Source organism: Pleurodeles waltl, chromosome 2_2, assembly GCF_031143425.1.
Source record: "Pleurodeles waltl isolate 20211129_DDA chromosome 2_2, aPleWal1.hap1.20221129, whole genome shotgun sequence".
NCBI lineage: Eukaryota > Metazoa > Chordata > Amphibia > Caudata > Salamandridae > Pleurodeles > Pleurodeles waltl.
In genome coordinates this window covers 1,195,789,989-1,195,934,167 of record NC_090439.1, presented here as the reverse complement: position 1 = coordinate 1,195,934,167, position 144,179 = coordinate 1,195,789,989, and the positions used below count along the sequence as shown (strand labels likewise).

At 47.6% G+C, this 144,179-nt stretch overlaps 1 protein-coding gene across 1 annotated transcript; it reads right to left on the bottom strand.

Moving 5' to 3' along the window:
* Positions 1-26,443: 26,443 nt before the first annotated feature.
* On the bottom strand, positions 26,444-124,551 carry LOC138275243 (C-type lectin domain family 2 member L-like). Its single transcript, XM_069219076.1, has 6 exons — positions 124,473-124,551; positions 105,416-105,506; positions 101,801-101,884; positions 86,398-86,588; positions 65,155-65,258; positions 26,444-26,841 (listed from the first exon to the last, which is right to left on the bottom strand). The coding sequence occupies exons 2-6, from the start codon at positions 105,504-105,506 to the stop codon at positions 26,637-26,639; spliced, it is 675 nt and encodes a 224-aa protein (XP_069075177.1). The 5' UTR covers positions 124,473-124,551; the 3' UTR covers positions 26,444-26,636.
* Positions 124,552-144,179: the final 19,628 nt, after the last annotated feature.

The following is a 144,179-nucleotide window of genomic DNA, read 5'->3' as shown; positions in this document are numbered from 1 at the left end:
ATACTTGGGCCCTCCTGGGCAATGACTCTGGCGGTGGTCTCCGGACCAGTGACGATACTTGGGCCCTCCTGGGCAATGACTCTGGCGGTGGTCTCCGGACCAGTGACGATACTTGGGCCCCTTCTGGGCAATGACTCTGGCAGTGGTCTCCTGACCAGTGACGATACTTGGGCCCCTTCTGGGCAATGACTCTAGCGGTGGTCTCCTGACCAGTGACGATACTTGGGCCCTCCTGGGCAATGACTCTGGCGGTGGTCTCCTGACCAGTGACGATACTTGGGCCCTCCTGGGCAATGACTCCGGCGGTGGTCTCCCGACCAGTGACGATATTTGGGCCCTCCTGGGCAATGACTCTGGTGGTGGTCTCCGGACCAGTGACGATACTTGGGCCCTCCTGGGCAATGACTCTGGCGGTGGTCTCCTGGCCAGTGACGATACTTGGGCCCCTTCTGGGCAATGACTCTGGCGGTGGTCTCCGGACCAGTGACGATACTTGGGCCCTCCTGGGCAATGACTCTGGCGGTGGTCTCTGGTCCAGTGACGACAGAGCTGGCGGTGGCGTCCCGACCGCCGGGAAGGATGCCGCCCTTCTCCGCCGTGATGCTCACACCAGGCTGTGCAGACTTCCTCTGGCCCTTCCCCACCTTTGGAGGAGTCACAGCTGACTCTGCAATCCCCCTGGGACCCCTGTGAGTTGTTTTGCCTCCAGGAGTCTTCACAGGGTCCCGTCGGCCACTTTCCAATTTCAGAGCCTTTACAGGGGGTGGGCTGCCAGTGCCTTGGCTCCGGGTCACACTGCCGGCCCTGGTGGCCGGTGCACTCCACACACCTTGAACAGGCACCACTTGTTACGACTCGGTCGTCCCATTTCCAGGGGGCGCTGTAAGGGTACTGTCAGACGCCTGGGAATCACCTTGAACACCTATCTAGAGTCCCTTGCTGACCCCTGTGTGTTTCTCTTTTCTCTATGGTACACTTGTATAGTACTACATTTGCTTCTTGGGACTGCAAATCCCATAATGCACAGCTTGGTAGTCAGGAAAATCCGGATTCTGTTTCCCATTGTTTTCAATGGGAGAAGTCCAGTTGCTCCTTTTCACTGGATCCTCTCCTCCAGGACTTGCAAGTGTCCGAAACTACACACACCTGAAACCTCTCCTGTGCAGCCCAGCTTGGAACTGCTTATAAGCAGCCATTTCCTCAAGCTCCCTGTCGTGCATCGGACTTCGATTCCTTTGTGTTACAGACCCTTTGTCGGATGGTGTTCCAGTTTTGTTCCTGTTCTGTTCCAGCTTGATCCTGTTTCCTGTTTCTCTGCCCTGCTCCTGATTGTTCCAGCCAGAGTCTGCTCCCTACTTCTTAGCCTTGTACCTGTTTGTTTCTTCCAGAGCCTGCTCCCTGTTTCTCTGCCCTGCTCCTGCCTTGTTTCAGCCTGAACCTGCTCTCTGTTTCCCAGTCCTGTTTACTGCTCTTTTCCTACTCCCTGTATTCCAGTCCTGTCCTTGCCTGTTCCAGCCAGAGCCTGTTCTCAGTTTCCCAGTCCTGGCTCTGTTTGTCCCAGCCAGAAGTTTGCGCCCTGTTTTCAAGTCCTAGTCCCGCCTTTGCTTCAGCCTGAGCCTGTTCCTAGTTCTTGCCTCTGCCTCTTTGTTTGTTCCCTTCTGTTTCTGTTTCTTCTTGGTTCTTTGTGTCTGGTAAGTGTTCTATCAGTCTTCACCAGTGTATACGTGTCCTCCTGTGTACTGGGGTTGGCTCCTGGTTTCCAGGAGGCAATTCCAGCCCCCATCCTTGTCCAGTGTTATACGTTGTATTTCGTGCCTAACAGTGACAGTGTGCTATTGCTGTTTTCTCAGGAATCGCCACTGTGTTTCCAGCTGGACCCACAAGAGCGTGTCCTGTGTCTGTAAGTACTATCCTTGTTTGTGCTCTAGGGTCCAGAGACAGAATCACTTCTGCTGCCTCCTTTCTATGAGGCTGGCAGGGTGACTATCTGTAAGAGCAAATTGCACAGAGGCATTGAGATTCCCTGTCACTGTGGGAGGTTCTGCGCCTTACTCTGTGTACAACCCCAGCGTGTTTGTCCACTGGTAATCCGTTTCCTGTTTGTTCACACAAGGGTTGCTCTGCTTTTACTTTCCTGTTTCCAGTGCCTGTCCATAGCTGTCCTTTCCGTGTATGCCTTTAGCTGCTCTTCTGCCCCAGCACACTACCTCTTTAGGATATTCGGTAACCTCAAGGGGTGTCCCAACCAAAGTCCTGATCAGACCCGCCCGAAACCGTGACACCACTGGTATTGGAGGCTTTTTGGCTGAGGCGCTACGACGGGACTGGTGAATTGGAGGGGGTGGGGGCAAAAAGGTCAACTTTACAGAGGGACAGTTTCTGACGAACACTGGGATGGGTAGTTGGAGGGGGTCTGGGAGTGGAGGAAGAGGAGGTGGTTGTAGGAGGTGTCACTTTAGGTGTTTTGGGTGCAGGTGCAGGTACTGGAGGCTGTCGTGAGGTGGATGGATGTTGGGTGTGTGGGTGCCCGCTTTTGTGTACTTTGGGAGGGGGCGTCACAGACACACTGGGAGAGGACACAGGGGACGTGTAAATGGGAGTGGAGGTGGTGATTGCAGGTGAGCGGGGTGTGGTGCTGGGTGTTCTGGTGCGACTCCTGGTGCCTGTAGATGTAGTGCATGCAGGTGAGAGTGCAGACGAGACTGGGAGGGAGGAGGGAGACGACGAGGAGGGGGACACAGCGGAGGCAGTGGATGTTGCTGTGTCTGCATGTGGGTGATGCTTGTGTGTGTGCCTGTGGGTTGTGTGGTGCCTATGTTTCCCTGAGCTTCCCTTGTGTGTTGACTTGTGTGCATGCTGGTCTGTAGGTGTGCTTGGGATGGGCTGGGGTACAGGGGATTGGGTCTGAGTGGAGGAGGTTGGAGGAGGGAGGCTAGACACAGGGACAATGGCTGCCATCAGTGCTGAGGCCAGAGATTGCAGGGTTTGCTGAAGGACAGCCTGACCAGAATGAATGCCCTCCAGGAATGCATTACCGTGTTGCAACTCCCTTTCTACACCTTGGATGGCATTCACAATGGTAGACTGCCCAACAGTGAGTGACCTGAGGATGTCAATGGCCTCCTCACTGAGGGCAGCAGGGGTGACTGGGGCAGGGCCTAAGGTGCCTGGGGCGAAGGTGATGCCCACCCTCCTGGGTGAGCAGGCATGGGGCGAACGCTGAGGGGCTGCTGGGAGGGCGGTGCTGGTAGGGGAGGTGGCGGCTGTACCTGTAGAAGTGGGGCGCACAGATGGTGCCGCCACCATAAGGGAGCTCCCATCGGCGGACGAGTCCGTGTCGCTGCTTGGAGATCCGGTGGCCGACGTGAAGCTCCCCTCGCCCTTCGTCCCACTGGTGCATTCTGAGTCCGTGGTGTGGCCCTCCATGGCCATGTGGGATTCAGCTCCCTCGTGCTCCGGTGCCACTGTACCTCCGCCTGATGATGCTGATGCACAAAAGAACAGGGAGAGCACAAAGGGGGGGGGGGGAGACAGAAGAGAGACAGGTTGAGTGCATGACATACCGCTACAGTTGGCGGACAATACAGACACAGCAGCCCCCTGCACTACGCCGTACTCCTGGCCTCTGCAGATGCAATTTCTGGGATCTGGTGGACATCTGCACACATGGATGCCACAGGGGCATCTATACCTGTACTTGGCACTCTACTGCGGTGGGGAAGAGTGCCACATGGCCTGCATTACGGAGGGGCCTAGTCTACGTATTTCTGCCTGGCCTAGGTACACCCACAAGCCTCCTCCCCTACCCAGACCCCTCCACTGCGCGCAAAGTCCGCAGAATGAGAGAGTACTCACCCCCTTGTGTCTGCTGTGATGCCCTCAAGCGCCCATCCAACTCAGGGTAGGCCACCGTCAGGATCCTAAACATCAGGGGGGCCATGGGGCGACGGGCACCCCTCCCACGTTGGGAGGCCATCCCCAGCTGAGCCTCCGCCGTCTTCTTGCTCCAGCGGCGAATGTCCTCCCATCTTTTACGGCAGTGGGTGCCCCATCTCTGGTGGACCCCCAGGGTGCGGACGTCCTTGGCGATGGCACGCCAAATGTCCTTCTTCTGGTGGGCGCTGAAATACATGACATGCACAAGGGAAGAAGCGAAATCATTAACAACTGCACCGTCGATTTGAGTGGCCCCCCTCCCTACCCTAGCCATGTGGCTCATTCATTCACATACATTCATGGTCCCTGAACTCTGCCCCCTTCCCTCTTACAACCAGCCCTCTCCACCCAGGCCTAGCCCATACAACATGCTCCCTGTGCACTAACCTGTTGGTCTGGAGGACCGTAGAGTAGCGTGTACTGGGGGAGGACCCCGTCTACCAGTTTCTCCAACTCCTGAGCAGTGAAGGCAGGGGCCCTTTCCCCAGACGCAGCAGCCATTGTCTCTTCCAGACCAAGGTCACAACAGCACTTGCAGTGTAGGTCCTCTCCTGTCGAAGATCAGGTATCTAGTGATTGAACAGATAGAAAATGTCGGCGACGTCCGTGGTGGTGCGTATCATCACCGCCGGCGCAGCTGTTCATTGGCTCCTGGGACCCATAGGGTCCTATGTTAACCAATGCAGCATTGCACCGCGGTCTACGACCGCCTACCGCGACTGTGTGCAATGCCAACGCAGTTACCACACAATCCCATTGTCCCAGTTTAGAGGTCAGGCAGCCGCCATTTCAGGGGCCCACATGGCTTCATTTACTTCTGCGTCACACATAGTTAGGCCCACACTCAACACACATACAGGAAGGGTTTTGTGTTTGGTGTCGTCTTCTGTGTAACTGTGGGTACATACCTGGAAAAAAATTGACTCGATCGTCGCTGTTGTCCTTCCTAGGCGCCGTCAGCTTGGACAGTTGAGAAGATGGCGGAATCCTCCGGTGTACCGACCGCTGGTGGACCTGTTGACAATGGAGGAGCGACATTTAATCGTCACCTACAGGTTTGACCGTGCCACAATCCAGGAACTATGTACCAGTTGGAGCCAGACCTGATGTCACCAATCCGCCATCCCACTGGAATCCCCCCTGACGTGCAGGTGCTGTCAGTGCTCCATTTCCTTGCAAGTGGGTCTTTTCAGACAACAGTGGCCATGGCATCAGGGATGTCCTAGCCTATGTTTTCCAACGTGCTGTCCAGAGTGTTGTCTGCCCTGCTGAAACACGTAAGGAGATACATCATTTTCCCTGAGGTGGAAGATTTTGCTACAGTGAAAGGTGACTTCCATGCCCTTGGACATATCCCCAACATCATAGGTGCTATTGATGGGACCCATGTAGCTCTGGTCCCCCCCCCCCCCACAGGAGTGTAGGAAAGTACCATCTTGCCTGGCATGTTACCCCCATTTTTCACTGTATATATGTTGTTTTAGTTGTATGTGTCACTGGGACCCTGGTAACCCAGGGCCCCAGTGCTCATAAGTGTGCCTGAATGTGTTACCTGTGTAGTGACTAACTGTCTCACTGAGGCTCTGCTAACCAGAACCTCAGTGGTTATGCTCTCTCATTTCTTTCCAAATTGTCACTAACAGGCTAGTGACTATTTTTACCAATTTACATTGGCTTACTGGAACACCCTTATAATTCCCTAGTATATGGTACTGAGGTACCCAGGGTATTGGGGTTCCAGGAGATCCCTATGGGCTGCAGCATTTCTTTTGCCACCCATAGGGAGCTCTGACAATTCTTACACAGGCCTGCCACTGCAGCCTGAGTGAAATAACGTCCACGTTATTTCACAGCCATTTTACACTGCACTTAAGTAACTTATAAGTCACCTATATGTCTAACCTTTACCTGGTAAAGGTTAGGTGCAAAGTTACTTAGTGTGAGGGCACCCTGGCACTAGCCAAGGTGCCCCCACATTGTTCAGAGCCAATTCCCTGAACTTTGTGAGTGCGGGGACACCATTACACGCGTGCACTACATATAGGTCACTACCTATACGTAGCTTCACAATGGTAACTCAGAATATGGCCATGTAACATGTCTATGATCATGGAATTGCCCCCTCTATGCCATCCTGGCATAGTTGGCACAATCCCATGATCCCAGTGGTCTGTAGCACAGACCCTGGTACTGTCAAACTGCCTTCCTGGGGTTTCACTGCAGCTGCTGCTGCTGCCAACCCCTCAGACAGGCATCTGCCCTCCTGGGGTCCAGCCAGGCCTGGCCCGGGATGGCAGAACAAAGAACTTCCTCTGAGAGAGGGTGTGACACCCTCTCCCTTTGGAAAATGGTGTGAAGGCAGGGGAGGAGTAGCCTCCCCCAGCCTCTGGAAATGCTTTGTTGGGCACAGATGTGCCCAATTCTGCATAAGCCAGTCTACACCGGTTCAGGGGACCCCTTAGCCCTGCTCTGGCGCGAAACTGGACAAAGGAAAGGGGAGTGACCACTCCCCTGACCTGCACCTCCCCTGGGAGGTGTCCAGAGCTCCTCCAGTGTGCTCCAGACCTCTGCCATCTTGGAAACAGAGGTGCTGCTGACACACTGGACTGCTCTGAGTGGCCAGTGCCACCAGGTGACGTCAGAGACTCCTTCTGATAGGCTCCTTCAGGAGTTAGTAGCCTATCCTCTCTCCTAAGTAGCCAAACCCTCTTTTCTGGCTATTTAGGGTCTCTGTCTCTGGGGAAACTTTAGATAACGAATGCATGAGCTCACCCGAGTTCCTCTGCATCTCTCTCTTCACCTTCTGATAAGGAATCGACTGCTGACCGCGCTGGAAGCCTGCAAACCTGCAACATAGTAGCAAAGACGACTACTGCAACTCTGTAACGCTGACCTGCCGCCTTCACGACTGTTTTCCTGCTTGTGCATGCTGTGGGGGTAGTCTGCCTCCTCTCTGCACCAGAAGCTCCGAAGAAATCTCCCGTGGGTCGACGGAATCTTCCCCCTGCAACAGCAGGCACCAAAAAGCTGCATTACCGGTCCCTTGGGTCTCCTCTCAGCACGACGAGCGAGGTCCCTCGAATCCAGCGACTCTGTCCAAGTGACCCCCACAGTCCAGTGACTCTTCAGTCCAAGTTTGGTGGAGGTAAGTCCTTGCCTCACCTCGCTGGGCTGCATTGCTGGGAACCGCGACTTTGCAGCTACTCCGGCCCCTGTGCACTTCCGGCGGGAATCCTTTGTGCACAGCCAAGCCTGGGTCCACGGCACTCTAACCTGCATTGCACGACTTTCTAAGTTGGTCTCCGGCGACGTGGGACTCCTTTGTGCAACTTCGGCGAGCACCGTTTCACGCATCCTCGTAGTGCCTGTTTCTGGCACTTCTCCGGGTGCTACCTGCTTTAGAGAGGGCACCTTGTCTTGCTCGACGTCCCCTCTCTCTGCTGGTCCAACTTGCGACCTCCTGGTCCCTCCTGGGCCTCAGCAGCGTCCAAAAACGCTAACCGCACAATTTGCAGCTAGCAAGGCTTGTTGGCGTTCTTTCGGCGGGAAAACACTTCTGCACGACTCTCCACGGCGAGAGGGATCCGTCCACCAAAGGGGAAGTCTCTAGCCCTTTTCGTTCCTGCAGAAACCTCAGCTTCTTCCGTCCAGTAGAAGCTTCTTTGCACCCGCAGCTGGCATTTCCTGGGCATCTGCCCATCTCCGACTTGCTTGTGACTTTTGGACTTGGTCCCCTTGTTCCACAGGTACCCTAGATTGGAAATCCACAGTTGTTGCATTGCTGGTTTGTGTCTTTCCTGCATTATTCCTCTAACACGACTTCTTTGTCCTTAGGGGAACTTTAGTGCACTTTGCACTCACTTTTCAGGGTCTTGGGGAGGGTTATTTTTCTAACTCTCACTATCTTCTAATAGTCCCAGCGACCCTCTACAAGGTCACATAGGTTTGGGGTCCATTCGTGGTTCACATTCCACTTTTGGAGTATATGGTTTGTGTTGCCCCTATCCCTATGTTTCCCCATTGCATCCTATTGTAACTATACATTGTTTGCACTGTTTTCTAAGACTATACTGCATATTTTTGCTATTGTGTATATATATCTTGTGTATATTTCCTATCCTCTCACTGAGGGTACACTCTAAGATACTTTGGCATATTGTCATAAAAATAAAGTACCTTTATTTTTAGTATAACTGTGTATTGTGTTTTCTTATGATATTGTGCATATGACACTAAGTGGTACTGTAGTAGCTTCACACGTCTCCTAGTTCAGCCTAAGCTGCTCTGCTAAGCTACCATTATCTATCAGCCTAAGCTGCTAGACACCCTATACACTAATAAGGGATAACTGGGCCTGGTGCAAGGTGCAAGTACCCCTTGGTACTCACTACAAGCCAGTCCAGCCTCCTACATTGGTTGTGCAGTGGTGGGATAAGTGCTTTGAGACTACTTACCACTCTTGTCATTGTACTTTTCATAAGAGAAAAATATACAAAACAAGGTCAGTGTATATACACATAGCCAAAAAGTTTTGCATTTCCTCTTTTCACTCTTTTCTAAGTGCTGAAAAGTACTTCTAACTTTCTAAAAAGTTTAAAAAGTTTTTTTCTCTGTCTTTCTAAAAGCTCTGACAAACTTTGTATCTTTTACTATCACTTTAACTCTCTCTAAAAATGTCTGGCACAGGCCAAAATGTTGATCTGTCCAAACTTGCATATGATCACCTTAGCTGGAAAGGAGCAAGGAATCTCTGCAAAGAGAGAGGTTTGAGTGTAGGGAAGAATCCTTCCTTAGAACTGTTAATTAACATGCTTAGAGTACAGGATAAGGCCATAAGTGCCCAATCTGTTGAAAAAGTAGCTAATGGTTCTCAATCTGATCCAGGGACTCCCCCAGGAAAAGATTCAGGAAAGAAACTTCCTAGCCTGCCCATTACTAGACAGTCTAGCACAGTTGGTAATGATGATGAGCCACACCATATAAATAGTGTTGTCTCACATCATAGCAAAAGCATTTATTCTCACCATACTGGTAGTGATGTTTCTGTTAGCCAAGCTGTTAGGGTGGCTTCTGTAAGGGACAGGTCTCCTTCTGTCCATTCTCACCATACTTCTGTTTCAAGGCATGTCCCTCCCACCCACCCTGATGACAGATTGTTAGAAAGGGAGCTCAATAGATTGAGAGTGGAACAAACCAGACTGAAGCTCAAGAAGCAACAGCTGGATTTGGATAGACAGACTTTAGAAGTAGAGAAGGAGAGACAGAAACTGGGTTTAGAAACCCATGGTGGCAGCAGCAGTATTCCCCATAGTCATCCTGCAAAAGAGCATGATTCCAGGAATCTGCATAAGATAGTTCCCCCTTACAAGGAGGGGGATGACATTAACAAGTGGTTTGCTGCACTTGAGAGGGCCTGTGTTGTACAGGATGTCCCTCAAAGGCAGTGGGATGCTATCCTATGGCTATCATTTAGTGGAAAAGGTAGGGATAGGCTCCTTACTGTGAAAGAAAATGATGCTAATAATTTCCAAGTTCTTAAGAATGCACTCCTGGATGGTTATGGCTTAACCACTGAACAGTACAGGATAAAGTTCAGAGAGACCAAAAAGGAGTCTTCACAAGACTGGGTTGATTTCATTGACCATTCAGTGAAGGCCTTGGAGGGGTGGTTACATGGCAGACAAGTTACTGATTATGACAGCCTGTATAACTTGATCCTGAGAGAGCATATTCTTAATAATTGTGTGTCTGATTTGTTGCACCAGTACTTGGTGGACTCTGATCTGACCTCTCCCCAAGAATTGGGAAAGAAGGCAGACAAATAGGTCAGAACAAGGGTGAACAGAAAAGTTCATACAGGGGGTGACAAAGATGGCAACAAAAAGAAGGATGGTAAGTCTTCTGACAAGGGTGGGGACAAATCTAAAAATGAGTCTTCATCAGGCCCACAAAAACACTCTGGTGGGGGTGGTGGGCCCAAATCCTCTTTTAATCAGAACAAGGAAAAGAAACCATGGTGCTATTTATGTAAAATAAAAGGCCATTGGACAACAGATCCCAGTTGTCCAAAGAAAGGCACCAATGCTCCTACCACTACAACCCCTACTGCTACCCCTAGTGTCCCTACTAATAGCAGTGGTGGTGGGAGCAAACCTACTAATAGCCAATCCAAGGGAGTAGCTGGGCTCACTATTGGTAACTTAGTTGGGGTTGGCCTTGTTAGGGAGGCCACAGAGGCTGTGTTAGTCTCTGAGGGGGCTATTGATTTAGCCACCTTAGTTGCTTGTCCCCTTAATATGGATAAGTACAAGCAACTACCCCTAATAAATGGTGTTGAGGTTCAGGCCTACAGGGACACTGGTGCCAGTGTGACTATGGTCATAGAGAAACTGGTCCACCCTGAACAACACCTACTTGGTCACCAGTACCAAGTTACTGATGCTCACAACAACACACTTAGCCACCCCATGGCTGTTGTTAATCTCAACTGGGGGGGGTTACTGGTCCAAAGAAAGTTGTGGTAGCTTCAGATTTACCTGTAGACTGTCTATTAGGGAATTATTTGGAGACATCAGCTTGGTCAGATGTGGAGTTGGAGGCCCATGCAGCAATGCTGGGCATCCCAGGGCATATTTTTGCTTTGACAAGGGCTCAGGCCAAAAAGCAAAAAGGACAGGGAAGCTTGGATCCTGGAACAATGGACCAAGTGCTCCCTAAAGCTAGGGCTAGTAGAAGCAAACCACTTCCTACTATCCCTCCCTCTACAGTGGATTCTACTTCTGAGGAAGAAGAATTCCCTCCCTGTGCAGAACCCACACCAGAGGAGCTGGAAGCAGACACTGCTGATCTTTTGGGTGAAGGGGGGCCTGCCAGAGAGGAGCTGAGTGTGGCACAGCAAACCTGTCCCACATTAGAGGGTCTCAGACAGCAAGCTGTCAAACAGGCTAATGGGGATGTCAGTGACTCTCACAGAGTTTACTGGGAGGACAACCTCTTGTACACTGAGCATAGGGATCCTAAACCTGGAGCTGCCAGGAGATTAGTGATTCCTCAGGAGTACAGAAAGTTCCTCCTAACCCTGGCACACGACATTCCCCTAGCTGGACACCTGGGTCAAATGAAAACTTGGGACAGATTGGTTCCATTGTTTCATTGGCCTAGGATGTCTGAGGACACAAAGGAATTTTGTAAGTCCTGTGAAACCTGTCAAGCCAGTGGCAAGACAGGTGGCAGCCCAAAGGCACCCCTTATTCCACTGCCTGTGGTTGGGGTTCCCTTTGAAAGGGTAGGGGTTGACATAGTTGGCCCCCTTGACCCTCCTACTGCTTCAGGCAATAGGTTTATCTTGGTGGTAGTGGACCATGCCACAAGATACCCTGAAGCTATTCCTTTAAGGACCACTACAGCACCTGCAGTGGCAAAGGCCCTCCTGGGAATATTTTCCAGGGTGGGCTTCCCAAAGGAAGTGGTATCAGACAGGGGAAGCAATTTCATGTCTGCATACTTAAAGGCCATGTGGAAGGAGTGTGGTGTAACGTACAAGTTCACAACACCCTATCATCCACAAACAAATGGACTGGTGGAGAGATTTAATAAAACTCTCAAAGGCATGATTATGGGTCTCCCTGAAAAACTCCGCAGGAGATGGGATATCCTTCTACCATGCCTCCTTTTTGCCTACAGGGAGGTACCCCAGAAAGGAGTGGGCTTCAGCCCCTTTGAACTTCTTTTTGGACACCGTTAGGGGTCCACTCACACTTGTAAAGGAGGGTTGGGAACAACCTTTAAAAGCTCCTAAGCAGGATATTGTGGATTATGTACTTGGCCTCAGATCAAGGATGGCTGAGTACATGAAAAAGGCCAGTAAAAACCTTCAGGCCAGCCAAGAGCTCCAGAAGCAATGGCATGATCAGAAGGCTGTTTTGGCTCAGTACCAACCAGGGCAGAAAGTGTGGGTCTTGGAGCCTGTGGCCCCAAGAGCACTCCAAGATAAATGGAGTGGTCCCCACACAATTGTTGAAAAGAAGGGAGAAGTCACCTATTTAGTTGACTTGGGCACTGCCAGGAGTCCCCTTAGGGTGCTCCATGTCAACCGCCTGAAACCCTACTATGACAGGGCTGATCTCACCCTGCTCATGGCAACTGATGAGGGACAGGAAGAAGACAGTGATCCTCTACCTGATCTCTTCTCTTCCACAGAACAAGATGCTCTTGTGGAAGGTGTAGTTTAGGCTGATTGTCTTACTGCTGAGCAGAAAGATAATTGCATAAATCTCCTAGATCAATTCTCTGAACTCTTCTCTACTGTGCCAGGTACCACTTCTTGGTGTGAGCACACTATAGATACTGGAGACAGTTTACCTGTCAAAAGTAAGATCTATAGGCAGCCTGACCATGTCAGGGACTGCATAAAGCAAGAGGTCCAGAAAATGTTAGAACTAGGAGTGGTTGAGCACTCTGACAGTCCATGGGCTTCTCCTGTGGTACTGGTACCAAAACCCCATTCCAAATATGGAAAGAAGGAAATGCGGTTTTGTGTAGACTATAGAGGTCTCAACTTGGTAACCAAAACTGATGCTCACCCTATACCCAGGGCAGATGAGCTCATAGATACACTGGCATCTGCCAAGTATCTAAGCACTTTTGACTTGACTGCAGGGTATTGGCAGATCAAATTGTCAGAAGATGCTAAACCTAAGACTGCATTTTCAACCATTGGAGGACATTACCAGTTTACTGTAATGCCTTTTGGTTTGAAAAATGCACCTGCCACTTTTCAGAGGTTGGTGAACACAGTCCTGCAAGGGCTGGAAGCTTTCAGTGCAGCATATTTGGACGATATAGCTGTCTTTAGCTCCAGCTGGGATGATCACCTGGTCCACCTATGGAAAGTTTTGGAGGCCCTGCAAAAGGCAGGCCTCACTATCAAGGCTTCAAAGTGCCAGATAGGACAGGGTAAGGTGGTTTATCTGGGACACCTTGTTGGTGGGGAACAGATTGCACCACTTCAGGGGAAAATCCAAACAATTATTGATTGGGTTCCCCCTACCACTCAGACTCAGGTGAGAGCCTTCCTAGGCCTCACTGGGTATTACAGGAGGTTCATTAAGAACTATGGCTCCATTGCAGCCCCTCTTAATGACCTCACATCCAAGAAAATGCATAAAAAGGTATTATGGACAGCAAACTGTCAGAAAGCTTTTGAGGAGCTGAAGCAGGCCATGTGCTCTGCACCTGTCCTGAAAAGCCCTTGTTACTCTAAAAAAATCTATGTCCAAACTGATGCATATGAATTAGGAGTAAGGGCAGTCCTATCACAACTTAATTCTGAGGGCCAGGATCAACCTGTTGCTTTTATTAGTAGGAGGTTGACCCCTAGAGAAAAGCGTTGGTCTGCCATTGAGAGGGAGGCCTTTGCTGTGGTCTGGGCACTGAAGAAGTTGAGGCCATACCTGTTTGGCACTCACTTCATTGTTCAGACAGACCACAAACCTCTACTTTGGCTAAAACAAATGAAAGGTGAAAATCCTAAATTGTTGAGGTGGTCCATATCCCTACAGGGAATGGACTATACAGTGGAACATAGACCTGGGAGTAGCCACTCCAATGCAGATGGACTCTCCAGATATTTCCACTTAGACAATGAAGACTCATCAGGTCATGGCTAGTCTTATTGTCCTTCGTTTGGGGGGGGGGTTGTGTAGGAAAGTACCATCTTGCCTGGCATGTTACCCCCATTTTTCACTGTATATATGTTGTTTTAGTTGTATGTGTCACTGGGACCCTGGTAACCCAGGGCCCCAGTGCTCATAAGTGTGCCTGAATGTGTTACCTGTGTAGTGACTAACTGTCTCACTGAGGCTCTGCTAACCAGAACCTCAGTGGTTATGCTCTCTCATTTCTTTCCAAATTGTCACTAACAGGCTAGTGACTATTTTTACCAATTTACATTGGCTTACTGGAACACCCTTATAATTCCCTAGTATATGGTACTGAGGTACCCAGGGTATTGGGGTTCCAGGAGATCCCTATGGGCTGCAGCATTTCTTTTGCCACCCATAGGGAGCTCTGACAATTCTTACACAGGCCTGCCACTGCAGCCTGAGTGAAATAACGTCCACGTTATTTCACAGCCATTTTACACTGCACTTAAGTAACTTATAAGTCACCTATATGTCTAACCTTTACCTGGTAAAGGTTAGGTGCAAAGTTACTTAGTGTGAGGGCACCCTGGCACTAGCCAAGGTGCCCCCACATTGTTCAGAGCCAATTCCCTGAACTTTGTGAGTGCGGGGACACCATTACACGCGTGCACTACATATAGGTCACTACCTATATGTAGCTTCACAATGGTAACTCAGAATATGGCCATGTAACATGTCTATGATCATGGAATTGCCCCCTCTATGCCATCCTGGCATAGTTGGCACAATCCCATGATCCCAGTGGTCTGTAGCACAGACCCTGGTACTGCCAAACTGCCTTTCCTGGGGTTTCACTGCAGCTGCTGCTGCTGCCAACCCCTCAGACAGGCATCTGCCCTCCTGGGGTCCAGCCAGGCCTGGCCCAGGATGGCAGAACAAAGAACTTCCTCTGAGAGAGGGTGTGACACCCTCTCCCTTTGGAAAATGGTGTGAAGGCAGGGGAGGAGTAGCCTCCCCCAGCCTCTGGAAATGCTTTGTTGGGCACAGATGTGCCCAATTCTGCATAAGCCAGTCTACACCGGTTCAGGGGACCCCTTAGCCCTGCTCTGGCGCGAAACTGGACAAAGGAAAGGGGAGTGACTACTCCCCTGACCTGCACCTCCCCTGGGAGGTGTCCAGAGCTCCTCCAGTGTGCTCCAGACCTCTGCCATCTTGGAAACAGAGGTGCTGCTGGCACACTGGACTGCTCTGAGTGGCCAGTGCCACCAGGTGACGTCAGAGACTCCTTCTGATAGGCTCCTTCAGGTGTTAGTAGCCTATCCTCTCTCCTAAGTAGCCAAACCCTCTTTTCTGGCTATTTAGGGTCTCTGTCTCTGGGGAAACTTTAGATAACGAATGCATGAGCTCAGCCGAGTTCCTCTGCATCTCTCTCTTCACCTTCTGATAAGGAATCGACTGCTGACCGCGCTGGAAGCCTGCAAACCTGCAACATAGTAGCAAAGACGACTACTGCAACTCTGTAACGCTGATCCTGCCGCCTTCTCGACTGTTTTCCTGCTTGTGCATGCTGTGGGGGTAGTCTGCTTCCTCTCTGCACCAGAAGCTCCAAAGAAATCTCCCGTGGGTCGACGGAATCTTCCCCCTGCAACCGCAGGCACCAAAAAGCTGCATTACCGGTCCCTTGGGTCTCCTCTCAGCACAACGAGCGAGGTCCCTCGAATCCAGCGACTCTGTCCAAGTGACCCCCACAGTCCAGTGACTCTTCAGTCCAAGTTTGGTGGAGGTAAGTCCTTGCCTCACCTCGCTGGGCTGCATTGCTGGGAACCGCGACTTTGCAGCTACTCCGGCCCCTGTGCACTTCCGGCGGAAATCCTTTGTGCACAGCCAAGCCTGGGTCCACGGCACTCTAACCTGCATTGCACGACTTTCTAAGTTGGTCTCCGGCGACGTGGGACTCCTTTGTGCAACTTCGGCGAGCACCGTTTCACACATCCTCGTAGTGCCTGTTTCTGGCACTTCTCCGGGTGCTACCTGCTTCAGAGAGGGCTCCTTGTCTTGCTCGACGTCCCCTCTCTCTGCTGGTCCAATTTGCGACCTCCGGGTCCCTCCTGGGCCTCAGCAGCGTCCAAAAACGCTAACCGCACGATTTGCAGCTAGCAAGGCTTGTTGGCGTTCTTTCGGCGGGAAAACACTTCTGCACGACTCTCCACGGCGATAGGGATCCGTCAACCAAAGGGGAAGTCTCTAGCCCTTTTCGTTCCTGCAGAAACCTCAGCTTCTTCTGTCCAGTAGAAGCTTCTTTGCACCCGCAGCTGGCATTTCCTGGGCATCTGCCCATCTCCGACTTGCTTGTGACTTTTGGACTTGGTCCCATTGTTCCACAGGTACCCTAGATTGGAAATCCACAGTTGTTGCATTGCTGGTTTGTGTCTTTCCTGCATTATTCCTCTAACACGACTTCTTTGTCCTTAGGGGAACTTTAGTGCACTTTGCACTCACTTTTGAGGGTCTTGGGGAGGGTTATTTTTCTAACTCTCACTATCTTCTAATAGTCCCAGCGACCCTCTACAAGGTCACATAGGTTTGGGGTCCATTTGTGGTTCGCATTCCATTTTTGGAGTATATGGTTTGTGTTGCCCCTATGCCTATGTGTCCCCATTGCATCATATTGTAACAATACATTGTTTGCACTGTTTTCTAAGACTATACTGCATATTTTTGGTATTGTGTACATATATCTTGTGTATATTTCCTATCCTCTCACTGAGGGTACACTCTGAGATACTTTGGCATATTGTCATAAAAATAAAGTACCTTTATTTTTAGTATAACTGTGTATTGTGTTTTCTCATGATATTGTGCAAGTGACACTAGTGGTACTGTAGTAGCTTCACACGTCTCCTAGTTCAGCCTAAGCTGCTCTGCTAAGCTACCATTATCTATCAGCCTAAGCTGCTAGACACCCTATACACTAATAAGGGATACCTGGGCCTGGTGCAAGGTTTAAGTACCCCTTGGTACTCACTACAAGCCAGTCCAGCCTCCTACATTGGTTGTGCAGCGGTGAGATAAGTGCTTTGTAACTACTTACCACTTTTGTCATTGTACTTTTCATAAGAGAAAAATATACAAAACAAGTTCAGTGTATGTACACCTAACCAAAAAGTTTTGCATTTCCTCTTTTCACTCTTTTCTAAGTGCTGAAAAGTACCTCTAAACTTTCTAAAAGTTCTTAAAAAGTTTAAAAAAGATTTTTTTTTCTGTCTTTCCAAAAGTTCTGAAAAACTTTTTCTCACTTTTTCTGTCACTTAAACACTTTTAAAATGTCTGGCACAGGCCAAACTGTTGATCTGTCCAAACTTGCTTATGATCACCTTACCTGGAAAGGAGCAAGGAGTCTCTGCATAGAAAGAGGTTTAAGTGTAGGGAAGAATCCCTGTAGAGAACTGTTGGTTAACATGCTTATAGAACAGGATAAGGCCAGAGGTGCCACTTCTGTTGAAAAAGTAGCTAATGGTTCCCAATCTGATCCAGGGACACCCCTAGAAAAAGAGTCAGGAAAGAAACTTCCTAGCCTGCCCATTACCAGACAGCCTAGCATAGTTGGTACTGATGTAGTGTCACACCATACTGATAGTGTTGTCTCACATCATAGCAAGAGTATTCCTTCTCATCATAGTAGAAGTGATGTTTCTGTTACCCAAGCTGTTAGGATGCCTTCTGTAAGGGATGGGTCTCCTTCTGTTCATTCTCACCATACTTCTCTTTCAAGGCATGTCCCTCCCACCCACCCTGGTGACAGAGTGTTAGAAAGGGAGCTCAATAGATTGAGAGTGGAACAAACCAGACTAAAGCTCAAGAAGCAACAGCTGAATTTGAATAGACAGTCCTTAGAAGTGGAGAGAGAAAGACAGAAATTGGGTTTAGAAACCCATGGTGGCAGCAGCAGTATTCCCCATAGTCATCCTGCAAAAGAGCATGATTCTAGGAATCTGCACAAGATAGTTCCCCCTTATAAGGAGGGGGATGACATTAACAAGTGGTTTGCTGCACTTGAGAGGGCCTGTGTTGTACAGGATGTCCCTCAAAGGCAGTGGGCTGCTATCCTATGGCTATCATTTAGTGTAAAGGGTAGGGATGGGCTCCTTACTGTGAAAGAAAGTGATGCCAATAATTTTACAGTTCTTAAGAATGCACTCCTAGATGGTTATGGCTTAACCACTGAACAGTACAGGATGAAGTTCAGAGAGACCAAAAAGGAGTCTTCACAAGACTGGGTTGATTTTGTTGACCATTCAGTGAAGTCCTTGGAGGGGTGGTTACATGGCAGTAAAGTAACTGATTATGAAAGCCGGTATAACTTGATCCTGAGAGAGCATATTCTTAATAATTGTGTGTCTGATTTGTTGCACCAGTACTTGGTGGACTCTGATCTGACCTCTCCCCAAGAATTGGAAAAGAAGGCAGACAAATGGGTCAGAACAAGGGTGAACAGAAAAGTTCATACAGGGGGTGACAAAGATGGCAATAAGAAGAAGGATGGTAAGTCTTCTGACAAGGGTGGGGACAAATCTAAAAATGAGTCTTCATCAGGCCCACAAAAACACTCTGGTGGGGGTGGTGGGTCCAAATCCTCCTTTAATCAAAACAAAGAAAAGAAACCATGGTGCTATTTATGTAAAATAAAAGGCCATTGGACAACAGATCCCAGTTGTCCAAAGAAAAGCACCAAGCCTCCTACCACTACAACCCCTACTGCTACACCTAGTGTCCCTAGTAATAGCAGTGGTGGTGGGAGCAAAACTACTAATAGCCAATCCAAGGGAGTAGCTGGGCTCACTATTGGTAACTTAGTTGGGGTTGGTCTGATTAGGGACACCACAGAGGCTGTGTTAGTCTCTGAGGGGGCTATTGATTTAGCCACCTTGGTTGCTTGTCCCCTTAACATGGATAAGTACAAGCAACTACCCCTAATAAATGGTGTTGAGGTTCAGGCCTACAGGGACACTGGTGCCAGTGTTACAATGGTAATAGAGAAACTGGTCCACCCTGAACAACACCTACTTGGTCACCAGTACCAAGTAACCGATGCTCACAACAACACCCTTAGCCACCCCATGGCTGTTGTAAATCTCAACTGGGGGGGGGGGGGGTACTGGCCCAAAGAAAGTTGTGGTTGCCTCAGATTTACCTGTAGACTGTCTATTAGGGAATTATTTAGAGACATCAGCTTGGGCAGAAGTGGAGTTGGAGGCTCATGCAGCAATGCTGGGCATTCCAGGGCATATTTTTGCTTTGACCAGGGCTCAGGCCAAAAAGCAAAAAGGACAGGGTGACTTGGATCCTGGAAGAATGGACCAAGTGCTCCCTAAAGCTAGGGCTAGTAGAAGTAAATCACTACCTACTATCCCTCCCTCTACAGTGGATTCTACTTCTGAGGAAGAAGAATTTCCACCCTGTGCAGAACCTACACCAGAGGAGCTGGAAGCAGACACTGCTGAGCTTTTGGGTGAAGGGGGGCCTGCCAGGGAGGAGCTGAGTGTGGCACAGCAGACCTGTCCCACATTAGAGGGTCTAAGACAGCAAGCTGTCAAACAAGCAAATGGGGATGTCAGTGACTCTCACAGAGTTTACTGGCAAGACAACCTCTTGTACACTGAAGCAAGGGATCCAAAACCTGGAGCTGCCAGGAGATTGGTGATTCCTCAGGAGTACAGAAAGTTCCTCCTAACACTTGCTCACGACATTCCCTTAGCTGGACATTTGGGGCAAATGAAAACTTGGGACAGGCTTGTTCCCCTGTTTCATTGGCCTAGAATGTCAGAGGACACAAAGGAATTTTTTAAGTCCTGTGAAACCTGTCAAGCCAGTGGCAAGACAGGTGGCACCCCAAAGGCACCCCTTATTCCACTGCCTGTGGTTGGGGTTCCCTTTGAAAGGGTAGGGGTTGACATAGTTGTCCCCCTTGACCCTCCTACTGCTTCAGGCAATAGGTTTATCTTGGTGGTAGTGGACCATGCCACCAGATATCCTGAAGCAATTCCTCTAAGGACCACTACAGCTCCTGCAGTGGCAAAGGCCCTCCTGGGAATCTTTTCCAGGGTGGGCTTCCCAAAAGAGGTGGTATCAGACAGGAGAAGCAATTTCATGTCTGTTTACTTAAAGGCCATGTGGAAGGAGTGTGGTGTGACATACAAGTTTACCACACCCTATCATCCACAAACAAATGGACTGGTGGAGAGATTTAACAAAACTCTCAAAGGCATGATTATGGGACTCCCTGAAAAACTCCGCAGGAGATGGGATATCCTTTTACCATGCCTCCTTTTTGCTTACAGGGAGGTACCCCAGAAAGGAGTGGGCTTCAGCCCCTTTGAACTCCTATTTGGTCACCGTGTGAGAGGTCCTCTAACACTTGTTAAGGAGGGTTGGGAACAACCTTTAAAAGCTCCAAAGCAAGACATAGTGTACTATGTACTTGGCCTCAGATCAAGGATGGCTGAGTACATGAAAAAGGCCATTAAAAACCTTCAGGCCAACCAAGAGCTCCAAAAGCAATGGCATGACCAGAAGGCTGTTTTGGTTCAGTACCAACCAGGGCAGAAAGTGTGGGTCTTGGAGCCTGTGGCCCCAAGAGCACTCCAAGATAAATGGAGTGGACCCCACACAATTGTTGAGAAAAAGGGTGAGGTCACCTTCTTTGTTGACTTAGGCACTGCCAGGAGTCCCCTTAGGGTGCTCCATGTCAATCGCCTGAAACCCTACTATGACAGGGCTGATCTCACCCTGCTCCTGGCAACTGATGAGGGACAGGAAGAAGACAGTGATCCTCTCCCTGATCTCTTCTCTTCCACAGAACAAGATGCTCTAGTGGAAGGTGTTGTACTGGCAGATTGTCTTACTGCTGAGCAGAAAGACCACTGCATAAATCTCCTGGGTCAGTTTTCTGAACTCTTCTCTACTGTGCCAGGTACCACTTCTTGGTGTGAGCACACTATAGATACTGGAGACAGCTTGCCTGTCAAAAGTAAAATCTATAGGCAGCCTGACCATGTCAGAGACTGCATAAAGCAAGAGGTGCAGAAAATGTTAGAACTGGGAGTGGTTGAGCACTCTGAAAGTCCATGGGCTTCTCCTGTGGTACTTGTACCAAAACCTCATTCCAAAGATGGAAAGAAAGAAATGCGGTTTTGTGTAGTCTACAGATGTCTCAACCAGGTAACCAAAACTGATGCTCACCCTATACCCAGGGCAGATGAGCTCATAGATACACTATCATCTGCCAAGTATCTAAGCACTTTTGATTTGACTGCAGGGTATTGGCAGATCAAATTATCAGAAGATGCAAAAGCTAAAACTGCATTTTCAACCATTGGAGGCCATTACCAATTCACAGTGATACCTTTTGGATTGAAAAATGCACCTGCCACTTTTCAGAGGTTGGTGAACACAGTCCTGCAAGGGCTGGAAGCTTTTAGTGCAGCATATCTGGACGATATAGCTGTCTTTAGCTACAGCTGGGATGATCACCTGGTCCACCTATGGAAAGTTTTAGAGGCCGTGCAAAAGGCAGGCCTCACTATCAAGGCTTCAAAGTGCCAGATAGGGCAGGGGAAGGTGGTTTATCTGGGACACCTGGTTGGTGGGGAACAGATTGCACCACTTCAGGGGAAAATCCAAAGAATTTTAGATTGGGTTCCCCCTACTACTCAGACTCAGGTGAGAGCCTTTTTAGGCCTCACTGGGTACTATAGGAGGTTCATAAAGAACTATGGCTCCATTGCAGCCCCTCTTAATGACCTCACTTCAAAGAAAATGCCTAAAAAGGTATTATGGACAGCAAACTGTCAGAAAGCTTTTGAGGAGCTAAAGCAGGCCATGTGCTCTGCACCTGTCCTGAAAAGCCCTTGTTACTCTAACAAATTCTATGTCCAAACTGATGCATCTGAATTAGGAGTAGGGGCAGTCCTATCACAACTTAACTCTGAGGGCCAGGATCAACCTGTTGCTTTTATTAGTAGGAGGTTGACCCCTAGAGAAAAGCGTTGGTCTGCCATAGAGAGGGAGGCCTTTGCTGTTTGGCACTCACTTCATTGTTCAGACAGACCACAAACCTCTACTTTGGCTAAAACAAATGAAAGGTGAAAATCCGAAATTGTTGAGGTGGTCCATATCCCTACAGAGAATGGACTATACAGTGGAACATAGATCTGGGAGTACCTACTCCAATGCAGATGGACTCTCCAGATATTTCCACTTAGACAATGAAGACCCATCAGGTAATGACTAGTCTTATTGTCCTTCGTTTGGGGGGGGGGTTGTGTAGGAAAGTACCATCTTGCCTGGCATGTTACCCCCATTTTTCACTGTATATATGTTGTTTTAGTTGTATGTGTCACTGGGACCCTGCCAGCCAGGGCCCCAGTGCTCATAAGTGTGCCCTGAATGTGTTACCTGTGTTATGACTAACTGTCTCACTGAGGCTCTGCTATCCAGAACCTCAGTGGTTATGCTCTCTCATTTCTTTCCAAATTGTCACTAACAGGCTAGTGGCCAATTTCACCAATTTACATTGGCATACTGGAACACCCTTATAATTCCCTAGTATATGGTACTGAGGTACCCAGGGTATTGTGGTTCCAGGAGATCCCTATGGGCTGCAGCATTTCTTTTGCCACCCATAGGGAGCTCTGATAATTCTTACACAGGCCTGCCACTGCAGCCTGAGTGAAATAATGCACACATTATTTCACAGCCATTTTCACTGCACTTAAGTAACTTATAAGTCACCTATATGTCTAACCTTTTCCTGGTAAAGGTTAGGTGCAAAGTTACTTAGTGTGTGGGCACCCTTGCACTAGCCAAGGTGCCCCCACATCGTTCAGGGCAAATTCCCCGGACTTTGTGAGTGCAGGAACACCATTACACGTGTGCACTATACATAGGTCACTACCTATGTATAGCGTCACAATGGTAACTCCGAACATGGCCATGTAACATGTCTAAAATTATGGAATTGTCACCCCAATACCATTCTGGTAATTGGGGAACAATTCCATGATTCCCCGGGTCTCTAGCACAGAACCCGGGTACTGCCAAACTGCCTTTCCGGGGTCTCCACTGCAGCTGCTGCTGCTGCCAACCCCTCAGACAGGTTTCTGCCCTCCTGGGGTCCAGGCAGCCCTGACCCAGGAAGGCAAAACAAAGGATTTCCTCTGAGAAAGGGTGTTACACCCTCTCCCTTTGGAAATAAGTGTGAAGGGCTGGGGAGGAGTAGCCTCCCCCAGCCTCTGGAAATGATTTGATGGGCACGGATGGTGCCCATCTCTGCATAAGCCAGTCTACACCGGTTCAGGGATCCCCCAGCCCTGCTCTGGCGCAAAGCAGGACAAAGGAAAGGGGAGTGACTACTCCCCTGACCAGTACCTCCCAGGAGATGTGCCCAGAGCTCCTCCAGTGTGTCCCAGACCTCTGCCATCTTGGAAACAGAGGTGTTGGGGGCACACTGGACTGCTCTGAGTGGCCAGTGCTAGTAGGTGATGTCAGAGGCTCCTTCTGATAGGGTCTTACCTCTCTTGGTAGCCAATCCTCCTAACTTGGTAGCCAAACCTCCTTTTCTGGCTATTTATGGTCTCTGCTTTGGGGAATTCTTCAGATAACGAATGTAAGAGATCACCAGAGTTTATATGCATCTCCCGCTTCACCTTCTACCAAAGGATCGACCGCTGACTGCTCCAGGATGCCTGCAAAACCGCAACTAAGTAGCAAGATGACTACCAGCAACATTGTAGCACCTAATCCTGCCGCTTTCTCGCCTGTTTCCTGGTGGTGCATGCTCTGGGGGTAGCTTGCCTCCTTCTTGCACCAGGAGCTCTGAAGAAATCTCCCGTGGGTCAACGGAATCTTCCCCCTGCAACCGCAGGCAACAAAAGACTGCATCACCGGTCCTCTGGGTCCCCTCTCAGCACGACGAGCGTGGTCCCTGGAACTCAGCACCTTTGTCCAAGTGACTCCCACAGTCCAGTGACTCTTCAGTCCAAGTTTGGTAGAGGTAAGTCCTTGCCTCCCCACGCTAGACTGCAAAGCTGTGTACCGTCTGATTTGCAGCTGCTCCAGCTCCTGTGCACTCTTCCAGGATTTCCTTCGTGCACAGCCTAGCCTGGGTCCCCAGCACTCCGTCCTGCAGTGCACAACCTTCTGAGTTGTCCTCCGACGTCGTGGGACCCTCTTTTGTAACTTTGCGTGGACTCCAGTTCACTTTTCTTCTAAGTGCCTTTTGGGGTACTTCTGCGGGTGCTTCCTGGTTCTGTGAGAGCTCTCTGAGTTGCTGAGCGCCCCCTCTGTCTCCTCCTCCAAAAGGCTACATCCTGGTCCTTCCTGGTCCTCAGCAGCACCCAAAAACCTCTGCCATGACCCTTGCAGCTAGCAAGGCTTGTTTGCAGTATTTCTGCATGAGATCACCGCTGCAAGCTTCATCGCGACGTGGGACATCAGTCTTCCAAAGGAGAAGTCCCTAGTCCTCTTCTTTCTTGCAGAACTCCAAGCTTCTTCCACCCAGTGGCAGCTTCCTTGCACCCTCAGCTGGCATTTCCTGGGCTCCTGCCCACTCTCGACACTGTCGCAACTATTGGACTTGGTCCCCTTGTCTTGCAGGTACTCAGGTCCGGAAATCCACTGTTGTTGCATTGCTGGTGTTTGTTCTTCCTGCAGAATCCCCCTATCACGACTTCTGTGCTCTCTGGGGGTAGTAGGTGCACTTTACACCTACTTTTCAGGGTCTTGGGGTGGGCTATTTTTCTAACCCTCACTTTTTTCTTACAGCCCCAGTGACCCTCTACAAGCTCACATAGGTCTGGTGTCCAATCGTGATTTGCATTCCACTTTTGGAGTATATGGTTTGTGTTGCCCCTATACCTATGCTTACCTATTGAAACCTATTGTAATTCTACACTGTTTGCATTGCTTCTCTTGCTATTACTTACCTGTTTTGGGTTTGTGTACATATAACTTGTGTATATTACTTACCTTCTTACTGAGGCTACTCACTGAGATACTTGTGGCATATTGTCATAAAAATAAAGTACCTTTATTTTTAGTCACTCTGTGTATTGTGTTTTCTTATGATATTGTGCAAATGATATAAGTGGGATAGTAGGAGCTTTGCATGTCTCCTAGTTCAGCCTAAGCTGCTTTGCCATATCTACCTTCTATCAGCTTAAGCTGCTAGAAACACCTCTTCTCTACTAATAAGGGATAACTGGACCTGGCACAAGGTGTAAGTACCTTTGGTACCCACTACAAGCCAGGCCAGCCTCCTACAGCCTAAAACTGCTTAACAAAATCAAATCTTTCATTCCCCAAGACTATCTCAAACAGGCCACACAAGCACTGGTGCTCCCCAGATTAGACTATGGGATCTCCATTCCTACCGGCACGCCCAAATCCCAACTTGCCCCCATGAGGTCCACCCTTCATGCAGCTGCCAGACTGGTGACTGGAATTAAAAAATATGACCACATCTCCCCTGCCCTGAAGAGTCTAAATTGGCTCCCAATTGAAGCCCGCTGCAAGTTCAGAACTGCCTGCCTAACCCACAAAGCCCTTCACACTGGGAAACCAGAATATTCGCCAATAAACTACTGAAAGCAGGCCAAACAAGATCACTAAGAAGCTCAAACACCTTCCTCCTCATCCTGCCCAAGTTGGAACCAGTTTATGCGTCAAGCGTGTTTCAGTGAGGTCGAGTAGATTATTTGTGTCACTGCACCTGCCGGTCTGGTAACAGTTTCAGGATTTTTCGAGGCCTGATTTCTGAAGGGCACTGACGGCCTCATTTACAAGCCTTTTGGGCCCAATGCGTCAGTTTGTGAAGCTCTGTGTCACATTATACCTGCACCAGGTATAATCTAAGCAGGGTAGGCGTTCCCACAGTAAAAGCTGTGCAGAACTGATGCAGTAAAATTTACATTTCACTGCGTCATTCTGTGACTTCACTGCATCAGAATTTTACAACCTGCTCAGAGCAGGCGTAAAATTGATGCAGGGCTTTTTCCATGGGAGCGTCCTCGCATTGATGGAGTAGCTTCATTTTTACGACTCTACTCCAGCAATGGATGAGTTTAGTGCCAACAGATGCGTCCGAATTTCTGGTGCATCTGTGAAAACGTGCACCATGGATCTATGTATTGTAAATACAGCGCATCCATGCCATCATTCGGGGATCTTAAGGAAGTGCAAGAAATGTGACGCAGTCTTGTAAATGAGGACCTAACTAGCACATGCTCACGCAGGCAAGACTTAAAATGAGTCCATGACACATCTGACACACCCCTCGATCTGAGCCACGAACGAAGCTACACTCCCCATTTCTTCCCAGAAAGACAAAAATCTAGTGTCACTCAGGGATTTATTTAAGGGGATGCAGCAATTCTGGGGTAATCACCAGTAGAGGCAACATCCTCTGTAATTGTATCTGTCCACCATTTGGCCAGATTGATGACCTTTTAACAAATGTAACAAATTCAATGATAAGCAGGAACAAATTAAACACTGTTGCTGATACTCAAACCTTCCCAAAAACCTCACGACAGGTCAGCAAAGGCATAGTACTCCATCACCCAAACCGTTAGTCGGGGCAGCCCAATCCCTCTTAGTAAATGTAGAGAAGAGTCAACCAAGGAATATGCACTGGCACAGTTACCCTTCCTTGAGACGTGGACTACTACTGAGCGGGACGGTGCCTTTTGGAATCTTGTAGAAAACATCTGAGATGCTGTTTTAGTATGTGGCCATTATAACTTCAAACAAGAAGAAAAACAACCTTCTCCCAAAGCTCTTTAGAACTTTTATGAGTAAAGTCATCATTATTTTTAATAGTTTTATTTCTACATAACAAAATAACTTCACATCCTGTAGCATTATGCAATAACCACCACATCACCTACAAGGGTTCACATTACAAGTCACTTATGTTAGTTAACAGCATTCAGGTCTCATGATTGTCTTCACTAGTTTCCCTTTACGTATCTATCCATCTTCAGTGTACGTCTTACAACTCTAGCAGGAATGATTAAAGTTATGGTTAACACTTCTTTCGCACAATCCATTGCAACAGTTCCTCCCAGTGATCCTGTCCGTGCTTTCAATTTGTCTGTCATTTGGCTTCTTAGTGCAAATGTAGGGTCTTGGAAGTGAACATCCCGACACCCTCAGGGCTTCATCTTCAATGTAAGCGCAGTCCCCGAGGTCAGTTATTGAGCATCTGGGAAGAGAAAGACGGGTGTTAAAGAGTGTGAGGTAGAGACAGGAGTCACTGCGGCTGGTGGGAGACACTGAGATCTTAAAGAAGATATAAAGGAGGGAGTCAGTACTGGGACTGAGGTCTGATCCAGACGGAGAGAGTGTGAGGTAGAGACAGGATTCACTGCGGCTGGTGGGAGACACAAAAGGCCATATTTCTGACCAGGTTTGTGTTGCGTTTTCACCACACAATGTAGTGCATGAGTGATGCAAACCTTAAGTAAGATTTATTAACCCACGCAAGGCCACTTTGAACGTCCCTGAGTGGCTTCATAAATCTGCAGTAAAGCAACGCAGTGCAAATTGCTGTGTGGCCTTACTCCACCCTAGGGAGGCGTTCCATGGTCATTGAGTGGGTGTTGCCACAAACCTCCCATTGTTTTTGACACTCTTCCTGATTTATTAGAACTGTTAAGCATGGGAATGTGCCAAAAAGTTACACCTCCCAGGGGAGGTGTAACAAGGAAAATTATGTGTATTTCTCTTCGTGTGTTCCTCTTTTCAGGGGATTGTTTCTCTGCAGGAAGGGGCCCCAGGGTTCCAGTCTTGGCGGTAGGCAGCCAAAACATTGCTAGCGCGGGGGAGAAGGCAGGGATGCTCTGTTTTCTTTTAAATAGAGTACATTCCTGCCCTTTTCCTGTCAAGCAGTGCAGAGCAGCAAAGGTTGCTTGCTGCAGTGCACTGCATAACAATTAGAACACAAAACCCACCTCCTATAATGGTTCCAAAGGGAATCCAAACAATAATTAGGTTAACGTTGAGTCTGAAAAATAATTGTCAATACATATGTTGTACAAAATATCTATTTATTATAATAGTTCACAAAAATATATACCACATATATACTTATATCAACAAGCACTTTAGGACAAACTGGACTGCTCTCTTACAATCAACATTCATACTCATTTATACCCATTCAACCATGAAAAAATAAAACGATAAATAAGAATGGCGAATTATTGAAAAAGTACATGCGTCTGCCCATATTATTATTCTTGAAAATATTCTGTTCAACATGTCATAATTATATGGAATCCATTGTCAATAAATCAATTTCCTGTAATAAACAAAATGTATCACTGATTCAAACAATTCTTCAAAAAACTATTGTAATGATTCCTCCTTGAAAAGTCTTTAAGGATATCAGCTGTAGACATCTAGTACTACAAATTTGCCGATCAAACAATTGGACTCTTCATCTTCGCCAAACGCACAGATATAAGATAGAGTTCAATACAAGTTATTTTAAAAAAAGCTGCACTAGCTCAACCTTGTAGAAACATGCAGAGAGACTCTGTCCTTTCTCTAAGGAGGGCAAAAAATTAACATTTTCTCTCTGCTTGTCCTCTGCTTGACGTTGTAAACTAAAAAAACAAAGCAGAATAAAGAAAAGCAATGTTGTTTTCGTAGCTTTAAACAGGTTCTTCAGTTATGCTCCATGACTTGACCTGCCTTTCACCACAGCTGCTGGCTCTGATGTCAGAAATCAACCGTAATAACTTATAATAGTCAAGTTCTGACATCTTTTCTTTAGAATCAGCAACTGAGTGCATCATAAATCACTGATTATAAAGAAATTACAGGCTGGTGCTTATGGAAGGATTACAGAATCCGTTGTATTACATAAGGGATAAAGGGGGTTATTACAACTTTGGAGGAGGTGTTAATCTGTCCCAAAAGTGACGGTAAAGTGACGGATATACCACCAGGCGTATTACGAGACCATCATATCCGATAGAACTCGTAATACGGCTGGTGGTATATCCGTCACTTTATCGTCACTTTTGGGACGGATTAACACCTCCTTCAAAGTTGTAATAACCCCCAAAGTGTCCGTGCCTTCCATCATAAGGATATTGCAAGTCACAGAGAAGTTCCATAACTGTATAGAGGAGCAAGGTGAAAGGCCAGTGATAAATAAATTAGAGACTAATGGTCATACAGATATTCCAGAATCCCACGTGTTGGACCTGACCCTCCCTGCTAGGTCACCCCCAAACATTTTGGGGGTCATTCCGACCCCTGGCGGTCTCGGGGACCGCAGATGCACCGCCAACAGGCTGGCGGTGCATCCAGGCCAATTCTGACAGCGGCGGTAAAGCCGCGGTCAGAAAAGGGAAACCAGCGGTTTCCCGCCGGTTTTCTCCTGGCCTGAAGAATCCTCCATGGCGGCGCTGCAGGCAGCGCCGCCATGGGGATTCCGACCCCCTTCCCGCCAGCCTGGTTCTGGCAGTTTTGACCGCCAGAACCTGGCTGGCGGGAACGGGTGTCGTGGGGAACTCAGAATTACTGCGGCGGTCTTTTGACCGCGCTGCGGTATTCTGGCGGGGGAACTTTGGCGGGCAGCCTCTGCCACCCGCCGAAGTCAGAATCACCCCCTTTGTCTTTTACCCTCCACCGTAGGACTCCTTGCATTTTATCAGTGCTAGCCAGTGCTAAAGTGCTTGCGCTCACTCCCCTAAGCATGGTTTGATTGGCTTACACCTAATTGGCATATTTAATGTACTTATAAATCCCTTGTAGAGGGGTATACCATATACCCAGGGCCCATCAATTAAATACTAGCAGTAGACCTGCAGCACTTATTGTGCCACCCACTTAAGTGCCACCTTAGAATGCGCCCCAGCCTTCCATTGCAGCCTGAATGCAGATTTAAACTGCCAGGTCAATTTGACCCTTAAATACCTTGCAAAGCATTAGACTTCATTTATATTACATATGTCAGCTCTAAGGTAAGTCTTAGGTAGCCCATAGAGCAGGGTGTGAGGTACTTTGAGCTACTTTTAAGTTTTACATGTACTAGTAGTGAACAACTCCTACTTTTATATTGTGTACTACTGTGAGGCCTGCCCCTCCCATAGGTTAACATTGGGGATTACATTTAATAAACTGTAATTCCTAATTGGGAGCAGGAAGATATATCATGTTTGGTACCTATGAAATTATAATGATAAACACTCTTTAATTGTGAAATCTGATTTTGTGTTATAAATTTAAAAAGACTACTGTTAGAATGTTGGCATTTTTCTCCTTTAGCCCTTTTGTGTCTCTCACCTGGTCTGGGTCACATGCCTGGGTGCAACTGATAGACTTTGTGAATTCCTCCCAGATAGTCACACATAGGGGGATTAGATGTGCCTCAATGAGCCATCTGCTGGCAGGATAGGGGTGTGGAGTCACACTTACACCTAAAAAGCCTGTGCTCTGCGTTCACACAAAGGGTCTAACAACCCAGTATTGTCACTTCAGCCAGTTTGTAACTAGGGCAGGGGAGTCAGGAAATTCCATGCACTTCAAATAACCTTCCGAGCTTCTCCCACCTTCCACAAGAAGGGCACCAAGGTATAAAAATAGGACCTTCAGACTGACACTTCAGTTCATTACCGGACCTCTGGAAGGATACCCAGATGACTGCCTACTGCTATGACTTGCTGTCTTCATTCTGCCTGACTGCTGCTGTACCTGAAAGGACTGTCTTGCTGCATGGAGCCTGCCTTGAACCCTCAGAGGTCAGCCCTACTGATGAGCCCTGCATCTTCACCTGCATCCAGGATATCCAGACATGACTCCAATAGCTAGTTTGTTGGACTCCTGTTCGGATCCAAAGGGACATAACAGGCTCCCACCATCTTGAACCTGCACCAGGACCCAGCCTAAGCAATTCCTGAACCCCCAAGAGGTATCTCCACAGTCCACGACCCTTGGGGTTGTGGTATCAAAGGTGCCCAGATGGCCAAATCCTAAAACGTTGGACTCTGACATATTTTAGCCAAACATTTCTCTGAGAACCAGAAGGAGACCAGGACCAACCTGCTTGCCTCTCTGCCAGGGGTGCATCACCAGTTGGATAGACTTTGAGACTTCACACACTAGATTCTATCCTGCAGCAGCAAATCCTTTTTAGCAGTTCTTCACCAAAAGTGTATCTGGCCTCATGGAGCTGTCTTTAGCAAAAACTCTCTGCCCTGTCCCACTGGAATTTTTGTACTTCCATTTCAGCAACTAAGTACACACCTCAAAATCTTCACCACTGCTTTGACCCAAGGCCATCCAATGGCAACCCTCCCTCCCTGGACACCTACTGCAGCCTTGCCCACTGACCTTTACCTTCTCAGTTATTTTTCTTCAAGATGTTTTCACAGTCCGAAGGTAAGCACTGAGATCTGATCTGCGCTTAATCGCGGATGGCTTTGACTTTCTACTTTGACCCGGTCTTGTGTGACTAGATGCCTGCAGTTATACCCATATTTATACTTTTTGACGCAAAACTGCACAAACTCAGATTTGCATCAAAAAGTATAGCGTCAGCTTGCGTGAATCCAGGGCTCCCAGCCGGGTGCAAAAATGTATGGAATCCTGCAGACGGCTCAAAGGGTGGGCTAGTAGGCACCCGCAGAAGTGCCGGAACAGGCACTACGAAGTGGAGTGAAACGGTGCTCACCTGAAGTTGCACAAGAGAGTCCCACTCCGCCGGAGGACAACTCAGGAGGTCGTGCAATGCAGGTTAGAGTGCCGTGGACCCAGGCTTGGCTGTGCACAAAGGAAATCCTGGAAAAGTGCACAGGAGCCGGAGTAGCTGCAAAACACGCGGTTCCCAGCAATGCAGTCTGGCGTGGGGAGGCAAGGACTTACCTCCACCAAACTTGGACTGAAGAGTCACTGGACTGTGGGAGTCACTTGGACAGAGTTGCTGAGTTCAAGGGACCTCGCTCGTCGTGCTGAGAGGAGACCCAGAGGACCGGCGATGCAGTTCTTTGGTGCCTGCGGTTGCAGGGGGAAGATTCCGGCGACCCACGGGAGATTTCTTCGGTGCTTCTAGTGCAGAGAGGAGGCAGACTACCCCCACAGCATGCACCACCAGGAAAACAGTTGAGAAGGCGGCAGGATCAGCGTTACAAGGTCGCAGTAGTCGTCTTTGCTACTTTGTTGCAGTTTTGCAGGCTTCCAGTGCGGTCAGCAGTCGATTCCTTGGCAGAAGGTGAAGAGAGAAATGCAGAGGAACTCTGATGAGCTCTTGCATTCGTTATCTAAGGAATTCCCAAAAGCAGAGACCCTAAATAGCCAGAAAAGGAGGTTTGGCTACCTAGGAGAGAGGATAGGCTAGCAACACCTGAAGGAGCCTATCAGAAGGAGTCTCTGATGTCACCTGCTGGCACTGGCCACTCAGAGCAGTCCAGTGTTCCAGCAGCACCTCTGTTTCCAAGATGGCAGAGGTCTGGAGCACACTGGAGGAGCTCTGGGCACCTCCCAGGGGAGGTGCAGGTCAGGGGAGAGGTCACTCCTCTTTCCTTTGACCAGTTTCGCGCCAGAGCAGGGCTGAGGGATCCCTAAACCGGTGCAGACTGGCTTATGCAGAGATGGGCACCATCTGTGCCCATCAAAGCATTTCCAGAGGCTGGGGAAGGCTACTCCTCCCCAGCCCTGACACCTTTTTCCAAAGGGAGAGTGTGTAACACCCTCTCTCTGAGGAAGTCTTTTGTTCTGCCTTCCTGGGCCATGCCTGGCTGGACCCCAGGAGGGCAGAAACCTGTCTGAGGGGTTGGCAGCAGCAGAAGCTGCAGTGAAACCCCGGGAAAGGTAGTTTGGCAGTACCCGGGTCTGTGCTAGAGACCCGGGGGATCATGGGATTGTTCCACCAATGCCAGGATGGCATTGGGGGGCAATTCCATGATCATAGACATGTTACATGGCCATGTTCGGAGTTACCATTGTGAAGCTATACATAGGTAGTGACCTATGTATAGTGCACGCGTGTAATGGTGTCCCCCCCACTCAAAAAGTCCGGGGAATTTGCCCTGAACAATGTGGGGGCACCTTGGCTAGTGCCAGGGTGCCCACACACTAAGTAACTTAGCACCCAACCTTTACCAGGTAAAGGTTAGACATATAGGTGACTTATAAGTTACTTAAGTGCAGTGGTAAATGGCTTTGAAATAACGTGGACGTTATTTTACTCAGGCTGCACTGGCAGGCCTGTGTAAGAATTGTCAGATCTCCCTATGGGTGGCAAAAGAAATGCTGCAGCCCATAGGGATCTCCTGGAACCCCAATACCCTGGGTACCTCAGTACCATATACTAGGGAATTATAAGGGTGTTCCAGTATGCCAATGTAAATTGGTGAAATAAGTCACTAGCCTGATAGTGACAATTTGTAAAGAGAGAGCATAACCACTGAGGTTCTGGTTAGCAGAGCCTCAGTGAGACAGTTAGGCACCACACAGGGAACACATACATATAGGCCACAAACTTATGAGCACTGGGGCCCTGGCTAGCAGGGTCCCAGTGACACATAACAAACATACTGAAAACATAGGGTTTTCACTATGAGCACTGGGCCCTGGCTGGCAGGATCCCAGTGTGACAGTGAAAACACCCTGACATACACTCACAAACAGGCCAAAAGTGGGGGTAACCAGGCTAGAAAGAGGCTACTTTCTCACAGCTAGAGCTTGGGAAAATGACCTTAGACGAGTGGGGGTGGTAGTATGGGGAAGGGGGTTTTGCACCAAAAAATGACAGACTAATTAGAGACAAAAAATACAACTCTAACCAGCCTAACGTCACTTCCTGACGCAAAACCATCCATACCACATGACTCCAGTCTTAGACAAGACCAGAGTCATGCCCACCACCCCAATGGCCAGCACAGGGGACCAGGGTCCCCTTATGGCACTTTAATTTAAAAAAAATACTTACCTATACTTACTCTACTTACCTGGGATGGGGTCCCCCATCCTCCGGCGTCCCTCTGGTGTGGGTGTGGCTGTTCCTGGGGCGTGAGGAGGGCACCTGTGGACCCATTCCATGGTGTTCAACCATGGAAATGGGTCCACAGGTCCCCTAATGCCTAGTCTGACCCAGGAGTTAAATCATGGTGCAAAGCAAGCTTTGTACAATTATTTAGCTCCTCCTCCCACTGTGTGCCATTTTACCACAGGGGGATAAATATGTGTAGGAGGCTGGCCTGGCTTATAGTGGGCACCTGATGGTACTTACACCTTGTGCCAAGTTCAGTTATCCCTTATTAGTAGATTAGTAGTGTTGTAGAAGCTTAGGCTGATAGAGGTAGCTATAGCAGAGTGGCTTAGGCTGAACTAGGAGACATGCAAAGCTCCTACTATACCACTGTACTATATCATAAGAAACACAATACTAGGTACTTTATTTTAGTGAAAATGTGCCAAAAATATCACAGAGTATATACTCCCTTAGGAGGTAAGTAAAATACGCAAAATATACACACACAAACCAAAATCAGGTATGTAAAACAGTCAGAAAGTAGTGCAAACACTGTGGGATGCAATAGGCCTAGGGGCAACACAAACCATATATTAAGAAAGTGGAATGCGAACCACGTATGGAACCCAGGCCTAGTTTAGTGTGTAGAGAGTCACTGGGAGTGTAAGAAAGCACTAAGGGTGTCCAAGACACCCCACCCCAAGACCTGGATAAGTAGGAGTAAAGTGCTACTACTTCCCCAGAAACACACTAAAGTCGTGATAGAGGGTTTTGCAAAGACCTCAACAGACTGCAAAGCACTAAAGACGGATTCCTGGACCTGAAGACCTGCAAAGGAAGGGGGGCAAGTTTAAGAGTCGCTAAAGTGTCCGGGGGGGGCAGGTGCCCACTAAACCCCGGATGAAGGTGCAAAAGGTCTGCCTCCGGGTGGAAGAAGCCGAAGATTCTGCAACAACACGAAAAGGGCTAGGAACTTCTCCTTTGGATGGATGATGTCCCAGTGCGTGCTGGATGTTGCAGAAGTGTTTCCAGGCAGAAATACTGCAAACAAGCCTTACTAGCTGCAAGAGTCACGGTTGAGGATTTTGGGTGCTGCCGGGGACCAGGAAGGACCAGGATGTCACCCCTTGGAGGAGGAGACGGGGGGGCGCTCAGCAATTCAGAGAGCCTCTGCAGAAGCAGGCAGCACCCGCAGAAGTAACAGAGCAGGCACTTAGAAGATCTGTGAACTCAGAGTCACAAAAGGAGGGTCCCACGACGCCGGAGTCCAACTCAATAGTGGCCTATGTGTAGTGTACGCGTGTAATGGTGTCCCCGCACTCACAAAGTTCGGGGAATTTGCCCTGAACAATGTGGGGGCACCTTGGCTAGTGCCAGGGTGCCCACACACTAAGTAACTTGGCACCTAACCTTCACCAAGTGAGGGTTAGACATATAGGTGACTTATAAGTTACTTATGTGCAGTGAAAAAAATGGCTGTGAAATAACGTGGACGTTATTTCACTCAGGCTGCAGTGGCAGTCCTGTGTAAGAATTGTCTGAGCTCCCTATGGGTGGCAAAAGAAATGCTGCAGCCCATAGGGATCTCCTGGAACCCCAATACCCTGGGTACCTAGGTACCATATACAAGGGAATTATATGGGTGTTCCAGTGTACCAATGAAAATTGGTAAAATTAGTCACTAGCAATTTTAGAAAGCAGAGAGAGCTTCAACACTGAGGTTCTGGTTAGCAGAGCCTCAGTGATACAGTTAGGCACCACACAGGGAACACATACAGGGTATATATTATGAGCACTGGGGTCCTGCCTAGCAGTGTATTTCTGGGGTAGTAGGGTAACTTTACTCCTATTTTCCAGGGTCTTGGGGTGGGGTATCTTGGACACCCTAACTGTTTTCTTACAGTCTCAGCGACCCTCTACAAGCTCCCATAGGTCTGGGGTCCATTTGTGATTCTCATTTCACTTTTGAAGTATATGGTTTGTGTTGCCCCTAGACCTATGTTCACCTATTGCATCCAATTGTAATTCTACACTGTTTGCATTACTTTTCTTACTACTACTTACCTGTTTTGGGTTGTGTACATATATCTTGTGTATATTACTTACCTTCTTACTGAGGGTACTCACTGAGATACTTGTGGCATATTGTCATAAAAATAAAGTACCTTTATTTTTAGTAACTCCGAGTATTGTGTTTTCTTATGATATTGTGCATATGATATAAGTGGTATAGTAGAAGCTTTGCATGTCTCCTAGTTCAGCCTAAGCTGCTTTGCCATAGCTACCTTCTATCAGCCTAAGCTGCTAGAAACACCTCTTCTACACTAATAAGGGATAACTGGACCTGGCACAAGGTGTAAGTACCCCTTGGTACCCACTATAAGACAGGCCAGCCTTCTACACTGAGGCACTGGCTGTGCCACCCACATTAGTAGCCTTGTAAACATGGCTCAGACCTTCCACTGCAATATCTGTGAGTACAGTTGTAGCTGCCAATTCAACATGGCAAGTGTACCCACTTGCCAGGACTAAACCTTCCTTTTACTTACATGTAAGGCACCCCTAAGGTAGGCCCTAGGAAGTCCCATGGGCAGGGTGCAGTGTATGTTAAAGGTGGGACATGTACTTATATGATGTACATGTTCTAAGAGTGAAATACTGCCAAATTTGGTCCTTACTGTTGCAAGGCCAATCCCTCTCATAGGTTAACATGGGGGCTGCCTTTAAATATGATTAAAGCGCAGATTCCCTTTGAGAGCAGATAGACATTTGAAGTTTGGGGTCTCTTAACTCACAATTTAAAAATACATATTTTAGTGAAGTTGGTTTTGAGATTGTATATTTGAAACATTCACTTTTAGAAAGTAGGCATTTTCTTACTTAAACCATTCTGTGACCCTGCCTGTTTGTGGATTCCCTGTCTGTGTCAGTTTGACAGTTAGGCTGTTTGCATTTCTCCTCTAGACAGTAACACAAAGGGAGCTGGGGTGTAGTCTGCATTTCCTGATGAGCCATCTGTGTTAGGAGGGTGGGGAGGAGTGGTCACTCACACCTGAAAGGGCTGTGCTTGCCCTCACACAATGCAGTCTCCACCTCCCTGGTGTGAATCTGGAGCCTGGCCTGGGCAAGGCAGGATTTCACAAACAAGAGAGACTTTTCTTTGAAGTAGGCCTACTTCAAAGGCAGAAAGTGGTATAAGAAGAGCACCCAAACCCCTGACAATTAGATCACTTCTTGAATTAAGAGGAACCTCTGCCATGGAGAAGAGCTGAAGAGCTGAGGAGAAGTGGTGCCCTCCCTGTGACTGTGCTTTGTGATGAGGGACAAGAAGCTGCGAGCGAACTTCTCCCTCAACTCCTCTCCAGAAACACAAGAAACCCTCACTGACCAATCAATCAAATCTTTTGTAAAGCGCACTAGTCACCCGTGAGGGTCTCACGGCGCTGAGGGAGGGGGGGCTGCTACTGCTGGAACAGCCAAGTCTTGAGGTGTCCCCTGAAGGTACTTAGGTCCTGTGTCTGACGCAGGTGGGTTGGAAGAGTGTTCCACATCTTCGTGGTCGTTCTGTGGATGCGTTTGACGGTGGCGAGGGCAAGGTGAGTGGAGCGAAGCTGTTGGGTCAGGGTGCAGAAGGAGAGCTGTCTGTTAAAGTATTCGGGTCCAGTGTTGTGCAGTCCCTTGTGGGTGAGGAGTTAGCAGACTGACTACAAGCAAGTCTCCTTGACCCATGATATGGACACTGATGTGGACCAATGATGTGGATAGCTTGCCCGTCAAGAACAAAATCTATAGACAGTCTGATCATGTTAAGGAGAGCATCAAAGCAGAGGTCAGCAAGATGCTATAATCGGTAGTCCTTGAGCACTCCGAGAGCCCCAGGGCCAGCCCAGTTGTTCTATTCCCCAAGCCTCATTCCCAGGGAGGAAAAAAATAAATTAGGTTTTGTGTGGATTATAGGGGTCTTAATGCTGTGACCAGACAGATGCCCACCCAATTCTTAGGTCTAAAGAACTGATTGAGAGGCTGGGGGCAGTCCTTTTGATCTCACATCACAGTACTGGCAGATAGGTCTGACCCCTGAGCAAAGGAAAAGCTAGCATTCAGCATTATCAGTTTACTGTTTTGCCCTTTGGTTTGAAGAATGCCCCTGCCGCCTTCCAACGGCTGGTGAACATAATCCTTGCTGGGTTAGAAGACTATAGTGCAGTATATCTTGATGATATTGCTGTCTTTAGCTGCACCTGGCAGGATCACCTGATCCACCTTGGTAAGGTCCTTGAGGCTCTGCGAAAAGCAGGCCTCACTATCAAGGAAGGCAAATACCAGATAGGGCCGGACCTTGTTGTTTACTTGGGCCACCTTGTAGGTAGAGAACAAGTTCAACCACTACAAGCCAAGATCCAGACAATTCTGCACTGGGTAGCTCCAACAACCCAGACTCAAGTCAGGGCATTCTTTGGCTTGACTGGATAATACAGGATATTTGTGAAAGGATATGGCACCGATGTGGCCCCTCTCACAGAACTGACCTGCAAGAAAATGCCAAAGAAAGTAGACTGGACAGTAATCTGCCAAAAGGCCTTTGACACCCTGAGAGAAGCAATGTGCTCAGCACCTGTTCTTAAAGCTCCAGATTACACCAAGCAGTTCATAGTGCAGACAGATGCCTCTGAACTTGGTATATGGACAGTTCTGTCCCAAATCAATGATGATGGCCATAACGGACCTGTTGCTTTCATTAGCAGAAGGTTACTCTCCAGAGAGCAGCGTTGAAGTGCCATTCAGAGGGAAGCATTTGCTGTGCTTTGGCTCCTGAAGAAGCTGAGATCATACTTGCTTGTCTCTAACTTCCTAGTCCAAACTGACCACAGGCCTCTCGAATGGCTAATGCAAATGAAAGGTGAAAACCCCAAAGCGTTAAGGTGGTCCATCAAGAAAAGACTCTGTAGCCCCTGGAACAGCAAAGACCCGAAACCTGACGTGACCTCTGCACCCGGCATCCACGACTTGAGGTGAAGCCAACCAATGCTGTCAGCCAAGTTCCCCAGCTGCCTAAAGTCTCAGTCTGCTCAGGTTTCATCCCTCTTGGACTCCCACAAAATAGAGCATTAGACCTATCTACTTTTGTCGCTGCAAACCAACTGGGGATCTACAGGACTTTCTGAATGGTATACTTTTTTAGATAAATAGAGAGTCAGCTTCTTACAATATCAAACTGATTTTGGACTTTACCCAGGGATTTAATTTGCCTGAAAACTGCTTGACGAAAGTCCCACAGCAGCCCTCCATTTTAATGAAAAATGATTTGCAGAGCTCTGTTATCTGAGCCTGGGAGATGTTATTATTGAATTTGCAACAACTGCAACCTTTGTTCACTTTACTTGAATCCTGCATGGATATCTTTGGTGTTAAGCCCCTTAAGTTTTTCCATCCCCTTGTTTCAGTTTTAATGTGGGTGGTTTAAGTATACGGGGCAGAATAGTTTCGGGAGTTTCAATAATTGTATTTGCGAATGAATCAAGTATGATGCGTGTATGATCGCCGCAATTACTTTGAATGCAATTTTTTTGAGGTTTTATTAAGAAGTTTTAGGTGGAATCCTGCTTCCCTTTTGTTAAAATTGTGGGATTGAGAGTTGCTTTAGACTCAATTAGGAGTTCTTTCATCAGACTGTACTCGATTCGGTCCTCAACAGTCTCCAGTTCGGTAATGATTGCACCCATAGATGGCGAGAAATATGATGAAATTGAGTGGGTAGAGGAAATACCCTTATCACTTCTCTTATTTTCTTCCCAATTTTAGTGAGTGCTATAAGAACTCAAAGATGTGTTTAATAAGTTGAAAATGTCTGAGTCTACCTCACTTGACTTACAGCTGTCTACAGATGTTTGTGCTTGAACTTGTTGTGGAACGATGACGGTGGGCCCAACCCAGCTGTGTCCGGCCACAGACAGGTGCAAAGAGGCCTGCTGTTGCCCCGGTCATTGCCCAGGCACGGACCCGGGCGTGTCCAGCACCGGGGGAGGCTGGCTGGATTTTGAAGCACTCGCCAAGTGCTGATGGTCTCCTCCACCTCCTTCACACAGCGTGTCCCCTGCTGTCATGGTTGGTTAACCTGCCCTATTTCTATATCACACCACTCAGGACCTGCCAGTCTGTCATCACTATGCATTACTCTGCCTTTCTACCGTCCACTCTCAAGAACCACCAACCTGCCCTCATTAGTCCTTTAGGGCCAATGAATTGCCCGCTTTTTACATCATGTTTCTCTCGGATCCCGCCTGTCAACCGTAATGACCCATCACTCTTCCCTCAGGATACACTCTCCACCCTCAGGAGCACCTAACCTGAATGCAGGATGAGTTACGCTGCCATTCAGGCCAATGTGTCAAAGGGAAAGAGTAGGAATGCACCATACCTATGGCATACTGCGCATTCCTGTCCTTTTCCACTGCGCTAGTACAGTGTTTCCAATGCAGGCATCCTTGCACAATGGTTGTGTCTGATGATTGGGACGTTAAAACATTGATTCTATGCTTTCTGAGCTTGAATATCATACTGTGTTTGAAAGTGAGGATACATACACAAACTCAGCAGATTTTGATGAAATGTTCTGGTACCATGAATTTGGACATCATTACCTGCATAGAGCTAGTACCCCACAAATAGGTTTTATTTATACACAATGGGAACATTCTCCAACTTCATTGTTGGGGAATTCTTAAACATATGTGCTAGAAATTATGGCCTTTGGTTGGCAGTCAGGTTACCACCTGTCTAAGCAAGGACGCTCCCTCTAGTCAGGGTAAAGGACTATCACCCTCAGTTAACCCCGCTGACCCCCCTGGTAGCTTGGCATGAATAGGCAGGCTTAACTTCAGAAGCAAGGTGTAAAGTATTTGTACCAACACACAGTAACTCAGTGAAAACACTTCAAAATGACACAACACAGGTTTGGAAAATAGAGAATATGTATCTAAACAAAACAAGACCAAAATGGCAAAAAACAAATATTCACAAGTCAAGTTATGAATTTAAAAAACAAAAGAGTCTTAAATCCTTTTGAAAACAATGAGAATGTTGTTGGCATACAAAAGTACCTGGGTAGCGTCAAAATAACACCGCACGGGCAAGTGGGCGTCAGAAAAGGCCATTGATGCATTGATTTCTTACTCACAAGCGAGACCGTGCGTCGTTCCTCCTTCAGTGGGGTCTGTGTGCGTCCTTTCTTCTCTCCCGCAACAGAGCGATGCATCGATCCGGACGGGCACCTCGGGTCCAGGCAGGCTTTCCATTGTTTTTCCACGCCCAGCGATGTTGCGTTGAAAATCCGATCCCACGGTATCACAAAACCGCACTGCGTGGGTTATCAGCCTCCGTTATCGGGTGTTGCACGCCGTTTCTCCAGCTGCGTTGTGTCGATCTTCCAGCCACGATGAAGGTGGTGCTGTGATTTCAGCCACAAAGCCGGCGGCGCGTCATTTATCAGCCGCATCACAGAAGGTGTGTCGTAAATTTCCCCGCACGACGGTCTGTGCGTGCATTTTCAGTCCTTGTCTGCCAACTTCACCTTTCAAGGGCCCAGAGACTGGATAGGGCACCACTTGGCAGGGCAGGAGTCTCAGCAGAAAGTCCAGGAGCTGGCAGGGGAAGTCTTTGATGGCCCTGAGACTTCAATAACAGGAGTCAAGCTCAGTTCAAGCCCTTGGAGATTCTTCTCAAGTAGGAATGCACAACAAAGTCCAGTCTTTGTCCCCTTGCACAGGCAGATGCAGCAACTGCAGGATAGCCCAACAGGGGCCACACTTCTCCTCAGCTTCTGGCAGTATTTCACTGTCAGGACATATAAAACACACTAGTATATGCCCTACCTTAAACATACACTACACCCTGCCCATGGGGCTACCTATGGCCTACCTTAGGCATGCCTTACATGTAAGAAATGGGAAGGGTTAGGCCTGGCAAGTGGGTACTCTTGCCAAGTCGAATTGGCAGCTTAAAACTGCACACGCACAGACACTGCAGTGGCAGGTCTGAACCATGTTTACGAGGCTACTCATGAGGGTGGCACAACCACTGCTGCAGGCCCATTAGCAGCATTTGATTTAAATGTGTTGGGCACCTCTAGTGAACTGTACTAGGGAATTACTAGTAAATCAATTATCCCAATCATGTAAAGCCAATTACACATACATTTTACATAGAGACACTTGCACTTTAGAACTGGATTGCAGTGGTAAAGTGCCCAGAGTTCAAAAACAGCAAAAACAGAGTCCAGCACACATCAACAACATGGGAAACAGAGGCAAAACGTTAGGGGAGACCATACCATGGATGCCAAGTCTAACAGTTGCTCTTTGATATGAATGAGATAGGATGTTTGTAAACATGAAGAACAAAATTAGACTCTCTAATGCACAATTAAACAAAGTAAAACACAGTTAGATTTCTGTTGCAAAAAGATACTATAATCAATCAATCAATCACTGCATTTGTAAAGCGCGCTACATACCCGCAAGGGTCTCAAGGCGCTGGGGAGGGGGGGTGCTACTGGTCGAAGAGCCAGGTCTTGAGGAGTCTTCTGAAGGCCAGCAGGTCCTGGGTCTGTCGTAGGATGGTGGGGAGAGTGTTCCAGGTCTTGGCGGCGAGGTAGGAGAAGGATCTGCCGCCGGCGGTGGTTTTTCGGACTGTGGCGAGGGCGAGGTTGGCTGAGCGGAGGCTTCGGGTGGGGGTGTGGAAGCTGAGTCGGTTGTTGAGGTAGGTGGGTCCGGTGTTGTGCAGTGCTTTGTGTGCGTGGATCAGGAGCTTGAAGGTGATCCTTTTGTTGATGGGGAGCCAGTGCAGGCCTCTCAGGTGGAGTGTGATGTGGCTGCGGCGGGGGACATCGAGGATGAGTCGGGCCGAGGCGTTCTGGATGCGTTGGAGTCGTCTCAGGAGCTTGTTTGTAGTTCCTGAGTAGAGGGCGTTCCCGTAGTCGAGTCTGTTGGTGATGAGGGCCTGGGTAACGGTTTTTCTCGTGTCGAGGGGGATCCATTTGAAGATCCTGCGGTGCATACGGAGGGTGTTGAAGCAGGACGCGGAGACGGCGTTGACTTGCCTGGTCATGGAGAGAGTGGAGTCGAGGATGACCCCCAGGTTGCGTGCATGGTCCGTGGGTTCCGGGGCTGTGCCTAGTGACGTGGGCCACCAAGAGTCATCCCAGGCTGATGGGGTGGGTCCGAGAATGAGGACCACCGTCTTGTCTGAGTTCAGCTTCAGTCTGCTGTCCTTCATCCAGTCGGCTATGGCCTTCATTCCTCGGTGGAGGTTAGCTTTGGCGGTGTCGGGATCTTTGGTGAGGGATATGATCAGCTGGGTGTCGTCGGCGTAGGAGATGATGTTGAGGTTGTGTTGTCGTGCGACGTGGGCGAGGAGGGCCATGTAGATATTGAACAGTGTCGGGCTGAGGGAGGATCCCTGTGGGACGCCGCAGATGATCTCAGTGGTTTTGGAGCGGAAGGGTGGGAGGCGGACGCTCTGGGTTCTGCCGAAGAGGAAGGATGTGGTCCAGGCCAGGGCCTTCTCTAGGATACCGGCGTCATGGAGGCGTGCTGATAGGGTGCGGTGGCAGACCGTGTCAAAGGCTGCTGATAGGTCCAGGAGGATGAGGGCAGCTGTTTCTCCTTTGTCCATCAGGGTCCGGATTTAGTCAGTGGCGGCTATGAGGGCGGTCTCGGTGCTGTGGTTACTGCAAAAACCAGATTGGGACGGGTCCAGGATGTTGTTGACTTCGAGGTAGCGGGTCAGCTGTTTGTTGACAATCTTCTCGGTCACTTTTGCCGGGAAAGGGAGCAGGGAGATGGGACGGAAGTTCTTGAGGTCCTTGGGGTCCGCCTTGGGCTTCTTCAGAAGGGCGTTGATCTCGGCGTGCTTCCAGCTTTCTGGGAAGGTTGCTGTCTCGAAGGAACAGTTGATTGTTTTCCGGAGGTGGGGCGCGATGGCTGCGTTGGCTTTGTTGAAGACGTGGTGAGGGCAGGGGTCCGATGGGGATCCGGAGTGGATGGAGTTCATGGTTTTGATGGTGTCTTCGTCGCTGACGCTGGACCAGACGGTCAGCCGACTGGTGCGAGTGGTAGTCGCAGGGGTGGTGGACTCGGTGGTGGCTGAGGGGGGGTCGGGGTTGAAGCTGTCGTGGATGTCGGTGATCTTGCGGTGGAAGGTGGCCAGGGAGTCACACAGGTCTTGAGATGGCGGGATGTCGTTGGTGATGGAGCTGGGGTTGGAGAGTTCTTTCACGATGCTGAAGAGCTCTTTGGTGTTGTGTGCGTTGTTGTCTAGGCGGTCCTTGAAGGCGGTCTTCTTGGCGGTCCTGATGAGTTGGTGATGTCTGCGGGTGGCACTCTTGAGGGCTGTGTGGTTGTCTGGTGTTCGGTCGTGGAGCCATTTCTTCTCCAGCTTCCGACAGGTGTGCTTGGAGATACGGAGGTCCTCGGTGAACCAGGCGGCTTTCTTGTTGCTGTGGTTGGTTGTAAAGGTCTTGAGAGGGGCGAGGGTGTTGGCACACTCGTTGATCCACTGTGTGAGGTTGGTCGCGGCAGTGTCTGGGTCGGTGGGGTCGGTGGGTGGTCTCAGGGCAAGGGCGGTAGTCAGTTGGTCCCCGGTGACCTTGCCCCAGCAGCGGCGTGGTAGCTGTTGGGTGCGCTGGTGTGTGGTGGGTTTTCTGAAGGTGAAGTGGACGCATCTGTGGTCGGTCCAGTGTGGTTCGGTGGTGTGGTTGAAGGAGACGTGGGGGCTTGCGGAGAAGATGGGGTCAAGCGTGTGTCCAGCGGCGTGAGTGGGTGTCGTTACTAGCTGTTTGAGTCCGAGGTTGGCGAGGTTGTCGATCAGGGCGGTGGAGTTGGCGTCGTTGTTGTTCTCGAGGTGGAAGTTCAGGTCCCCGAGGAGGATGTAGTCCGTGGAAGCGAGGGCGTGGGTGCTGAAGAGGTCAGCGATGGTGTCACTGAACTGTGGGCGGGGTCCGGGAGGTCTATAGATGAGAGTTCCTCTGAGGGTGGTGTTGGGGTCGGTGTGCATCTGGAAGTGCATGTGCTCGGCGGTTGTGAGGGTGTCATCGGTGTTCGTTGAGATTTTGATGGAGTCATTGTGGATGATGGCGATTCCTCCTCCCACTCCGTTGGTGCGGTCTCTGCAGGAGATCTTGTAGCCCTGTGGGATGGCTATGGCAATGTCTGGTGCTAAGGTGGCGTTCAGGAAGGCAATGTCAGGGGCAGTGGAGTCTAGGAGGTCCCAAAGTTCGATGGCGTGCTTGCGAGCGGAGCGGGTGTTGAGGAGGATGCAGCGGAGGTGGTTGGGTTCTCTGGCTGGTGGTGTGGAGGGTTGGATGCTGGTGACTCTGCAGTTCCGGCAGGTGAAAGGCCCCTGGGTGCGTTTCGGGGTGGCCCGGTAGCAGGGGTGGTCTCGTCTGGTGTTGAGTGCGTGGAGGGTGCTTGCGTCGTAGTGCCGTCTGGCGTTGCGGGGGTGCGGGTTCCAGGGGTTCTGGTGCTGGGTGCGGTCCAGGCGTGGACGGGCACACACGGGCTTGCCTTGGGCGCGCCTTTGGAGCGCCAGCGGGGCGCCCGCTACGCGCCCGCTTCGCGGCCTCCATATGAGAGCAGAGGGAGGGAGGAGCAGCTGGGAGGTGGGAGCGGGGCGGCCAATGGGAGTGAAGGGGGCGGGGCAGCAGGGGCTCAGCAGCAAGGGAAAAACCCGGGGAAAAACCCAGGGGGAAACCCGGGGAAAAAACGGCGGGAGAGGGACAACAGAGCACAGGGGTACAGAAAGCAAAACACAGGGGCACAGAATGGAAAAAACAAGTGGCACAGAAGCACAAGCTCAGGGGAATAGAAAAAAGGGAGCGAGTAGTCAGGCGGCAAAAGTGACAACTGAGGTTCAACCCACAGGGGGCTGCGTGGCAGATGGGGGGAGCAACCTGCCTGGTGACAGGGTCAAAGGTCGCACTAATCAGTAATCACTAATCAGTTTAGTACAAGTCAAATAAAAAAAAACGCTGCAGCTCAGATATCCCATTTACTAAGATGGGGATGGATATTGCAGGGCTGTTACTACCCTCAAGTAAAGGACAGCAATACATTTTAGTGGCCTGTACAATTAGCTACCGAGAACAATTCCTCTCAGAAGTATGAATATAGCACCAGTGGCAAGGGGTGAATTTTTTTCTCAGTTTGGGTTCCCCAAAGAACTCTTAACTGACCAAGGGACCCCAATTATGTTTAAAATGATGGGGCAAGTCTGTCAGTGTTTAGGCATAAAACAGATATACATATCAGTGTATCACCCCTAAAAGAATGGGTTAGTGGAGAGGTATAACCAAACCATTAAATCATTGTTAAAGAAAATAGTAGCTAAAACAGGGGGGATTGGAACAAGAAATTACGTTTAGTATTATTTGCAATATGCTGCCATGCTCAGAGTTCCACATGGTTTTTCCATTTCAAATTGGTGCTTGGCCAACAACCCCGTACCCTTCTAGACAGGGCAGCAGAACATTGGGAAGACGAAGAAGATGACACTAGAAATCTTTTTGAGTATGATAGTTCCCTTAAAACCAATGTGATGCTCCTGTGGGAAAGAGTTAAGGAAATTATCGAAGGGGCAAAAATAAGCAAACGACCAGTTATGATAGAGGAACAAAACTCTGAGAATTCCAACCAGATGATAAAGTCCTAATTTCACTACCCTCCTCTCAAAACAAGTGACTAGCAAAATGGCAAGGTCCGTATGTTGTTTTAAACAAGGTATCCCTCGTTACAAACAGGGAATCAGTGTCCCCACAAAAGGGAAGAAAGTCAAATATACCATATACCCATGTACCCAGCTGTAGAAACAACCTCTTAGCAACTCAATAATGTTTTATTTATGAACTTCCAACCCCTACAGAAATCCTTCACTCTCTCTGACTCTACAGATGGATTGGATAGATTGAAGATAGGTAATCAGATCAGTCCAATGCAACATTCACAATTAACTAAAATCTTACAACAGTATCAAGGCTTGTTCTCTGGGAAACCAGGTAGAACAGATATGATCCAACACAATACTGTTACCGAAGGAAATAAGGTGGTGCACTTATAACCTTATTGAATACCAGAGGCACGGTGAAATGCCTTAGAAAACAAAGTAGTGAACATGCTACAGGACACAACTATTGTACACTCTAATAGATTGTGGTGTTCCCCGGTTGTTTTGGTCCCCAAACCCAATGTATCCCTAGGTGTCTATATAGATTTTCACTATCTTAACAGCATATCGAAATTCAACACATTTCCCTTGCCCCGGGTTGACAAATTAATAGAGAAATTGGCTTGAGTGTGATACCTGTTCATCCAGGACCTTACAAATAGATATTGGAAGATTCTACTAGCAAAGTCCACAAAAGAGAAAACAGCTTTTGCCACCCCATCAGGTTATACCATGTTAGAATCCTTTCATTCTGTCTTCATGGGGCACCTGCAACATTTCAAAGACTTAATGAACTGAGTACTATAACCACATCGGCAATATGCCGCTGCTTATCTTAACAATATTGTTATCTTCAGCTGTTTTTTGGGATTCACATCTGGAACATTTGGGAAATGTGTTTGTGGCCTTGAGAAAGGCAGGTCTCACAGAAAATCTAGAGAAATGAACATTGGATGTGGCCTCTGCCGAATACCTACGGTATCAGATTGAAAATTGGAAAATTAGTTCCTAGACTGACCAGGTTAAAGCCACCCAAAGCATTAAAATGCCAACAAGTAAGAGAGAGTTAAGATTATTTTTGGGTCTAGTAGCATACTATCTAAGGTTTATTCCACGATTGATGGAACTGGCCAGTCCCCTAAGTGATCTCCTAAATAAAATACAGCCTGCCAAAAGAAAGTGTGGAGACTAGCTCAACAGACTAGTTTTGATATATTGAAGAAAGGTTTGTGTCATGACCCAGTTCTGTCAATTTTGAACCTACTGCCTCTAGGAATAGACCTAATTTTTTCCTAATGTGTTATGGATACCACCCATATGTCAGAAAGACCAGGGACAGCATTTTGTCATGGATACAACTTATGCTAGGCGTGCCCCAAATATTCCAGTGCCAGAATGTTTGCATTTATGCCACCTATATATCATATATTGTCAGAAAATTACCTTAGTGTGTCATGGTCAGCATTTTGTCATGGTTGCCCTCCTCCCATGTGTCAGGCTGTCCTCATTTGTACCAACAAGTACAGTAGAAGGTTTCAGCATGTGGGGCGGTAAAACGTGAAGATGCAGAGAAATTGGGGGAATGCTCCAGACATTGGAGATTCAATATTTTCACTTAGGAAAACAGGTGACTGGACGTCTTGGGTGGGGTGAAGTCTCCCTGATGCCTGCCCAGTGGCAACCTGCTGGGCACAAACTCCTTGGAGTATTGGTGGGGAGGGTCATCCTGCCAGCACTGCTGGGGCTGCTGTGACACTACACTGCTGTGCAGGCCCCCATGTCTTCAGGGTATGCTGAGAATGGTTTCAGAAAATGCAACCCAATGTGGATGTATGTTCAGAAAATAAAACCCAGCATGCATGTATATTCAGAAAATACAACCCAGTGTGCATGTATGTTTAGAAAATGCAACCCAGTGTAGGTGTATGTTCAGAAGAAAAAAACAACGTGGGTGTATGTTCACAAAATAAAACCCAGTGTGGATGTATGTTTCTGAAAAAGTAAAAAAGAAATGTCCTGGATGTGCTGGGAGTTTGTTCCCTTTGCAGCAAAGGTCATGTCTGTTCTGCCTGCCGACGCAATGACACACAGGATGAATGCAACAGAAATATATCAGCCTTCCATCCTGGCAAACTTGCAGACCTGTCAGTGCTCCTGTCTCTAAATAAGAAGGAGGCGCTATGAATGTGGGACATATACCAGTATAAGGCAGACATCCCTTACCTGTCACACTCTAAATGTCACCCATATTCGTATAAACCAGCAAACTATTTATTATAGCATATAATGTTGCCCCTCTGCTTTGAGTTCTGTTTTTGATTGCTCCCACTTGGACACACAACATTACCGGGGGTCAGGAGAATGACATGATAAGGCCTTGATGCATTTGCAAAGAGTGGTGGGTGGTAAGGTGCCAGAAGGAGCCCCACACTCTGGAAGCTTTACAGTGAACACACACTGGGCACAGACTGTCCAGGAGTGTCAGTGGAACAGAAACTAAAGACCACTAGAGGCTGGTGGGAGCAGAGGAGGCAGATGGAGACCTGCAGAGGAGGAGATGAAACAGCAAGGAGGAGCCCAAGGCTGTCAGTTCTGTGCGTCATGGCCCAGCAGGTTAAGAACCACCACTAAGGCCGCCCGCAAACACTTCCACAACCTCCGTCAAGTCCCTGCTTCCTACGACTGTAGTCACCAACTGCACATAATCTACCGTGAAACGTCACTCCTTATCTCGAAGTTCGCCTACTAGAATGGATGCTATTTATTCCAGGGCAGCATAAAGCACAACGTTTCTTCACCGAACAGTAAATAGTACATTTTCTTTGTTATTTGACTGGCTACTGGTGAAATAGTACATGATCTCTGCTATTTAGTCAGCAACAAGATAAATTTCTTTACTATTTGAACGGCTGTCTGCAAATAATGCCTAATCTCTGCTATTTAGTAAGGACTGGAAAAATACTAAATTGCCTGCATGGCCGCTGTGAAATAGTCAGTGATCTCTGCCTTTTAGTCGGCAGCCAGGTAAACAGTGAAGCTTCTATGCTGTTTGCACGGCCACCGTGTGGGAGGCTGGACTGGCTTGTGGTGAGTACCAAGGGGTACTTGCACCTTGCACCAGGCCCAGTTATCCCTTATTAGTGTATAGGGTGTCTAGCAGCTTAGGCTGATAGATAATGGTAGCTTAGCAGAGCAGCTTAGGCTGAACTAGGAGACGTGTGAAGCTACTACAGTACCACTTAGTGTCATATGCACAATATCATAAGAAAACACAATACACAGTTATACTAAAAATAAAGGTACTTTATTTTTATGACAATATGCCAAAGTATCTTAGAGTGTACCCTCAGTGAGAGGATAGGAAATATACACAAGATATATATACACAATAGCAAAAATATGCAGTATAGTCTTAGAAAACAGTGCAAACAATGTATAGTTACAATAGGATGCAATGGGGAAACATAGGGATAGGGGCAACACAAACCATATACTCCAAAAGTGGAATGCGAACCACGAATGGACCCCAAACCTATGTGACCTTGTAGAGGGTCGCTGGGACTATTAGAAAATAGTGAGAGTTAGCAAAATAACTCTCCCCAAGACCCTGAAAAGTGAGTGCAAAGTGCACCAAAGTTCCCCTAAGGACAAAGTAGTCGTGTTAGAGGAATAATGCAGGAAAGACACAAACCAGCAATGCAACAACTGTGGATTTCCAATCTAGGGTACCTGTGGAACAAGGGGACCAAGTCCAAAAGTCACGAGCAAGTCGTAGATGGGCAGATGCCCAGGAAATGCCAGCTGCGGGTGCAAAGAAGCTTCGACTGGACAGAAGAAGCTGAGGTTTCTGCAGGAACGAAAAGGGCTAGAGACTTCCCCTTTGGTGGACGGATCCCTCTCGCCTTGGAGAGTCGTGCAGAAGTGTTTTCCCGCCGGAAGGACGCCAACAAGCCTTGCTACACGCAAATCGTGCGTTTGGCGTTTTTGGAAGCTGCTGGGGCCCAGGAGGGACCAGGAGGTCGCAAATTGGACCTGAAGAGAGAGGGGACATCGAGCAAGACAAAGAGCCCTCACTGAAGCAGGTAGCACCCGGAGAAGTGCCAGAAACAGGCACTACGAGGATGCGTGAAACGGTGCTCGCCGAAGTTGCACAAAGGAGTCCCACGTCGCCGGAGACCAACTTAGAAAGTCGTGCAATGCAGGTTAGAGTGCCGTGGACCCAGGCTTGGCTGTGCACAAAGGATTTCCGCCGGAAGTGCACAGGGGCCGGAGTAGCTGCAAAGTCGCGGTTCCCAGCAATGCAGCCCAGCGAGGTGAGGCAAGGACTTACCTCCACCAAACTTGGGCTGAAGAGTCACTGGACTGTGGGGGTCACTTGGACAGCGTCGCTGGATTCGAGGGACCTCGCTCGTCGTGCTGAGAGGAGACCCAAGGGACCGGTAATGCAGCTTTTTGGTGCCTGCGGTTGCAGGGGGAAGATTCCGTCGACCCACAGGAGATTTCTTCGGAGCTTCTGGTGCAGAGAGGAGGCAGGCTACCCCCCAGCATGCACAAGCAGGAAAACAGTCGAGAAGGCGGCAGGATCAGCGTTACAGAGTTGCAGTAGTCGTCTTTGCTACTATGTTGCAGGTTTGCAGGCTTCCAGCGCGGTCAGCGGTCGTTTCCTTATCAGAAGGTGAAGAGGGAGATGCAGAGGAACTCGGCTGAGCTCATGCATTCGTTATCTAAAGTTTCCCCAGAGACAGAGACCCTAAATAGCCAGAAAAGAGGGTTTGGCTACCTAGGAGAGAGGATAGGCTACTAACACCTGAAGGAGCCTATCAGCAGGAGTCTCTGACGTCACCTGGTGGCACTGGCCACTCAGAGCAGTCCAGTGTGCCAGCAGCACCTCTGTTTCCAAGATGGCAGAGGTCTGGAGCACACTGGAGGAGCTCTGGACACCTCCCAGGGGAGGTGCAGGTCAGGGGAGTGGTCACTCCCCTTTCCTTTGTCCAGTTTCGCGCCAGAGCAGGGGCTAAGGGGTCCCTGAACCGGTGTAGACTGGCTTATGCAGAATTGGGCACCTCTGTGCCCAACAAAGCATTTCCAGAGGCTGGGGGAGGCTACTCCTCCCCTGCCTTCACACCATTTTCCAAAGGGAGAGGGTGTCACACCCTCTCTCAGAGGAAGTTCTTTGTTCTGCCATCCTGGGCCAGGCCTGGCTGGACCCCAGGAGGGCAGATGCCTGTCTGAGGGGTTGGCAGCAGCAGCAGCTGCAGTGAAACCCCAGGAAGGGCAGTTTGGCAGTACCAGGGTCTGTGCTACAGACCACTGGGATCATGGGATTGTGCCAACTATGCTAGGATGGCATAGAGGGGGCAATTCCATGATCATAGACATGTTACATGGCCATATTCGGAGTTACCATTGTGAAGCTACATATAGGTAGTGACCTATATGTAGTGCACGCGTGTAATGGTGTCCCCGCACTCACAAAGTTCAGTGAATTGGCTCTGAACAATGTGGGGGCACCTTGGCTAGTGCCAGGGTGCCCACACACTAAGTAACTTTGCCCCTAACCTTTACCAGGTAAAGGTTAGACATATAGGTGACTTATAAGTTACTTAAGTGCAGTGTAAAATGGCTGTGAAATAACGTGGACGTTATTTCACTCAGGGTGAAGTGGCAGGCCTGTGTAAGAATTGTCAGAGCTCCCTATGGGTGGCAAAAGAAATGCTGCAGCCCATAGGGATCTCCTGGAACCCCAATACCCTGGGTACCTCAGTACCATATACTAGGGAATTATAAGGGTGTTCCAGTAAGCCAATGTAAATTGGTAAAAATGGTCACTAGCCTGTTAGTGACAATTTGAAAGTAATGAGAGAGCATAACCACTGAGGATCTGGTTAGCAGAGCCTCAGTGAGACAGTTAGGCACCACACAGGGAACACATACATGCACACCTATGAGCACTGGGGTCCTGTGTGACAGGGTCCCAGTGACACATACATATAGGCCACAACCTTATGAGCACTGGGGTCCTGACTAGCAGGATCCCAGTGACACATAACAAACATACTGAAAACATAGTGTTTTCACTATGAGCACTGAGGCCTGGCTATCAGGATCCCAGTGAGACAGTGAAAACAGTGGCAAACACCCTGACATACACTCACAAACAGGCCAAAAGTGGGGGTAACAAGGCTAGAAAGAGGCTACCTTCTCACACAACCCCCCCCCAAACGAAGGACAATAAGGCTAACCTTGGCCAGTTGAGACTTTATTGTCTAAGTGGTGATAAGTAGAGAGTAGCTCTGCAATAGACTGGTTACTCCCTTTATCATCCACTATATGGTTACTTCCCTGTGGGGATGTAAACCACCCTGTTTGAAGTTTTTTAGCTAAGCAACAATGTGAAGATGTATTTTCAGAGTTTCTATCAGTAAGTTTTAGTTTAGAGCAGTGGGAATTGTCCACTGAACCTATTTGTAGTGATGGAAATGCCAGACAGGGATGCTGTCTCAGAAAAGCCATAGCTGGGCAAGAACTTTGTCCATCTGGCTGGAAGAGAGAACAGGGATGCTGTTTCTCTTGAGTTGGAGCAGGGCAGGGATGCTGTTCTATGAGCTCCACACTAGGGCAGGGATGCTGTCCTAAGTGTTGTGAGGTAGTGCAGGGTTTCTGCACTAAAGTTTCTCTGGGAGGGTTGGAGGGATGCTCCATGTTAACTAAAATGGTGCTCTTTTTCTCACCAATGTTAGTTATCCCACAGAGAGGTACTTCCACCTCAGGGAGTCCAGCTTTGCCAGCTGATGATTCCCTTGGAACAGGTGCCACCCCAGGAGAGGTTTCTCCCACCACAGGAATAGTATCCTGAATGGTAGGGTGGTTAGGGGATACTGTGATACCCTTTTTACCTGTTGATGGAGAGGGATCCTGAGTTTTCAGGCCTTCTCTCCTTTGCTTTTTCATTTCACTTGAAATGAGAGGGAACAATTCCTCAGGGATGCCCAGCATGGCTGCATGGGCATAAAACTCTACATCAGCCCAACCTGAGGCCTCTAGGTCATTACCTAAGAGACAGTCTACAGGTAAGCTAGGTGATACCACCACCTGCTTAGGGCCAGTAACTCCACCCCAACTGAACTGAATTATAGCTAAGGGAAGAAACTTAGTGGAGTTATGGACATCAATAATCTTATACTGTTGTCCAATGATGTGTTGTTCAGGAGGCACTAGGTTTTCAGTCACCAAAGTGAAACTGGCACCTGTGTCCCTGTAGGCCAAGGCCTCAACACCATTTATTGAAACTGTCTGCCTGTACTTATCCATTGTAAGGGGACAAGCAGCCAGTGTGGCAAGGCCAATGCCACTAGGTGTGACAGAAACTGTCTTGGAACTGATGACATCAGTTTCCACTATGGACCCATAAGTGAACCCAACTACACCCTTTGCTTGACTGTTGCCAGCAGTCCCACCACTAGTACCACTACTGCTAGGGGCACTAGAGCTTGATGTATTAGTGGTGGTAGGCTCAGGGGGTTTACCTGGACAGGACTTATCCCCTGGCCTATGGCCTCTGTTTTTACACACAAAGCACCAAGGCTTTTTAATGTGTGCAGGTTGGGAAGAAGAGGAAGAATTTGTTTTATCCCCACCCTCTGAAGAGTGTTTAAGATTTGAAGTGGGATCTTTGGTTTTACCCTTATCCCCATGCTTATCTTGAGATTTTTCACCATCTTTCTTCTTATTGCCATCTTTGTCACCCCCTGTATGAACTTTTCTGTTCACCCTTGTTCTGACCCATTTGTCTGCCTTCTTTCCCAATTCTTGGGGAGAGGTCAGATCAGAGTCTACCAGGTACTGGTGCAACAAATCAGACACACAATTATTAAGTATATGCTCTCTCGGGATTGTGTTATACAGGCTTTCATAATCAGTAACTTTACTGCCATGTAACCACCCCTCCAAGGCCTTCACTGAATGGTCAATGAAATCAACCCAGTCTTGTGAAGACTCCTTTTTGGTCTCTCTGAACTTTATCCTGTACTGTTCCATGGTTAAGCCATAACCATCCAGGAGTGCATTCTTAAGAACTGTAAAATTATTGGCATCATTTTCTTTCACAGTAAGGAGCCTATCCCTACCTTTTCCACTAAATGATAGCCATAGGATAGCAGCCCACTGCCTTTGAGGGACATCCTGTACAACACAGGCCCTCTCAAGTGCAGCAAACCACTTGTTAATGTCATCCCCCTCCTTATAAGGGGGAACTATCTTGTGCAGATTCCTGGAATCATGCTCTTTTGCAGGATGACTATGGGGAATACTGCTGCTGCCACCATGGGTATCTAAACCCAACTTCTGTCTTTCCTTCTCTAATTCAAAAGACTGTCTATCCAAATCCAGCTGTTGCTTTTTAGCTTCAGTCTGGTTTGTTCCACCCTAAACTTATTGAGTTCCCTCTCTAACATTCTGTCATCAGGGTTGGTGGGAGGGACATTTCTAGAAACAGAGCTATGATGGGAATGAACAGAAGGAGACCTGTCCCTTACAGAAGCCAACTTAACAGCTTGGTTTACAGAAACATTACTACCAGTATGGTGAGAATAAATGCTTTTGCTATGATGTGAGACAACACTATTTATTTGGTGTGGCTCATCATCATTACCATCTATGCTAGATTGTCTAGTAATGGGCAGGCTAGGAAGTTTCTTTCCTGAATCTTTTCCTGGGGGAGTCCCTGAATCAGATTGGGAACTATTAGGTACTTTTTCAACAGATGGGCCACCTCTGGCCTTATCCTGTTCTCTAAGCATGTTAATTAACAGTTACAAGGCAGGATTCTTCCCTACACTCAAACCTCTCTCTATACAGAGACTCCTTGCTCTTTTCCAGCTAAGGTTGTCATATGCAAGTTTGGACAGATCAACACTTTGGCCTGTGCCAGACATTTTTTAAAGAGAGTTAAAGTGATAGAGAAAGAGACAAAAGTTTTCAGAACTTTTTGGAAAGATAGAAAAAAAAACTTTTTAAACTTTTAAGAACTTTTTGAAAGTTTAGGAGTACTTTTCAGCACTTAGAAAAGAGTGAAAAGAGGAAATGCAAAACTTTTTGGCTATGTGTATATACACTGACCTTGTTTTGTATATTTTTCTCTTATGAAAAGTACAATGACAAGAGTGGTAAGTAGTCTCAAGCACTTATCCCACCACTGCACAACCAATGTAGGAGGCTGGACTGGCTTGTGGTGAGTACCAAGGGGTACTTGCACCTTGCACCAGGCCCAGTTATCCCTTATTAGTGTATAGGGTGTCTAGCAGCTTAGGCTGATAGATAATGGTAGCTTAGCAGAGCAGCTTAGGCTGAACTAGGAGACGTGTGAAGCTACTACAGTACCACTTAGTGTCATATGCACAATATCATAAGAAAACACAATACACAGTTATACTAAAAATAAAGGTACTTTATTTTTATGACAATATGCCAAAGTATCTTAGAGTGTACCCTCAGTGAGAGGATAGGAAATATACACAAGATATATATACACAATAGCAAAAATATGCAGTATAGTCTTAGAAAACAGTGCAAACAATGTATAGTTACAATAGGATGCAATGGGGAAACATAGGGATAGGGGCAACACAAACCATATACTCCAAAAGTGGAATGCGAACCACGAATGGACCCCAAACCTATGTGACCTTGTAGAGGGTCGCTGGGACTATTAGAAAATAGTGAGAGTTAGCAAAATAACCCTCCCCAAGACCCTGAAAAGTGAGTGCAAAGTGCACCAAAGTTCCCCTAAGGACAAAGTAGTCGTGTTAGAGGAATAATGCAGGAAAGACACAAACCAGCAATGCAACAACTGTGGATTTCCAATCTAGGGTACCTGTGGAACAAGGGGACCAAGTCCAAAAGTCACAAGCAAGTCGTAGATGGGCAGATGCCCAGGAAATGCCAGCTGTGGGTGCAAAGAAGCTTCGACTGGACAGAAGAAGCTGAGGTTTCTGCAGGAACAAAAAGGGCTAGAGACTTCCCCTTTGGTGGACGGATCCGTCTCGCCTTGGAGAGTCGTGCAGAAGTGTTTTCCCGCCGGAAGGACGCCAACAAGCCTTGTTACACGCAAATCGTGCGTTTGGTGTTTTTGGACGCTGCTGGGGCCCAGGAGGGACCAGGAGGTCGCAAATTGGACCTGAAGAGAGAGGGGACGTCGAGCAAGACAAAGAGCCCTCACTGAAGCAGGTAGCACCCGGAGAAGTGCCAGAAACAGGCACTACGAGGATGCGTGAAACGGTGCTCGCCGAAGTTGCACAAAGGAGTCCCACGTCGCCGGAGACCAACTTAGAAAGTCGTGCAATGCAGGTTCGAGTGCCGTGGACCCAGGCTTGGCTGTGCACAAAGGATTTCCGCCGGAAGTGCACAGGGGCCGGAGTAGCTGCAAAGTCGCGGTTCCCAGCAATGCAGCCCAGCGAGGTGAGGCAAGGACTTACCTCCACCAAACTTGGGCTGAAGAGTCACTGGACTGTGGGGGTCACTTGGACAGCATCGCTGGATTCGAGGGACCTCGCTCGTCGTGCTGAGAGGAGACCCAAGGGACCGGTAATGCAGCTTTTTGGTGCCTGCGGTTGCAGGGGGAAGATTCCGTCGACCCACGGGAGATTTCTTCGGAGCTTCTGGTGCAGAGAGGAGGCAGGCTACCCCCACAGCATGCACAAGCAGGAAAACAGTCGAGAAGGCGGCAGGATCAGCGTTATAGAGTTGCAGTAGTCGTCTTTGCTACTATGTTGCAGGTTTGCAGGCTTCCAGCGCGGTCAGCGGTCGTTTCCTTATCAGAAGGTGAAGAGGGAGATGCAGAGGAACTCGGCTGAGCTCATGCATTCGTTATCTAAAGTTTCCCCAGAGACAGAGAACCTAAATAGCCAGAAAAGAGGGTTTGGCTACCTAGGAGAGAGGATAGGCTACTAACACCTGAAGGAGCCTATCAGCAGGAGTCTCTGACGTCACCTGGTGGCACTGGCCACTCAGAGCAGTCCAGTGTGCCAGCAGCACCTCTGTTTCCAAGATGGCAGAGGTCTGGAGCACACTGGAGGAGCTCTGGACACCTCCCAGGGGAGGTGCAGGTCAGGGGAGTGGTCACTCCCCTTTCCTTTGTCCAGTTTCGCGCCAGAGCAGGGGCTAAGGGGTCCCTGAACCGGTGTAGACTGGCTTATGCAGAATTGGGCACCTCTGTGCCCAACAAAGCATTTCCAGAGGCTGGGGGAGGCTACTCCTCCCCTGCCTTCACACCATTTTCCAAAGGGAGAGGGTGTCACACCCTCTCTCAGAGGAAGTTCTTTGTTCTGCCATCCTGGGCCAGGCCTGGCTGGACCCCAGGAGGGCAGATGCCTGTCTGAGGGGTTGGCAGCAGCAGCAGCTGCAGTGAAACCCCAGGAAGGGCAGTTTGGCAGTACCAGGGTCTGTGCTACAGACCACTGGGATCATGGGATTGTGCCAACTATGCTAGGATGGCATAGAGGGGGCAATTCCATGATCATAGACATGTTACATGGCCATATTCGGAGTTACCATTGTGAAGCTACATATAGGTAGTGACCTATATGTAGTGCACGCGTGTAATGGTGTCCCCGCACTCACAAAGTTCAGTGAATTGGCTCTGAACAATGTGGGGGCACCTTGGCTAGTGCCAGGGTGCCCACACACTAAGTAACTTTGCCCCTAACCTTTACCAGGTAAAGGTTAGACATATAGGTGACTTATAAGTTACTTAAGTGCAGTGTAAAATGGCTGTGAAATAACGTGGACGTTATTTCACTCAGGGTGAAGTGGCAGGCCTGTGTAAGAATTGTCAGAGCTCCCTATGGGTGGCAAAAGAAATGCTGCAGCCCATAGGGATCTCCTGGAACCCCAATACCCTGTGTACCTCAGTACCATATACTAGGGAATTATAAGGGTGTTCCAGTAAGCCAATGTAAATTGGTAAAAATGGTCACTAGCCTGTTAGTGACAATTTGAAAGTAATGAGAGAGCATAACCACTGAGGATCTGGTTAGCAGAGCCTCAGTGAGACAGTTAGGCACCACACAAGGAACACATACATGCACACCTATGAGCACTGGGGTCCTGTGTGACAGGGTCCCAGTGACACATACATATAGGCCACAACCTTATGAGCACTGGGGTCCTGACTAGCAGGATCCCAGTGACACATAACAAACATACTGAAAACATAGTGTTTTCACTATGAGCACTGAGGCCTGGCTATCAGGATCCCAGTGAGACAGTGAAAACAGTGGCAAACACCCTGACATACACTCACAAACAGGCCAAAAGTGGGGGTAACAAGGCTAGAAAGAGGCTACCTTCTCACACAACCCCCCCCCAAACGAAGGACAATAAGGCTAACCTTGGCCAGTTGAGACTTTATTGTCTAAGTGGTGATAAGTAGAGAGTAGCTCTGCAATAGACTGGTTACTCCCTTTATCATCCACTATATGGTTACTTCCCTGTGGGGATGTAAACCACCCTGTTTGAAGTTTTTTAGCTAAGCAACAATGTGAAGATGTATTTTCAGAGTTTCTATCAGTAAGTTTTAGTTTAGAGCAGTGGGAATTGTCCACTGAACCTATTTGTAGTGATGGAAATGCCAGACAGGGATGCTGTCTCAGAAAAGCCATAGCTGGGCAAGAACTTTGTCCATCTGGCTGGAAGAGAGAACAGGGATGCTGTTTCTCTTGAGTTGGAGCAGGGCAGGGATGCTGTTCTATGAGCTCCACACTAGGGCAGGGATGCTGTCCTAAGTGTTGTGAGGTAGTGCAGGGTTTCTGCACTAAAGTTTCTCTGGGAGGGTTGGAGGGATGCTCCATGTTAACTAAAATGGTGCTCTTTTTCTCACCAATGTTAGTTATCCCACAGAGAGGTACTTCCACCTCAGGGAGTCCAGCTTTGCCAGCTGATGATTCCCTTGGAACAGGTGCCACCCCAGGAGAGGTTTCTCCCACCACAGGAATAGTATCCTGAATGGTAGGGTGGTTAGGGGATACTGTGATACCCTTTTTACCTGTTGATGGAGAGGGATCCTGAGTTTTCAGGCCTTCTCTCCTTTGCTTTTTCATTTCACTTGAAATGAGAGGGAACAATTCCTCAGGGATGCCCAGCATGGCTGCATGGGCATAAAACTCTACATCAGCCCAACCTGAGGCCTCTAGGTCATTACCTAAGAGACAGTCTACAGGTAAGCTAGGTGATACCACCACCTGCTTAGGGCCAGTAACTCCACCCCAACTGAACTGAATTATAGCTAAGGGAAGAAACTTAGTGGAGTTATGGACATCAATAATCTTATACTGTTGTCCAATGATGTGTTGTTCAGGAGGCACTAGGTTTTCAGTCACCAAAGTGAAACTGGCACCTGTGTCCCTGTAGGCCAAGGCCTCAACACCATTTATTGAAACTGTCTGCCTGTACTTATCCATTGTAAGGGGACAAGCAGCCAGTGTGGCAAGGCCAATGCCACTAGGTGTGACAGAAACTGTCTTGGAACTGATGACATCAGTTTCCACTATGGACCCATAAGTGAACCCAACTACACCCTTTGCTTGACTGTTGCCAGCAGTCCCACCACTAGTACCACTACTGCTAGGGGCACTAGAGCTTGATGTATTAGTGGTGGTAGGCTCAGGGGGTTTACCTGGACAGGACTTATCCCCTGGCCTATGGCCTCTGTTTTTACACACAAAGCACCAAGGCTTTTTAATGTGTGCAGGTTGGGAAGAAGAGGAAGAATTTGTTTTATCCCCACCCTCTGAAGAGTGTTTAAGATTTGAAGTGGGATCTTTGGTTTTACCCTTATCCCCATGCTTATCTTGAGATTTTTCACCATCTTTCTTCTTATTGCCATCTTTGTCACCCCCTGTATGAACTTTTCTGTTCACCCTTGTTCTGACCCATTTGTCTGCCTTCTTTCCCAATTCTTGGGGAGAGGTCAGATCAGAGTCTACCAGGTACTGGTGCAACAAATCAGACACACAATTATTAAGTATATGCTCTCTCGGGATTGTGTTATACAGGCTTTCATAATCAGTAACTTTACTGCCATGTAACCACCCCTCCAAGGCCTTCACTGAATGGTCAATGAAATCAACCCAGTCTTGTGAAGACTCCTTTTTGGTCTCTCTGAACTTTATCCTGTACTGTTCAGTGGTTAAGCCATAACCATCCAGGAGTGCATTCTTAAGAACTGTAAAATTATTGGCATCATTTTCTTTCACAGTAAGGAGCCTATCCCTACCTTTTCCACTAAATGATAGCCATAGGATAGCAGCCCACTGCCTTTGAGGGACATCCTGTACAACACAGGCCCTCTCAAGTGCAGCAAACCACTTGTTAATGTCATCCCCCTCCTTATAAGGGGGAACTATCTTGTGCAGATTCCTGGAATCATGCTCTTTTGCAGGATGACTATGGGGAATACTGCTGCTGCCACCATGGGTATCTAAACCCAACTTCTGTCTTTCCTTCTCTAATTCAAAAGACTGTCTATCCAAATCCAGCTGTTGCTTTTTAAGCTTCAGTCTGGTTTGTTCCACCCTCAACTTATTGAGTTCCCTCTCTAACATTCTGTCATCAGGGTTGGTGGGAGGGACACTTCTAGAAACAGAGCTATGATGGGAATGAACAGAAGGAGACCTGTCCCTTACAGAAGCCAACTTAACAGCTTGGTTTACAGAAACATTACTACCAGTATGGTGAGAATAAATGCTTTTGCTATGATGTGAGACAACACTATTTATTTGGTGTGGCTCATCATCATTACCATCTATGCTAGATTGTCTAGTAATGGGCAGGCTAGGAAGTTTCTTTCCTGAATCTTTTCCTGGGGGAGTCCCTGAATCAGATTGGGAACTATTAGGTACTTTTTCAACAGATGGGCCACCTCTGGCCTTATCCTGTTCTCTAAGCATGTTAATTAACAGTTCCAAGGCAGGATTCTTCTCTACACTCAAACCTCTCTCTATACAGAGACTCCTTGCTCTTTTCCAGCTAAGGTTGTCATATGCAAGTTTGGACAGATCAACACTTTGGCCTGTGCCAGACATTTTTTAAAGAGAGTTAAAGTGATAGAGAAAGAGACAAAAGTTTTCAGAACTTTTTGGAAAGATAGAAAAAAAAACTTTTTAAACTTTTAAGAACTTTTTGAAAGTTTAGGAGTACTTTTCAGCACTTAGAAAAGAGTGAAAAGAGGAAATGCAAAACTTTTTGGCTATGTGTATATACACTGACCTTGTTTTGTATATTTTTCTCTTATGAAAAGTACAATGACAAGAGTGGTAAGTAGTCTCAAGCACTTATCCCACCACTGCACAACCAATGTAGGAGGCTGGACTGGCTTGTGGTGAGTACCAAGGGGTACTTGCACCTTGCACCAGGCCCAGTTATCCCTTATTAGTGTATAGGGTGTCTAGCAGCTTAGGCTGATAGATAATGGTAGCTTAGCAGAGCAGCTTAGGCTGAACTAGGAGACGTGTGAAGCTACTACAGTACCACTTAGTGTCATATGCACAATATCATAAGAAAACACAATACACAGTTATACTAAAAATAAAGGTACTTTATTTTTATGACAATATGCCAAAGTATCTTAGAGTGTACCCTCAGTGAGAGGATAGGAAATATACACAAGATATATATACACAATAGCAAAAATATGCAGTATAGTCTTAGAAAACAGTGCAAACAATGTATAGTTACAATAGGATGCAATGGGGAAACATAGGGATAGGGGCAACACAAACCATATACTCCAAAAGTGGAATGCGAACCACGAATGGACCCCAAACCTATGTGACCTTGTAGAGGGTCGCTGGGACTATTAGAAAATAGTGAGAGTTAGCAAAATAACCCTCCCCAAGACCCTGAAAAGTGAGTGCAAAGTGCACCAAAGTTCCCCTAAGGACAAAGTAGTCGTGTTAGAGGAATAATGCAGGAAAGACACAAACCAGCAATGCAACAACTGTGGATTTCCAATCTAGGGTACCTGTGGAACAAGGGGACCAAGTCCAAAAGTCACAAGCAAGTCGTAGATGGGCAGATGCCCAGGAAATGCCAGCTGTGGGTGCAAAGAAGCTTCGACTGGACAGAAGAAGCTGAGGTTTCTGCAGGAACAAAAAGGGCTAGAGACTTCCCCTTTGGTGGACGGATCCCTCTCGCCTTGGAGAGTCGTGCAGAAGTGTTTTCCCGCCGGAAGGACGCCAACAAGCCTTGTTACACGCAAATCGTGCGTTTGGCGTTTTTGGACGCTGCTGGGGCCCAGGAGGGACCAGGAGGTCACAAATTGGACCTGAAGAGAGAGGGGACGTCGAGCAAGACAAAGAGCCCTCACTGAAGCAGGTAGCACCCGGAGAAGTGCCAGAAACAGGCACTACGAGGATGCGTGAAACGGTGCTCGCCGAAGTTGCACAAAGGAGTCCCACGTCGCCGGAGACCAACTTAGAAAGTCGTGCAATGCAGGTTAGAGTGCCGTGGACCCAGGCTTGGCTGTGCACAAAGGATTTCCGCCGGAAGTGCACAGGGGCCGGAGTAGCTGCAAAGTCACGGTTCCCAGCAATGCAGCCCAGCGAGGTGAGGCAAGGACTTACCTCCACCAAACTTGGGCTGAAGAGTCACTGGACTGTGGGGGTCACTTGGACAGCATCGCTGGATTCGAGGGACCTCGCTCGTCGTGCTGAGAGGAGACCCAAGGGACCGGTAATGCAGCTTTTTGGTGCCTGCGGTTGCAGGGGGAAGATTCCGTCGACCCACGGGAGATTTCTTCGGAGCTTCTGGTGCAGAGAGGAGGCAGGCTACCCCCACAGCATGCACAAGCAGGAAAACAGTCGAGAAGGCGGCAGGATCAGCGTTATAGAGTTGCAGTAGTCGTCTTTGCTACTATGTTGCAGGTTTGCAGGCTTCCAGCGCGGTCAGCGGTCGTTTCCTTATCAGAAGGTGAAGAGGGAGATGCAGAGGAACTCGGCTGAGCTCATGCATTCGTTATCTAAAGTTTCCCCAGAGACAGAGAACCTAAATAGCCAGAAAAGAGGGTTTGGCTACCTAGGAGAGAGGATAGGCTACTAACACCTGAAGGAGCCTATCAGCAGGAGTCTCTGACGTCACCTGGTGGCACTGGCCACTCAGAGCAGTCCAGTGTGCCAGCAGCACCTCTGTTTCCAAGATGGCAGAGGTCTGGAGCACACTGGAGGAGCTCTGGACACCTCCCAGGGGAGGTGCAGGTCAGGGGAGTGGTCACTCCCCTTTCCTTTGTCCAGTTTCGCGCCAGAGCAGGGGCTAAGGGGTCCCTGAACCGGTGTAGACTGGCTTATGCAGAATTGGGCACCTCTGTGCCCAACAAAGCATTTCCAGAGGCTGGGGGAGGCTACTCCTCCCCTGCCTTCACACCATTTTCCAAAGGGAGAGGGTGTCACACCCTCTCTCAGAGGAAGTTCTTTGTTCTGCCATCCTGGGCCAGGCCTGGCTGGACCCCAGGAGGGCAGATGCCTGTCTGAGGGGTTGGCAGCAGCAGCAGCTGCAGTGAAACCCCAGGAAGGGCAGTTTGGCAGTACCAGGGTCTGTGCTACAGACCACGGGGATCATGGGATTGTGCCAACTATGCTAGGATGGCATAGAGGGGGCAATTCCATGATCATAGACATGTTACATGGCCATATTCGGAGTTACCATTGTGAAGCTACATATAGGTAGTGACCTATATGTAGTGCACGCGTGTAATGGTGTCCCCGCACTCACAAAGTTCAGTGAATTGGCTCTGAACAATGTGGGGGCACCTTGGCTAGTGCCAGGGTGCCCACACACTAAGTAACTTTGCCCCTAACCTTTACCAGGTAAAGGTTAGACATATAGGTGACTTATAAGTTACTTAAGTGCAGTGTAAAATGGCTGTGAAATAACGTGGACGTTATTTCACTCAGGCTGCAGTGGCAGGCCTGTGTAAGAATTGTCAGAGCTCCCTATGGGTGGCAAAAGAAATGCTGCAGCCCATAGGGATCTCCTGGAACCCCAATACCCTGGGTACCTCAGTACCATATACTAGGGAATTATAAGGGTGTTCCAGTAAGCCAATGTAAATTGGTAAAAATGGTCACTAGCCTGTTAGTGACAATTTGAAAGTAATGAGAGAGCATAACCACTGAGGTTCTGGTTAGCAGAGCCTCAGTGAGACAGTTAGGCACCACACAGGGAACACATACATGCACACCTATGAGCACTGGGGTCCTGTGTGACAGGGTCCCAGTGACACATACATATAGGCCACAACCTTATGAGCACTGGGGTCCTGACTAGCAGGATCCCAGTGACACATAACAAACATACTGAAAACATAGTGTTTTCACTATGAGCACTGAGGCCTGGCTATCAGGATCCCAGTGAGACAGTGAAAACAGTGACAAACACCCTGACATACACTCACAAACAGGCCAAAAGTGGGGGTAACAAGGCTAGAAAGAGGCTACCTTCTCACACACCGTCAAATAGTACATGATCTCTGCTATTTAGTCAGCGGGATGGGTAAGTGCTGATGTTTCTTTGCTATTTGCACAACTGCCGGCCGGATACTACATAGTCTATGCTATTTATTCGGCAGCCAGATAAACAGCGATATTTGCTACCTAATTACAAAGCAGCTGGCCAAATAGTACCTACAGCCAGGCAAAAAGCAGCAGAAATTCACTATTAAACTGTTGGCTGGATAAACAGCCACTACCTTTTCATTATTACCATTCTTTTATTTGTTTCAGTAACTAAAAAAATGCATTTGAAAGAGCAAACATAATAGATTCTTACAGTGTGTTGTTGCAGGCGGTATCGTTGGCCCAGTGGAATCCACCCCCTCTCCTCCGGAGACCGACCCACATGTGGTGCCCACAGGTGATGTCCATCAAGAAACTCTGCACAAGAAAAAGACAATTCAAATCTGTTAAGTGTGTACTCATGCTAGATTACCCACCCCTATAGGATGAGTAGGTTCAACCCCATCGTATTATAACATTTGAAAGCAAATGGGCGCTCCACCTGATGGAATGCTGAGTTAGAAGAGAAAGTGACAACAGACTTGATATGAGCTGCAGACAGTCTGACATCTAAAAGGTGAACTGGTTTCTGTGATAAGCCGTGCTCAGCTTTGTATTCATGTGGTGTATGTGCAACAACTAACAAAGAGAACACACTGAAGAAATGCAACCCTTAAAGTTAAGACAACCTGCAAAGACAAGAATGTTAGATACAATACCACAAAATGTAATACATCCAATGTGAGGATGAGAGGATAGAGCAACCATACATTGTAAAGCTGGTTGCTCAAGATGAGTTGCCTTACCTTTGGAATAGATAGAATGAAATGTTATTAGCTGGGAATTGAAGCAATAGAAGGGTTTTTGCACAAAATGCAGAGCTCCACAACTCCACGGGGATGTTGTTGATAAAAAAAAGTAGTTGGACGCACATTTGTTAGTGCAGCAAGCAGGGGCCATCTCTTCTTCACCTGTTCCAAGCAGCTCTTTCTGGAGAGCGAGTCCGGCAGGACATTTAAAGGCTAGAGCTGGCTAGCTACCAGTTAAGACCCTTCAGGAATGGGAACTGAATTTCACAGGCTCCCCACACACAAAGGGCAGTACTAGAACTAGTTCTTCTTCTAGAGATGTACTTTGAGGAAGAAAGTTATACTAGAATCTTTTCACTCATGAATCTCAAAAAGGTGGAACCTTTGTTGCCTTCAGCGTTTCAAACGGGCCCACTGTTTTGGAAGGTCTCATTTCAAAGGTGGATTCTCCCTTTCAAACGAGGCCTTCCTGAAATGGTTTCTTGGCCAGGAAACCCAACTAGACATCAGGAATTTCACTTGGGGGGTTGGCCCCCTCTGAAAATGGGATACCCCCCGTTGCATATTTAAAAATAAATAAATGTAGGTTCACCCCTGGGGGGGCGCCATCGCACCCCCTCAGGGGTTAAAAATTAGATTTATTTTTTATTAAATTCAAAATAAAAATGTAATTGACAGAGGGTCGTCCGTCTGCAGGGTTGACCCCCTGTGGGGGCAATTTCTTTTTAATAGCTGTATGGTTTTCCTGGGGGACACTATGCCCCCCTCCCCCCAAGGGAAACCATACAGCTATTAAAAATATAGCTGTATATATACATATATATATATATATATATATATATATATAGATCTATATATAGATATATTGATATAGATATGTAGATCTATATATAGACAGATATATCTATATTTAGATATGTATATCTATATATCTATATCTCTCTCTATATATATAGATCTCTTTCTCTCTCTCTCTCTCTCTCTCTCATATATATATATATATATATATATCACTTTTGTGCACTTTAGCACTGGTTAGCGGTGGTAAAGTGCCCAGAGTCCTCAAGCCAACAAAAACTGGTCACAAAAAATAGGAGGAAGGAGGCAAAAAGTTTGAGGATGACCCTGCAAAAATGGCCTGGTCCAACAACTGGCCGGCATGTTTATGGTAAGAGATACATTTATGAACTGGGTCCTTTATGTCTGTGAGACGATGTAGGAAAGTACCATCTTGCCTGGCATGTTACCCCCATTTTTCACTGTATATATGTTGTTTTAGTTGTATGTGTCACTGGGACCCTGCAACACAGGGCCCCAGTGCTCATAAGTGTGCCTGACTGTGTTACCTGTGAACAAAGGACTTCCTCAGAGAGGGGGTGTTACACCCTCTCCCTTTGGAAAATGGTGTGAAGGCAGGGGAGGAGTAGCCTCCCCCAGCCTCTGGAAATGCTTTCTTGGGCACAGATGTGCCCAATTCTGCATAAGCCAGTTTACACCGGTTCAGGGACCCCTCAGCCCTGCTTGGGCGCGAAACTGGACAAAGGAAAGGGGAGTGACCACTCCCCTGACCTGCACCTCCCCTGGGAGGTGCCCAGAGCTCCTCCAGTGTGCTCCAGACCTCTGCCATCTTGGAAACAGAGGTGCTGCTGGCACACTGGACTGCTCTGAGTGGCCAGTGCCCACAGCTGACGTCAGAGACTCCTTCTGATAGGCTCCTTCAGGTGTTGCTAGCCTATCCTCTCTCCTAAGTAGCCAAACCCTCTTTTCTGGCTATTTAGGGTCTCTTTCTTTGGGGATTCCTCAGATAACGAATGCAAGAGCTCATCAGAGTTCCTCTGCATCTCTCTCTTCACCTTCTGCCAAGAAATCGACTGCTGACCGTGCTGGAAGCCTGCAAAACTGCAACAAAGTAGCTAAGACGACTACTGCAACCTTGTAACGCTGCTCCTGCTGCCTTCTCGACTGTTTTTCTTGGTGGTGCATCCTGTGGGGGTAGTCTGCCTCCTCTCTGCATCAGAAGCTGCGAAGAAATCTCCCGTGGGTCGACGGAATCTTCCCCCTGCAACCGCAGGCACCAAAAAGCTGCATCACCGGTCCCTTGGGTCTCCTCTCACGACGACGAGCGAGGTCCCTTGAATCCAGCAAGACTGTCCAAGTGACCCCCACGGTCCAGTGACTCTTAGGTCCAAGTTTGGTGGAGGTAAGTCCTTGCCTCCCCACGCCAGACTGCATTGTTGGTAACCGCGACTTTTGCAACTTCTCCGGCTCCTGTGCACTTCCGGCGGAAATCCTTTGTGCACATCCAAGCCTGGGTCCACGGCACTCTAACCTGCATTGCACGACTTTCTAAGTTGGTCTCCGGCGACGTGGGACTCCTTTGTGTAACTTCAGGCGAGCACCGTTTCACTTTTCTTCGTAGTGCCTGTTCTGGCACTTCTGCGGGTGCTGCCTGCTTCTGAGAGGGCTCCTTTTCTTGCTCGGCGTCCCCTCTGTCCCCAGACGAAATTGGAGACATCCTGGTCCATCCTGGGCCACAGCAGCATCCAAAAACGCTAACCGCACGACTTGCAGCTAGCAAGGCTTGTTGGCGTCCATCCGGCGGGAAAACACTTCTGCATGACTCTCCACGGCGTGGGGGATCCATCCTCCAAAGGGGAAGTCTCTAGCCCTTGTCGTTCCTGCAGAATCCTCAGCTTCTTCAGTCCAGTAGAAGCTTCTTTGCACCAACAGCTGGCATTTCTTGGGCATCTGCCCATCTCCGACTTGCTTGTGACTTTTGGACTCGGTCCCCTTGTTCCACAGGTACCCTCGACTGGAAATCCATTGTTGTTGCATTGCTGGGTTGTGTTTTTCTTGCATTATTCCTCTATCACGACTTCTGTGTCTTTGGGGGAACTTTAGTGCACTTTGCACTCACTTTTCAGGGTCTTGGGGTGGGGTATTTTTCTAACCCTTACTATTTTCTAATAGTCCCAGCGACCCTCTACAAGGTCACATAGGTTTGGGGTCCATTCGTGATTCGCATTCCCCTTTTGGAGTATATGGTTTGTGTTGCCCCTATCCCTATGTGCTCCCATTGCATCCTATTGTAATTTTACACTGTTTGCACTGTTTTCTAAGACTATACTGCATATTTTTGGTATTGTGTACATATATCTTGTGTATATTTCTTATCCTCATACTGAGGGTACTCACTGAGATACTTTTGGCATATTGTCATAAAAATAAAGTACCTTTATTTTTAGTATAACTGTGTATTGTGTTTTCTTATGATATTGTGCATATGGCATTAGTGGTACTGTAGTAGCTTCACACGTCTCCTAGTTCAGCCTAAGCTTCTCTGCTGAGCTACCATTATCTATCAGCCTAAGCTGCTAGACACCCTATACACTAATAAGGGATACCTGGGCCTGGTGCAAGGTGTAAGTACCCCTTGGTACTCACTACAAGCCAGTCCAGCCTCCTACATTGGTTGTGCAGCGGTGGGATAAGTGCTTTGAGACTACTTACCACTCTTGACATTGTACTTTTCATAAGAGAAAAATATACAAAACAAGTTCAGTGTATGTACACATAACTAAAAAGTTTTGCATTCCCTTTTTTCACTCTTTTCTAAGTGCTGAAAAGTACTTCTAAACTTTCTAAAAAGTTCTAAAAAGTTTTAAAAGTTTTTTTTTCTGTCTTTCTAAAAGTTCTGAAAAACTTTTTCTTCACTTTTTCTATCACTTAACTCTTTCTAAAATGTCTGGCACAGGCCAAAATGTTGATCTGTCCAAGATTGCATATGATCACCTTAGCTGTAAAGGAGCAAGGAGTCTCTGCATAGAAAGAGGTTTGAGTGTAGGGAAGAATCCTTCTTTGGAATTGTTACTTAACATGCTTAGAGAACAAGATAAGGCCACAATGGCCACATCTGTTGATAAAGCAGTTGATGGTTCCCAATCTGATCCAGGGACTCCCCTAGAGATAGATTCTGGAAGGAAACTTCCTAGCCTGCCCAGTATCAGACAGCCTAGCAGGGTTGAAGATGATGCAGAGTCACACCATACAGATAGTGTGGTCTCTCATCACAGTAGGAGTAGGCATTCACATAATTCAGATGGTGTGCTCTCACATTATACTGTTAGTAAACTTGTTAAGGTTCCATCTGTTAGGGACAGGTCTCCTTCTGTCCATTCTCATCACACTTCTGTTTCTAGGCATGTCCCTCTCACCCACCCTGATGACAGAATGTTAGAAAGGGAGCTCAATAAATTGAGAGTGGAGACATCCAGGCTGAAGCTCAAGAAGCAACAGCTGGATTTAGATAGACAATCTCTAGAGATAGAAAAAGAAAGACAGAAGCTGGGTTTAGACACCCATGGTGGCAGCAGCAGTATTCCCCATAGTCATCCTGTAAAAGAGCATGATTCCAGGAATCTGCATAAGATAGTTCCCCCTTATAAGGAGGGGGATGACATTAACAAGTGGTTTGCTGCACTTGAGAGGGCCTGTAATGTTCAGGAGGTCCCTCAAAGGCAGTGGGCTGCTATCCTATGGCTATCATTTAGTGGTAAGGGTAGGGATAGACTCCTTACTGTGAAAGAAGGTGATGCCAACAATTTCACTATTCTTAAGAATGCACTCCTTGATGGTTATGGCTTAACCACTGAACAATACAGGATAAAGTTCAGAGAGACCAAAAAGGAGTCTTCACAAGATTGGGTTGATTTCATTGACCATTCAGTGAAGTCCTTGGAAGGGTGTTTACATGGCAGTAAAGTGACTGACTATGAAGGCCTGTATAACTTAATCCTGAGAGAGCATATTCTTAATAATTGTGTGTCAGATTTGTTGCACCAGTACTTGGTAGACTCTGATCTGACCTCTCCCCAAGAATTGGGAAAGAAGGCAAACAAATGGGTCAGAACAAGAGTGAACAGAAAAGTTCATACAGGGGGTGACAAAGATGGCAAGAAGAAGGATGATAAGCCTTCAGACAAAGGTGGGGACAAATCTAAAAATGAGTCTTCATCAGGTCCCCAAAAACACTCTGGTGGGGGTGGTGGGCCTAAATCCTCTTCAAAACATAATCAAGAAAAGAAACCATGGTGCTATTTATGTAAAGTAAAAGGCCATTGGACAGCAGATCCCAGTTGTCCAAAGAAAAGCACCAAGCCTCCTACCACTACAACCCCTACTGCTACACCTAGTGTCCCTACTAATAGCAGTGGTGGTGGGAGCAAACCTACTATTAGCCAATCCAAGGGAGTAGCTGGGCTCACTATTGGTAACTTAGTTGGGGTTGGTCTGATTAGGGAGACCACAGAGGCTGTTTTAGTCTCTGAAGGGGCTATTGATTTAGCCACTTTGGTTGCTTGTCCCCATAACTTGGATAAGTACAAGCAACTACCCCTAATAAATGGTGTTGAGGTCGAGGCCTACAGGGACACAGGTGCCAGTGTCACAATGGTGATTGAGAAACTGGTACACCCTGAACAACACCTACTTGGTCACCAGTACCAAGAAACCGATGCTCACAACAACACACTTAGCCACCCCATGGCTGTTGTAAATCTCAACTGGGGGGGGTTACTGGTCCAAAGAAAGTTGTGGTAGCTTCAGATTTACCTGTAGACTGTCTATTAGGGAATGATTTGGAGACATCAGCTTGGTCAGATGTGGAGTTGGAGGCCCATGCAGCAATGCTGGGCATTCCAGGGCATATTTTTGCTTTGACAAGGGCTCAGGCCAAAAAGCAAAAAGGACAGGGAAGCTTGGATCCTGGAACAATGGACCAAGTGCTCCCTAAAGCTAGGGCTAGTAGAAGCAAACCACTTCCTACTATCCCTCCCTCTACAGTGGATTCTTCTTCTGAGGAAGAAGAGTTTCCACCCTGTGCAGAACCTACACCAGAGGAGCTGGAAGCAGACACTGCTGAGCTTTTGGGTGAAGGGGGGCCTGCCAGGGAGGAACTGAGTGTGGCACAGCAAACCTGTCCCACATTAGAGGGTCTAAGACAGCAAGCTGTCAAACAAGCAAATGGGGATATCAGTGACTCTCACAGAGTTTACTGGGAGGACAACCTCTTGTACACTGAGTCAAGGGATCCTAAACCTGGGGCAGCCAGAAGATTAGTGATTCCTCAGGAGTACAGAAAGTTCCTCCTAACTCTTGCACATGATATTCCCCTTGCTGGGCATCTAGGACAAATGAAAACTTGGGACAGGCTTGTTCCCCCGTTTCATTGGCCTAGGATGTCTGAGGACACAAAGGAATTTTGTAAGTCCTGTGAAACCTGTCAAGCCAGTGGCAAGACAGGTGGCACTCCAAAGGCACCCCTTATTCCACTGCCTGTGGTTGGGGTTCCCTTTGAAAGGGTAGGGGTTGACATAGTTGGCCCCCTTGACCCTCCTACTGCTTCAGGCAATAGGTTTATCTTGGTGGTAGTGGACCATGCCACAAGATATCCTGAGGCAATTCCTCTTAGGACCACTACAGCTCCTGCAGTGGCAAAGGCCCTCCTGGGAATCTTTTCCAGGGTGGGCTTCCCAAAAGAGGTAGTTTCAGACAGAGGAAGCAATTTCATGTCTGCTTACTTGAAGGCCATGTGGAAAGAGTGTGGGGTGACTTACAAGTTCACCACACCCTATCATCCAAAAACAAATGGACTGGTGGAGAGGTTTAATAAAACTCTCAAAGGCATGATTATGGGACTCCCAGACAAACTCCGCAGGAGATGGGAAATCCTCTTACCATGCCTCCTTTTTGCCTACAGGGAGGTACCCCAGAAAGGAGTGGGCTTCAGCCCCTTTGAACTCCTCTTTGGACACCCTGTCAGGGGTCCACTCACACTTGTCAAGGAGGGTTGGGAACAACCTTTAAAAGCTCCTAAACAAGCTATTGTGGATTATGTACTAGGCGTCAGATCAAGGATGGCTGAATACATGAAGAAGGCCAGTAAAAACCTTCAGGCCAGCCTAGAGCTCCAGAAGCAATGGCATGACCAGAAGGCTGTTTTGGTTCAGTACCAACCAAGGCAGAAAGTGTGGGTCTTGGAGCCTGTGGCCCCAAGAGCACTCCAAGATAAATGGAGTGGACCCCACACAATTGTTGAAAAGAAGGGTGAAGTCACCTACTTGGTTGACTTAGGCACTGCCAGGAGTCCCCTTAGGGTGCTCCATGTCAACCGCCTGAAACCCTACTATGACAGGGCTGATCTCACCCTGCTCATGGCAACTGATGAGGGACAGGAAGAAGACAGTGATCCTCTACCTGATCTCTTCTCTTCCACAGAACAAGATGCTCTTGTGGAAGGTGTAGTTTTGGCTGATTGTCTTACTGCTGAGCAGAAAGACCATTGCATAAATCTCCTGGGTCAGTTTTCTGAACTCTTCTCTACTGTGCCAGGTACCACATCTTGGTGTGAGCACACTATAGATACTGGAGACAGCTTGCCTGTCAAAAGTAAGATCCATAGGCAGCCTGACCATGTCAGAGACTGCATAAAGCAAGAAGTCCAGAAAATGTTGGAACTAGGAGTGGTTGAGCATTCTGAAAGTCCATGGGCCTATCCTGTGGTACTTGTGCCAAAACCTCATTCCAAAGATGGAAAAAAGGAAATGAGGTTTTGTGTTGATTACAGAGGTCTCAACCAGGTAACCAAAACTGATGCTCACCCTATACCCAGGGCAGATGAGCTCATAGATACACTGGCATCTGCCAAGTATCTAAGCACTTTTAATTTGACTGCAGGGTATTGGCAGATCAAATTATCAGAAGATGCTAAACCTAAAACTGCATTTTCTACCATTGGAGGACATTACCAATTCACAGTAATGCCTTTTGGTTTGAAGAATGCACCTGCCACTTTTCAGAGGTTGGTGAATACAGTCCTGCAAGGGCTGGAAGCCTTCAGTGCAGCATATCTGGACGATATAGCTGTCTTTAGCTCCAGCTGGGATGATCACCTGGTCCACCTTTGGAAAGTTTTGGAGGCCCTGCAAAAAGCAGGCCTCACTATCAAGGCTTCAAAGTGCCAGATAGGGCAGGGGAAGGTGGTTTATCTGGGACACCTGGTTGGTGGAGAACAGATTGCACCACTGCAGGGGAAGATCCAAACAATTATGGATTGGACTCCCCCTACTACTCAGACTCAGGTGAGGGCCTTTTTAGGCCTCACTGGGTATTACAGGAGGTTCATCAAGAACTATGGCTCCATTGCAGCCCCTCTTAATGACCTCACATCCAAAAGAATGCCTAAAAAGGTATTGTGGACAGCAAACTGTCAAAAAGCTTTTGAGGAGCTGAAGCAGGCTATGTGCTCTGCACCTGTCCTGAAAAGCCCTTGTTACTCTAAAAAATTCTATGTCCAGACTGATGCATCTGAATTAGGAGTAGGGGCAGTCCTATCACAACTAAATTCTGAGGGCCAGGATCAACCTGTTGCTTTTATTAGTAGGAGGTTGACCCCTAGAGAAAAGCGTTGGTCTGCCATTGAGAGGGAGGCCTTTGCTGTGGTCTGGGCTTTGAAGAAGTTTAGGCCATACCTGTTTGGCACTCACTTCATTGTTCAAACAGACCACAAACCTCTACTTTGGCTAAAACAAATGAAAGGTGAAAATCCTAAATTGTTGAGGTGGTCCATATCTCTACAGGGAATGGACTATACAGTGGAACATAGACCTGGGAGTACCCACTCCAATGCAGATGGACTCTCCAGATATTTCCACTTAGACAATGAAGACCCATCAGGTAATGACTAGTCTTATTGTCCTTCGTTTGGGGGGGGGGGGGGTTGTGTAGGAAAGTATCATCTTGCCTGGGATGTTACCCCCATTTTTCACTGTATATATGTTGTTTTAGTTGTATGTGTCACTGGGACCCTGCAACACAGGGCCCCAGTGCTCATAAGTGTGCCTGACTGTGTTACCTGTGTAGTGACTAACTGTCTCACTGAGGCTCTGCTAACCAGAACCTCAGTGGTTATGCTCTCTCATTACTTTCAAATTGTCACTAACAGGCTAGTGACCAATTTTACCAATTCTCATTGGCTTACTGGAACACCCTTATAATTCCCTAGTATATGGTACTAAGGTACCCAGGGTATTGGGGTTCCAGGAGATCCCTATGGGCTGCAGCATTTCTTTTGCCACCCATAGGGAACTCTGACAATTCTTACACAGGCCTGCCACTGCACCCTGAATGAAATAATGCCAACATTATTTCACAGCCATTTTCACTGCACTTAAGTAACTTATAAGTCACCTATATGTCTAACCTTTACCTGGTAAAGGTTAGGTGCAAAGTTACTTAGTGTGTGGGCACCCTGGCACTAGCCAAGGTGCCCCCACATTGTTCAGGGCAAATTCCCCGACTTTGTGAGTGCTGGAGACACCATTATCTGCGTGCACTACACATAGGTCACTACCTATGTGTAGCTTCACAATGGTAACTCCGAATATGGCCATGTAACATGTCTAAGATCATGGAATTGCCCCCTCTATACCATCCTGGCATAGTTGGCACAATTCCATGCTCCCAGTGGTCTGTAGCACAGACCCTGGCACTGCCAAACTGCCTTTTCAGGGGTTACACTGCAGCTGCTGCTGCTGCCAACCCCACAGACAGGCTTCTGCCCTCCTGGGGTCCAGCCAGGCCTGGCCCAGGATGGCAGAACAAAGGACTTCCTCAGAGAGGAGGTGTTACACCCTCTCCCTTTGGAAAATGGTGTGAAGGCAGGGGAGGAGTAGCCTCCCCCAGCCTCTGGAAATGCTTTCTTGGGCACAGATGTGCCCAATTCTGCATAAGCCAGTTTACACCGGTTCAGGGACCCCTCAGCCCTGCTTGGGCGCAAAACTGGACAAAGGAAAGGGGAGTGACCACTCCCCTGACCTGCAACTCCCCTGGGAGGTGCCCAGAGCTCCTCCAGTGTGCTCCAGACCTCTGCCATCTTGGAAACAGAGGTGCTGCTGGCACACTGGACTGCTCTGAGTGGCCAGTGCCCACAGCTGACGTCAGAGACTCCTTCTGATAGGCTCCTTCAGGTGTTGCTAGCCTATCCTCTCTCCTAAGTAGCCAAACCCTCTTTTCTGGCTATTTAGGGTCTCTTTCTTTGGGGATTCCTCAGATAACGAATGCAAGAGCTCATCAGAGTTCCTCTGCATCTCTCTCTTCAACTTCTGCCAAGAAATCGACTGCTGACCGCGCTGGAAGCCTGCAAAACTGCAACAAAGTAGCTAAGACGACTACTGCAACCTTGTAACGCTGCTCCTGCTGCCTTCTCGACTGTTTTTCTTGGTGGTGCATCCTGTGGGGGTAGTCTGCCTCCTCTCTGCATCAGAAGCTGCGAAGAAATCTCCCGTGGGTCGACGGAATCTTCCCCCTGCAACCGCAGGCACCAAAAAGCTGCATCACCGGTCCCTTGGGTCTCCTCTCACGACGACGAGCTAGGTCCCTTGAATCCAGCAAGACTGTCCAAGTGACCCACACGGTCCAGTGACTCTTCAGTCCAAGTTTGGTGGAGGTAAGTCCTTGCCTCCCCACGCCAGACTGCATTGTTGGTAACCGCGACTTTTGCAACTTTTCCGGCTCCTGTGCACTTCCGGCGGAAATCCTTTGTGCACAGACAAGCCTGGGTCCACGGCACTCTAACCTGCATTGCACGACTTTCTAAGTTGGTCTCCGGCGACGTGGGACTCCTTTGTGTAACTTCAGGCGAGCACCGTTTCACTTTTCTTCGTAGTGCCTGTTCTGGCACTTCTGCGGGTGCTGCCTGCTTCTGAGAGGGCTCCTTGTCTTGCTCGGCGTCCCCTCTGTCCTCAGACGAAATTGGCGACATCCTGGTCCATCCTGGGCCGCAGCAGCATCCAAAAACGCTAACCGCACGACTTGCAGCTAGCAAGGCTTGTTGGCGTCCATCCGGCGGGAAAACACTTCTGCACGACTCTCCACGGCGTGGGGGATCCATCCTCCAAAGGGGAAGTCTCTAGCCCTTGTCGTTCCTACAGAATCCTCAGCTTCTTCAGTCCAGTAGAAGCTTCTTTGCACCAACAGCTGGCATTTCTTGGGCATCTGCCCATCTCCGACTTGCTTGTGACTTTTGGACTCGGTCCCCTTGTTCCACAGGTACCCTCGACTGGAAATCCATTGTTGTTGCATTGCTGGGTTGTGTTTTTCTTGCATTATTCCTCTATCACGACTTCTGTGTCTTTGGGGGAACTTTAGTGCACTTTGCACTCACTTTTCAGGGTCTTGGGGTGGGGTATTTTTCTAACCCTTACTATTTTCTAATAGTCCCAGCGACCCTCTACAAGGTCACATAGGTTTGGGGTCCATTCGTGATTCGCATTCCACTTTTGGAGTATATGGTTTGTGTTGCCCCTATCCCTATGTGCTCCCATTGCATCCTATTGTAATTTTACACTGTTTGCACTGTTTTCTAAGACTATACTGCATATTTTTGGTATTGTGTACATATATCTTGTGTATATTTCTTATCCTCATACTGAGTGTACTCACTGAGATACTTTTGGCATATTGTCATAAAATGAAAATGTCACTTACCCAGTGTACATCTGTTCGTGGCATTAGTCGCTGCAGATTCACATGTTGAGCACAGTCCGCTGCCTGGTGTTGGGCTCGGAGTATTACAAGTTGTTTTTCTTCGAAGAAGTCTTTTTTGGTCACGAGACCGAAGGACTCCTCCCTCTTCGGCTCCATTGCGCATGGGCGTCGACTCCATCTTAGATTGTTTTCCCCGCAGAGGGTGAGGCTGGAGTTGTTTGCTATAAATAGTGCCCATGCAATGGAGTGAATACGTATGTACATAAAAAGTTTATAATAATTATTTACAAATGTACAAATGTTTAAGATTTAAGATTTACTTCTAAACGGCTACAGGCTTCCCGGGGAGGCGGGAGGGCACATGTGAATCTGCAGCGACTAATGCCACGAACAGATGTACACTGAGTAAGTGACATTTTCAGTTCGATGGCATATGTCGCTGCAGATACACATGTTGAGCATAGACTATAAAGCAGTTACCTCCCCTAAAAGCGGTGGTTTAGCCTGTAGGAGTTGAAGTAGTTTGGAATAATGTTCTTAGTACAGCTTGGCCCACTGTAGCTTGTTGTGCATTTAGTACATCTACACAGTAGTGTTTAGTAAATGTATGAGGCGTAGACCAGGTTGCAGCCTTACATATTTCGCTCATAGGAATGTTTTCTAGAAAGGCCATTGTAGCACCTTTCTTTCTGGTTGAGTGTGCCTTTGGCGTAATAGGCAGTTCTCTCTTGGCTTTAAGATAGCATGTTTGAATACATCTGACTATCCATCTAGCAATGCCTTGTTTAGAGATTGGATTTCCTATGTGTGGTTTTTGAAAAGCTATGAACAGTTGTTTTGTTTTCCTGATTAACTTTGTTCTGTCAATGTAGTACATTAGTGCTCTTTTGATGTCTAATGTATGTAGTGCCCTTTCAGCCACGGAATCTGGCTGTGGGAAGAACACTGGTAATTCTACTGTTTGATTTAAATGGAATGGTGAGATTACTTTTGGTAGAAATTTTGGATTTGTTCTTAGAACTATTTTATTTTTGTGTATTTGAATAAATGGTTCTTGGATGGTAAATGCCTGTATTTCACTTACTCTTCTGAGGGATGTGATTGCAATGAGAAATGCAACTTTCCACGTTAAATATTGCATTTCACAAGAATGCATGGGTTCAAAAGGTGGACCCATGAGTCTTGTTAAGACGATGTTAAGGTTCCATGAAGGAACTGGTGGTGTTCTTGGTGGTATAATTCTTTGTAGCCCTTCCATGAATGCTTTAATAACTGGTATTCTAAATAGAGACGATGAATGAGTAGTTTGTAGGTAAGCAGATATTGCTGCGAGGTGTATTTTTATAGATGAAAAAGCGAGGTTTGCTTTTTGCAAATGTAGTAAGTATCCCACTATGTCCTTTGTAGAGGCATGCAATGGTTGGATTTGATTGGTATGGCAGTAGCAAACAAATCTTTTCCACTTAGATGCATAGCAGTGTCTAGTGGAAGCTTTTCTAGCTTGTTTTATGACCTCCATACATTCTTGTGTGAGGTCTAAGTGTCCGAATTCTAGGATTTCAGGAGCCAAATTGCTAGATTCAATGATGCTGGGTTTGGATGCCTGATCTGTTGTTTGTGTTGTGTTAACAGATCTGGTCTGTTGGGTAGTTTGACATGCGGTACTAGTGAAAGGTCTAGTAGAGTTGTATACCAAGGTTGTCTTGCCCATGTGGGTGCTATCAGTATGAGTTTGAGTTGGTTTTGACTCAATTTGTTTACTAGATATGGAAGGAGAGGGAGAGGGGGAAAAGCGTATGCAAATATCCCTGACCAACTCATCCATAGAGCATTGCCTTGTGATTCGCGGTGTGGGTACCTGGATGCGAAGTTTTGGCATTTTGCGTTTTCTTTTGTTGCGAACAAATCTATCTGGGGTGTTCCCCAAATTTGAAAGTAATTGTTCAGAACTTGGGGGTGAATTTCCCATTGGTGGACTTGTTGGTGATCTCGCGAAAGGTTGTCTGCTAGTTGGTTTTGGATCCCTGGAATAAATTGTGCTATTAGGCGAATGTGGTTGTGAATCGCCCACTGCCATATTTTTTGTGTTAGGAGACACAATTGTGTTGAGTGTGTTCCTCCTTGTTTGTTTAAATAATACATTGTTGTCATGTTGTCTGTTTTGACAAGAATGTATTTGTGTGTTATTATGGGTTGAAAGGCTTTTAACGCTAGAAATACTGCTAACAGTTCTAGGTAATTTATATGAAATTTTGTTTGGTGTACGTCCCATTGTCCTTGAATGCTGTGGTGATTGAGGTGTGCTCCCCACCCTGTCATGGAAGCATCTGTTGTTATAACGTATTGAGGCACTGGGTCCTGAAATGTCCGCCCTTTGTTTAAATTGTTGCTGTTCCACCATAGAAGCGAGAGGTATGTTTGGCGGTCTACCAACACCAGATCTAGAAGTTGACCCTGTGCTTGTGACCATTGTGATGCTAGGCACTGTTGTAAGGGTCGCATGTGTAGTCTTGCATTTGGGACAATGGCTATGCATGATGACATCATGCCTAGAAGTTTTAGCACAAATTTTGCTTGTATCTTTTGGTTTGGAAACATAGCACTTATTACCTTGTGGAATGCTTAAACTCTTTGTGGACTTGGAGTGGCAATTCCTTTTGATGTGTTGATGGTTGCCCCTAGATATTGTTGTGTCTGACACGGTTCGAGGTGTGACTTTGTATAGTTGATGGAGAAACCCAGTTTGTGAAGGGTTTGTATGACATATGTGGTGTTGTTTGTGCACTTTCTTATTGTGTTGGTCTTGATTAGCCAATCGTCTAGGTAAGGAAACACATGTATTTGTTGTCTCCTGATATGTGCTGCTACTACTGCTAGACATTCTGTGAATACTCTTGGTGCAGTTGTTATTCCGAATGGCAACACCTTGAATTGGTAATGTATTCCTTTGAATACGAACCTTAGGTACTTTCTGTGAGAAGGATGTATCGGTATATGAAAGTACGCATCTTTTAGGTCTAATGTGGTCATGTAATCTTGCTGTTTGAGCAGTGGAATGATGTCTTGTAGTGTGACCATGTGAAAGTGGTCCGATATGATGTAGCTATTTAGTGTCCTGAGATCTAATATTGGTCTTAATGTTTTGTCTTTTTTTGGAATTAGAAAGTACAGGGAGTAAACTCCTGTGTTTTTTTGTTGTACTGGTACTAACTCTATTGCATCCTTTTGCAGTAGTGCTTGAACTTCTAGTCCTAAAAGTTCTAAATGTTGTGGTGACATTTTGCGTGTTTTTGGAGGGATGTTTGGTGGGAATTTGTGGAATTCTATGCAATAGCCATGTTGGATTATTGCTAGTACCCAATTGTCTGTTGTAATCTGCTGCCAAGATTGGTAGAATTGGCTTAGTCTTCCCCCCACTGGTGTTGAGTGAAGGGGTTGTGTGACTTGAAAGTCACTGTTTAGGTGGAGGTGTTTTTGGAGTCTGGAATTTTCCCCTACTCCTTGGGAATTGACCCCCTCTATATTCCCTGAAACCTCCCCTTTGGAATGAACCCTGATAGGGTGTGGTTCTTGTTTGTTGGCTGGTGGTGTCTGTGGGTTGGCCACGAAACCCCCCTCTAAATGGAGTTTTTCTAAAAGAGCCTCTGCTCTGCGGGGAGTAGAGTGCGCCCATGGCTTTGGCCGTGTCTGTGTCCTTTTTAAGTTTTTCAATGGCTGTGTCCACTTCAGGGCCAAAAAGTTGTTTTTCGTTGAAGGGCATATTAAGGACAGACTGCTGGATTTCAGGTTTGAACCCTGAAGTGCGGAGCCAAGCGTGTCTCCTTATGGTGACAGCAGTGTTGACTGTTCTTGCTGCAGTATCGGCTGCGTCCATTGAAGAGCGGATTTGATTGTTTGAGATCGTTTGTCCCTCTTCAACTATTTGCTGCGCCCTTTTTTGGTATTCCTGGGGAAGATGGTCTATGAGAAGTTGCATCTCATCCCAGTGTGCGCGGTCATATCGGGCTAGCAGCGCTTGAGAATTTGCGATGCGCCATTGGTTGGCTGCCTGTGATGCGACTCTTTTTCCTGCCGCATCAAATTTTCGGCTTTCTTTGTCCGGAGGTGGGGCGTCGCCAGATGTATGGGAATTTGCTCTTTTGCGAGCTGCCCCTACTACTACGGAGTCAGGTGGTAACTGCGAAGTAATAAACACTGGGTCTGTGGGTGGTGGTTTGTATTTCTTATCCACCCTTGGGGTGATGGCTCTTGATTTTACGGGCTCTTCAAAAATTTGTTTTGCGTGCCGTAACATCCCTGGTAGCATTGGGAGACATTGATATTGGCTATGTGTAGCCGAGAGGGTGTTAAATAAAAAATCATCCTCTATAGGATCGGAATGCAGTTGGACATTGTGGAATTCTGCTGCCCTAGCCACCAGTTGCCAGTATGAGGTACTGTCCTCTGGCGGTGACGGCTTTGTGGGGTATGAATCGGGATCATTGTCCGGCACTGGGGTGTCGTATAGGTCCCAAGCGTCTTGATCCTGATTATCTTGACTTATAGTAGTTTGCGCTGGTGAGTGCATTTGTGGCGGAGTTTGTGCCGGCGATGCCTGTTGTGGTGGGGAGGGCGGAGGCGTGACTTTTTTAACCACTTTGGCTTGTGGTTGTGCGTCATCCTTGAGAAATCCGATCCTTCTTTTTCTCATTATTGGGGGAAGGGTTGATATCTTCCCTGTGTCTTGTTGGATGTACTGTCTCTTTTGTGTGTAGTCTGATTCTACACTTTGGAGCTCTTGTCCAAATCTGTGCATCTGGCCACTTATTCCTTGTTCCTCTGTGTAGGAAGGAGGTGTGGAACTTTTCGGCGCCGAGAGAGAATCTTTTTTCGGCTTCGGTACCGACTGAATTTTTGTGGCTTTCGGCAGTGTGTCTCGGTGCCGATGTTTTTCAGTGCCGGCATCTTGTTTTTGCTTCTCGGAGCCGCTATCTCGGCTCCGAGGTTGCTCCATGGCGGTCCCTCGACCGGAGTCGGGTGTCTTCGCTATGGGCGTGCCCTTTTTCGGCGCCTTCGACGGGTCGCCGGTTTTATGGGTCGAGCCATGGCCTGTTGGCAGTGGCGTCCCCTGGGCTTTTGTTTTTTCGATGGTTTTTATTTTCGACGTCTTACTCACTGTTTGTTGTTGTTGTTCGACGTCGGAGTCTCCGGATTCTGCGTCCGGAACCGAGAATGTTTCCTCTTCGTCGTCGAAACGTTGTTTTGTCGGCGTGGACGCCATTTGTAGACACCTGGCTCTTCGGTCCCGGAGTGTTTTTCTGGACCGGAAGGCTCGACAGGCCTCACAGGTATCCTCCTTGTGCTCGGGGGACAAGCACAAGTTACAGACCAAGTGCTGATCTGTATAAGGATACTTACTGTGAAATTTTGGGCAGAAACGGAACGGGGTCCGTTCCATCGGCTTCGATGTCGCACGCGGTCGGGCCGACCAGGCCCCGATGGGGGATCGAAGCTACCCCAAAGTCTTCCGATGATCGGTGTCGATGTACCTAACTATCCCGATACCGAACGGAACAATACCGACGCTTTCTTCCGAGATTCTGACTAACTTTCCGAACCGAAACACGGAGCGAAAAGGAATACGTCCGAACCCGACAGCGGAAAAAAACAATCTAAGATGGAGTCGACGCCCATGCGCAATGGAGCCGAAGAGGGAGGAGTCCTTCGGTCTCGTGACCAAAAAAGACTTCTTCGAAGAAAAACAACTTGTAATACTCCGAGCCCAACACCAGGCAGCGGACTGTGCTCAACATGTGTATCTGCAGCGACATATGCCATCGAACATAAAGTACCTTTATTTTTAGTACAACTGTGTATTGTGTTTTCTTATGATATTGTGCATATGGCATTAGTGGTACTGTAGTAGCTTCACACGTCTCCTAGTTCAGCCTAAGCTGCTCTGCTGAGCTACCATTATCTATCAGCCTAAGCTGCTAGACACCCTATACTCTAATAAGGGATACCTGGGCCTGGTGCAAGGTGTAAGTACCCCTTGGTACTCACTACAAGCCAGTCCAGCCTCCTACAGACGAGATGCAAATAGCTGAGCAAAACATACACAAGTGAAAAGAGTTTTGATTAGTGCAGATTAAGTGATATAGTTACAAGCCCTATGTGCCGCAGTTGTGTCACCTTTTGTGGTGCAAACCCCCAAATCATAATTTTGAAGCTGAGCACAACCACTTTGCGCAGCTTTGAATGGCCTCATAAATATGGAGTATGATGATGAATATTTATTTTATTAGTTAATTAAAACCATAAAACATTAATTCAACATAAAATTTGGCAAAACAGTATTAGTGCAATAAAACATTAATAGTGCAATAAAACAAGACATAATTAATACATTGGGCAGGTTAGCCCCACTTAACACAGGCTACAAGTGTAGGACTTAATTACAAGGTTAGTTAAAAACGTGACTACATGAAGTAATTGCCCTTCCTCTTTCCAACCTGGTGTGGTTCCTGTCCAGTAATTCTTTTTTCTTTGACAGGGCGATTGGGGAAATAAAAAAATTCCAGAAATTGGACGAGCCTACTATTTAGTGTGGTGTTTCTTCTGTTACGTGCTTCAATTAGAGTTTGTCTACATGATCTGACCCCTAATTCATTTAGTTCTTTCTTCAGTATTTGTCTTCTTTCAATGGCCAAAGCTGGACAAATACAGGCCACGTGCACTAAGGAATCTACTGCCAGATGACAAAGGTGGCATTCATGGTTGTCTGTTTGTGACACCTTCTTCCATTTTTGCATGAGGTCTAGCGTTGGAATATCACCCAGCCGTAGCTTTAGAGATCTTTGTTTCATTTTCAATGATTAGGGGACAATAATGGTGATTCTTTGAATACTTTATATGAATTAAGGACCAACCAGCCATGAGTCCTTTTAGCCAGCTCTTCCCTATCTTCTAGCCAGCTGTGTATTTTGCTTGATTTGTTCATTACTTTATTAAAAGCCAGGCTAGGAAGCGACTGATCCCATACATCAACGAGATTCCGATATATTAGGCTTTTTTCTAGATAATTTTTATAATTACTATTACCCCTTTCCAAATTAATTTCCTGCCACACTAAGTTAGCCAGTGTACCTTTTCCGGCATAACACAATTTATACCAACATTTGATAAATGCCGCGGGTCGAGCCAGTGGCTGCTTGACCAGCATAGATTCCGGTCTGACCTGGGCCGGGGAGGCATATGCTGGTAGCCGTAAGACACACTTGTAGGCCTTTACCAAACGTTTGTCCAGGAGAGCTTCTTCCATCCCCCTCATTATTTCAGTCGGTAGGGGAGAGTTGGAAGTAATTTTGCTCTCATTATGGCTGTCAGTCGATTCAGATAATGGCCACGAATGGTATTTGCAAGCATTCCAAAGGTGTGAATGAGTGCTTGTGCCTTGTTTTTTATCTCTTCTTTTTGGGACACATAATTACCTCTTGCATCTATCATGACTGCTATTAAGATACCACTTGCAGTGGCTACAAGTTCTACGGTTAAGGGCAATCATTTTGGTTTTTCTTTGATTTATTTCTAATTCATTTATTCCAGCAAGTCCTTCTAGATGATTAAGGCCCTCATTCTGACCCTGGCGGTTCCCTACCGCCAGGGCCAACGGGGGCGGGAGCACCGCCGACAGGCCGGCGGTGCTCCCTTGGTCATTCTGACCGCGGCGCTTTGGCCGCGGTCAGAACGGGAAAACCGGCGGTCTCCCGCCGGTTTTCCACTGACCCTTAGAATCCTCCAAGGCGGCGCAGCTCGCTGCGCCGCCGAGGGGATTCTGACCCCCCCTACCGCCATCCTGTTCATGGCGGGAAAGCCGCCATGAACAGGATGGCGGTAGGGGGGGTCGCGGGGCCCCTGGGGGCCCCTGCCGTGCCCATGGCATGGGCACGGCAGGGGCCCCCTAACAGGGCCCAACTAGGCTTTTCAGTGTCTGCGATGCAGACACTGAAAAGCGCGACGGGTGCTGCTGCACCCGTCGCACGCCTTCCACTCCGCCGGCTCGATTCCGAGCCGGCTTCCTTGTGGAAGGCGCTTTCCCGCTGGGCCGGCGGGCGATCTGAATCAGATCGCCCGCCGGCCCAGCGGGAAAGTCAGAATACCCCTCGCGGTCAATTGACCGCGGGGCGGTATTCAGGCGGATTCCGACGGGCGGGCGGCAACCGCCGCCCGCCTAGGTCGGAATGACCACCTAATAATTTTATGAATGATAATTCTAGTATTATTAAGCAATATCAGGTCATCTGCGTATAACATCCTGGATAATTGTTGGCCACCAAGAAAGGGGGAGGAGGCTGACTGATTATTTAACCTGGTAGAAAGGTCTACTATGTACAGATTAAAAAGAATTTGGTGCGAGCACACATCCTTTTTATAAACCAACTGTTGTTTTAACTGCCCTAAATAGATATGAGCATCCCCCAAGTTTAACCTTCACCCACGTATCAGAATAAATCAATTAATGGCAAATCTCTGGGCACCCTTACTCTGCTCTAGGAATGCTACCCACGAGTGTAGTGGGGGGTGTTCCACGGTAACATCCATGGATTTTGTTGCATCTCCAGATTTACACGGCCATGAAAACCTGTGGATGCGTAAAAACCTTACGCCTCTCCAGGGAAGGCACAACAAGGAGAACTATCACTTTGATTCTGCAGCACACATAGAAAGAGGAAAAAGCCTCTTGTGATTGTTTTCATGCATGAAAGTCCCTCTTCCTGCACAAAAACAATCCTGCTTGCAACGTAGACACTCTTACGCCAAATTATGCGCCAGTGCAGGGGAAAGATCAGAAATGCACTGCACTGCATCAAAATGTCATAAATTTGCCCCTAAATGCACAGTTTAAAATGTAGAAGATTTCTAAATGTTAGCTGGTTATAGTTGTAACCAGTGGTTGTTAATGAACCATTTGTTTTCCCTACCCAGATGATTGTGGGAGGGATGGCAGATTTTAACATTGAAAGCTTCTGTTATCCAGGGGCTCCTTGCAGTGAAGACTGACCCAGGTACTGGCTGTACCTGATGAGGAGGCACTAGGTCTGAGTACATGCTTGAGAATACATTTATTAGGGGGGATATAACCCTCGTCCTCTTCTCTCAGAATAAACCCCCCTGACAGCCCTTACCAGCTCCTCGAGGCTGTCGAAGAGAGCCAGGGTTCCGTTGTGTGAGGCGCAGAAGCTCTGGCTGGCGTCCCAAGCCTTCCAGCCTCCCTCCTTCTTGGAGAAATGATAACATGTCCTTCCATTGTAGAGCCAGTCCATGGGGCAGGGCTCTGGGCGAGGAGGTACTGAGAGCTCTTGTGATAAACAGCGCCCTAAACACAGAAAATATGCGTCATCTTCACATCACACACAACACAGCTCATTGAGTTCTCCGGCTTTCACTGACCACAAGTTTAAAGAAAAATATGAGTCTAGCTATGTAGTTTACCCATAAAAGAAACTAAAAAACACATAGGACACACATCCATCACCCAGAAAGTCTGATGAGGACATCTCCAAAATGTAATTAATGCTGTATTTATCTGTCTTCAATGAGTTTATATAACACAACCCCCCTGAACCCTAAACTTCACAGAATAGGGGGAGCACAATCAGGCCAGCAATCACTTACAGCTACAGTTAGTGGCTTAAACAACCCTTTGTCCTCTGTAGTCTTGCTTTGAATTATGTACCATGTAGTTCAGCATCCTATGTTTTAAGAAATGAAGAGTCAGCTTTACGAAGATTTTGCATCGACTTCTGCTGCTTTATGGCGCACCCCAGATGTAAAATCCATGTTGAGATTTTTTAAACCCACACAAACCAAGATTAGGTCATCAGCACTTCATTCTGTGACGCACAACTTGCTGAGTTGTTCTCCGGTGGTGTGAGATCTTCTTTTGTTGTGCTGCACCAACTGCACTTTGCATCTTCTTTCTCCCCGTGTCCTAGGACTCCTGTGGGTGCTGCCTGGTCTTCTGTGGGCTCTCTCCAGTATTGGGAGCCCTGTCTCCCTCCTCAGTCAGAGTTGAGGCTCCCAGGTCCCTACTGGGTCCAGGCAGGGCCATTTTCATGCAAACTGCGACCTTGCGTGAACGAAGGCTTGTTGGACGAATCCAGCGACGCAAACAGCCTTCATCCAACATCTTGACGTGGGACATCTGCACCACGCAGGAACCTGCAGCCATCTTCCTTGGTGCTCTTCTGCAGACTTCTTCTAAACGGAGAATCCTTTTTACCACCACCTTCTAGGTTGGCAGGGGCTTCTTCCTTCCTGGAATCTTCTGCTACTTCTGGACTTGGTCTCCTCTCTTCACAGGTCTTCAGGTCCAGGAATCCACCATTTGTTGATTGCAGTCTTGCTTGGTTCTTGCAATATCTCTTATCATGACTTATAGTGTGTCCTGAGGAAACTTGCAGTACTTTACTCCTAATTTCCTGGGCTCTGAGGTGGGGTACTGTAGGAGGCTGGCCTGCTTAAAGTGGGTACCTGATGGTACTTACACCTTGTGGCAGGTCCAGTTATCCCTTATTAATAGATTAGTAGTGTTCTAGCAGCTTAGGCTGATAGAGGTAGCTATAGCAGAGCAGCTTAGGCTGAACTAAAAGACATGCAAAGCTCCTACTATACCACTTATATCATATAGGTACTATATCATAAGAAACACAATATTCAGAGTGAAAGGTACTTTATCTTAGTGACAATGTGCCAAAAATATCTTAGGGGATATACTCCCTCAGGGGGTAAGTAAAATACACAAAAAATACACACAAACCAAGATCAGGTAAGTAAACAGTTAGAAAAGTAGTGCAAAAACTGTAGAATACTATAGGATGCAATAGGCCTAGGGGCAACACAAACCATACACTAAGAAAGTGGAATGCGAACCACTTAGGAACCCCAGGACTAGTGTAGTGTGTAGAGGGTCACTGGGAGTGTAAGAAAACAATAAGGGTGTCCAAGATACCCCACCCCAAGACCCTGAAAAGTAGGAGTAAAGTAATACTACTTTCCCAGAAACACACTAAAGTCGTGATAGGAGATTCTGCAAAGACCACAACAGACTACAAAGCACTGAAGATAGATTCCTGGACCTGAGGACCTGTGAAGGAAGGGGACCAATTCCCAGAGTCACGAAAGTGTCCAGGGGGGCAGGAGCCCACTAAACCCCTGATGAAGGTGCAAAATGGCTGCCTCCGGGTGGAAGAAGCTGAAGAGTCTGCAACAACAGAAGATGCCAGGAACGTCTCCCTTGCATTGAAGATGTCCCACGGACTGCTGGAGGAAGCAGAGTTGTTTCTTTGGGGAAAGACCGCAAACAAGCCTTGCTAGCTGCAAAGGTCAGGGTAGAAGAAAAAGGGTGCTGCCCGGGCCCAGGAAGGACCAGGAGGTCGCCACTTGAAAGAGGAGACAGAGGGGGCCCTCAGCAACACAGAGTCCACGCACAAGAAGGCAGCACCCGCAGAAGTACTTGACACGGGTTCAAGAAAACTGAGCATGAGGTCATCTCAATACTACAAAGGAGAGTCCCACGAAGTCGGTGGTCAACTCATCGAGTTGAGCCATGCAGGAAAGAGTGCTGGGGACCTGGGCTAGGCTGTGCACGAAGGATTCCTTGCACAAGTGCAGCTGCTGTTCACGCAGTACACAGGATTACTGTCTGGAGAGGGAAGGCAAGGACTTACCTCCTCCAGATTTGGACAGTTGGACCACTGGACAGTCTGGGTCACTTGGGTCCACCACCTGTGTTCCGGGGGCCATGCTCGTCAGGATGAGAGTTGTCCCAGAGTACCAGTGACGCTGAAGTTTGGTGCCTGCTGGAGCAGGGGGAAGATTCTGTCAAACCACTGGAGATTTCTTCTTGGCTTCCAGTGCAGGATGAAGGCATACAGCCCCCAGAGCATGCACCACCACGAAACAGTGGAGAAAGCCGACAGGATGAGGTGCTACCATGACTTTAACCAGCCCTCGGATGAGGATTGGCCACCTAGTGAGGTAAGCACCTATCAGGAGGGGTCTATGACGTCACTTGCCGGCACTGGCCGCTAAGAGGCCTCCACTGTGCCCTCACACCTCTGGATTCAAGATGGCAGAGGTCTGGGACACACTGGAGGAGCTCTGGGCACCACCCCTGGGGTGGTGATGGACAGGGGAGTGGTCACTCCTCTTTCCTTTGTCCAGTTTCGCGCCAGAGCAGGGACTGGGGGTTCTCTGAACCGGTGTAGACTGGCTTATGCAAGGAGGGGACCATCAGTGCCCTTCAAAGCATTTCCAGAGGCTGGGGGAGGCTACTCCTCCCCAGCCCTTAACACATATTTCCAAAGGGAGAGAGTTTGACAGCCTCTCTCAGAGGAAATTCTTTGTTCTGTCTTCCAGGGACTGGGCTGCCCAGACCCCAGGAGGGCAGAAGCCTGTCTGTGGGTTGGCAGAAGCAGTAGCTGCAGACAAAACCCCAGGGAGCTGGTTTGGCAGTACCCGGGCCCATGGTGGAGCCCCGGGGATGCATGGGATTGCCACCCCAATACCAGATATGGCATGGGGGGACAATTCCATGATCTTAGAAATGTTACATGGCCATATTCGGAGTTACCATTGTGAAGCTACATATAGGTATTGACCTATATGTAGTACACGCGTGGAATGGTGTCCCCACACTCACAAAGTCCAGGGAAATTGCCCTGAACTATGTGGGGGCACCTTGGCTAGTGCCAGGGTGCCCTCACACTTAGTAACTTTTGCAAATAACCTTCACCAAGTGAGGGTTAGACATATAGGTGACTTATAAGTTACTTAAGCGCAGTGTAAATTGGCTGTGAAATAACGTGTGTGTTATTTCACTCAGGCAGCAGTGGCAGTCCTGTGTAAGATTTGTCTGAGCTCCCTATGGGTGGCAAAAGAAATGCTACAGCCCATAGGGATCTCCTGGAACCCCAATACCCTGGCTACCTAGGTACCATATACTAGGGAATTATAAGGGTGTTCCATTGTGCCAATTAGAATTGGTAAAAATGGTCACTAGCCTATAGTGACAGTTTTAAAGGCAGAGAGAGCATAAGCACTGTGGTTCTGGTTAGCAGAGCCTCAGTGACACACTTAGTCACTACACAGATACACACATTCAGGCCACAAACTATGAGCACTGGGGTTATGTGATACTTTCCTATACAACACCCCCCCAAACGAGTGACAATAAGGCTAACCTTGCCCAGATGAGTCTTCATTGTCTAAGTGGAAATATCTGGAGAATCCATCTGCATTGGAGTGGGTACTCCCAGGTCTATGTACCACTGTACAGTCCATTCCCTATAGGGAGATGGACCACCTCAACAATTTAGGGTTTTCACCTTTCATTTGTTTAAGCCATAATAGAGGTTTGTGGTCTGTCTGAACAATAAAGTGAGTACCAAACAGGTATGGCCTCAACTTTTTCAGTGCCCAGACCACAGCAAAGGCCTCCCTCTCTGTGGCAGACCAACGCTTTTCTCTAGGGGTCAACCTCCTGCTGATAAAAGCAACTGGTTGATCCTGGCCATCAGTGTTAAGCTGTGATAGAACTGCCCCCACCCCTAATTCAGAAGCATCAGTCTGGACTATGAATTTTTTGGAGTAACAAGGGCTTTTTAGGACAAGTGCAGAGCACATGGCCTGTTGTAGCTCATCAAAAGCCTCTTGACAGTTAGCTGTCCATAATACATTGTTAGGCATCTTCTTGCTGGTGAGGTCATTAAGAGGGGCTGCAATGAAGCCATAATTCTTGATGAACCTCCTATAGTACCCTGTGAGTCCTAGAAAGGCTCTCACCTGTGTTTGAGTTGTAGGGGGAGCCCATTCCATAATGGTCTGGATCTTCCCCTGCAGTGGTGCAATCTGTTATCCACCTACCAGGTGGCCCAGATAAACCACTTTTCCCTGCCCTATCTGGCACTTTGAAGCCTTGATAGTGAGGCCTGCCTTTTCAGGGCCTCCAAAACTTTCCGTAGGTGGACCAGGTGATCATCCAAGGTGGAGCTAAAGACAGCTATATCATCTAGATATGCTGCACTAAAAGCTTCCAAACCCTTGCAGGACTCTAAAAGGTGGCAGGTGCATTTTTCAAACCAAGGGGCATAACAGTGAATTGGTAGTGCCCTCCAATGGTGGAAAATGCTGTTTTGGGTTCAGCATCTTCTGATAACTTAATCTGCCAATACCCTGCAGTTAAGTCAAAAGTGCTTAGATACTTGGCAGAAGCAAGTGTATCTATGAGCTTATCTGCCCTGGGTATGGGGTGAGCATCCGTTTTGGTTACCTGATTGAGTCCTCTATAGTCAACACAAAACCCCATTTCCTTTTTACCATCTTTACTGTGAGGTTTTGGGACAAGCACCACTGGGCTAGCCCATGGGCTTTCAGAAGGCTCAATCACTCCTAGATTCAGCATTTTCTGTACCTCTTGTTTTATGCGATCTCTCACATGGTCAGGCTGCCTATAAATCTTACTTTTGACAGGTAAACTGTCTCCAGTGTTGATTGTGTGCTCACACCAGGTAGTTGTACCTGGGAGTAGTGAGAAGAGGTCAGAGAATTGGCCTAGGAGATTTATACAGTTGTCCTTCTGCTCAGCAGTATGGCAATCTGCAAGCACCACTCCCTCCACTAAGCCATCAGCTTCAGTGGTGGAGAAGAGGTCAGGGAGAGGGTCACTCTCTTCCTCCTGCCCCTCATCTGTTGCCATGAGCAGGGTTAAGTCAGCCCTGTCATAGTAAGGTTTCAGGCGATTGACATGGAGCACCCTAAGGGGACTCCTGGCAGTGCCCAGGTCTACCAAGTAGGTGACCTCACCTTTCTTTTCAACAATGAGATGGGCTCCACTCCATTTGTCCTGGAGTGCTCTTGGGGCCACAGGCTCCAATACCCACACCTTCTGTCCTGGGTGGTACTGAGTCAGGACAGCCTTCTGGTCATGTCATTGCTTTTGGAGCTCTTGGCTGGCCTGAAGGTTTTTACTGGCCTTTTTCATGTACTCAGCCATCCTGGATCTTAAGCCAAGTACATAGTCCACAATGTCTTGCTTGGGAGCTTTTAAAAGTTGTTCCCAACCCTCCTTCACAAGAGCAAGGGACCTCTTACAGGGTGCCCAAACAGGAGTTCTAAGGGGCTAAAGCCCACTCCTTTTTGGGGTACCTCCCTGTAAGCAAAAAGGAGGCATGGCAACAGGACATCCCATCTCCTCCTGAGTTTTTCAGGGAGTCCCATGATCATAACTTTGAGAGTTTTATTAAACCTCTCAACCAGACCATTTTTTTGTGGATGATAAGGAGTAGTGAATTTATAAGCTACACCACACTCCTTCCACATAGCTTTCAGGTATGCAGACATGAAGTTACTATCTCTGTCTGACACCACTTCCTTAGGAAAACCCACTCTGGAAAATATTCCCAGGAGGGCGTTTTGCCACTGCAGGAGCTGTAGTGGTCCTCAAGGGTATGGCTTCAGGATACCTAGTGGCATGGTCCACTGCCACAAGGATACACCTATTGCCAGAAGCTGTTGGAGGGTGAAGGGGGCCAACTATGTAAACCCCTACCCTTTCAAAGGGCACCCCAACCACTGGGGCCTTAGGTGTGCCACCAGTCTTGCCACTGGCTTGGCAGGTCACACAGGAGCAACAAAACTCCTTAGTGTCCTCTGACATGTGAGGCCAGTAAAACAATGGAACAAGTCTGTACCAAATTTTACTCTGGCCCAAATGCCCAGCCAAAGGAATATAATGTGCTAATGTTAGAAGAAACTCCCTATACTGCAAAGGGATGACCAATCTCCTGGCAGCTCCAGCTTTAGGGTCCCTTGACTCAGTGTACAGGGGGTTATCTTCCCAATAGACCTTATGGCTATCAGTGATATTCCCTTTTTGCTGTTAGACAGCTTGGTGTCTTCAACCCTCTAGTGTGGGACAGGTCCGCTGTGCCACACTCAGCTCTTCCCTAGAAGCCACCCCGCACCCAAAAGCTGAGCAGTGTCTGCTGCCAGCTCATCTGGTGCAGGTTCTGCACAGGGAGAGGATTCCTCTTCCTCAAAAAGGGAATCTTCTGGAGAGGGAGGGATAGTGGGCAAGGATTTAGCTTTTGGTCCATTGTTCCAGGATCCAAGCTTCCCTGACCTCTTTGCTTCTGGGCCTGAGCCCTTGTGAGAGCAAAGATATGCCCTGGAATGCCCAGCATTACTGCATGAGCCTCCAACTCCACTTCAGCCCAAGCTGATGTTTCCAAATCATTGCCTAGTAAGCAGTCTACAGGTAAATCAGTGGCTACCACAACTTTTTTTGGACTCCCCCCCCCCCACCTCCCCCTAGATGAGATTGACAACAGTCATGGGGTGGATAAGAGTGTTGTTATGAGCATCAGTCACTTGGTACTGCTGACCAAGTAGGTGTTGATCAGGGTGAACCAGATTCTCAATCACCTTAGTGACACTGGCTCCTGTATCCCTGTAGGCCTCAACCTCAACATCATTTATTAGAGGAAGTTACTTGTACTTATCCATATTAAGGGGACAAGCAACCAAGGCGGCAAAGTCAATACCGCCATCAGAGACTAAAACAGCCTCTGTGGTCTCCCTAACAAGACCAACCCCATCTACTTTACCAATGGTGAGCCCAGCTACACCCTTTGATTGGCTATTTTTAGTAGACTTCCCACCACCACTGCTATTACTAGGGGCACTAGAGGATGCAGTTGGGGTTGTGGTAGTGGGAGCATTGTTGCTTTTCTTTGGAGAAGTGGAATCACTTGCCTAATGGCCTTTACTCTTACATACATAACACCATGGCTTCTTTTGATTATGAGAAGAGGATTTGGACCCACCTCCCCCAGAGGATTTTTGTGTGCCTGATGAAGACTCAGAATGTTTTTTCTCTTTGTCCCCACCCTAGTCAGAAGACTTACCATCCTTCTTCTTGCCATCTTGTTACCACCTGTATGAACTTTTCTGTTCACTCTTGTTCTGACCCATTTGTCTGCCTTCTTTCCCAATTCTTGAGGAGAGGTCAGATCTGAGTCTACCATGTACTGCTGTAACAAATCAGACACAGAGTTATTCTAAATATGCTCTCTCAAAATAAGATTATATAGGCTTTCATAGTCAGTCACCTTAGTGCCATGTAACCATCCCTCCAAGGCCTTAACTGAACATCCTACAAGTCCGTCCTGTCTTGAGAGGACTCTTTTCTAGTATCTCTGAACTTTATCCTGTATTGTTCAGTGGTTAAGCCAAATCCATCTATGAGTGCATCTTTCAAAACTCTGTAGTTGTTGGCATCATTTTCTCTGACAGTAAGGGGCCTATCCCTACCCTTACCAGTGAAAGATAGCCACAAGATAGCAGTCCACTGCCTTTGAGGGACCAACTGTATCATACAGGCCCTCTCAAGTGCAGCAAACCACTTGTTGATGTCATCCCCCTCCTTGTAAGGGAGACAGTTTTGTGCAGGTTTCTTGAATCTTGTTCTCTTACAGGATTACTATCAAGAACACTGCTGCTGCCATCATGAAGAACTAACCCCAACTTCACTTCCGTCTTTCCCTCTCTACATCTAGAGATTCCCTGTGTAAGGCCAACTGCTGCTGTCTCAGCTTCAGTCTGTCCTCTTCTAACCTCAGCTTTCTGAGTTCCCTGTTTAGGGTGTCATTCTCAGGGTGGGAGGCTTGGGAATTCTGAGACACAGAGGAAATGTGGGAATGTGCAGACGTGGACCTGTCTCTAACTACCTGAACCCTAGTTACTTGGCCTTTTGGAGTGAAAGGTGCCCTAATAGTGTGTGACCCCCTCCCACTACAGGTGTCACTAGGTGGTTTGTCAGCTGACAGGTCTTTGGAATAACCCTCCCCAGAATCCTCAGGGCCCTCCCCTGATTCTTCCTGGGTACCCTCCTCCTCTACCTCCTGATCCTGGGATGGGCCAGACTGGTTCTGGTCACTTTCTAGGAGAAGGCTGAGGAGAAGATCTTTGGTAGGGTTGTTACCAATGCTTAAACCTCTTTCTATGCAGAGACCCCCTCAAACTTTTAAAGTTTAAATTACCATAGGTTGCCTGGACAACTGTGGAGGTGGTCTCTTCTACAGACATAGTTGTAAGAAAGAGTTTAAGATAGAGAGAAAAAGGTTTTAGAAACTTTTAAAGAAAAGAGAAAAACTTTACAAACTTTTTAGAACGTTTTTAGAAAGAGAGTTAAACTGCTTAGGTTAACTGTGTATATTTTTAAGTATTTGGAATATGTTTTTCTTATGAAAAGCACCAATGGCAAAGAGGTAAAGCAGTTACAAGTACTTATCCCACAGCTGTCACCAATGTAGGAGGCTGGCCTGGCTTATACTGGGTACCTGATGGTACTTACACTTTGAGCCAGGTCCAGTTATCCCTTATTAGTAGATTAGTAGTGTTCTAGCAGCTTAGGCTGATAGAGGTAGCTATAGCAGAGCAGCTTAGGCTGAACTAGGAGACATGCAAAGCTCCTACTATACCACTTATATCATATTACTATATCAAAAGAAACACAATACTCAGAGTTACTAAAAATAAAGGTACTTTATTTTAGTGACAATGTGCCAAAAATATCTCAGAGGATATACTACCTTAGGAGGTAAGTAAAATACACAAAATATACACACAAACCAAGATCAGGTAAGTAAACAGAAAGGTAGTGCAAACACTGTAGAATACAATAGGATGCAATAGGCCTAGGGGCAACACAAACCATATACTAAGAAAGTGGAATGCAAACCACTTAGGGACACCTGGCCTAGTGTACTGTGTAGAGGGCCACATGGAGTGTAAGAAAACACTAAGGGTGTCCAAGATACCTGTAGGAGGCTGGCCTGGTTTGTAGTGGTACCAAGGTGATACACTCAGTTATCCCTTATTAGTGTAGAAGAGGTGTCTAGCAGCTTAGGCTGATAGAAAAGGGTGGCTTAGCAGAGCAGCTTAGGCTGAACTAGGAGACATGCAAAGCTCCCACTATACCACTAGTGTCATATGCACAATATCATAAGAAAACACAATACACAGATATACTAAAAATAAAGGTACTTTATTTTTATGACAATATGCCAAAAGTATCTCAGTGAGTATCCTCAGTGTGAGGATAGCAAATATACACAAGATATATGTACACAATACCAAAAATATGCAGTATAGTCTTAGAAAACAGTGCAAACAATGTATAGTTACAATAGGATGCAATGGGAGCACATAGGGATAGGGGCAACACAAACCATATACTCCAAAAGTGGAATGCGAACCACGAATGGACCCCAAACCTATGTGACCTTGTAGAGGGTCACTGGGACTATTAGAAAATAGTAAGGGTTAGAAAAATACCCCACCCCAAGACCCTGAAAAGTGAGTGCAAAGTGCACTAAAGTTCCCCCAAGGACATAGAAGTCGTGATAGAGGAATTCTGCAGGAAAGACACAAACCAGCAATGCAACAACAATGGATTTCCAGTCGAGGGTACCTGTGGAACAAGGAAACCAAGTCCAAAAGTCACAAGCAAGCCGGAGATGGGCAGATGCCCAGGAAATGCCAGCTATGGGTGCAAAGAAGCTTCTACTGGACAGAAGAAGCTGAGGATTCTGCAGGAACGACAAGGGCTAGAGACTTCCCCTTTGGAGGATGGATCCCCCAAGCCGTGGAGAGTCGTGCAGAAGTGTTTTCCCGCCGAAAGGACGCCAACAAGCCTTGCTAGCTGCAAGTCGTGCGGTTAGCGTTTTTGGATGCTGCTGTGGCCCAGGATGGACCAGGATGTCGCCAATTGCGTCTGGGGACAGAGGGGACGTCGAGCAAGACAAGGAGTCCTCTCAGGTGCAGGCAGCACCCGCAGAAGTGTCAGAACAGGCACTACGAAGAAGAGTGAAACGGTGCTCACCCGAAGTTGCACAAAGGAGTCCCACGTCGCCGGAGACCAACTTAGAAAGTCGTGCAATGCAGGTTAGAGTGCCGTGGACCCAGGCTTGGCTGTGCACAAAGGATTTCCGCCGGAAGTGCACAGATGCCGGAGTAGCTGCAAAAGTCGCGGTTCCCAGCAATGCAGTCTGGCGTGGGGAGGCAAGGACTTACCTCCACCAAACTTGGACTGAAGAGTCACTGGACTGTGAGGGTCACTTGGACAGTGTTGCTGGATTCGAGGGACCTCGCTCGTCGTGCTGAGAGGAGACCCAAGGGACCGGTGATGCAGCTTTTTGGTGCCTGCGGTTGCAGGGGGAAGATTCCGTCGACCCACAGGAGATTTCTTCGCAGCTTCTGATGCAGAGAGGAGGCAGACTACCCCCACAGGATGCACCACCAGGAAAACAGTCGAGAAGGCGGCAGGATCAGCGTTACAAGGTCGCAGTAGTCGTCTTAGCTACTTTGTTGCAGTTTTGCAGGCTTACAGCGCGGTCAGCAGTCGATTCCTTGGCAGAAGGTGAAGAGAGACATGCAGAGGAACTGTGATGAGATCTTGCATTCGTTATCTGAGGAATCCCCAAAGACAGAGACCCTAAATAGCCAGAAAAGAGGGTTAGGCTACTTAGGCGAGAGGATAGGCTAGCAACACCTGGAGGAGCCTATCAGAAGGAGTCTCTGACGTCACCTGCTGGCCTGTCCACTCAGAGCAGTCCAGTGTGCCAGCAGCACCTCTGTTTCCAAGATGGCAGAGGTCTGGAGCACACTGGAGGAGCTCTGGGCACCTCCCAGGGGAGGTACAGGTCAGGGGAGTGGTCACTCCCCTTTCCTTTGTCCAGTTTTGCGCCTAAGCAGGGCTGAGGGGTCCCTGAACCGGTGTAGACTGGCTTATGCAAAAATGGGCAGCATCTGTGCCCATCAAAGCATTTCCAGAGGCTGGGGGAGGCTACTCCTCCCCTGCCTTCACACCATTTCCAAAGGGAGCGGGTGTAACACCCTCTCTCTGAGGAAGTCCTTTGTTCTGCCTTCCTGGGCCAGGCCTGGCTGGATCCCAGGAGGGCAGAAACCTGTCTGAGGGGTTGGCAGCAGCAGCAGCTGCAGTGAAACCCCGGGAAAGGCAGTTTGGCAGTACCCGGGTTCTGTGCTAGAGACCCGGGGGATCATGGAATTGTCTCCCCAATGCCAGAATGGCATTGGGGTGACAATTCCATGATCTTAGACATGTTACATGGCCATGTTCGGAGTTACCATTGTGATGCTATACATAGGTAGTGACCTATGTATAGTGCACACATGTAATGGTGTCCCCGCACTCACAAAGTCTGGGGATTTGCCCTGAACATTATGGGGCACCTTGGCTAGTGCCAGGGTGCCCACACACTAAGTAACTTTGCATCCAACCTTCACCAGGTGAAGGTTAGACATATAGGTGACTTATAAGTTACTTATGTGCAGTGGTAAATGGCTGTGAAATAACGTGGACGTTATTTCACGCAGGTTGCAGTGGCAGGCCTGTGTAAGAATTGTCAGAGCTCCCTATGGGTGGCAAAAGAAATGCTGCAGCCCATAGGGATCTCCTGGAACCCCAATACCCTGGGTACCTCAGTACCATATACTAGGGAATTATATGGGTGTACCAGTATTCCAATGTGAATTGGTAAATTTTGTCACTAGCATGGGAGTGACAAATTTGGAAAGCAGAGAGAGCATAACCACTGAGGTTCTGGTTAGCAGAGCCTCAGTGAGACAGTTAGGCATCACACAGGGAACACATACATATAGGCCACAAACGTATGAGCACTGGTGTCCTGGCTAGCAGGGTCCCAGTGACACATAACAAACATAATGACAACATAGGGTTTTCACTATGAGCACTGGACCCTGGCTAGCAGGATCCCAATGAGACAGTGAACATATACTCACAAACAGGCCAAAAGTGGGGGAACAAGGCTAGAAAGAGGATACCTTCTTATTGCTGCCATTAAGAGAGGGAGGTGGGAGGGAGGAGCAGCTGGGAGGAAAGTGCGAATGGGAGCAGGAGGGGGCGGGGCCCCAGGGGATGCAGCAGCAGGGGAACCACGGTGGAAGCCCAAGGATTAGAAACAGGGTAAGAAAATAGAGTAACTGAGAAACAAGCACAAAAAACAGAGCAAGAAAAAGAGAGAAGCAGTGAAAAAAGAAAGTGAAAAACAGACACAAGGCAAACAGACAGACAATACTTACGGCACCACTACACCACAAGGGATGAGGCGCAGGTGGGGGCCTGCGGGTGGAGGAGGGCCTCGAACTCGTAGTAGCAGCTGCGAGGGCGGGAAGAGGGACGCGTGCGTAACGGTGGAGCTGTGCGGCTTGGGGAGCTTCTCTTGACCTAAAAAGCAGGTCAGGGATTGCTCTCCTCACCGCGTAGCGGCCGCCATTAAGAGAGGGAGGTGGGAGGGAGGAGCAGCTGGGAGGCGAGCGTGAATGGGCGCGCGAGGAGGGCGGGGCAACGGGGGTGCAGCGGCAGGGGAACCACGGGGGAAGCCCAAGGAATGGAAACAGGGCAAGAAAATAGAGGAACAGATAAAAAGGCACAACAAACAGAGCAAGAAAAACAGAGAAGTAGTGAAAAAATAAAGTGCAAAACAGACACAAGACAAACAGGCAGACAATATTTACGGCACCACTAGACCACCAGGGATGAGGCACTGGCAGGGGCCTGCGGGTGGAGGAGGGCCTCGAACTCGCAGTAGCAGCTGTGAAGGAGGGGAGAGGGACGCGGGCACAACGGTGGAGCTGTACGGTGCGGGGAGCTTCTCCCGACCTAAAAAGCAGGTCAGGAGTTGCTCCCCTGACCTGCTTATCTGTATGAGTCCTTCCTCCTGAGGTGGAAAGTGGGGGGGGGGGCTCTGTCCAATCATGTGCAGGCCACCACCCTCTTGAGTGACCACTTCCTGGGAATCAATCAATCAATCAGCAGATTTGTAGAGTAGATTTGCATAGCGCGACTAGTCACCCACTAGGGTCTCAAGGGCCAGGGGGGAGGCAGCAAGGGAATGGTCGTCGACGATCAGTTGGGGATCAGTCGAAGAGCCAGGTTTTGAGGTCTTTTCTGAATCGCGATAGGGTGGGAGATCTTCTGAGGTGGATGAGGAGGGAGTTCCAGGTCTTGGCAGCAAGATGTGAGAAGGATCTTCCTCTGGCTGTGGTCTTCCAGATGTGTGGGATGGCGGCGAGGACAAGGTCGCAAGTGTGGAAAAAATCAATCCCTGGGAGCAACATTCCTCCAAAATCCAAGATGGCAAAAATTAATTTTTAGAGTTACGGTCTGGCTCATCCCACCCACTGGTGTGGCTACGTTTCCCTTAAACAGCCCTTCCTTAATCTAATCAGGGGGCACCTGTCAGGAAATGAGGGAGGTACAGATGCTGTCCTAAATGTCCTTCCCTTCTTTGAAGACCAGTTTGGCTGTTGTCCCCCCATCATGTTCTACCATCTGCTGAGGCAGATCCCCTCCCACCAGATGCTTCCTCTGTGTCAGCCCTGGACACTCCAACCTCATCAAGGCAGCCTCGCTCAAGCTGATCAGAGAAGGGCACTGCAGAGCTGAAACTGGTACCTTTTTGCATGTGATACAGGAAAATTGGTAATAACACCCTTTTGCATTTGTAATATGACCGGTGATCGTTTCAGGGAGAGTATTACGGAAAGGAGTGTGGTTCCTCTGTCCTACCAGGGAAATACCTATGTTACTCTCACATTGTAATTCTGTCGCATGCAAGGCCTGAACTCCCAGATATCAAAACTCCTCTACTTCCCACCTCAGCCCTATAGTCGAAAGACTGTTTTTGACCTATTAGATGAACATCAATCAGGTTTCAGGGTTGAGCACAATACCAAGGACACCACTCTTAACATACTAGATGATATACAAACATCACTTGAACAAAATGAGTCCTGCCTCCTTATACTTCAAGACTTACCAGCAGCATTCTACATGGTCCGCCAGACTCTGAGACTAAGGATAGGCCTATCCGGAGCCTTCTTGAACTGGTTCACGTAATTATTATGGAACTGACAAACAAGAGTCAAAATTGTCACCACACTTTCAGACGAAGCAGACATCATCAGGGGTGTTCTGTAAGGTTCTACAATTTCTCCAATGCTCTTCAATCTATATATGGAACCGCTCACTGAAATCCTGCAGCAATCAAAACTCTCATACCACATGTAAACTGATGATACCCATCTCTACATCAAACACTCCTCTCAAGAGGATATTTGGAGGCTGGACAAGACCATGAGGAAAACACAGACAGACTCCAACTACTGTGCAGCCTATAAATGACAGGCCGTGCAGCTCAACCCTGGTGATGTGGTGCTCAGAGTCAATGTAGCACACAGACCACGCGTGGTTTGCATAGGGAAGCCTGCTAGGAAGCAAACATAGCAAACGCGCCAGTGACTATCATGCAGCTGCTGTGCCCTGGCTGCTGTCAATCTTCATGGCCGTCTGGAAACTCCACGATCCCAGCACACCCCACTGGCTCCACACACAATGTGTGACACATATCCCCTAACATCTCTTTTACTCACACTCTAAAACCAACCCTTCAAGTCTTATCAGACTCAGAGGGGAAGACTTACCAAGCATTGCAGCTAAGATCACCACAGCCAGCAGGAAGAGCGCACAGAGGAGGCCGAGCGCGATGATATATCGAGTTGATCCCTCTGTAAGAGAGGAGTTACAAGGTGTCAAAGAAAGAACTCATTTTTCTAATGAAGATCTAAAATTAAGAAAGTCAGCGGATATAAATTCAGATTTCATACTGCCACGATCTAGGGGGCTGATATACAAAATGGAATCCACAGACTGGAGTGAGTAGCTCTGGCATTATTCGCCATTCACGAATACTGATGAATGGCGAAACTCCATGGTATAGTTTGAGTCAGTTCAACTCGGCTCTATTCTGCTGTAGAGCTCCATCTTTCCGTAGAGATGATGAGCCATGAGTAACTGCAACTGTCCTGCAGCCCTCTTGTGAATCTGCACAAGGCGCGCCCATCTTAGTTAAGGCTTTACACTCTCCTTGTGTCATGCAAGGCAACGGAAGGACAACACCAGAGACATTTAAGGCATGGGCAAAGTAGGACCTTGCCCTGGTGCCCACCTTCAAATGGACCCTTTTGGAATGTAAACTTCCTCTTTCTCTAGTTCTCACCTCTCTATTTCTATCTGAACCCTTCTTCTTCTACCTGCCTATCTTTCCCAGTCTCACCTTCAGGATTCCTGAGGTCCTCGGAAAGCCATGTATAACTGCTTTGGTCAACAAAAAAATCCTGAAAGAATGTTTGGCATCATTCCAGCTACTGTTAGCCCAAAAGTATGTAATAAATTGTTACAGACAATGGGCCCTGAAATATCTCTTCCCTGGGGCACCAGTTAGCTTTCAGACAACTCTGTACAGTGCAAAGGCTTCAGTAATATTCACAAAGCCACTCAACACGTGGTTTCTGTGGCTTTGTAAAGAAATGTAACGCAGGGCAGCTGCTTGAACTGCGTTACGTGAAGCATCGGTGCTCCAACGCATCCACCCATGGGTTTTGGCAAATTCCCAGATTTACAACGACTTTTCAAACTGGGAATGCATCAAAATGCTGCACCTTCCCAAGTGAAACGACAGGAGGAGAAGGTCTTTATTTGTCCTCATTGTCCTCTTCCCATGTGTGCTGCATTCTCTACAAAGAAAGAGGAACTACCTCTAAGGATTATTTTATGCAGGAAGGTGCCTTTTCCTGCACAAAAACAATCCTGCCTGCAATGCAGGTGTCCTTGCACTATGGGGCCTACAGTGGTGGTACACAGCACCCAGTGTCCCAGTGCACGGTGGGAGCAGGCATGCTCTGTATCTTTGTAAATATGTCCCAGGTTTCCATCGCCTCATGCGGGAACCTAAGGCGAGCCTGTGCACACAGCTCTGCCTTGCCAAGGATATGCAAATCTGCTCAAGTCTAATACATGTCACTGAGGACACATCGTGATGCTGGGATACTCAAATACACTACACGGTCGGTCTGGTTGACCTGTGACCAACACATGTCCAGGATCACTGAAGCCGCACATGTTTCCTGGATAACCAATAAACATGTAAATGAGTTCCATTCACATTCACCGTAAGTACATTTTTTGAATGTAACAAGCTGTAATATATTGCATGATAACAGGCTTCCTGGACCAATGTTGGACAAGTTAGGACTCGTTCCTCAAGAATCTCTACACTTTCTCTGAAGAGTTACATTTAGCCTGAAAAATTGACAGTGCTTACCTTCCACCCATGGCAAATGATGTGGGGGTATTCTTAACAACACTGTGAACATCCCTGGCACACTAGTAAAAATCCCTGACACATAATGGGGATTGCTGGCATGGGTGTGTATTTCCTAAAATTGAAAAACTGATATTTCAGGACAAAATGTGTTCTTTTATGATCATGACAATCTTTGTTTGGGTGAAGTGAGCATAATCATTCAAAATGAAAAGTGTATATTTCACATCAATGTGTTTGTACTAACAAATGCTGAAAAGTTGATATTGTGGAGCTAAATTATTGCATTTCACAAGATATTTCACTGCTCATATTGAGGTGTTAATTCAGGCGGAGTTTGGAACATTTTGCTTAAGTTGTTGCTGTTGTGCTGAAGGTATTTCCTGGTTTGTCTGTTATGTTATGACTCGTATGGAGACATTTCATCATCTATACTGATGACGTTATTTAGGACAATATGCAACTTCTGCTGGAGACCTGAGCCTGTGACTCTGGCGTCTGCTGGCAGCTCTTGTGTGGTTTCTTTAACCTGGGTGTAAGCAGTTCTGGGTGAGTGTGTAAGGAATGAATGTAAATAAACCATATTTGTGGCGCTTTAGCACCAGACCAGCTAGTTCTTACTTTACTTGGGAAAGGCAATTTTTGTTTCTTAAACGCCATGTTGTGAATCTGCATGAAAGATTCCTCAAAACATCTCACTCACTTCTCCTTTATGGAAAGTTTCAGACTGATCCATCATACAGATACAAAGAAAAAGGCGGAATTTCCAAAAAATCAATTTCCCATGTTTCAAGAGTGGGATGAAGAGTAGAGTTTGTAGTAACCCTAGTGATGCGCCTTATGAAGCAGGAAGTGGAAAGACGCCTTATGTTGGGCTCTCTACATACTTACTTGTACTATAGTGTTTATGAGATAGGATGAAGAGTAGAGTCTGTAGTAACCCTAGTGATGCGTCTGATGAGGCAGGAGGTAGAAAGAAGCCTTAGACCGGGCTCTGTACATACTTACTTGTAGTATCTTGTTTATGAGTGGGATAAAGAGTAGAGTCTGTAGTAACCCTAGTGATGCGTCTGATGAGGCAGGAGGTGGATAGACGCATTAGACCGGGCTCTCTACATACTTACTTGTAGTATTGTGTTTATGTGTGGGATGAACAGTAGAATCTGTGGTAACCCTAGTGATGAGTCTGATGAGGCAGGAGGTAGAAAGATGCCTTATGCTCGGCTCTTTACATATTTACTTGTAATATCTTGTTTATGTGTGGGATAAAGAGTAGAGTCTGTAGTAACCCTAGTGATGCGTCTGATGAGGCAGGAGGTGGAAAGACGCATTAGACCGGGCTCTCTACATACTTACTTGTAGTATTGTGTTTATGTGTGGGATGAACAGTAGAATCTGTGGTAACCCTAGTGATGAGTCTGATGAGGCAGTAGGTAAAAAGATGCCTTATGCTGGGCTCTGTACATACTTATTTGTAGTATTGTGTTTATGTGTGGGATGAAGAGTAGAGTCTGTAGTAACCCTAGTGATGCATCTGATGAGGCAGGAGCTGGAAAGAAGCGTTAGACCGGGCTCTCTACATACTTATTTGTAGTATCGTGTTTATGTGTGGGATGAAGAGTAGAGTCTGTAGTAACCCTAGTGATGCATCTGATGAGGCAGGAGCTGGAAAGAAGCCTTAGACCGGGCTCTCTACATACTTATTTGTAGTATCGTGTTTATGTGTGGGATGAAGAGTAGAGTCTGTAGTAACCCTAGTGAGGCATCTGATGAGGCAGGAGCTGGAAAGAAGCCTTAGACCAGGCTCTCTACATACTTACTTGTAGTATCGTGTTTATGTGTGGGATGAAGAGTAGAGTCTGTAGTAAGCCTAGTGATGTGTCTGATGAGGCAGGAGGTGGAAAAAAGCCTTAGATCGGCCTCTCTACATACTTACTTCTGACTCCCTCGGCTTTGGCTGCTCTTTTTGAGCACCTTCTGGCTTCGGTTCTGTTTTCTGGTTGTTCATGGAGTTCAACATCACTCATCTGCAATGATAATTGATACGTTTGCTATTTATCAACAGAATATATTCAGACAGACTTTATGTTATGAAAGCATTGATTTTTATTGAGTGTAGGTCCTGAGTCAATAGCTAGTGCCTCTGGTGTCTGTCCCTTCCCTTGTGCTACCTCATTCCTAACTGAGATGTATGTTGTATGCTGTATGTGTGTTGTACCATATTTCTTTTGGAACAGGTGGGCAAGTGAGATTGTTGTCTGGCCCAATTGTGGCCGAATTAAAATCTTGCTCAAATGCTGGTATTTCACAAGAAACAGCTAAATAGGATGTTTGTAAGTTTGAATATATGCAGAAAAGTGACATAACTTCTTGGAGAGGCCCTGTCATCTTGTTCTTTTTAAGTGCAGGTGCACCTTCAGGTTTTAGAAGCAGAAAGGGTCACATGCCTTGTGGCCTTCCTCTGCACTGTGGACACTTCCCTCAAGTGCTCTCTGCTTTGCCAACCTTCAACCAGAGACAAGGCTGACTGAAGATTCGTAAAGTAAAAAACAGCCATATGAAAGGGTGCCCCAGGAGCCATGTCATAACACGAGAACATTTGAGATTAAAACTGTCCTGGGAGGGAGGTTATGATTGGCTCTTCCCTGCTGGAGTTTGAATTATGATCGGAAAAGGCCATGAATAACACTGCCTTAGTTCTGAACCCCATATTAGCAGAACATCAGTCTTTCCAGTGCTATGTATCATGTGATTTACTGGGATCAGAACAGTGAGCAGAGTTAGCCCCCACTTCTTGCCTGATGTTGATGTGTTCTAGAAGTTGGTTGTACCCAGTGTCTGACGCAGGTGGGTAGGAAGAATGTTCCACGTCTTGGCGGTGAGGTGGGAGAACGATCTGCCGCTGGCGGTCGTTCTGTGGATGCGTGGGACGGTGGCGAGGGCAAGGTCGGCGGAGGAAGCTGTCGGGTCGGGGTGTAGAAGGAGAGCCGTCTGTTGAGGTATTCTGGTCCAGTGTTGTGCAGTGCCTTGTGAGCGTGGCTGAGGAGTTTGAACGTGATTTTCTTGTTGACGGGGAGCCAGTGTCGATCTCTTGGGTAGGCTGTGAGGTGGTAGTGATGAGAGATGTTCAGGATGAGGTGTGCGGAGGCGTTCTGTATGCGTTGCAGTTTTTTCTGGAGTTTGGCCGAACCAATCCTGACCGACCCCCAGTCCCATGAACAACTGCTACTTCAAGCTCTCAAATTACAGTTATCGTATATCCTGTACTGCACCAAATAAGTCTCTAATTTCAGGCAAAAACTTGGAAAGAGCTCCATCTTGGGTGCACTATTGCAAGGACACCCTCTGACAAATAACATAATAACATTTCCATAGTTCTTGGGCAGAGGTGCATGACTCCTCGAGAGGGTGCTGACCATTTTCTCCCTGGGCAACATCTACCAGAGTCTGTGACACCACTTTTGTAGAGTATGGTGTTGAATTAAGTGGAGTACAATGCAGTGTTGTAGAATTCAGTGTCAGTATATTAGAGTGGAGCACAGTGGAATGGTGTATAGTGCAGGGGTGTAGTGGAGTTGTGCAGAGTTGTGTGGCCGGGACTGATGTAGTGGTGAAGAGAGCATTGGCACAGGTGTAGCATGTAGTGGTGTGCACTTGAGTGCAGTGGTGTGAAGCGCCAATAGTCAACATGCTTTCAGTCTATTAGCCCATTTTTTAAATCTTCACAGTGAAGTGTAACCTGCCTCACCCAGTATAATGCCTTGTTTTGATCAAGTGTTTTCACTGCACTTCAGAAATAACCATGTGCTACATTTGGGTTCCTAATGCAAGTATTGTAAAATACTTGCATGGTTCATTTTAAAAGTCGCTGTGCTAAAAAAACCTTTTGTATGCAACTATCTAGCAAGATTGGCAGTGTAAATCCTCACTTTGAAGCCAAAGAGAGAAGTAAACAAGCAACCTTGAAAGACCATTCATTGCACAGCAAATGTGATGCGATAAGAACACGATCTACCGGTCTGTTTACAGAAAGGACTCAGAAGGTTGATTCAAATAAGGTTTGGGGAGGGTACAAACTGCAAGTGGACAGCCTAAAACAACCAGCAAATGGAAAGCAGGAAAACTGTTTTACACATAGTATTAACATGTTGATGCATTCAAAAGCTATCTACAGGAATAGTTTTACAGTCCTTTTTATGGTGTAATGCTCTGCCTAATTTGCCCCCTTGCAAACTGAACTCCACAGCACACTTTATTAAATCCTCTAACTTTGCAGTCAGAGCATAAAAGTAACCATTAATCTTCAGGATAAAATAAGCAGCAAATTGTAAGGAGAAATAAGCTGGCACTGGACTTCCGTCGTTGAACCCACAGCAAACGTGACAAGACAACAAGACTTAAAGGCACCTTCATTGCTCATTCACTGTCCGAATAAACAGAACACTTTTCTTTTGTCAGCTTGCCAGAACGAGCCAGTAGGCCTAAAAATGTCTCACCCTTAAAAATCCGATTAGTCATAGCGAGTGGCCAAGCAGATAACTTGAGGCCTGTAAAGGCTGCATCATCGAATGTCTAACGTGTGATGTAGGTTTCCAAATGGATGATAATATGGAACCAGAGTTCATCTAAACTGAAAGCCAAGGTAACTACTCACTTGCTCTGAAACTGTCATGCATAATGTTTTTGCAACTCCTATAACCTATGCTAAATATCTTCTTTCCAATTACAGCCGGCCAACATTTGGATTTGAACGGGCAGGCGTGAGTACCAAAGAAGACCAGGTAATTCTGTAGACGTTCCAGGTGGGATTAAGGGTCTCTACATAAATCACGTTCATAATCCACACCTTTGCTTCTATTACAGGTTTGTCGGAGCGAGCAAGTTATAGATTTGAATGGACCGACATGTGTAGAAGCATAAGGACCAGGTAATTATTTGGTAGGTACCCCATCTGGGTCACCTGGCACATTATAATATGACAACATGTTGTAACCAACTGTTAACCATCTTTTCTTTTGCTGCAGGCATCTCAGACAGTGCTAAAATTGGTTGGAAAAGGCAGACGTGACTACAAGCAGAAAGACCAGGTAATTATTTAGTAGTTTGTCCTTGTAGTACATCTGAAATACTGGAACACAAGCATGTTCTGTAACCATTTTGTTCTTCTATTGCAGGGATCTTAGACAGTGTTACATATACAGGCAGGTGTGAGATCAAAGAGAAAACCCCAGGTAATTACTCGCTCGTCGCTACTATCGCTAGTTGCAACATTTTCCAAGAGATAGCTCAGTCTTGTCTGGAAGACTGCATTCAATATCATAAAAAACAACTTTAAGTAATGTTCCTCACTTTAAATAATGTCCGTCTTTTTTTGCAGGTTTTGCGGCACAGAAGGCTCAGACTGACTACCACCAAAATATTCAAGCGCAAAGCATTGACTTCTGCAGAGAGCAGTGCTTCATCACAAAGGAAGAAATGCAGTCTTGTGTTCAAAGAAGAATGGCTGAAAGAAATTGTGGAGACTGAGACACAGAAGTCACCAAGCAAGGTTCGCAAACAACTGGGAGAGATATTTCTATACAATCCAGAAGTAGGCCTGATTTGCACAGTATGTAGAGAAGCAAAGATCACAGGGGACTTTTCTACTGGGAAGAAATGGAGTGATGGCTGGAAGCTGGACTACTTGAAACGCCATCTATGTAGCAAAGTTCATGAATCTGCTTTGGTGACACTGAGAAATAAAAGTGCTGCTAGGCTGGGTTTTGGAGTGCGCACCGTGCTAACGGAAACCGCCAGTGACAGAGCAAACAGACTAGAAGTAGTTGAACGGCAAAGATCCCAGCCTGAGGAGATAAAGATTCTCATCAACAATGTGTTGCTAGCAGTCAAAATGAACACGTCAATGTTATCTGTTCAAGACATCCATGACTATGTTGCATTGTATGTGAAGATACCAGACAGCTGGAGGAGCAAGAACTATGCCTTTGAGTTTTTAGAGGCCATCAACAGTGTGATACGCTCTGACTTCATGGCAGAACTTCGCGGTGCTCGGTATCACACATTGATAATTGATGAGAGCACAGATATTTCAGTTACAAAAATGCTCATCCTATACTTCAAGTTCTGATCTGTAACATCAACAGAGCACAAAACAGTGTTTGGGGGAATTGTAACTCTGAGTGCATGCAATGCGAAGGCTATCACTATAGCTGTAAAAGAGTTCTACACTGCCAATAAACTGGACCTTATGAAAATGGTCATGTTCACATCAGATGGTGCATGAGTGATGCTGGGAAAGAACAATGGTGTTGCTACCCGCCTCAAACAATCCATTCCCCATCTAGTTGAGCAGCACTGTGTTGCGCACAGAGAAGATTTGGGAGTGGATGATGCCTGGAAAAAAGTGCCGATGATCAGGGAAATGGAAACATTACTGAGGACTATCTACACTGTGTTCTCCCGCTCACCTTTAAGGAAGTCCAAGCTGGACGAACTTGCTTTGGTCACTGAATGTGAAGCGGTCTCCTTTCGGCCACTCAATGAAGTGCGGTGGCTTTCAAGGCATTTTGCTGTTGGTGCACTCTTGCGTAACTATGAGGTTGCTCTCAAATACTTTGATCATGAAAGAGTTGAGGAGAATGACCCAATTGCTAAATATTGCTACAAAAAACTATCTGACTCAAACTACCATATTTCCTTTGCAGCACTGAACGACATTCTGGGTGAACTTGCATCTTTGTGCAAGTTGTTTCAAAAAAGCTCTTTGACCACTGTTGAAGCTGTACAGTATGCAAGAGCAAAACTTGGCCAAATAAAGGGACAGTACTTGGGCAACACTGTCTTTTGGAGCAACACAGTAAGAGATCTGATGGCTTTGTACAGTGAGGACAGAGTGTATGATAGTGAGCCGATGTTATCTTTCATTAAACTCCTTTGTGAGCACATGGAAAGAAGGTTCCCAGAAGATGAGTTGAAGGAATGGACAAGCTTTGATTTCCATGCAGTAAAAACACAATCACAGTTCGATTTTGGGACTGATAATGTACAAAGACTTGTTGAAAAGTATAAGAAGGTCTTGGGCCTGGCTGATGGTGACACCCCTGATGATGTTGTTCAGCAATACCGAGATTATAAATATGTGGTGGCAGAACATATAAAAAGCGGATTGTTTAGGACCTTTCAAGACATGGTGAATTTCACCCTGCGGAATGCTGCACAGTATAGTGTTGTATCTCAGCTTATTGATGTCTGTGCAACTTTCCAGGCTTCAAGTGCAGACTGCGAACGAGGATTCAGCCTCATGAACTCAATCAAGTCCAAATTAAGAAACAGACTTGAAGAGAGTCACCTAGATATGCTCATGAGGACAAAGGCTTACCTCTCAAATGGGAAAGTTGACTTAGAACGAGTTTATCAGCACTGGAAGAATGGCAAGGACCGGCGAGAAAAACAAACATGTCAGACATCTAATCTTGGCACCTGACTTGTCTAAACTTTGATGCGGCTTCTCCTACAGTCCATGTGTGGGTTGGGTAAGAACATTTCTCATCCTGTCTCTAGGCAGGGGCTTCATGGCATTCATCAGTAGTGTGTTCATCAAATTGTAAATGTTAACTAATTGTACAACATCCTTTATTTGATGTGCATGGCCCCCTGAAGCACCCTGAGAGTATTCATTAAAGTTTCACAATGGTTCAATCTCTGTTTTCTCTAACTGGGGTGTAGGTGGCACATAACAGGTCATGTCCTTGGGGTGTGCCACCAGGTCACCACACTAACTTAATGGCCTATTATATGGAGCAATGTTCATACAAATATCCCCTTTTTGCTTTAGTGGTAAAACAAAGCAATGGAGCGGCAAATGCCAAAGATCTTGGTAGTTATGCGCTGCGCTCGCGTGAATTGTCAATTTCTTGGCGCACGTACCCTTGGCTGCAGCGCACAGAGATCTTACACTGCCGCACACAGTGGAAAAAAATTAGAGGGAAAATTGCTCAGGACCCCTGCTAACCAGGAGCTCTTTCCCTAAATCTGTTGTGATGCATTCGACAATTGGATACACCTTTAGCTGCCACTATAAGTCCCTAGCAAAAGGTACTTAGGTACCCAAGCTGTAGGGTACCAGGGGTAAGACACTGAGGGCAGCAGCACCAATTGTGCCACCTTCTAGGGCCATGCATCTAGATCACCCAGCACTGCCAGTGCAGACCGAGTACCCTGGTGCAAACCTTGAACACAAATTCGACATGGCACACTCTCTGTGTGCTCTAGCCACCATACACTGCATTTACTATGGGTAAGACACCCCTCTGGCAGGTCTTACAGCCCTGAGGCAAGGTGCACCATGGTGTATGAGAGGGCATAGCTGCATGAGCAATATGCCCCCACTGTGTCCTTGTCAAACCTGGGACGTAATGAGTGAATAGAGCAAAAACACTGGTCGGTACGAGTTTCCCAGCCACATGATGGTCACTCTGAACCCTGGGTTGTTTGGTATCAAACAACTCAGAATGATAAATCCACACTGGTGCCAGTGTTGGATTTATTATAAAAGTATCCAACTTTAGAGGTGACCACTGCAAAAGCTGACTACACTTTGTAGGAAAGTACCCTCTTTTTGCCATGATACCCCCATTTTCTGCCTGATGTCACTGCTTGACTGTGTTCACTGGGATCCTGCTAACCAGGACCCCAGTGATTATGCTCTCTCTCCTCTAAATGTTGTTGCTGCATACTGGTAACCCAGTATTTCACCCATAATTGGAATACTGGTGCCCCTTATAAGTCCCTAGTATATGGTACCTAGGTACCTAGGGCATTGGGGTCCCAGGAGATCCCTATGGGCTGCAGCATTTCTTTTGCCACCCATAGGGAACCCATGCAAAGGCTTCTGCAGGACTGCCATTGGAGCCTGCGTGAGAAGGTGCAAGCACCCTTTCACTGCTATTTACACTGCAGCAGGTCACTTACAATTCACCCCAATAGCAGGCCCTCCAGCCCTGAGGGCAGGGTGCAGAGTACCTGTGTGTGAGGACACCCCTGCACTACCAGAGATGCCCCCACGACCTCCAGGGCCATTTTCTCGCACTTCGTGAGTGCGGGGATGCCATTTTATGCCTGTACTGGACATAGGTCACTACCTATATCCAAATACATAATGTTAACTCTGAACATAGGCATGTTTGGTATCAAACCTGTTGTAATCATACCCCAAGGCTTTTGCAAGCATTCGTTGTATAATTTCACGCACTCTGGGGGCTCCACAGTGGACCCCCAGTATTGCAATTCCAGCCTTCTGAGGTTTTCCAGGCAAGCCCAGCTGCTGCCACCTCTCAGACAGGTTTCTGCCCTCCTGTTGCTTGAACAGCTCAAGCCCAGGAAAGCAGAGCAAAGGATTTCCTTTAGAAGAGGTGTGTTACACCCTCTCGCTTTGGAAATAGGTGTTAAAGGCTTGGGAGGGGTAGCCTCCACAAGCAACTGGAAATTCCTTGAAGGGAACATTTGGTGCCCTCTTTGCATAATCCAGTCTATACAGGTTCAGGGACCCCAGTCCCAGCTCGGGTGCAAAACTGGACATAGGAAAGGGGACTGACCACTCCCCTGTCCATCACCACCCCAGGGGTGGCGTTCAGAGCTCCTCCAGAAGGTCCCTGAGTTTTGCCATCTTGGATTAAAAGTTGGCAGGGAACTCTAGGAGCATCTGAGTAGCCAGTGCTAGCAGGTGACGTCAGAGCCCTCCCCTAATAGGTGCTTGCCTGTTTAGCTGACCAATCCCCCTTTCAGGGCTATTTAGGGTCTCTCACTTGGGTGGTTCTTCCGATTCGGATTGCAAGACTCCAGCAGGAATCCTCTGCATCCTTTACTTCACCTTCTCACTGAAGAAACTGCATCTGGGCCCTCCAGGAACGCTACAAACTGCAACAAAGAAGCAAAGACGACTTCTGCAACATTGTACCTTAAGATACTGACAGCAACTGCAACTGTTTCCCAGTCGTGCATCCTCAGAGGACAGCCTGTCTTCAGCCTGTACCAGAAGAGCGAAGGAATCTTGCAGGAGGCTGGCCTGGTTTGTAGTGAGTACCAAGGGGTACTTACACTCTGCACCAGGTCCAGGTATCCCTTATTAGTGTAGAAGAGGTGTCTAGCAGCTTTGGCTGATAGAAAAGGGTAGCTTAGCAGAGCAGCTTAGGCTGAACTAGGAGACATGCAAAGCTCCCACTATACCACTAGTGTCATATGCACAATATCATAAGAAAACACAATACACAGATATACTAAAAATAAAGGTACTTTATTTTTATGACAATATGCCAAAAGTATCTCAGTGAGTACCCTCAGTATGAGGATAGCAAATATACACAAGATATATGTACACAATACCAAAATTATGCAGTAATAGCAATAGAAAGCAATGCAAGCAATGTACAGTCACAATAGATTGCAATGAGAGCACATAGGCATAGGGGCAACACAAACCATATACTGTAGAAGTGGAATGCGAACCACGAATGGACCCCAAACCTATGTGAGCTTGTAGAGGGTCGCTGGGACTGTAAGAAAACACTGAGGGTTAGAAAAATAGCCCACCCCAAGACTCTGAAAAGTAGGTGTAAAGTGCACCTAAGTTCCCCAGAGAGCACAGAAGTTGTGATAGGGGAATTCTGCAAGGACGACCAACACCAGCAATGCAACAAGCGTGGGGAGGCAAGGACTTACCTCCACCAAACTTGGACTGAAGAGTCACTGGACTGTGGGAGTCACTTGGACAGAGTTGCTGAGTTCCAGGGACCACGCTCGTCGTGCTGAGAGGGGACCCAGAGAACCGGTGATGCAGTTCTTTTGGTGCCTGTGGTTGCAGGGGGAGGATTCCATCATCCCACGGGAGATTTCTTCAGAGCTTCTAGTGCAGAGAGGAGGAAGACAACCACCACAGCATGCACCACCAGGAAAACAGTTGAGAAGGCGGCAGGATCAGCGATACAATGTTGCAGTAGTCATCTTTGCTACTTTGTTGCGGTTTTGCAGGCTTCCTGAGCGGTCAGCGGTCGATTCCTTGGCAGAAGGTAACGAGAGAGATGCAGAGGAACTCTGATGAGCTCTTGTATTCGTTATCTAAAGAATTCCCCAAAGCAGAGACCCTAAATAGCCAGAAAAGGAGGTTTGGCTACTTAGGAAGGAGGATAGGCTAGCAACACAGGTAAGAGCCTATCAGAAGGAGTCTCTGACGTCACCTGCTGGCACTGGCAACTCAGAGCAGTCCAGTGTGCCAGCAGCACCTCTGTTTCCAAGATGGCAGAGGTCTGGAGCACACTGGAGGAGCTCTGGGCACCTCCCAGGGGAGATGCAGGTCAGGGGAGTGGTCACTCCCCTTTCGATTGTCCAGTTTCGCGCAGAGCAGGGCTGGGGGATTCCTGAACCGGTGTAGACTGGCTTATGCAAAGATGGGCACCATCTGTGCCCATCAAAGTATTTCCAGAGGCTGGGGGAGGCTACTCCTCCCCAGCCCTGACACCTTTTTCCAAAGGGAGAGGGTGTAACACCCTCTCTCTGAGGAAGTCCTTTGTTCTGCCTTCCTGGGCCAAGCCTGGCTGGACCCCAGGAGGGCAGAAACCTGTCTGAGGGGTTGGCAGCAGCTGCAGTGAAACCCCGGGAAAGGCAGTTTGGCACTTCCCGGGTCTGTGCTAGAGATCCAGGGGATCATGGAATTGTCTCCCCAATGCCAGGATGGCATTGGGGTGGCAATTCCATGATCTTAGACATGTTACATGGCCATGTTCGGAGTTACCATTGTGAAGCCATACATAGGTAGTGACCTATGTATAGATCACACGTGTAATGGTGTCCCCGCACTCACAAAGTCCGGGGAATTTGCCCTGAACAATGTGTGGGCACCTTGGCTAGTGCCAGGGTGCCCACACACTAAGTAACTTAGCACCCAACCTTTACCAGGTAAAGGTTAGACATATAGGTGACTTATAAGTTACTTAAGTGCAGTGGTAAATGGCTGTGAAATAACGTGGACGTTATTTCACTTAGGCTGCAATGGCAGGCCTGTGTAAGAATTGTCAGAGCTCCCTATGGGTGGCAAAAGAAATGCTGCAGCCCATAGGGATCTCCTGGAACCCCAATACCCTGAGTACCTCAGTACCATATACTAGGGAATTATAAGGGTGTTCCAGTATGCCAATGTAAATTGGTGAAATTGGTCACTAGCCTGTTAGTGACAATTTGGAAAGAAATGAGAGAGCATAACCACTGAGGTTCTGGTTCGCAGAGCCTCAGTGAGACAGTTAGTCATCACACAGGGAACACATACAGGGCACACTTATGAGCACTGGGGCCCTGGCTGGCAGGGTCTCAGTGACACATACAACTAAAACAACATATATACAGTGAAATATGGGGGTAACATGCCAGGCAAGATGGTACTTTCCAACAAATCTCCCTTGGGGCGAAGGAGTCACCCCCCTGCTTCAGCAGGCACGTCTCTGCATCGACGAGCGGCTGCATGGATCCCCTCTCCTGACGAGCTGCGTGGATCCTGTATCAAGGGTGGTGGATTGAAGTGGTCCCAATAGTCCTGACGTCCTACTGTCCAACTTTGGTGGAGGTAAGAGATTGCCTCCCTACGCAAGAGAGCACCCCCATGCACTGCATGTTTTGCAGTTGCCAAAGTTTGTTGGCATCCAAGAAGTTCTTTGTGCACTGTGCAGCTCCGGCCCCCAGCAATCTGTCCTGTGATGCACAGCTTCCTGAGTGGTTCTCTAGTGGCGTGAGATTCTTTGTTGTAGTGCTGCACGGGCCTCCTTTTACATCTTCTTTGTCCCCATGCTGTGGGACTCCTGTACACGCTGCCTGGTCTTCTGAGCAACTGCTCTCATCAACTGAGAGAGCCCCCTCTGACTAACCCCTCCTGGGTAGAGTCCACCAGGTTCCCACTGGTGCTGGGCAGCGCCATTTGCTGCTAACTGCAAGCGTTGCGTGTGCCAAGGCTTGTAGCGGAATCCAGCGACGCAAAATAGACTGCAATCTTCCATCCGTCGTGGGACGTCATTTGCACCAACCAGGAACCTGCATCTTGGGTGCAGTACTCACTGTTGTTCTTCACCGGTGGTTATTCTTTTGCACCTTCATCCGGGTTAGCAGGGGCTCCTGTTCTCCCTGGACTCTTTTGTGCTTCTTGGACTTGGTCCCTTTCTTCCACAGGTCTTCAGGTCCAGGAATCCACTGTTGGTGTCTTGCAGTCTCTTCTGGTTCTGGCATAATCTTCTTTCTCGTGTTGTTGTGTGTCCTAGGAAAGTTACTGTGTTTTTCTACTGCTTTCCTGGGCCCTGGGGTGGGTTCTAGTTCTTACCTTTTGTGTTTTCTAATACTCCAAATGACCCTCTACACACTACACTTGCCTAGGGGCAAACCGACATTCGCTTTCCACTTTCTTAGTATTTGGTTTGTGTTCCCCCGAGGCCCATTGTGATTTTCACTATTTGCACTGTTTTCTAACTGTTTTACACCTGTTTTTGCATACTAGTGTATATCATTTTTGTATTACTTACCTCCTAAGGGAAGCCTCTATAGTATTTTTTGCATATGTGTCACCAAAATAAAGTACCTTTATTTTGTAACTGAATATTTTCTTTCATGTATGTGAGTGCTGTGTGACTACAGTGGTATTGCATGAGTTTTGCATGTCTCCTAGTTCAGCCTTGGCGGCTCAGCTACAGCTACCCCTAGAGAGCCTGGCTTCTAGACACTGACTACAGCTCACTAATAAGGGATAACTGGACCTGGTATAAGGTTAAGTACCATAGGTACCCTCTACAAACCAGGCCAGCCTCCTACACCCTGGCATGGTTGCTAACTGGTTCTATCCAGCCTGCCACCTCCAGACACCCAATCTACAAACCTTGGGGGAGTGATCTGTCTCTCTGCCAACACCCCCTCCCTGGCAGTGAGCTTTAAATGGTTAACTGCCTTTGAAACGCGACCGCCAGGCCTGCAGCTAGCAGCAGATGGCATCTCCCATGCAAACCCCACACTTTTGGTGGGAGCAAAGGCAGGAAACCACACAAAGGATAGGAGTATTGGCCTAAGTTTTCTAAGAACTGGCCTGACGTGATACTGCGTCTTTCTGTGTAAGGCTGACTGCGTACTCTTGGACAGGCAATACTTGGTAAATTATCCTGTACAGTCTTGAGCAGAGGCACAAGATGAAATGCCGTACAAACGAACTAATAAAAATGCCTGTGTAGAAAGGCAGCTGATAAAATTAATAAAACAAATCTGCTAAATCTAATCTTTTAAAATAATAAAAAGGAATAAATGAAATGAACTGAATGAACGGCTTAAAACTGTCTCATGATGCGCAAATAGATGCCACACTGCCCATCTGAGGCTGTTCTCAGTCCTGAAAACCTGCCCTTTCTCTTGTCCAAGGCTGGGCAGGCCCCTGGCACAACGCTTGATACTGTGTCTTATTAGATATCACTGGCCCCTCTCACCGACCCTCGATATTGCCTCTCATTGGATATCACAGGCTCCTCCCACAGACTTGTGATACTGTCTAATTGGATATCACTGGCCCCTCCCACAGACTCTTGATACTGTGTCTTATTAGATATCACTGACCCCTCCCACAGACCCGTGATACTGTCTCATTTGATATCACAGGCCCCTCCCACAGACCCTTCATACTGTGTCTTATTAGATATCACTGTCCCCACGCCCACAGACCCTTTACACTGTTTCTTACTGGATATCACTGGCCCCTCCCACAACCCTTGATACTGTCTATTATTAGATACGACTGGCCTCTCCCACAGACCCTTGATACTGTTCCTCATTGGATATCAATGGCTCCTCCCACCGACCCTTGATACCGTTTCTCATTGGATATCACTGGCCCTTCCCCCACAGACCCTTTACACTGTTTCTTATTGGATATCACTGGCCCCTCCCACAACCCTTGATACTGTATATTATTAGATACCACCGGCTCCTCCCACAGACCCTTGACACTGTCTTTCATTGGATATCACTGGCCTCTGGCCCACAGACAGCACAGCTGCCTCCCCAGACCTCTCCTATTTACCTACATGTTTGACTTTCTGTAGCACAGGCTTTACTTGGGGGCATAAGGGCGGCACAACTTTAACAAAGGCTTTTCTGTGACTTATCTTAACAATTCCAGGAATAAAACAAAGTGCAGAACTGCTGAGCTGCAAGGAGTGTGACACCCCCAGAAACACTGCCTGTAATTTTGCCCTGCTGTCCGTTATGAAAGGCTTAACGGACAGCATTTGTCCGTAGTTTTAGCCTTTCATCAAAAGTACGAAATGTAATTAGGACAGATCAGTTTCCCCAGCTGGACTGAAAGGCCGGGAGTCTCCTGTGCTCTGAGCAAGGGAGGGGCAGGCAGATAAGAAAAGGCCTTCTTGCCAGGGGGTCTCCTTCCCTAAAGAATTGCAAATGTGCGCAACTGCTAAATCTGCAAATGTAAAAGGGCTTGAAAACCTGCATTTACTTTAATCAAAGGAGTCAGTTGAAGCTTTCTGATGACAAAGACATTTTCTTTTAGAGAGGTACTGTAAGGGGTGTTCCAAGGTGAGCTGTGGAGTGTGTGGTTTTATTGGACTGTTATTAAAAAATGTTAGTGCTAGGTATAAACTGTATATATTATTCAAATCTGTATTTTAGAAGGAGTTTTTTTTATTTAAATGAAATGTATTTGAGCATTTTGTAGCAGCCTATATTATGATGTGTGTAATGCATTTTTAAAATAAGGACTTACACATTCACAGTTCTTTCAGGGACCTCTGTACCTCTTAGTACTAACAAACATTGGTAAAGCCAATAGGTCTCATTTACGCAACAGTTACTGGCTTTGCCAGTGTGTTTTAGCCATGTTATACATCATGTTATACATCAGAGTTGCTGCTATTCACCATGGCTAAATGTTAGTGGCATATTGGAGTAGAGTGCCATAGGGGCAGTGGCGTAGAGCACAGTGGTGCAGTGTAGAGTACAGGGGGATACAGTGCAGTTGTTTAGAGTGCATTGGCGTAGAGTGCAGTGGTTTAGAGTGGAGTGGCATGGGGCAGAGTAGAGTGGCATAGAGTGCAGTAGAGTACAGTGGCATACAATAGAGTGGCAGAGAGTGCAGTAGTGTAGAGAGGTGCAGTGCCATAGAGTGCAGAGTAGACTTGCGTGGCGTAGAGTGCAGTGGCACAGAGTGGTGCAGAGTGGAGTAGCGTAGAGTGGTGCAGCGTAGAGTATAGTGCTGTAGAGTGCAGTGATGTAGAGTGGAGTGATGCAGAGTAGAGTGGCATAGAGTGCAGTGGCACAGAGTAGAGTGGTGTACAGTACAGTGGTGGAGAGAGTGCAATGTTGCAGACTAGAGTGTCAGTGCAGTGGTGTAGAGTACAGTGGTGCAGAGTAGAGGGCAGTGCTGTACAGTGCAGTTTATAATGCATTGGCATATAGTACAGAGGCATAGAGTGGCATGGGGCAGAGTAGAGTGGTATAGACTGCAGTGGAGTAGACTGGCATATAAAAGAGTGGCAGAGAGTGCATTAGTGGAGAGTGGTGCAGTGGCATAGAGTGTTGAGTAGACTCGAGTGGCATAGAGTGCAGTGGTGCAGAGTGGAGTAGTGTAGCATAGTGCAGAGCAGAGTATAGTGCTGTAAAGTGCAGTGACATAGAGTGGAGTTATGCAGAGTAGAGCGGTATAGAGTGCAGTGGAATCGAGTGTAATGTGCAGAATGCAGTAGTACAGAGTAGAGTGGTGTAAAGTAAAGTGGTGGCCAGTGCAGTACTGCAGAGTAGAGGGTCAGAGTGCAGTGGCATATAGTGCAAATTCATTGAAGTAGAGTGCAGTAGTTCAGAGTGCAGTGGGACAGAGTGGCATACAGTGCAGTGGTATAGAATAGATTGTTCCAGAACAGAGTGCAGTGGCATAGAATGCAGTGGCACAGAGTGCAGTGGCGTAAACTAGATTGTTTCACAGTAGAGTGAAGTGTCTTAGAGTGGAGAGGTGCAGGGTAGAGTGGAGTTGCATAGAGTGGCATAGAGTGTGATGGCACAGAGTAAAGTGGTGTAGAGTGCCGTGGCATAGAGTAGATTAGAATGACCTACAGTGTATCGATGTAGAGTGCATGGGCATAGAGCTGAGTGTTACAGAGTAAAGTGCACTAGCATGAGTGTATTAGCTTAGAGTGCAGTGGTGTACAGTGCAGTGTTGCAGAGTGGCATAGAGTGGAGTTGTGTGAACTAGATTGGTGTTGCCTAGACTGGAGTGGAATAGCGTGCAGAGGTAGAGCGCAGTGGTGTAGAGAGGTGTAAAGTGCACTGGCATGGAGTAGAGTGATACAGAGTAGAGAAGAGAGGCATAGTGTGAAGTAGCTTAGGGTGCAGTGGCATAGAGTGGTGCAAAGTAGAGTGATGCAGAGTAGGGTGCAGTGGTGTGGAGTGGTGCAGAGCAGCGTGGAGTGGAGTATGCATGGTGTGGTAACACACTGCCATTACAGACAACATATTTTTGGTTGAAATGACCATTACATTGCACAGAAATATAGTTTTTCAAATAAAACTATACTGTGCACAGACGATGACGTGTGGAAATTCCATCACCTAATGTAATGATTTGTTTTAATCATATAAAGGTATTTGTTTCCAGCACAGTTCAGAATTAACAAAAATTTGCTTGATTTGTACTCCTAATGCTGATATATTGTGAAGTTTATTTAAATGTTGTCATGTGATTACAAAAAAACTCTTTCCTAACCTCAGTATCCAGCAAGATTGTTGCACAAATCCTCTCACTTTGAAGTCAGAGAAAGAAAAGTAAACACTAATTTCCCACCAAATTCAGAGCCTGACATTTGACTTTGTTCTTTGAATGCACAGCAAATGTGATGAGATAAGAACAAGATTTACAGGACTGTTTACAGAAAGGAAGCACTCGGAAGGATACTGTAAATAAGGTTTGGGCAAGGGAAGGGACAAACTTAAGCTGCGTGGCCTAAAACAAATAAAGCCACCAAATTGAAAGCAACAAAATGTGAGTTACAAACCACAAAGCCAATAGAAAGCAATGGGCGGAATGCATTCCCAAGGAAGCTGCACGAATGTACTTAAAGTGACAGACGTGGGATACTTTGTGGGGAAAGTCCAGTATTTAGTCCAGTCTGTATCTTGCAGAGGTTTGGCCACATCAATCACCCAGGTATTATGACAATGTTGCAGGAAAGGACTGTGCACCCATTCTATCAGTTTGCCACCAGTTGCTATGGTGTAGAACTTCTGGCACACCTCTTGTAGGGTTAGTGCTAGGTGGCAGACATGAAATAGGGCCTTTAGTGATTGCTTAAGGTGGTTGTAAGTAGGGCGTTGACAAGGATGAAGATGGTAGTCTGCCACATGGGTGTGGAAATTTAGTAGCTCGCCGTCCAGAAACAAATCTCCCAATTTTAAGACACCTGCAACATGCCATTGATGGAGATGCTCTGAGCACAGCCGTCCTGTGCGAGTGGGAAGGCTTAGCAAAGGTAGTACAGGAGTACAGGGTTTCTTCGTGTCCGTGGCAAGAGAAAGCTGTGCATGATAACCCCGGATGGTGATCCGTAGAAGGAAAGTAGGAAACGATGAGCAGTGCAGTAAGACCTCCTTAAAACCAAAGCAAAGACCCACCTCATGAATATTAATGAGGTGGGTCGCAGTTTGCAACCCCATAGCGAGTCTAGGCACTCACAGGGATGGTGGCCTGCTGGAGACAGCAGACCACCATGTCCGTGACTGCTTTTTGAATAAAGAAGTTTTTTTTATCTTTTTGCAGCCTGTTTTCCTTAAAGGAAAACGAGCTGCAAACAGAAAAAAATCCGAAACCATTTGGTTTTGTTTTTTCAGAGTAGGCAGTGGTCCATAGGACCTGCCTGCTCTGAAAAAAAAATTTTTTTTGCATTCACATTTGCGAATGAGTTACTATCCACTTCAAGTGGATGGTAACTGCGAGTTGGTTTGCGACCGCATTCGCGTTCCCAAAGCAACTCTGCATGGTGATGCGGTCGCAAATAGGAAGGGAACAACCCTTCCTATTTGCGAGTCGCATCCCCAAACTGCGAGTCGGTACCGACACGCAATTTGGGGATGAGCATCACGTTAGGCCTTTTGCGCCTCGCAAACTGCGTTTTTCGCCGTTTGCAAGGTGCAAAAGACTTGCTACATCTGGCCCTTAGTCCAGAAGGCCTAATCCACCCGCAGTCACGGGTAGCTTTGGAGGGGAAAGAGCTACCAGACGGTGCCCCAGCGACCAAATCCGATGTGTGGCCTGTCTGAAGAAGGAATGAAGGACAAGCAGGGGAAGGTTTGCAAATAAAACTATCATTGGGGTAGCACAGCATCTTCACTAGTGTCACGTGGCCCACTGCAGAAAGCAGAACAGAAGACCAAAAAGCAAACTAGGCTCGGAGGGACCATGACGCTCTGCCGAGATTTCCATCCTGCAAATCAGTGGGAGAATGGTAGATATTAATCACTAGGTATGAAAAGGGAACTGGTTCCTAGTTCAACCTGAGGTCAAATTGTATATAACGGAAAACAGTGTCATATGTTAAAGAAACACTAAGTACAGTTTAAATGTTTACATTGTGTTTGTGAAATGTACATCCCAAATATTTTGAAGATTCTATGTGTAATTTAAATGTAGGGATAACCCAGATGGCTTTTGCTCAATTTCAAAACCATTTAAAGACCTGGACAAAGCGGGCAATTGCTGTGCACAACCTTGCAAGGGGTCCGTCCCCTGCTCACCCTTCACAGGCACAAACAGCGGACCACTGCACGAGAAGAGTTTGCCAAGGTGGGTGGGTGCTGCTTGTTCAACCCCTTGACAGTGCCTCTTCTGTTTCACTCCTGTGTGCAGAGACAACCCCCCAGGTACCCAGTACCTTCCGATGGTCTTGGTGGACCCATCTTGTCTGATTTTCGGAATTGTCCCACCTTGTTCTTCTCTTCCTTATTTACCCAGTTTTTAGCAACAACCCTTTGACTCAGTTCCGCGGATCTCCCATTTGATCTTGATTTCATCCTCCTCCTTTATTATCTTTGATTGGCAGCCGGGCTCCCAGCTCCGAGATACATGTAGAGCCCCGGACGTACACTCCAGTGCTGAGAGACTACAGACCAGGTGTGGGCGCCTCACATCTGACATTAGGTGTGAGACTGTCACCCACACCATCCGCCCGCCTCTGTAAATACGAGTTTTCTGCGACTTATCTTAACAATTCCGGAAATAAAACAAAGTGCAGAACACTGTGGTTTTGTTTTTCTCAGAGCAAAACGTATTTTAAATGTACATTTAAAACTGTTTTAAATGGAAGTTCCCACGTGAGATAGACATTCAAGTAGAGAGCGCCCAGCTGCCCCGGAAACAGAGAAGTGGGCACTACAGAGGAGATGGGGCTTCTCTGTGGAGGGGAAACGGGTGGCACCGGGCAGAGCGTCACGGACCCCTGCGGAGCTGTGCTCCACGGACAGGGTTTAGCGCTAGACTGGATTAAATACGTTATTTAAGTGAGCGCTCCCTTTGTCTGTTCAAAGTCACTGTACGTGTGCCTGTGTATGTGTGTGTATATGTGTGTGAATGTATGTGGGTGTGTATGGGCCCCGCACAGAAGATGGAGGAGGCCCCCACTCCAGACTCACACAGCACAGGCGCTGAGGGCCCCCGGGAGCTGCCGCCCGCGCCGCGGGGGCCCTTGTTACGCCGCTGCGCGTGTTGGATCACAGAATGCTGTGGCATTCCCCTGTGCTGTGGTACTTGTGCCAACGTTTACAAGTGAATCCACTTGTGAAATAACAGAAGGCGCAGAGAGCCCCCCACGTGCTCCGCTGCAGTGAATGAGGAAGTGCAGGTGTCTGGGGGCGGCACTCACGCTTGGACCCCCGGCGACCCTCATGCCCCCCCATCTCACGCCCGGAGCTCTCCTCCCCGCACCCACCTTTGTCCATCGTCCATGGAGCCCCGACTCCAGGCACCGTCTAACAAAGGCGCGAAAGCTGGCGCTGCACGTGTGCGGGGCGGAGCTAGAGATGGGGGCGGCCACATCGTGGGGTTCGCTATACTATACTCCTTCATTTCACTCATTCCTCCTCCGTACTCATAAACAAGCATGTGCAATGCAACGGGTCTCGCATGTGCTCGAGTTAGAGCTATTAGCGTTGGAAAGTCCTAACCGGACTTTTTGCAGGACTTTTCTTGCCACATAAAGAAACAAGCATTTGCAATGCAATAGGTCTCCCATTCGTTGAGTTAGAGCTACTGACGTTGTAAATGCATAACTGGACTTTTCTTGCCACATTAATTGGTCAGCCAACCTGCATAATTTGGTCCTCTCTGCCACATAATTCCAGTATCTTGCATAGAGCGTCCATTTACCTTCTTCCCTTATCTGCGGCAAAAAATGAAAATATTGCTATTATTTATTATATTTTTTCATATTTATTACTAGAAGGCACCGGTACTGTCTCATTAACTTTATGAGTACTCATTTGTTTAAGGCGATTTTATTTTTATAACATGGACATGGCCAAAATATTTATTTATTTAATATTTATTTTGATGGCATATGTTTTCAGTTACAAATGTAAATATCACACCAGCTTACCAAGGCTAGCCATTGGTAAAATTTGCCCTAGCTTGTTAGTTACGCAGTGCACAGCACGTGGAGAAGTGTGGCTCAATGGTTAGAGTGGCAGACCCAGGCTTGGCTGTGCACAAAGGATTTCCACCGGAAGTGCACAGAGGCCGGAGTAGCTGCAAAAGTCACAGTTCCCAGCAATGCAGTCTGGCGTGGGGAGGCAAGGACTTACCTCCACCAAACTTAGACTGAAGAGTCACTGGACTGTGGGAGTCACTTGGACACAGTTGCTGGATTCAAGGGACCTCACTCGTCGTGCTGAGAGGAGACCCAGGGGACCGGTGATGCAGTTCTTTGGTGCCTGCGGTAGCAGGGGGAAGATTCCGTCGACCCACGGGAGATTTCTTCGGAGCTTCTAGTCCAGAGAGGAGGCAGACTACCCCCACAGCGTGCACCACCAGGAAAACAGTCGAGAAGGCGGCAGGATCAGCGTTACAGAGTTGCAGTAGTCGTCTTAGCTACTTTGTTGCAGTTTTGCAGGCTTCCAGCGCGGTCAGCAGTCGATTCCTTGACAGAAGGTGAAGAGAGAGATGCAGAGGAACTCTGATGAGCTCTTGCATTCGTTATCTAAGGAAATCCCCAAAGCAGAGACCCTAAATAGCCAGAAAAGAGGGTTTGGCTACTTAGGAGAGAGGATATGTAGGAGGCTGGACTGGCTTGTAGTGAGTACCAAGGGGTACTTGCACCTTGCACCAGGCCCAGTTATCCCTTATTAGTGTATAGGGTGTCTAGCAGCTTAGGCTGATAGATAATGGTAGCTTAGCAGAGCAGCTTAGGCTGAACTAGGAGACGTGTGAAGCTACTACAGTACCACTTAGTGTCATATGCACAATATCATAAGAAAACACAATACACAGTTATACTAAAAATAAAGGTACTTTATTTTTATGACAATATGCCAAAGTATCTTAGAGTGTACCCTCAGTGAGAGGATAGGAAATATACACAAGATATATATACACAATAGCAAAAATATGCAGTATAGTCTTAGAAAACAGTGCAAACAATGTATAGTTACAATAGGATGCAATGGGGAAACATAGGGATAGGGGCAACACAAACCATATACTCCAGAAGTGGAATGCGAACCACGAATGGACCCCAAACATATGTGACCTTGTAGAGGGTCGCTGGGACTATTAGAAAATAGTGAGAGTTAGGAAAATAACCCTCCCCAAGACCCTGAAAAGTGAGTGCAAAGTGCACTAAAGTTCCCCTAAGGACAAAAGAGTCGTGTTAGAGGAATAATGCAGGAAAGAAACAAACCAGCAATGCAACAACTGTGGATTTCCAATCTAGGGTACCTGTGGAACAAGGGGACCAAGTCCAAAAGTCACAAGCAAGTCGGAGATGGGCAGATGCCCAGGAAATGCCAGCTGCGGGTGCAAAGAAGCTTCGACTGGGCAGAAGAAGCTGAGGTTTCTGCAGGAACGAAAAGGGCTAGAGACTTCCCCTTTGGTGGACGGATCCCTCTCGCCTTGGAGAGTCGTGCAGAAGTGGTTTCCCGCCGGAAGGACGCCAACAAGCCTTGCTACACGCAAATCGTGCGTTTGGCGTTTTTGGACGCTGCTGGGGCCCAGGAGGGACCAGGAGGTCGCAAATTGGACCTGAAGAGAGAGGGGACGTCGAGCAAGACAATGAGCCCTCACTGAAGCAGGTAGCACCCGGAGAAGTGCCAGAAACAGGCACTACGAAGATGCGTGAAATGGTGCTCGCCGAAGTTGCACAAAGGAGTCCCACGTCGCCGGAGACCAACTTAGAAAGTCGTGCAATGCAGGTTAGAGTGCCGTGGACCCAGGCTTGGCTGTACACAAAGGATTTCCGCCGGAAGTGCACAGGGGCCGGAGTAGCTGCAAAGTCGCGGTTCCCAGCAATGCAGCCCAGCGAGGTGAGGCAAGGACTTACCTCCACCAAACTTGGGCTGAAGAGTCACGGGACTGTGGGGGTCACTTGGACAGAGTCGCTGGATTCGAGGGACCTCGCTCGTCGTGCTGAGAGGAGACCCAAGGGACCGGTAATGCAGCTTTTTGGTGCCTGCGGTTGCAGGGGGAAGATTCCGTCGACCCACGGGAGATTTCTTCGGAGCTTCTGGTGCAGTGAGGAGGCAGACTACCCCCACAGCATGCACAAGCAGGAAAACTGTCGAGAAGGCGGCAGGATCAGCGTTACAGAGTTGCAGTAGTCGTCTTTGCTACTATGTTGCAGGTTTGCAGGCTTCCAGCGCGGTCAGCAGTCGATTCCTTATCAGAAGGTGAAGAGAGAGATGCAGAGGAACTCGGCTGAGCTCATGCATTCGTTATCTAAAGTTTCCCCAGAGACAGAGACCCTAAATAGCCAGAAAAGAGGGTTTGGCTACTTAGGAGAGAGGATAGGCTACTAACACCTGAAGGAGCCTATCAGAAGGAGTCTCTGACGTCACCTGGTGGCACTGGCCACTCAGAGCAGTCCAGTGTGCCAGCAGCACCTCTGTTTCCAAGATGGCAGAGGTCTGGAGCACACTGGAGGAGCTCTGGACACCTCCCAGGGGAGGTGCAGGTCAGGGGAGTGGTCACTCCCCTTTCCTTTGTCCAGTTTCACGCCAGAGCAGGGCTAAGGGGTCCCCTGAACCGGTGTAGACTGGCTTATGCAGAATTGGGTACATCTGTGCCCAACAAAGCATTTCCAGAGGCTGGGGGAGGCTACTCCTCCCCTGCCTTCACACCATTTTCCAAAGGGAGAGGGTGTCACACCCTCTCTCAGAGGAAGTTCTTTGTTCTGCCATCCTGGGCCAGGCCTGGCTGGACCCCAGGAGGGCAGATGCCTGTCTGAGGGGTTGGCAGCAGCAGCAGCTGCAGTGAAACCCCAGGAAGGGCAGTTTGGCAGTACCAGGGTCTGTGCTACAGACCACTGGGATCATGGGATTGTGCCAACTATGCCAGGATGGCATAGAGGGGGCAATTCCATGATCATAGACATGTTACATGGCCATATTCGGAGTTACCATTGTGAAGCTACATATAGGTAGTGACCTATATGTAGTGCACGTGTGTAATGGTGTCCCCGCACTCACAAAGTTCAGGGAATTGGCTCTGAACAATGTGGGGGCACCTTGGCTAGTGCCAGGGTGCCCTCACACTAAGTAACTTTGCACCTAACCTTTACCAGGTAAAGGTTAGACATATAGGTGACTTATAAGTTACTTAAGTGCAGTGTAAAATGGCTGTGAAATAACGTGGACGTTATTTCACTCAGGCTGCAGTGGCAGGCCTGTGTAAGAATTGTCAGAGCTCCCTATGGGTGGCAAAAGAAATGCTGCAGCCCATAGGGATCTCCTGGAACCCCAATACCCTGGGTACCTCAGTACCATATACTAGGGAATTATAAGGGTGTTCCAGTAAGCCAATGTAAATTGGTAAAAATGGTCACTAGCCTGTTAGTGACAATTTTGAAAGAAATGAGAGAGCATAACCACTGAGGTTCTGTTTAGCAGAGCCTCAGTGAGACAGTTAGTCACTACACAGGTAACACATTCAGGCACACTTATGAGCACTGGGGCCCTGGGTTACCAGGGTCCCAGTGACACATACAACTAAAACAACATATATACAGTGAAAAATGGGGGTAACATGCCAGGCAAGATGGTACTTTCCTACAGTACCTGCTTCTTGTTTCATGTTAATGCTCAATTGCTTTTGCTTTTTTTCAGTGAACTGTAGAGAATTTCAGGCAGGGTGGAGAGTTTATCTTTATCAGGCCATAGGAGCGGGTCTTGAGGAATGGAGAGTATACCTCTTGGACCCTGGTGATCAAGTTTGTCATGGTTTCTAGTTTTGCATTTATCCCTAAAATATGTGTGGCCATTAAGTTCATGAGGTCAATCTGGACTTCCAGTTTCTTGGATTGAAGGCTTAGGGTGTGTATTGAGGACTGCAGCATTGTCAGGGGCGAGTTCCACCAATCTGGGATTGGATTGACTTGAGAGGCTTGATTTACTATGCTTCGCTTATTGCCAGTTTGAATGTTACCATTGGCTTCTGATAGCTTTAGTGTTTCCTGGGTGGCAGGATTCATGGCATTTATTATTTGGTCCACTCTCTGCGGCGTACCTCTGGCTGATGTTTGCTTTTTTTATTTCATTTGGGTCGTGTTCTGTGGTGACATTCTCATGTTGCTTTCCTTGCATTTCTTGCATTTTATTGCATTCTGTTTCAGCTGAACCCACCATTGTGTGGTCATGAGAGTTGACTGTAACTATGGTCATTGCTTTCAGGGCCTGGACCAGGTCCATACTGTCTGAGACACTGATTGAACGTGACCCCGTTGCAGCTCACTGCCCTCCAGAGCGTGTTTCGGGGGGTTCGGGCAGCCGTGACAGTCAACCAGTCAATCCCTCAACCCGCAGACGGCACCACATCAGCACACCCACCGACTGCGACTCCTGCTCTCCTCCGGTGCTCTGAAAACTCATCAGTGTCAAAGTGTCTGTGAGAGATGACAGGAGGATTGTTGTAGGTTTCTGCACAAGTTTATTATAAGAATCCCATGTCCAGAGGATCCTCGTCCTGCATCTTGCAGCAGCATCTGTCAAACAGAAGCCTTTGGGATCCACAGGGCGAGGATGCATGCACTGGCCTGGGTTCTAAAAGATAGCAAGTAGAGTCAGCAGATACAAACAAAGGATAACAATTCTATCTGATAGGAAACAACACAAATGGAGGACTGTGTAATATTGCATCACTACAGCTTGGAAACACCATAAACAGAGGACTGTGTAATATTACATCACTACAGTCTCCAACGTAGGTTACTTAATTTCACTATGTTAAGGTAGATCATGCTGTGTTATGTTAAGATGCTATTATATGTAGTTATTATTACAGGTTATTTTAGCTTAAGATACATTACGTTAGGTTACATTATGATATTATTTTATGAAATTATATTTTTCAGGTTAGGAGGATATGACATTACATTTTGGAGTTATGATCTTAGGTTATTTTGGGTGGGTTTACATAGGTTATGACGTCATGATGTTACGTGCTCTTACATTGCACGGTGAGATAGGAAAATGATTTTTATTTAAATGAATATGTTTAAATTAATTATAGATTACATTAAAAATGAATTTAATAGTGTGTTACCTTTTTATTGTGTTCTACATGTAAAATTAACTTACAATAATTTTTAACATTAATGTATTTTACTACATTTATAATACAATTTTAATAAACTTTTTTTAAAATTTTGCTTATACTCTACAATAGGGAGATTCCCACCTAGACCGCATAGTTGCTATTTGTAAAGTACAAGGTAACATGAAAAAGGTTTATATAACTAACAAAGAAATTTGTAAAATATAGTATATTAAATATTAATGTTAAATAATTTGATATACTTGTTTTAAACGTAGATCAAAATAAAAGTAATGCTATATGACGCTAATATTTTAATCTTAAACAGATTTTTAATTTATATATTTAATGTATTCAATTAATTGAAAAGTATTTTTTTAAATGTTATATTAAAAAATAAATTAGGACATATAAAACATTTTTATTATGCATTAATAATAAATAAACGTGATTCATAGAAAAAATGTAAATTAATTTAATTATGTTTTACTAACTTTTTTCACTTTTCTAACAAAGGTTGTTAAAATAGTTTATGATTAGATATTTTTTTAAATGAAGTAATATTTATATATATTATAAGTTATTTTAAATATTTTACTTTTAATTTAACATTCTTTTCCAGTGGGAGTTTATTTTAAGTCCCTACCGCCATTATTTTCAAAGGGAGGGTGTCGCAGTGCAGAGATTCGGCATGACTGGTATCAGACTTACTCCATCCCTCAGCTGGAGTAAGTTACTACTGTTTTGGCTCCATTTGTAGCTGTAGTTGTTTTAGAAGTGCAGTTTCTGAATAGCAATGGGCGTACTCTTTTATCAGTCCTTAACCCAATCCTGACTCTAACATAAACCCTCCCGCTCCACCCTGAACTCCTCTCATTTAGTAGTATTTATGCCCCTTTCCCAACCATTCCCCATCCCATGCACATTTATACTAAGTAGTAAACCTGCATGTGTGAGTATCTCCTTATTGAAGATAGGAGAGGTGGAGATTTACACTCATAGCTTCGTGAATAAAATGTTATTCTTCTTTAGTAGTGCTATTGAGGTTCTATTAAATGTACTTCAAAATGCAGTTTGTGAACAGCCCCCATCTTGCCAATCACATGGTGAGGGACAATGACGTGGTCAGTGGTAGGGATCTGTGAGCGACTGCACGGATAAAGCTGCCGCATTTACAGGTGCCAAACTCAATGCTTTAATAATGGACCTCCGCTTCTGATGTTGCAATGTTTATTACTATATTTGCACTCCTATAAATAGTGAAATCATGTTTCTCATTTCAGAGATTATTCCTGCAAAGAGAAATCAAGGTAAGAAACATTATTCATTAAACATTATACATATATCCAAAGGTTTTGGTATTATTCTGACACCGTGATAACGCACTTTGATTGCACCAATGGGCGGGAAGGCAATTTCACCTGTCTGGTGACTGACAGGATTCCCCTAAACCCCATATTAACTGCAGTGTGGAAAACAGAAGTCACCCTCCCCACCAGACCAGACTCTCATCTGACCCTGACTCCTGTTGTGCTCCTGTGGGTGGTGCTAAAGCCTTTGCCTAGCGCACCATATGAAGGTCAGTATGACCATGGTGGACACTCTTTAGAGCCATTATGCTTTTAAGTACTAATTTGTGGTGGCCATGTTAAAGTCAGGCAAATGTACTCTTTCTTTGAATAGAAAGGATGAACCCAGAAGTCTGTAAAAAGCCTCATGGACAGGCTTAATAAGGAAGTTTGTGACCACAGATGGACCAAACCCAATTTGTGATTTGATGGCACGTTACTAAATTGCAATTTGGGTTTGCAACTACATACCAATACGCTATTAGGAAAGAATGGGTTGAGTTCCCTCCATTCAAATAGGAATACAAAATGGGGTGTAATATTGTTTTGCAAATCAAATCTAGTCAAAAACAATAATATTTTACCAGCTACTGAAAGGTAATGGTAACCCATTTGCAAATGGAATGGTAAGGGGTCCCCTTTGTGAAAGTTTATAATAAAATACTTAAGGAATAGCTAGTGGTCAATGGGATCACTTTTTGCTGATAAAAACTTTTTGTAAATGTTTTACTTTGCTTTTAAATGCATGACATGTTTTGTTTTGGGGGGGGGGGGGGGCTCCATTTAAAAATGTTGCTTTATTGAAAAGCAGTCAGAGACATAGTAAACTGCTGACCCCATCCGGCCACCATCCCTCTGATTTTAGCCAATTATAGTTGGTTGCAATTTGTGACCTACCTCTTACATATTAATGATGCAGGTTGGACTGTGACCCACTAAGAATGGTGATTTTGGAAACTGACCTATTAGTACATCGGTTGATTCACAAAATCAGAATTGATTTGGTAAAAGTCGGTGTGTAATTTGCAACCACTTTTACAGAATCAATTCTTATTATATACGGCCCTAGTCCCTTGCGCCAGTCCCTTGCATCTCCTTAGATATTCCTCCACTCATGATCACTGAGACACGTAGTACCAACAGGAGCTGAAGGATGTATCACTCACCCATCCGCCCTCTTACTTCCTTATGGTTTCTGTTAGAAATGGGGTTTCTGGTTGGCTAGGGTATGCACCTCAGCCAGGCAGAACTTACCCACTCTAGTCAGGGCAAGGGAGTTACACGTCCAAGATAACCCCTGCTCACCCCCTTGGTAGCTTGGCACGAGCAGTCAGGCTTAACCCGGAGGCAATGCGTAAAGCGTTTGCACAACACACACATACATGTGATGCAATATCCCCACCACAAAGGAAACACAACACCAGATTATATGAAAATATACTGTATTGTACACAACGTAATCATTAGACCAACATCACATAACAGTACTATCCTGCTACCTTAGCAGTTGTCAGAACATTGCACATTAGTTACTCTGCAAACTAGCAGTAGTCACACATAACACACAGGTTACTCAGTATTCTGCAACATAAGCAGTAGTCAGGAAACACGTAATCACATTAGAACACTTGTCATAAGAATATCATAAAACGCCCATAGTAGGAACATTAGAAAACCTATGGCAAGTTAGGGAAACATATTAGCAAGTCACGCCCATAAAAGGAACATGTGCAGACATATGTAAAAGCATCATAGAACAGGTAGGCAATATATCATAATAGCAAAGTCTGTAGAAAGAACTTTAGATTAGGAACATATTGGTCCATTTAAAAGTACCTGTCTTGATGGGGAGGCACTTCCAGTGCCTAAAACAACTAATGGGGCCCCCGGCGCTCCTCTGCGCAAAAACGGGGGCCTCCCTCAACATGGCAGACCGAGAGGGGCGGCACGCACCCTCTCTGAATTTTTGACGGGCCCCTTCTGGGACCCGTGATCACTGGGGGGCCCCCCGGGCCTCCACCGGCCCTCTCCAAGGGGGGGCCCAAGTCAGGGAAATCCTTTAAAGGGGGAGGGGGGCGCCTCGCGCTCCCTCCTGGCAAAGATGTAAAAGATCGTTGCAGGGGTCAGGGGCCACAGCACCCTGCCCCTGGGAACAACTAAACAAGAAGGAGCACAGGGCTGGTGGGCCCAGCTACAGGCCAGCACAAGGGGTGCAGATGGTGGCTGTTCCTCCTAGTGACCAGGCAGGTCACAGGTCAGCACAGCAGCAGCAGTCCAAGGTGGTTTCCTGGTGAGTCCATTCATCAGCGTTCTGTGTCCAGTTTCAAGTTCCAAGAATGTTCAAATTGTGGGGAAAATTCCCCTGTACTTATAGTCAGTTCTTACAGTGTTTTACAATGGAAGGAAGAGGAGGTTCCAGCCAGTTACAACTGGTTCTGGGAGTGCCCCCTCTCTCCTTTCAGCACAGGCTCCAAACATCAGTGGGGGGTTAACGACCCTATTGTGTGAGGCCAGGGCACAGTCTTTACAGATGCAGGTGTGCCCCGCCTCTCCCTTCTCTCAGCCCAGGAATGCTATTCAGTATGCAGGTGCACCTCGGTGACACCTCCACCCTCCCTGTGTACAGGCTGTCTGAAAAGTATGCACAAAGCCCCAACTGTCACTCTGCCCAGGCGTGGATTGGAGTCAAGCTGCAAAACACCAGAATTATAAGCACAGATAAATGCGCACTTTCTAGAAGTGGCATTTCTGTGATAGTAATAAAAAATACACCCACACCAGTAAGCAGTATTTATTATCACCATCACAACCATACCAAACACGCCTACGCTACCCCTCATAAATCAGACAATACCCCTTACACATAAGGCAGGGCATTTCTAATGCAATCCTATGAGAAGGCAGCACTCACAGCAGTGAGACACCAGTTAGGCTGTTTGTCACTACCAGGACAGGCCATGCAATATGGCACATGTCCTGCCTTTCTACATACATGGCACCCTGCCCATAGGGCTAGCTAGGGCGTACTTTAGGGGTGACTTACATGTAGTAAAAGGGGAGTTCTGGGCCTGGCAAGTAAATTTAGATGCCAGGTCCCTGTGGCAGAAAACTGCGCACACAGGCCCTGCGCTAGCAGGCCTGAGACAGGTTTGAAAGTCTACTTCAGTGGGTGGCGCAAGAAGCGCTGCAGGCCCACTAGTAGTATTTAATTTACAGGCCCTGGGTATAGAGATACCACTGTACAAGGGACTTATAGGTAAATTAAATATGCCAATTAGGTATAAGCCAATCATACCAACTTTAGATGGGAGAGCACCTGCACTTTAGCACTGGTCAGCAGTGATAAAGTGCTCAGAGTCCTAGAGCCAACAGCGAGAGGTCAGAAAAACCAGGAGGAAGGAGGCAAAAAGACTAGGGATGACCATGCGTATGGCCAAAAGTCCAACACAACCCCCTACCAGCCAAAAGCCAGGGGAGAACAATCAATACCTTGATGTACTTCCCTGATTGGGGCGATAGAACAAGGACCCAGGCCCACAACAGCAGGGGCATGTTCCAGTTCTACGCCTTCCTGACTCCACTGGGATCTCTCTGTCAATGCGTCCCAGGCAGCCTAGACCAACCCACGGGGATTCTCTAGCTGCCAATGGCCAGAACCAGGCCCCAGGCCATCTAAGAGCCTCTGGTCTCTGAAACCATAATGAGTGGGGGGCGGTAGCCCCAGGTGCAAAGCAACCTGTCTCCACTCCATTTCCGATCAGTTCAGGGGCACTACCCTGCCACTGATCCACCAACCTAGGGTCCGCACCCATAGGTTCTACAGGGGCTAGAGGCGAGGCTCTCCTCCCTGTACCCCTCCTTCTAGGATCCCGCCCTCCTCTCCTAGGAGGGGTATCACCAGAATCCACACTTGCCACGGTGCTGGGTACAGCAGCCCTGCACAACTTTCTCGCCAGCCCAGGATCACTACCTGGCGACTGACCACCCAACCTAGGGACGACACCCTTGGGTTGCACCGGGGTCCGGGGCGGACTTCCCCCTCCCTGAACCCCACTTCCAGAGTCCTGCGTCTCCCTACCTCGGGAGAAGCCACCAGAAGTTTCACACGGGGAGGTGAGCACACTAACCGCCCCCCCAACCAGATCAGAGTTTACCCCCTGAACCTGTCTATCTAGTCCAGGGATGACACCCTTAGACTGGACCAGTGCCCAGCGAACCAGGACTTCCTTGGGAGCACACCTACCCCCTACCAGATCAGAGCTTACCCCCTGAATCTGGCAATCCAACCCAGAGTCACTACCCTGCGGTTGAACCACTGCCTGGCGCACCAGGACTTCCTTGGGAGCACACGTACTCCCCATCAGGTCAGAGTTTACCCCCTGAACCTGATCATCCAACCCAGAGTCACTACCCTGCGGTTGAATCATTGCCTGGCGCACCAGGACTTCCTGGGGGGCACACCTACCCCCCACCAGGGAAACACTTTCCCCAAGGGCCACACAAGAGTCTGGCTGGCGCAGGTCTCCTGACCTCTGCCCATCTGACAGAGTCTGGATTCCCCCCAGCCCAGAAATGGTCTCACCAAGGTCATTCCTGGGGGGGTCTGCTCTCTGAGCTAACCCCTGACCCTCCAGGTTCTACACTGGGGCCCGCAGCCCCCTCTCAACCCTATGCCTGGATTTCCGCCTCCTCCGCGGTAGAGCGAGACTACCAGACACCAGGACCGGCGGAACGCTATCACCAGCCACCCGCCTAAGTCCTAATGACAAAATGGGATCCTTCTGAACAGCTGGCCCTACGGCACAGGTTAGGCTCACCTCCTGGCGTTCACTCATGGAACCTTCAGGGGCCTGGGGCGGTATCTTGGGCACCTTGGGCCTCAGCCCAGCCCCATTCCCTCTCCTCAGAGACGGGACATGGGGTCCCTCACCCATCCCAGTCCACTGGGACCTACCTGGGACACTCCATTCCTTTCCCACCACACCTTGTTGGGAAACACCTAGACCACTCTCATTAGGAACACCCCCTAATGCCACACCAGACCCTCTGGTACGCAACCAGAAGTCTGCCTCCTTTGCGAGCTCCCTGGGGTCAGAGAGCTCACACACTGACAAGTGTTGGCGTAACTCTGAAAAACAACAACGAAACAGGTGCTCTCTGAGAATCAGATTAAACAGCCCTTCAAAATTGTTTACTGTGCTACCCTTCACCCATCCATCTAGTGCAATGCAGCAATCCTCCACAAACTCCTCCCAAGACTGGTGGGACAGTTTCTTACCACCCCTAAACCTTTTTCTGTATTCCTCAGGGGAAAAACCATACTTCACAATCAGTGCGTTCTTCACAGCGGAGTACCCCTCCCTGTCACTCTCTTCTAGAGTCAGTAGGGCATCCCTCCCCTCCTCAGGAATAAAACTCCCTAGGCCAGTTCCCCAATCCTTCTCAGGGATCCTGCGCTCTACCAGAGCCTTCTCATATTCCTTTAACCACTGACGTATGTCACCCCCCTCTTGGAACCTAGGTACCAAATCTATGGGTATGTGAGGAACATCTTTGCTACAGCACTGTACATTGCTGCCACCACTGGACTCCACCTGCAGCGCTGGTGAGTCCAGAACCTTCAGACTGCGCTCTAGAGCGAGTCTTTCTCTGGCAAAGGCCCTCTCTGCCTCTGCCATTCTCTCCTGTACTAAGGCCTTCTCTACCTCAGCCCTTCTCTCCTCAACAGCTAGGCGCGCTAACTGCAACTTCAGGTCCCTCTCTTCCCGCCTATCTCTTAGCTCATCAGGCGTCAAGGAATGAGAGGTAGCCCTTGTAGGAGGCTGGACTGGCTTGTAGTGAGTACCAAGGGGTACTTGCACCTTGCACCAGGCCCAGTTATCCCTTATTAGTGTATAGGGTGTCTAGCAGCTTAGGCTGATAGATAATGGTAGCTTAGCAGAGCAGCTTAGGCTGAACTAGGAGACGTGTGAAGCTACTACAGTACCACTTAGTGTCATATGCACAATATCATAAGAAAACACAATACACAGTTATACTAAAAATAAAGGTACTTTATTTTTATGACAATATGCCAAAGTATCTTAGAGTGTACCCTCAGTGAGAGGATAGGAAATATACACAAGATATATATACACAATAGCAAAAATATGCAGTATAGTCTTAGAAAACAGTGCAAACAATGTATAGTTACAATAGGATGCAATGGGGAAACATAGGGATAGGGGCAACACAAACCATATACTCCAAAAGTGGAATGCGAACCACGAATGGACCCCAAACCTATGTGACCTTGTAGAGGGTCGCTGGGACTATTAGAAAATAGTGAGAGTTAGAAAAATAACCCTCCCCAAGACCCTGAAAAGTGAGTGCAAAGTGCACTAAAGTTCCCCTAAGGACAAAATAGTCGTGTTAGAGGGAAAATGCAAGGAAAACACAAATCAGCAATGCAACAACGATGGATTCCTGACTGAGGGTACCTGTGGAACAAGGGGACCAAGTCAAAAAGTCACAAGCAACTCGGAGATGGGCAGATGCCCAAGAAATGCCAGCGGTTGGTGCAAAGAAGCTCTTACTAGGCTGAAGAACTGTGAATACTGCAGGAACGACAAGGGCTAGAGACTTTCCCTTTGGAGGATGGATCCCCTACGCCTTGGAGAGTCGTGCAGAAGTGTTTTCCCGCCGGATGGACGCCAACAAGCCTTGCTACACGCAAATCGTGCTTTTGGCGTTTTTGGACGCTTCTGGGGCCCAGGAGGGACCAGGAGGTCGCAAATTGGACCTGCAGAGAGAGGGGACGTCGAGCAAGACAAAGAGCCCTCACTGAAGCAGGTAGCACCCGGAGAAGTGCCAGAAACAGGCACTACGAGGATGCGTGAAACGGTGCTCGCCGAAGTTGCACAAAGGAGTCCCACGTCGCCGGAGACCAACTTAGAAAGTCGTGCAATGCAGGTTAGAGTGCCGTGGACCCAGGCTTGGCTGTGCACGAAGGATTTCCGCCGGAAGTGCACAGGGGCCGGAGTAGCTTGCAAAGTCGCGGTTCCCAGCAATGCAGCCCAGCGAGGTGAGGCAAGGACTTACCTCCACCAAACTTGGGCTGAAGAGTCACTGGACTGTGGGGGTCACTTGGACGGTGTCGCTGGATTCGAGGGACCTCGCTCGTCGTGCTGAGAGGAGACCCAAGGGACCGGTAATGCAGCTTTTTGGTGCCTGCGGTTGCAGGGGGAAGATTCCGTCGACCCACGGGAGATTTCTTCCGAGCTTCTGGTGCAGAGAGGAGGCAGACTACCCCCACAGCATGCACAAGCAGGAAAACAGTCGAGAAGGCGGCAGGATCAGCGTTACAGAGTTGCAGTAGTCGTCTTTGCTACTATGTTGCAGGTTTGCAGGCTTCCAGCGCGGTCAGCGGTCGATTCCTTATCAGAAGGTGAAGAGGGAGATGCAGAGGAACTCGGCTGAGCTCATGCATTCGTTATCTAAAGTTTCCCCAGAGACAGAGACCCTAAATAGCCAGAAAAGAGGGTTTGGCTACCTAGGAGAGAGGAAAGGCTACTAACACCTGAAGGAGCCTATCAGCAGGAGTCTCTGACGTCACCTGGTGGCACTGGCCACTCAGAGCAGTCCAGTGTGCCAGCAGCACCTCTGTTTCCAAGATGGCAGAGGTCTGGAGCACACTGGAGGAGCTCTGGACACCTCCCAGGGGAGGTGCAGGTCAGGGGAGTGGTCACTCCCCTTTCCTTTGTCCAGTTTCGCGCCAGAGCAGGGGCTAAGGGGTCCCTGAACCGGTGTAGACTGGCTTATGCAGAATTGGGCACATCTGTGCCCAACAAAGCATTTCCAGAGGCTGGGGGAGGCTACTCCTCCCCTGCCTTCACACCATTTTCCAAAGGGAGAGGGTGTCACACCCTCTCTCAGAGGAAGTTCTTTGTTCTGCCATCCTGGGCCAGGCCTGGCTGGACCCCAGGAGGACAGCTGCCTGTCTGAGGGGTTGGCAGCAGCAGCAGCTGCAGTGAAACCCCAGGAAGGGCAGTCTGGCAGTACCAGGGTCTGTGCTACAGACCACTGGGATCATGGAATTGTACCAACAATGCCAGGATGGCATAGAGGGGGCAATTCCATGATCATAGACATGTTACATGGCCATATTCGGAGTTACCATGGTGAAGCTACATATAGGTAGTGACCTATATGTAGTGCACGCGTGTAATGGTGTCCCCGCACTCACAAAGTTCAGTGAATTGGCTCTGAACAATGTGGGGGCACCTTGGCTAGTGCCAGGGTGCCCTCACACTAAGTAACTTTGCACCTAACCTTTACCAGGTAAAGGTTAGACATATAGGTGACTTATAAGTTACTTAAGTGCAGTGTAAAATGGCTGTGAAATAACGTGGACGTTATTTCACTCAGGCTGCAGTGGCAGGCCTGTGTAAGAATTGTCAGAGCTCCCTATGGGTGGCAAAAGAAATGCTGCAGCCCATAGGGATCTCCTGGAACCCCAATACCCTGGGTACCTCAGTACCATATACTAGGGAATTATAAGGGTGTTCCAGTAAGCCAATGTAAATTGGTAAAATTGGTCACTAGCCTGTTAGTGACAATTTGAAAGTAATGAGAGAGCATAACCACTGAGGTTCTGGTTAGCAGAGCCTCAGTGAGACAGTTAGGCACTACACAGGGAACATATACATGCACACCTATGAGCACTGGGGCCCTGTGTGACAGGGTCCCAGTGACACATACATATAGGCCACAAACTTATGAGCACTGGGGTCCTGACCAGCAGGATCCCAGTGACACATAACAACCATACTGAAAACATAGTGTTTTCACTATGAGCACTGAGGCCTGGCTATCAGGATCCCAGTGAGACAGTGAAAACAGTGACAAACATCCTGACATACACTCACAAACAGGCCAAAAGTGGGGGTAACAAGGCTAGAAAGAGGCTACCTTCTCACAGCCCTGCTTCTTACACTGGACCCAGCAAGGGACTCCCTATCACTGGGGCCTTCCCTGTCAACTGGCGTCCCCAACCGGTCATTCTCACCCTCCTGATCAGTCTCTCTACCACTCTCTAGGGATGAGGTCTGGGAGCCCTCCCATTGAGAACCCTCGCTACACTCAGGATCCTCTGGGTACCCCCTAAGCACACTCCCTCCCTGGGTAAATGTCACAAACCTTTCAAAGAAATTCAGAGATCTCCTGAGGTCCCCTTCTACAGGCAGCCCTCTCTCTCTACAGAACCCCTCTAATTCCCCCTGCGTGTAAAACGGCAGGTCCTCTAAATCAAAGGTAAGCCCCATCTCAAATGTGACAACCACAATACCCAAGCGTGAGAACTGACAACAGGAAAAATGACCAAAGAGAGAAAGTTAAGAGAAGCCAAACATGTGATGGTCTAAACGCAATCCTTGTAGTGAAATAATGAGTCACAATGGTATTGTGCAAGCGCAAGTCCTATCCTCACCGCTGACGACCAATGTTAGAAATGGAGTTTCTGGTTGGCTAGGGTATGCACCTCAGCCAGGCAGAACTTACCCACTCTAGTCAGGGCAAGGGAGTTACACGTCCAAGATAACCCCTGCTCACCCCCTTGGTAGCTTGGCACGAGCAGTCAGGCTTAACCCGGAGGCAATGCGTAAAGCGTTTGCACAACACACACATACATGTGATGCAATATCCCCACCACAAAGGAAACACAACACCAGATTATATGAAAATATACTGTATTGTACACAACGTAATCATTAGACCAACATCACATAACAGTATTATCCTGCTACCTTAGCAGTTGTCAGAACATTGCACATTAGTTACTCTGCAAACTAGCAGTAGTCACACATAACACACAGGTTACTCAGTATTCTGCAACATAAGCAGTAGTCAGGAAACACGTAATCACATTAGAACACTTGTCATAAGAATATCATAAAACGCCCATAGTAGGAACATTAGAAAACCTATGGCAAGTTAGGGAAACATATTAGCAAGTCACGCCCATAAAAGGAACATGTGCAGACATATGTAAAAGCATCATAGAACAGGTAGGCAATATATCATAATAGCAAAGTCTATAGAAAGAACTTTAGATTAGGAACATATTGGTCCATTTAAAAGTACCTGTCTTGATGGGGAGGCACTTCCAGTGCCTAAAACAACTAATGGGGCCCCGGCGCTCCTCTGCGCAAAAACGGGGGCCTCCCTCAACATGGCAGACCGAGAGGGGCGGCACGCACCCTCTCTGAATTTTTGGACCCGTGATCACTGGGGGGCCCCCCGGGCCTCCACCGGCCCTCTCCAAGGGGGGGCCCAAGTCAGGGAAATCCTTTAAAGGGGGAGGGGGGCGCCTCGCGCTCCCTCCTGGCAAAGATGTAAAAGATCGTTGCAGGGGTCAGGGGCCACAGCACCCTGCCCCTGGGAACAACTAAACAAGAAGGAGCACAGGGCTGGTGGGCCCAGCTACAGGCCAGCACAAGGGGTGCAGATGGTGGCAGTTCCTCCTAGTGACCAGGCAGGTCACAGGTCAGCACAGCAGCAGCAGTCCATGGCGGTTTCCTGGTGAGTCCATTCATCAGCGTTCTGTGTCCAGTTTCAAGTTCCAAGAATGTTCAAATTGTGGGGAAAATTCCCCTGTACTTATAGTCCTGTTTTTACAGTGTTTTACAATGGTAGGGAGAGGAGTTTCCAGCCAGTTACAACTGGTTCTGGGAGTGCCCCCTCTCTCCTTTCAGCACAGGCTCCAAACATCAGTGGGGGGTTAACGACCCTATTGTGTGAGGCCAGGGCACAGCCTTTACAGATGCAGGTGTGCCCCGCCTCTCCCTTCTCTCAGCCCAGGAAGACTATTCAGCATGCAGATGCACCTCAGTGACACCTCCACCCTCCCTGTGTACAGGCTGCCTGAGAAGTATGCACAAAGCCCCAACTGTCACTCTGCCCAGACGTGGATTGGAGTCAAGCTGCAAAACACCAGAATTATAAGCACAGATAAATGCGCACTTTCTAGAAGTGGCATTTCTGTGATAGTAATAAAAAATACACCCACACCAGTAAGCAGTATTTATTATCACCATCACAACCATACAAAGCACGCCTACGCTACCCCTCATAAATCAGACAATACCCCTTACACATAAGGCAGGGCATTTCTAATGCAAGCCTATGAGAAGGCAGCACTCACAGCAGTGAGACACCAAGTTAGGCTGTTTGTCACTACTAGGACAGGCCATGCAATATGGCACATGTCCTGCCTTTCTACATACATGGCACCCTGCCCATAGGGCTAGCTAGGGCGTACTTTAGGGGTGACTTACATGTAGTAAAAGGGGAGTTCTGGGCCTGGCAAGTAAATTTAGATGCCAGGTCCCTGTGGCAGAAAACTGCGCACACAGGCCCTGCGCTAGCAGGCCTGAGACAGGTTTGAAAGTCTACTTCAGTGGGTGGCGCAAGAAGCGCTGCAGGCCCACTAGTAGTATTTAATTTACAGGCCCTGGGTATAGAGATACCACTGTACAAGGGACTTATAGGTAAATTAAATATGCCAATTAGGTATAAGCCAATCATACCAACTTTAGATGGGAGAGCACCTGCACTTTAGCACTGGTCAGCAGTGATAAAGTGCTCAGAGTCCTAGAGCCAACAGCGAGAGGTCAGAAAAACCAGGAGGAAGGAGGCAAAAAGACTAGGGATGACCATGCGTATGGCCAAAAGTCCAACAGTTTCCTTACCATCTCCACTCCTTTATAGGGAAACACAAATATATCCCAAAAAGTGGAAATCCCTTGGTTTGGGCCATTCAGAGTCAGTCCTCTGACTCATACTAACACCTATGTTGATGCACCACTCATACTAACACCTATGGTGATGCGCCACTCATACTAACACCTATGGTGATGCACAATTGATACTAGCAGCTACAGTGATGCACCACTCATACTAACTCCTGTGGTGTTGTGACGCTCATACCAACACCTATGGTGATGCACCACTCATACTAACACCTATGTTGATGACCACTCATACTAACACCTATGGTGATGCACCACTCATACTAACACCTATGGTGATGCACCACTCATACTAACACCTATGTTGATGCACCAGTCATACTAACACCTATGTTGATGCACTACTCATACCAACACCTATGGTGATGCACCACTATACTAATACCTATGGTGATGTACTATCCTGTCTTCTATGGTCTCAGTCCTGACTGAGTTGTACTTCATCACTTGTCTTTCTTTTGCCCTCTTCTGTGTAAACCAGACGTATCATGATGTATGCTTCTCCTTCTCCTTTTCTGTCCCTGTCTCTTCCTCCTCTAGGTTTAGATACAACTCTTCTGTCTATGGTCTTTGACTGAAACCCTCTTTAACTCTTCATTTACAGTGGAAGTTACAATGGACCCAAACACAGCTCACCCTGAACTTCACATCTCAAATGACTACAAGACAGTGACACGAGGAGAGAAACAGGCCGATTTACTGGACTATCCTGAGCGCTTCGACACTAGACTCTATGTGCTTGGTTCAGAGGGGTACTCCTCA

Coding starts and splice junctions, on each gene's coding strand:
- LOC138275243 (XM_069219076.1), bottom strand. CDS start 105,506: ATGAGTGATGTTGAACTCCATGAACAACCAGAAAACAGAACCGAAGCC. Junction 101,885..105,415: donor CAAAGCCGAGGGAGTCAGAA/GTAAGTATGTAG, acceptor CCTCTCTTACAG/AGGGATCAACTCGATATATC. Junction 26,842..65,154: donor ACCGCCTGCAACAACACACT/GTAAGAATCTAT, acceptor TTCTCTTCCCAG/ATGCTCAATAACTGACCTCG.